The sequence below is a fragment of the Chionomys nivalis genome, chromosome 7, assembly GCF_950005125.1.
Source record: "Chionomys nivalis chromosome 7, mChiNiv1.1, whole genome shotgun sequence".
In the NCBI taxonomy this organism is placed as follows: Eukaryota; Metazoa; Chordata; class Mammalia; order Rodentia; family Cricetidae; genus Chionomys; species Chionomys nivalis.
This window is the reverse complement of record NC_080092.1, coordinates 3,861,765-3,986,310: the sequence shown is the minus strand read 5'-3', so window position 1 is coordinate 3,986,310 and position 124,546 is coordinate 3,861,765. Positions and strand designations below refer to the sequence as shown.

At 50.8% G+C, this 124,546-nt stretch overlaps 1 protein-coding gene across 1 annotated transcript; it reads right to left on the bottom strand.

Moving 5' to 3' along the window:
* Window positions 1-13,636: 13,636 nt before the first annotated feature.
* On the bottom strand, window positions 13,637-112,550 carry LOC130878680 (uncharacterized). Its single transcript, XM_057776742.1, is given in 57 exon segments — window positions 13,637-13,678; window positions 16,581-16,655; window positions 16,942-17,051; window positions 17,645-17,709; window positions 17,711-17,730; window positions 18,005-18,057; window positions 18,684-18,784; window positions 21,315-21,615; window positions 22,620-22,689; window positions 23,157-23,176; window positions 23,179-23,266; window positions 25,062-25,226; window positions 27,079-27,182; window positions 27,741-27,787; window positions 29,237-29,374; window positions 30,055-30,200; window positions 35,114-35,216; window positions 38,106-38,205; window positions 39,260-39,437; window positions 40,440-40,517; window positions 41,543-41,604; window positions 45,870-46,513; window positions 49,860-49,899; window positions 49,902-49,933; window positions 52,186-52,403; window positions 55,449-55,553; window positions 56,161-56,204; window positions 56,207-56,264; window positions 58,519-58,707; window positions 61,299-61,349; window positions 61,382-61,536; window positions 62,643-62,841; window positions 63,186-63,217; window positions 63,220-63,274; window positions 67,267-67,365; window positions 68,311-68,577; window positions 69,626-69,743; window positions 70,892-70,940; window positions 70,943-71,134; window positions 75,112-75,234; window positions 75,237-75,290; window positions 75,293-75,299; window positions 76,997-77,064; window positions 77,067-77,148; window positions 81,715-81,797; window positions 81,884-82,004; window positions 84,989-85,081; window positions 85,531-85,592; window positions 85,595-85,687; window positions 88,584-88,725; window positions 90,867-91,019; window positions 91,144-91,341; window positions 98,040-98,162; window positions 99,164-99,215; window positions 99,217-99,266; window positions 106,308-106,376; window positions 112,527-112,550. Coding segments are annotated over 57 exon segments (6,210 nt in total).
* Between the last annotated feature and the right edge of the window lie 11,996 nt (window positions 112,551-124,546).

Below are 124,546 nucleotides of genomic sequence, written 5' to 3'. Positions count from 1 at the left end.
AAACCAAAAAAGTAAAAAAAAAAAAAAAAAAAAAAAATAGGACATGGAGCTTGTCCATGGACAAAGGCAACCCTGCCAATAGAGTCCTGTGATTTTGTGGTTCCCTGCCCCTTCTTTCTTGAAACCCCAGAAGAGACTTATCGGGGAAGGAAGGGCATTTTGGATCCCTGAGCATGGTCCTGGGGAATGGACCTCCCTTAGCTGGCTGTGAGTTTGAGCCTCAGGACTACAGACGTGTTGGCCCCACTGCATGTGGCCAGCTGCCTCTGTCTGCCTGGGAGTTGCTCCCATGCTGGATTAGTTACTTTTCTGGTTGCTGTTGTGTACAAGCTGATAAAACCAAGTGAGGGTCACTGTTTGAGGGGACAGTCGGTCGTGGTAGTCATGGAGGCGGCTGGTCACATGGCTCCCACACACCAGAAACAGGTGAGTGTGGGTGCTTTCCCCTTTTTACTCAGTTTAGGACCCCAGCAAATGGGATGGCGGCACCACACTTAGGGTCAGGTCTCAGTTAAACCTTTCTAGAAACACCCTGAGACATATGGAGGTGTTTCCAGTCAAACTGACAATGAAAATGAACCATCACATAGGTCTTGTTTTTTTTTTTTAATATTTATTTATTTATTTATTATACAATATTCTGTCTGTGTGTATGACTGCAGGTCAGAAGAGGGCACCATACCTCATTACAGATGGTTGTGAGCCACCATGTGGTTGCTGGGAATTGAACTCAGGACCTTTGGAAGAGCAGGCAATGCTCTTAACCTCTGAGCCATCTCTCCAGCCCCCATCACATAGGTCTTGTACTGCTCACACAGGCTGTGTGTGTGGCACACAGGTGCACCGAGGCAAGACGTCTGGATCCCGGACACAGGACGTGTAGCCAGCCCTGCGCCATGGCTGGCTGCTCCTTATGTTCATGATCCACACCAGGTGGTGAGCAGAGTGCTGGGTGAGTTTCTCTCCATTCTTGCCTTCCTAAAGGGAAGAGTTCAGTCGAGAGCTGCAGACCGTCTAAGGAGGGAGCTTGGAGTGGACTGCGCCACGGTCGGTCGGGCAGCACAGTGGGCTCTGTGTGGAGAGTCTGTGGATTAGAAAGGTTTATGAATATTTATTAGGTGGACAGCATATTCATGAGGTAAAGTGACTCCCCTCTCAAATCAGGTGGACTGGATCGCCCTTTTAGAGTATTTCTTCCCATGATCCTCCAGGAAAGCTCACAAGGAGATCAAACCCACAATGATACCAGGGTCATGGGGACGAGGACTGTTCACTAGAGCACACGTGTGGGCCTGTGTCCGGGAACAGCTCGTCTGCAGCCACAAGGGTGTTTAGCCACAAAGGGGCATTCTGACCGCTGGCAGACACGGCTAACAAGGTGCAGCTGTGGTTCTGTTGGTTAACTCGTACCCAGCTCCTCTCTGAGGCTTCTCCAAGCCTGTAGTCATTGCTGTCTGTGGCAAGTCATTCCATTGTTGTTAAAAAGAAGCTCTAGGGGCTGGAGAGATGGCTCGAGGTTAAGAACATTGCCTATTCTTCCAAAGGTCATGAGTTCAGTTCCCAGCAACCACATGGTGGCTCACAACCATCTGTAATGGGGTCTGGTGCCCTCTTTTGGCCTGCAGGCATACACACAGACAGAATATTGTATACATAATAAATAAATATTTAAAAACATAAAAAGAAGCTCTATTGTGAATGCAGTAAACTGTGAGGTGGCACAAACAGGAGCAGGTCTTGTGCTGCCTGTGGGACCTTCTGTCCTAACTGAGGGCTCCACGGCGGCCAAGCCTGTGCTTTATGCACACACCGAATTGCCCAGGTGCTTGAGAACCTATGATGTGTGGTTCCAAAGCAGGAATGGTAACTTAACGGACAGGGCCTACAAAACGGCTGCTGAGGCTTAATTAAGGTTCAAGTTGGGAGCGGTAGTGCGCACCCATAATCTAGAATGGAGAGATGGAGGTAGAAGGCCAGGTTCAAGACCAGCCTGTCTCAAGGGGGGAAATGCAGCACTGCCAGGTGACCTTTCTACCAAGGTGCAGAGGGATACGCCAAATCAGAGCAGGGTCGCCTTTGACCTTCAGCCCAGCACCCTGGTGCAGACCTTAGCTATTCTCTCTAAAGAGACATTTCGGGGGGGGAGGGTGGCTCTGTCAGTGACATACCTGCTCGTGGTGCGAGCCTGAGGACAGGGTTGGAGCCTCAGCACTGTGTAAAGCTTTGGGTGTAGCAGAGCATCTGGGAGCCTAGCCCTGGGGAGGCAGAGACAGTGCCCGAGGCTCAGTGAGAGACCTGTCTCAGAACAACAGTGTGTGGGGCTGGAGAGACGGCTCAGTGGTTAAGAGCATTGCCTGCTCTTCCAAAGGTCCTGAGTTCAATTCCCAGCAACCACATGGTGGCTCACAACCATCTGTAATTGGTCTGGTGCCCTCTTCTGGCCTTCAGGGATACATGCAGACAGACTATTGTTTACATAATAAATATATATTTTTTTTTTTAAAAAAGAACAACACTGTGGAGTGCTGACCACTTCTCTGTACCGATGGATACATTGTAATGCGCCCACACTTAAGGCTCTGGGGACTGTGGAAAAGGGGCAGAAAGATTTTAAGAGCCAAAAGATGAGGGAATTTTCTGTGAGACTGTTTCGTATCAAAGTCTAACCAGCATGACTGACTGAACGTGAACTGAACAGACAGTGACCGTAGTCATGCCAAAGTGATGGGGGAACAGACAGTGACCATAGACACACCAAAGTGATGGGGGAAACCCACAAGGCCTCAACTCTATACAAAGAGCTACAAGCAACCAAGGAATGGTGAGAGCAGGAGAAGCAGTCTTTTGCAGGAAGAACATACCAATGGACTATCTGATTCTAAATGGTTACCCCTGAAAACACACATCCAGGTAGCATTTTACAGACTGAGAGGGTTATATTTAAGAATGTATATGTATATGCATAAATGCATGTAACAACAATTAATGAAAAAAGGGGCCATGAATTTGAAATAGCAAGAAGGGGTATATGAGAGGGTTTGGAGAGGAGGAAAGGGAAGGGACAAAATTATATAGTTAAATTATTATCTCAAAAATAAAAGTGGAGAAAATATTACTGATTTTTATTAAGGATGTTTGGCATGCAAAAAATTTCAGTTCTCTGAATTTTTAGGGCACATGACTGGATGATATTTATTTGCACTGTGAAGTCCATTGACTAATTCTGGCCAATACATTATAAATAAAAATGAAATGTGTACTATCCTAAAACCCGGAGAGCCATACAGGGACACCTGCCTTTGTTTATTTTCTTTTGCTGGGATAAACCACATGACTAACAGCAACTCAGAGAAGAATGGGTTTCACCTTACAGCTTACAGCACGTCACAAAGGGAAGTCAGAACAGGAACTCGAGGCTGGGGAGGACCTGGAGGCCGCAGCTGGTGCAGAGGCCATAGAGAAGTGCTGCTTACTGGCCGCTCACCATGGCTTGCTCAGCCTGCTTTCTCGTAGCACCCAGAACCACCCACAGTGGGCTAGACCCTCCCATATCAATCAAGAAAATGTACCATAGTCTTGCTGATAGGTGGGGACATTTTCTCAGTTGAGGTTCCCTCTTTCCAAATGACTCTAGATCGTGTAAAGTTGACATAAAACTAACCAGCACAAAACCCAGCATCAACACACACACACATGCACGCGCGCGCGGATAGAAAGGATTCCCAGATTCTCTGGAAAAGGACAGTCCCAGTACTGAATGACAGTTGTATACAGAGAGAAAAAGATTAGGGTTGCTAAGGAAACAGTTTGCATAGTTTGGCGTAAATGAATTTCTGGTGAGATGAATAAGAGTCCGTTCTTCCAGACGGCAGACAGGAAGGGATGCTTGTTCCTGGGTAAAGTGAGTCAGAGATGAGAGGAGCGCAAGGAGCAGGGCTTCCAGGACTCCCTCTCTTTTTACTGGGAACCTACACCCTACTTTTTGAGACAGGGTCTTCTGTGCCCAGACTCACCTTGTAGCTTCTGGTCTTCAACCCTAGTGCTGGAGTTACTAGTCTGTCATCATGCTCATGTGTTGCCTGGGATCAAATCTAGGGATTAGTGTGTGTGAAACCCTTTCTAATTGACTCACCCAGTCCTGTCGAAGGCAAACAGAGGGCTCTGATCTGACTAGGTGGGAGCGACAGGCAGCTCTGCATGGGAAGGGATAAACAGAGTCTCAGAACTGAGAGGTGTGCCTGCTGATGGTGGAGCCATGTCCTCACCCTGATTTCTTCTATGGGGCTCTTTACAAACTGAGGTATAGGCTAGGTGTGGGCACATATCTGTGATCTCTGCACTAGGGACGTTGAGGCAGGAGGATTACTACAAATTTGTGGTCAGCCCAGGCTGTATAGTAAGAACCTGTCTCAAAAACCTGATCTATAACTCATGTGGCATAAATCACACCACTGTGAAGCATACAGTTCACGGGTTTCTGTGTGTGCACAGACTGGGCTGTGACCACCACTGTGTAACTGGGGTTCCTTCACACTGTCGGAAGGAACCCTGCGTTTTCTGCCATCCCAAACCTCCTACCACCACCTCAGTCACTATGACTGCTTGATGGGGAAGCTCAGCCAATCACATCTGATTAGGGTGTGGTCGCCTGGAGCCCAGGTAGAAAAACTGGGGTAGGTAGGTGCACTGTGCTCACTGGACCATTTTGGATTTCGGACCTCCCACTCTTGTAGCGTGAGTTCCCCCCTTTTCAATTATTAAATTATATCTGGGGGCTGGAGAGATGGTTCAGTGGTTAAGAACACTGTCTCCTCTTCCAGAGGTTGTGAGTTCAATTCCCAGCAACCACATGGTGGCTCACAACCATCTGTAATGAGATCTGGCGCCCTCTTCTGGCGTGTGGGCATACATGGAGGCAGAATGTTGTATACATAATAAATAAATAATAAATCTTTAAAAAAATAAATTATATCTGTTGTTCTTGAGCTGGTCTGGTTATTTATTGTACCGACCGAATACATCAACACGTACAACTGCTCACCCTCTGCATCTCTGTCCTGTACATGGAATCAGAGTAAGTGGTGTCTGGTGTCTGACTGCTTTCTCTGAGCTCCGTGTCACATTTGTGATGATCCAAGCTGAACATGGGTCAGTCCTAGGTTCTTGGTGGCTGAATTCTATTCCACGGAGTGAGTATACCAAGTGGGCATTTGCTTGTTGCAGAGTTTTGGGAACGGAATTGTTGACTCCTAATGAGGTGGTGGGAGTTCCCCAGGTAGGCCTGGCTTTAGGAAAGGATATAGGCAGATGTTAGGAAAAACAGGATTTGATAAATCTCAATAAGTAAAGAAAAGGAGAAAGAAGTCAGTAGCTCTTTTATGCAGCATACAGGGAGGTGGGGCGTGTTTATGGGGGAGTCTCTTTCCCTTGGTGTGTGTTCACATTTGTATATATGACATGACACCTGTGCGGTCATGGTGCATGCACGGGGCTCAGAAGACATCCTCGGGTGTCGGTCCCCTGTGCTACTTGGGGGCTCAGAAGACATCCTCGGGTGTCGGTCCCCTGTGCTGTCATGGTGCATGCATGGGGTTCAGAAGACATCCTCGGGTGTCGGTCCCCTGTGCTACTTGGGGGCTCAGAAGACATTCTCGGGTGTCGGTCCCCTGTGCTTCTTGTGGCCCAAGAGCTCTGGAGCTTCCAGTCCTAAGAAAGCTCGGCCCAGCATTCCTGGCTTCTGGGGACTTTTATCTAGACCCTCATGCCAGGGCATATGCATTACTCGGGGGGGGGGCCTTCCCTGCAGCACCTCCGTCTTTGGATTTCCATTGACTTGTCTAGCTCTTGTGGGCTTTGCAGGTTGTTGTTTCTGTTTTTCTTTCTCATACTTCACTTAGCTGCCTTCTCTTGTATTAGTGGAGGGGTGTTTTTTGTTTTTCTGAAACAGGGTATCACATTGCAGCCCTGGCTGGCCGGGAGCTTGCTGTGTGTCTCCAAGTGCTGGGATGAATAGTGTGTGCCATCGTGCCTGGCTAATGGAATCATTTATGAACACTTTCTCCTGGATCCTCTTTTGGCAATTTTGTTTGAGACAAGGTCTCAGGTAGCTCAGGCTAGCCACAGATTTGATAAGTAGCAGAGTAAGGCTGTCATCCTCCTGCCTCCTCCAATTTCTATTGGCTTTTCTCTTTTATCTCCTAACTGTGGGTTGTGGCCCCTTTGGGAGTCCAATGATCCTTTCATAAGGGTTACATTTCAGATATTCTGCATATCAGGTATTTACATAACAGTAGCAAAATTACAGTTATGAAGTAGAAATTAAATTTTTTTTCAGGATTGGAGAGATGGCTCAGCGATTAAAATTGCTCTTCCAGAGGATCCGAGTTCAATTCCCAGCACCTACATAACAGCTCACAACTGTCTGTAACTCTAGCATCCAATACCGTTACACGGACATACATACAAGCAAAACACCAGTGAAATAAAAATAAATTTTTAAAAAGAGCTGGAGAGATGGCTCAGTGGTTAAGAAGCTGGCTGTTCTTGCAAAGTACCCAGGTTCAGTTCCCAGCACCCACATGGCAGCTTGCAACTGTGACATCCTAGCACAGACACACAAGCAGGCAAAGCACCAATGCACATAAAAATAAATAAAGATCCTTTAAAAAATAATTTTTTAAATTAACGCTCATATAGGTTCTTTTTTTAAAGATTTATTTTATTTATGTATACTTTGTTTGCATGTACATCTGCACCCAGAAGACAGCTTCAGACAGTTGTGAGCTGTCATGTGGGTGGCTGGGAAATGAACTCAGGACCTTTGGAAGAGCAGTGAGTGCTCTTAACCGCTGAGCCATCCCTCCAGCCTCATGAAAATAATGTTATGGGGGGTGAGCACAGCGTGAGGAACTGTGTTAAAGGGTCACAGCCTAGGAAGGTTGAGAACCACTGGCTTCCCCTTTCAGTCTCCCGGCAGCTGGTCTCCCAGACCTCCACCAACAGACTGACCTGGCATTTTCTTTAGTGTTTGCTCTTTGGATCACAACACCAAACCTGCCGAGTCATAGTGGGTCTCGCGGCTCACGTGGAACTGCTCTGAGAATAAGGAATAAAAAGCAGTGATGTTCTGATGTGTGAGTGACCACAAGAACATGACGCTTAGTCACGGCAGCCATCGCAACGGCCGCCTCTTGCTTGTTCCTTTTATGGGAAATGTCCTGAACAGAGGACTCTGGAAGCAGTGGGCCACTGGTGTCCTCTCACAGGGAAGGGAGGATGGCAGAGGGGCTGGTTAACAGCCGGTCACAGACTCCTTTTTAAAAGGAAACTGTTGCCGGGTGGTGGTGGCACACGCCTTTAATCCCAGCACTCGGGATGCAGAGGCAGGCGGATCTCTGTGAGTTCGAGACCAGCCTGGTCTACAAGAGCTAGTTCCAGGACAGGCTCCAAAACCACAGAGAAACCCTGTCTCGAAAAACCAAAAAAAATAAAATAAAATAAAAATAAAAGGAAACTGTTTAAATTCCATCCATCTCTACAGTGTGTCCTGGTCATACCGTCTCCCATTCTCTCAGCTCCCCCACAGCGCATCTCTGTCTCTTAACTTTAGGTCTCTTACTAAATCCAATTAGTGCTGCCCATATGCACATGTATGTGGGGTCATACACAGGGCATAGGGGAGCTACCAGTGCCCTCTCCTCAGAGAAGAGTGACATGTCCCCCAGAAGCCATCAGCTGCCATTGGCTCCTCAGCTAGGAGTTAGGTATTAGGAGCTTTCCTTACTCCATGTTGGAAATTTTAACATTTTTGGTCTTTGGTGGGTCTCTGCAGGTGATCACAGAGGCTGTGAGTTCATGTATGTAACAGCCATGTCGTGTCCAGAGATGGCATTTCCCAGCACCCTCCCCGTGCTCCTGCACTGTGTCCTCCCACCGCTCTCCTGAGATGGTCCCTGGGCCTCCCGGGGTGGGTTGGAAGGCTTGGAAGTCGGCTGCAGAGTCAGGCAGCAGGGAATGTTCTATGAGTAAATAAAGCACCATTGAATTCTACACTTTAATTGTGTGTGTGTGGTGTATGTGTGTTCTGTGTGTACACTTACACACGCCCCTCCGCGTGTGTGTAGATCAGAGGATGAGTTTGGGTGCCACACCTTCCACTGTGTGTTTGATCAGGCCTCTGGGGATGTCCCTGCCTCCTCCCCATCCCTCTCACCATCGGGGCACCTACATTTCAGTGTGCTGCCATGCCCGTTATGTGGGGTGGGGTATGAACGCTGGCCCTCATGCCTGAGCAGCTGGAACTTCATCCTCTGAGCACTGCCCTGGCTCATTTCTGTATTTTAAACGTGAATTGAGGCCAGCAGTATGATGTCAGTGGCCTATAAATTTGCTTCGTATTTAGGATCCTTTGTCTTCACCATGAAAGCTATTCTTAGGGGATGAAGAAATGGCTCAGCAGTTAAAAGCACTGACTGTCCTTTTGAAGGTCCTGAGTTCAATTCCCAACACACATGTGGAAATTCACAACCATCTATAACTATAGCCCCGTAGGATCCAATGCCCTCTTCTGGTGTGCAGACATATATGCAGACAAACACTCATATACATAAATAAAATCTTATATAAATACATAAGCAAATCTATCTTAGCATCCCTCCCACCAAGTACATTTTCTCAAGTTGGTCTAATGTTTTATTTTGCTTGCCCCGCCCTTTTTGAGACATAGGTTCATTTATGTAGCCCACACTGGCCTCACTGAGCTCTTTGTGAAGCCGAGGATGACCTTGAACTTCTGACCTTCTTGCCTCTACCTTCCCAGCACTGGGATTACAGTCATGAGCAGGAGTTTACACCTGGGTTGTTTTGGTTTTTGCTTGTTTTTTTGTTTATTTGTTTGTTTTTGTTTTTCGAGACAGGGTTTCTCTGTGTAACAGCCCTGGCCATTCTGAAACCAGCTTGTAGACCAGGCTGGCCTTGAACTCACAGAGATCTGCCTGCCTCTGCCTCCCGAGTGCTGGGATTAAAGGCATGCGCCACCACCACATGAGTTTACTTGTGGATTTTGCCAAGCTAAGGTTGGACTCAGGGCTTCATGAATGCTAGGTAAACCCTTTACCAACTGAATTACATCATTCCTCCTCCCTTTTAAAATTATCTGTCTGTGTTTGGGTTTGTGCACATACATGGAAATGCCCATAGAGACCAGAAGAGGGTGTTGGATCCCTGGAACTTGAGTTTCAGATATCTGTGTTCAGTGTTGGTGCTGGGAACTCAACTCAGGTTCTCTGGAGCGGCAACAGTGTGCTTTCCGTTGGAAACAAATATTCTTGGTGTTAAACCAAGAGATATATGAACAGCTAGACACTGGTGGCGCACACGTTTAATCCCAGCCCTTGGGAGACAGAGGCAGACAGATCTGTGAGCTCGAGGCCAGCCTGGTCTACAAAGCAAGTGCCAGGACAGTCAGGGCAGCATAGGGAGACCCTATCTTGAACCCCCACCCATCCCACCCCCCCAAAAAAGAAAGAAAATACATTAACAAAGTACAAGTAACCAGACAGGACGATTGGTTTTTGCAAACAAAACAAAAACAGGTTAGTGAGCAAGCACCCACTCCAGGGTGGCGGAGTTCAGCTAATTTTTATTCTGATGCAGGTAGTGATTGCGCCTCATCCCATTGGTGGCAGCTGCATCCCACAGTCTGACTTGATTGACTAGTTGGCACACATGGGAAGGATGTGACAGTCACAACGGTTTCAGGACGGGGAAGTTTATGGGCTGTTGGCGCTTGGCAGGCTAGCCACCTTTGATAGAACAAACTCTTCCCATGTCCCCTGACTGCTGAGCTGAGGAGTTCTCTCTTCCCGTGTCCCCTGACTGCTGGGCTGAGGAGCTCTCTCCTCCTCCCGTGTCCCCTGACTGAGCTGAGGAGTTCCCTCCTCTTCCTGTGTCTTCTGACTGAGCTGAAGAGTTTTCTCCTCTTCCCGTGGCTGAAGAGTTCCCTTCTTTCCCTGTGTCCCCTGACTGCTGGGCTGCGGAGTTCTCTCCGTACTCCTCAGTCCGTTTTTGCTTTAACCTCAGATTATGCGTGTGAGTTGACTGTTAGGTTGACAGCCTCTCCCTGTCACTCCGTTTCCTACTTCTGCTGTTTTTATGAGGACTTTGCTGTCATGACGGTCTTGCTGATGGTGTGTGTTCTAATGTCGCATCTGTGGCACTGTCCACCTTGGTTTTGAGATAGCGCCTCTTGGCCTGGCGCTCACCGAGGCTAAGCTGCCTGGTGAGTCAGGCCCTGGAACTGCCCGTCTCCGACCTCCAGCACTGAAGTTGCTAACATGTATCTCTGTGCTGGGTTCTTGTACACACTTCCTGGGGACTGAACTCAGGTTCATTGTACTTGCACAAGTTCTTAACTGACTGAACTCCCCACTTCAGCACCCTCTGTTAGGTTTAAGCCCAGATGCTCGATGGGTAAGGCAGGAGGATCATATGTTCAAGGCCTGCCTGGCTGCAGAGCAAGCTCCTGGCTAGCCCGGGTCACTTAGTGATATCTTGTCTCAGAATGAGGGGAAAAGCAACGCACAGGCCTGAGCATGAGCTGAGTGTGGAGCTCTCCCAGTACAACAGCGACATCAAACTCTTCCACGTTCGCATCTGATCATTGTGATGTGCCTGGAGCCAGTCTTTTTTCAATCCCGTTTTGGGTTTGTTAAACTTCTAGGATCTATGAATGATGTTTCTTGTCAACTTTGGTAAGTTGTTAGCTGTTATCTTCTCAGGTGTTCTGCCTTATTCTCTGCCACCGTCTGTGGCTTCAGTCACGTGTTTCAGACGGTGCGCTTGTCCTTCAAGGCTCACCAAGTCTTATTTATACATTTGTTCTTTGTCTAGTTCTGTCTTTTAAATTCTTTTTCCTTAAATAACCGCTGTCCGGTCTTCACCCACAGGTGCATTCTTGTAAATCCACCCAGCAGTTTCTGTTCTGTTAGCATGTTTTAAGTACAAATATTATGTTTGTGGTTTTTTAAATTTCATCTTCTCTTTTTCTTTCTTTTAAATTTCTTTTTCTTTGTCTTGGTCACTTTTTGCCAGTAAATTCTTTAGCATGTTTCAATGTCTGTTAATTTTAACAAGCAGATCACCCATGGCTCTCTGCTTATCCATCTCACACATTTGTGATTTTGGATTGTAAAGATTCTAGGCAACATTACCTTCTCCCAAAGAATGTTAGCATTATGGCCCGGTGAGATGGCTCAGTGTAAAGGCTTTTGTCACCAACCTGATGACCTGAGTTTGATTTGTATACACACATACACACACATACATAAATGTAATTTTTTAAAATATCAACATTTCTCTTTTTAAGTTTTATTTTTATTTTACATGCATATGTGAGTGCCTGTATGTATGTATATACTTGTACCATATGTGAGCCTGGTGCTCAGGGAGGTCAGAAGAGGGCTTCAGATCCTCTAGAACTGGAGATACTGGCAGTTATGAGCCATCATTTTGGTTCTGGGAACAGAAACCATGTCCTGCAAAATCAGTAAGCACACTTAACCACTGAGCCATCTCTTCAGCCTGGTATTCTTCCTGACAGGTGAATTGTGCTGACTATTATGGTTTGGAATTTATTTATTTATTGTGAGACAGAATCCCAGAACTTTCTATGTAGACCATGCTTGGCTTGAACAACAGAGACCTGCCTGCCTCTGACTCTGGAATGCTGAGCTTGAAGGTGTGTGCCAGCACATCTGGCCACGTTTGGATTTTAAAGGTCTCCAAGCATCATTTGTTGAAGGCTCTAAAGGCAGTGGAGACATTGGTGAGACTGGGGACCTCCCAGGCCTCCCTCTGCCTTCTGCTTCCGGGCCTCTGCGAGGTGAGTGCTTGTCCCACCCACTGCACTGTTAAGTTCTGCCTGACCACGGCTGAAAACACAAGGCTGGGACTGGAAACTGAAACCATGGAACAGACAATTCTTCCCTCCTCAAGAGTCCTTTATCTCAGGTGTTTTGTTACGGCGATGAAAAAACTAATGGACTGACTAGTCCTAGACCAAAGTGGTGACATTTTATTTGTGGTCTAACAAATAAAGCTTGGAGGAAGATCAGAGTGCAGAGCTAAGTCACTAGTTAGCCATAGAGCCAGGCAGCATTGGCACAAACCTTTAATCCCAGCACTCAGCACAGGAGACAGAGGCAGGCAGATCTCTGTGAGTTTAAGGCTGCCCTGGACTACATGAGATTGAATCTGTCTAAAAGATAAAGAGAGCCAGACAGTGGTGGCTCACACAAAGATGACCCCAGTGCTGGGGTCCCACACCTTTAATCCTCGCACTAGGGAGGTGGAGATGGGACGTGATATATCAGGGTGGAGAGAGGAATATAAGGCAGGAGGAGACAGAAGCTCAGGGCAGTCTGAGGTTTCATAGAGACAGCATTCAGTCTGAGGATTCAGAGGAACAGGACGGCCCCTTTGGTCTGAAGATTCAGTAGAGGTAAGAACTAGCAGCTGGTTTCACTGCTTCTCTGGTCTTTTAGCATTAACCCCTGTATCTGACTCTTTATTATTAAGACCAATTAGAATTTAGCTACACCAAAGCCTATGTCCAGTTCCGGTAGAGCAGGAAAATGTCAGTATATATTCGATACTTCTAGGCTGTCCTCTGTACTCTTTATGTAGTTCTAGCTGTCCTGGGGCACACTGTGTAGACCAGAATGGCCCCGACTCACAGAGACCCACCTGCCTCTGCCTTCCAGGTACTGGGATCAAATGCATGTGCTACCACGCCCAGCTATGCTCTGTACTCTTAAGGCTTAACCCTTCTGTAATATCAAGTGGATATCAAAGATATTCATCAGGGCCTCTTCTTGCAAGCTGAGCAAGCCATGAGGAGCCATGGATCCCGTCCAGGAAGTTCATCCCTTCTGAGACCCCCAGGGTGGCAGGGGAAGCCTGTGCCAGGCAGCCTTGCATCCTCATGGTCACCGCCATCCCAAGGCTCAGACTTTGGAAACAGTTTCTGTGGGGTGAATGAAGCAACATCTTGTGTGAGTGTGTGTGCTGGCGTGGATCTTCTTCCCGGAGGTGTGTGCCTTCACTGGCCACCATCCAGTGAAGCTGTGGAAGCTGGGAGTCCCTCAGTCCCAGAGACATTGGGTTAGGGCCGGTCCCTTTCCGCTTTTGGCAGCAAGTGCTGTTTTTCCTCTTGGGTTCCTGGCATTCTGCACTGGTGGTCACCTTCCAGCCAAGAACCTCGACCTCGCCCAGGAACTAGGATTGGGGTAGAAGGCGAAGAGCTTGACGTCTTTGGTGGCCTTGTGTTGACTTGGGCAAAATCTCAAACTGTAGGAAAAGAGAAGAAAAAAAAAAGTTGTACTGTGATGCCTAGAAGGAAGGCCCTACCATTTCCTGGAAGTGCCTGGGGTCTCTCTGGTAGCCCCTGGCCCCGATTAAAAGGACAGTCACTCTCCATCACCATCTCCCCACTTCGTAAGCATAGCGGGCATGGGCTGTGGTTCCCTCATACCATGGGACAGTGTGTAGGCACCAAGCACTCAACCACCCACAAAGATGCTTCAACACCAAGCAAGCGTCTGCCAAGGGCTCCTTGCCAACGGGGAAGACCACAGTATCATACTCCTCCAAAGGAAGAGCTGAGGGTCAGCACCTGAGGCTGTGGGAGCAGAGAATATGCCAGAGCCAGCACAGGGGGGAGAGAAAGCGTAGGTCATGCTGGAATTGAATACTGGGGATCCAGGCTGTGAAGGTGCTGCTGATGTTTGCCTGGTTCTAGAGCATCTGAAGGACGTCTCTGCTGACCTGAGGACGTCAAGCTGCTGAAGTATGGGCCTCCTGGGCACAGACCCCAAGGGGACTCCACACAACCTCTGGAGAGAGCGTCCTTCAGTTAAGCTGGACCCTTTCTTTCTTGATTGATTGAGGCAGGGTCTCATTAGCCTAGGCTGTCCTTAAACTGTGTAGCCAAGGGTGACCTGGGTTTCTGGTCTTTACCTGCTGAGTCTTCTCACTGGCTGTTTTTATTTTTAAATCACTGGTTCAATTTCCTTAGTAGTTCTGTGTGTGTAAATTGTTTATTTCATTTCTGGTCTTCTCTTATTAGTCAGTATGACTAAAAGTTTGTCTGTTTTGTGGACTTTGCTCATTTTCTATTTCATATCCCATCTTATTTCGGCTCAGTCTGAATTTATTTCTCCTAGATCTAGATTTGGTTTTCCTTTTCTGACAACTGAAGGTAGAAAGTTTAGTTGTTGGCTTCAAAAGTCCTTTGTGTGTGCATTTGTTGAGTGTGGAGGCCTAAGGTCAGCCTCAGGCATCCCTTCTCTGCCAAACACCCTCCCTCCCTGCCCCCCCCCCCTCCGCCCCCAGTAGAGGGTCACTGACTAGCTGAGGCTGGCTGGCCAGCTAGGGAGCCCAGGGACCTGCCTGTCTCCAGTGCTGAGGCTACAAGCCTGTGCCACCATGCCTGGCTTTGGCTGTTTTTTACGTTGGTCCTGGCATCAGCTCAGGTCCTCTGCTTGTGTGGTCAGTGCTTTGCCCACGAGCCTCCTCCCCAGCCTCCTCTTCACCTTTCTTTCTCCCTTTGTGCCTCAGCATCGGTTATCCCAGCAGATTCTCCCAGGTCAGCTGTTCAACTCTTCCATCAAATCTTTCCATCTAGTTCCTATAGTTTTTAATTCTAGACATTTTGTTGTTATTTTCATTTCCCTGATTGTGTATAGTCTAACCTTGATTTTCAGCTTACTGTGCTTACAAGGACAGCATTTAAATACCCTTGGAAGAAACTGAGAGGCTCTATTTCTGACAGGTCGGTTTCTGGGGCTCTGGCGTTCCTTTGTGGAGACACCCTCCTTTCATGGACAGAAGTAATTGCATTCTTTGTACATGTCTTAAGCATAAAGGACTTCCGTGGCTCAGCTTGTTGGGCCCTAGTTCTAGGTGTTCTCAACTGTGAGAAGCTGGTGGCGCTGTGGCCTGCCACCCTTGCCAACTAGAGTTCTGCCTCCAGCCGGATATCCAAACTACATCAGCATTCAGAGTGCAGAGTAGGGTGAGGCAGAAAACCTCACCCCAGCAGTCCAGGTGAATGGAGGCACACAGTCCCCCAGCAGTCCAGGTGAGTGGAGGCACAATGCAAACAAGCTCTGCCCTTTCCTGTTCACTTCCAGGGGAAGCTGGGCCAGGCAGCTGCCTTGACGTCTGCACAACGTGGAGGGGTGGCAGTGGGGCGTGGGGCGGGGAGGGCGACAGACTACTAAGAGCCTCGTAGCTCTTGATTTCTCACTCTGTCGAGCACACTAAGTCCTCATTCCACACCCTGAGTCACACCAGGTCACATTTTCCATTTCACTAACTTTCTCTTTGGCTGTTTTACATTTTAACTCGAACTTTACACACCTGACTCTTATATTACGTCTAGAAATTTCTTTTGACATGCTGTTCATCTTTGAATGACTTCTTTCATACCTTTAGGAATCCCGGGCTTCTGGGCACGCCTTTAATCTGCACTAGGGAGGCAGAGGCACGCGGATCTCTGTGAGTTCAGACAGCCTGGTCTACAGACTGAGTTCCAGGACAGCCAGGGTTACACAGAGAAACCCTGTCTCAACAAACAAAACAAAAAAGATCCAGGATTCAGGATGTGACTGTTCCAGGTGTATCCACTGCTGTCAACTGCAGCTGTGACTTCTAAGTTGGATCAAGAAGCAAATGTGCTGTCAGCTGCCACTCTGTGTCAGGGTCGCAGGTACAGTGTCACCCCAGAGCTACTAACACAGAGCTTCTGAAGGCACAAGGTTCAGAGGGTCCTTAGGGGCCTTGAGAAACTTGGCTTGACGGCAACCGTCTCCAAGCCTTTGCATCTGCGGCTTTGTGTGTGCTCATGTGGGAGTAAGGTTACTCTCAGGTGTTACCCCTTTAACCCTCAGGCAGTTCACTCCCTGCCCCCAGACAAGATCTCTCAGTGGCCCGAAGTTAGCCCACTTGGGCTTTAGCAGGCCTAAGCTGGCGGGCTAGTGAACCCCAGGGATTCCTGTCTCTGCTTCCTCAGCCCTAATGCGACAATCACTGCCTTACACCCAGTGCTAGTGCGACAAGCATGGCCTCACACCCATACTTCCGCTCCCAGTTCTGGGGGATTAATTAGCCCATGCTTGTAGGGTGGCATTCATCAGCCAAGCTGTCTCTCCCAATGGTTCTTGTTTGCTTTCTTTCTAAGAAACTGTATAATTTTTATTTTCATGTATGAGTGTTTTTCCTTCCTGTCTGTCTGTATACCATGTGTGTACCTGGTGCCTGTGAAGTCAGGGCGTCAGTTCCCCTGGAACTAGACTTATAGGCAGTTGTGACCATTATGTGGGTGCTGGGAATCGAACCTAGGTTCTCTGTAAGAGCAGCCAGTGATCTTAACCACTGAGCCATCTCTCCAGCACCCACACACCAGTCCAGGCGGATCTCACACTAGCTTTTCTCCTGTTTTCACCAACAGCTCCTTCTTCATAAGACTGCTCTGCACACACTTTGTTAGGGCTCTGTTCACCGTAGAACTGAGCGCCTACCATCCCGGCAGAAGCGCAGAGAATGGCGTTGGTCTTCCATTTGGGATGGGGCCCGGGTGAGAACTTACCACCACACTGCAGAGGAAAGGCCGAGGGCACAGAGTCCTGGGCACAAAGCGGATTGCAGCTCCATGGGGTCACAGGTATCCTGGACACACAGTCTGAGGAATGGGGCAGACAGGGTCCATCTGAAATCAATGCCAGCCCATCACCCGTGCCTGCTCATCACCGTGCCTGCCCATCACTGTGCCTGCCCATCACCGTGCCTGCCCATCACCCGTGCCTGCCCATCACCGTGCCTGCCCATCACCATGCACCTGTCCTCCACTGAGCCTAAGGGAAGGGTATTCCCGCAGTTTACCTGCCAGGCCCAGGCGAGCTCCTCCAGGCCGGCAGCTTCCGTGCCATCCGACAGCATTAGCTCATCATCTGCTTCTTTATTGTTGGTACCCAGAAGGCCAGCAGATGTACCTGTAGGGCAGGAGGAACCTACTGGGCTGGGAAAGCCTCCCTCTCCCCTCCCCAGGACTCCAGAGCTCCCAGAAGTGGGGGTGAGGGTGGGGGAGAGGATCCAAAGATGGTGTCTATGCCTTGCAGTGCTTCCCCCACTGGGCCAGTTAGCAAGCTTTCCGGGAACCTCTTGGGGGTCTAGTTGCGTGATGGGGACCTCATGAGAGCCGACTTCTCTCTGTGTGCACTGCCCCCAGGGAAGAAAGCCAACATGGGTCAGAAACCCTGGGCCAGATGTTGGCCCTGGAAACAGGAGTGAGTCACTCAGCCTCTGCTGGGTCATCTATAACGGAACAGGAACCACCAGGACAAGAAGTAGACAGCTGTGTCATACTAGAAAGGAGGTCAACAGTCACTGCCGCCCCAACAGGGAAGTGGCCAGTCAGCAAAGACAACCTTCGGGGTTATTTCTGCCTCTTGCCCATTGGCTTCTTCCCCACCAGGAACACCAACAACAGTGCTACTGCGAAAGGGACACATCACCCTCAGCCCTGAAGTCTGGCCATGGGGTAGCCAAAAAAGGCCCTTGTGGGCAGCACCGAGCCCCGACCCACCGTGGTGCCACAGGCCCAGCGTCAGGCTGCAGAGGCCTGCTGGCTCATCATAAGAGACAGACATCATCCTCGCGGCTCAGCTCAGCCTGGGACCCAGTGTTCAGCAAAGTAGGAGGCGGGTCTATATCCTAGCAGCTGTCCCGAGGCCTGTGGACCACACGGGTAAGGTCGGGAATCATTCCCAGCACCAAACCTTTAGAAGCTCCTCCCACTCCCAAGCACGCACCTTGGGATACAGAATGAGGCCACTTGAAGGGCCATGAACCCCAAGCCTGTGCGGCTCAGCATCAGAGAGAATGTTTGGGGAGTGAAGTCCTTGGCCGGCAGGAAGCTGCTGCAGCAGGGACCCAGGCCCCATACCTGCCTGCCCATCAAAGTCACCAGGTTCCTGGTAACAGCAACCACAGGGTAATCTGAGAAGAGGCCAGGCAAGCTCAACACTGAGTAAACCTGCCCAGGAACAAGTGTGTTCCCAAGTCTGGGGTCTCTGCATTCAGGAGTGCTAACCACACCAGCCTGGTGCTGGGCTTCCTCTGTAGAAGGCCTTGGGCTCAGATGCTGTGCATAGAGCCCACAGGAGCCAGCTGTGCTATCCTTTCTACTGCACACAGGAAGAAACTGAGGCTGAAGAAGTTGATACAGCAGTGTGAGCCAGATGCAGGCCTCCCAGGGCCTCCCAAAGGCTGCAGACACCGCCTCCCCAGCAAGCCTGCACTCAGCGAGCGTCCTTCCAACTCCAGCTGGAACCCGGCCTGCTCCTTCATGGCCCTCTGGGAGAAGGCTGGCCTCAGAAGGCGCCCTCGGCAGCTGCGTACTCCCCGTTATATTCAGGAAAAAATCCAAGGTCTGTAGCCCCAGATGACCTCACCAAGCCCAGAACCTTGTGGGACTGAGGGCTTGGCAGGCCTTCCTGTGGCTGCTTGTCATCAACCCCTTACTAGGCCCTTTGCCTCATAGGCACAGGGTTTCCCAGGGAGGAGGTGGACAGGTCAGGCAGGACTTAGGCTGGAAGGGCCTCCTGCGTAGATGCCTCCGGCACCCATAGAACTCAGCCAGCACATTAGCCTCAGGCAGCTGCAGAGTGGCTGCAGGAGTTTCTCCCGCATCCAGGGGCTCATCTCCCGCTGGTAGCAGAGGTTCCTGGAAGGGACACAGAGGAGCTGGACCCCCTATGAAGCTGGATGTCCCACTGAGCCTCACCGCCTTTCCCTGGCGGGTGGTGATGTCACATTAGTAGGCTATCCCCTAGAGAGGGCCTGCTTCCGTCTGGGAAAGTGTCCTCACAAGATGGACCAAGGCCCTGCAGTAAAGGCGTAGCTGTCTAATTTTTTTTACCCTGCTCCAGGGTGCAGTGGGGTGATGGGATGGGCACGGACACCAAGCAAGGGGAAGTCCACTCAGGGCACTGTGTCGCAGGGATACGAGCACAGTGAGACGATGCCGGATGGGCCAGAACAGGGTTCAGCCAAAGGGAAGCTGGGAAGGGGCAAAATGATCGCTGGGACTACTTCAGGCACGGAAGAGACGCTAGAACTTTACCAGACTGCGGAACAGAGCCCAGAAAACCCGGGGTTTGAAGGAGCAAGGAGGCAGCTAATGCTGGGCTATAGTAGGAAGGGGGATGAGCACTGGGCAGGGCCACCACAGAGCTACAGGAACAAACCTCCACTATCACAAGAGACCCCACTCAGTCCCATCTGCTGGAGCGTTCTTCCTACACAGACCCTGCCAGGTTAGCAGTTGTATCTCCATTCATTCTCCTAGGAGGCATGTCCCAAGTTTACAGGTGGGTAAACTGAGGCAGAGTAGGAGTCCAAGTAGGCCCAAGCTTTCCATATCCAGGAGGCACCATTCTGCCACCTGCTGGAGTAGGTGGGAACTGCAGGCATTCTTGGAGGCTCCTACCTGTGCGTCCTGTGCTGCCACTTGTCCAGGGCCAATCCCTCCTCACCCAACACCTAAGGTGCCAGTACCCTGCCTCAGTCTTCCAGAGCTGTGTGAGAATAATTCCTGTGGTTCAAGCTACCACATTCCTAGTTACACAGCATTGGTTACACATGTACAGAAGCCACTCAATCTTGTCACCATCTGTAAAGGGACCTCCATCATCCTTCTAGCTGCTGAGGCCACATACTTGGGAATCTTCTCTCACTCTTTCTACCACCGACCTCCAGCTGAGTCTCAGCTCTCCAGGCTAACCTTAAACACAGCTGTGTTCTGGCTGTCTCTCATCCCTTCCATGCCACCACTGTCTCGGCAACCACATACCCAGCCACATTGTCAAAATAGGGCCCTACCCCCGCCCATCTTCATAATCTATTCTCAACATTATCTGCTATGCCCAAATCCCCGAAGTCCCTGCAAAAGCCAACAAGGAGACCCAGTCCTGTATGTAAAAGCAAAGAGCCTTTATTTTATGCAAGTTTGCAAACTCGGTCTCTCCGCATGTCCAACATACTGGAATAAACGGAGAGCCCAGAGCTCAATTAGAATAGGGTTTTATAGTAGTAGAGGTGGGGGTGAGGGGTTTCTGAGGTTCAGGACCTCTGATTGGCTGACATTTGTCTAGGGTGTCCTGGTGAGTGTGCTGGCAGGTGACCCTATCTACAGCGGCTGGAATCCTGGGCATTTACTTTGGATGGTCTGTTCTTGGGTGGTGCTCAGGTAATCTCAGTTTGTGGTTCTTCCTGCAGCTAGGTATTGCTTCAGGGTAAACTACTGAGATTCGGGCCTCTTATTAAATTTATCGATGGCCGAGTCCCAGGTGATAATGGTTGGAAGTAAAGAACTTCCTTTGGGTGGCCTGCCCATACTTAGCTTATCATGGCTGGCCCCCACAGATGCACCTTTCCTTGGGCCAAAACCCTTGTTTGGTGTGTTTGCCTATCTCCAAGCAGGAGCCAAGACCCTGGGCCATCAGGATCCTGTCCAAGGCCTGCTGGCTTCCTTACTGTTCTCCAGACAGGCACCAAACAGTTCACTTGCCTCTGCACCGTTTGTGTGCCTACCCAGAATTCTCTGCTCAAAGGTCACCTGGGCCGAAATGCTTGCCAACAAGCATAAGGACTGGAGGTCAGAACCCCATATGAATGTGGGGTGAACATGATGACGCTTGTAATTTCTTTCTCAGACGGTGAGGCAGATGGTTCCCAAAGCAAACTGATCCATGAGCCCTGGATTTGATTGAGAGAGCCTGCCTCAATGAGTAAGATAGAAAAACAATAAAGATTATTCTATCAGCTTCAAGCCTCCATATACATGTGCACATATCTGTGGGCCCACAGAAATGTGTACCGCACACACAAGAAATGTGGATCCCCTTCTCGGCCAAACTGCACCATCACACACGCCCCTCCTCTTCAATCTACTTGCTGACCACGGCTTTCAGTAGCACATGCCACCAAACCATAGGCCAGGGACTGGGACCCTGCCCCTCAGACCAAATCCATGCAGCTGGCCAAGAATTGCTTTCCCATAGCTAAGGCTTTTGCAAAACCAAGTAGAATATGAACAGAGCTTTTGCAGAGCCTGAACCTCAGTTTCCCCTGTCAGAAGAGGACCACCTGTATGACAATGTTGTCCCAAGAGTGAGATGGGCCAGTTTCCCATTGCTGTGTCCTGCCGTGTAGCAGGAACACAGAACCCACAAGTCCCCGTGCCCCCCACTTACCTGACTGAGTAACTGTACATGCTCCATAAGGGTTTGCAGAGTCGCCTCAGTGCCCAGGAAATCTCAGCCCAGGACAGTGTATGGTGGGTGGCCTGGGTGGGGCAGGGACAACCATCAGAGCCAACCTCAATTAGTCCAACCCCATCCCCACCCTGTCACACACACCCTCACCAGCTCCAGGGCAGCCTGAGCAGCCAAGCCTGTAGCCACTGCCTGGCTTCTTTAGCCCCCTCTCACCAGACCTCATCCAGTGACTGCAGCATCACCTCCGAGTAGGCCTCCTTTAGTGTGACCAGGGGTTCTGCAATAGGTAGTCACCCTGAGTGAGGCCCCAGAGCTCCTGGAAGCAGATGAGAACCTCTATAGTGTGAGCCGGGCAAGCCAGCCATGCCTAACATCCCAGGCCTAGAGGACATAGAGCCTGTGCCCTGGAGTAAGGGATGGGTAGAAATAAGGGAGGGTACATTAGGACTGCTGACCTGGTTGCCTGGAATTGGTGGGAAGGGCCTGCTACCTGCATTGTGCAAGTGTGCCTCCCAGCTGGAAGACTCTGTGACAAGGCAGGTGGAAACCCTGTGTCCCTACACGGCACTTCCCTGGTAAATGCTTCCTGTGGGCATTAAAGTTCAACCCAGGGGGAGTTGATGGCATCCAGTGTGACATGTTGAGGCTCTGGATGCTGCATGTAGGGTTCCTGGACTTCAGTCCAGCCCCATGCCCCGTAACCAGCTCTGCTCTTTACCCTGTGCTGCAGTTGACAGTCACAGCCATTAGGACACCTGTGTGTTCCTGGCCCGTCACTGACACAGGGACTCAGGCATAGCCAGTTCTGAGCTAGAGGCAGAGGCAAGTCCCCAATGCTTGCCTTAGTCCTGGACAAGCGCCTCGGGGACTGAAGGAGGACCAAGAGCGTTCCTTAATTGTGGGGAGGCCAGGTTCTTGGCTTGCTTGGGGGCAGGGTCCTCAGGGCAGGGCTGTGTGCTAACCAGGACAGAAGTCTTACTGGAGCTCATAGACAGATACCCAGTGGTGGCCCCGGATTCTCACAGCAAGGCTGGGTGCATGAGAGAAGCCAAGCAGAGGGCAGATGAAGCTTGGGCAGCAGACATTACTTTGGAGCCTACGAGGATGGAGAAAGCATGTCAGAAGGGCAAAGAGGCTGCAGGAGCCCAAGAAATAAGGTGAGTGGGGGGGTCTAAAGAAATTAGACTTTCATTCTGACTGAGGCAGTGGTGTGAGGACAGGTGTGCAGGCCTGGGGACCCTGGGCCAGCATAGTGCAGGGTGTGCCCTCTCCTATACTCACGGTCCAGCTCATGCCGCAGCTGCTCCAGGTAGAGAGGCAGGTGACCAGTCAGCATTTGCTTGACCTGACCCTGGCCCCACAAGGTGGACACGACCTGGCCACCTGCCTAAACAGCGCCTAGCCCCACCAGGCACTCTGCTGCTCTATCCAGGGTGCCCACCAGCTGTACCTAGGCAGGAAAACCAAGGCAAGATCAGTGGGAAGTCTACAGAGACAGCACTCTCCAGCCTTTTATGCCAGGGCTCGAGAACTGGGGCACAGGCCAGAGCCCCCCCACACACACATGATGCCTTAACAGGAACTACCTACCAGGTTCTGGAACCCTCTCACCCAGGCTTGTGGTCCTCTCTTCCAGCTGGGCTCGCACCTGGGAGCTGTCATCCTGGACTGTGGGGCAGAGGGACAGGCGAGAACTGGAGAAATGATCCTCTTAGGGACTGGAGGATGTGCCTGTTACCCTAAACTTGTCCACTCTGATTTTCTAGGCACTGCTGCACTCGCCAAGAGCCAAGAGCCCTCCATCCCAGGCCTACTTACCTCCGTGTGGCTCAGCAGGGGCCCTGAAAGCCTTGTACAACTAGGAAGAGGCCCTGGTTAGCTGCCTGCAGGGCCAGGCATCCCAGTGGCTGGATGTGCTGCTCACTGCTCTGAAGCAGGGCCTCCCCCTCCACGGCTCTCTTGTCTCACACTCTTTTTTGTTTTCTGGAGCCTGGGAGGGACTGAGGTTGCATCCATGCCTTCTCTCTCCCCAGTTCCCTACACAAAACCTCAGGCTGTTAGGGTTTAAGAGCCTTGAGCTGTACCACTTAGGTGATCCCTTCTCCTGCTCTAGTTAAAGCACCCACGTTTTTGAATGAACTGGAACAATGCCAAAGGCTTTAAGGTCCCAGGGGAGGGACCATTGAAAATGACCAAGAGACTGGCAGAGCAACTGGGAGAAGGGAGACACTCCCGCTCTGGCCACTGCCTGTATTCTGTAGGCTAGATCCTGCAACTCAAAGCCGTGCAACCTTAAATAAGGGTATCACCTTCTCTGAGCCTCAGCTTCTGGCTGTAATATGACATAGATCAGCAGAAATCAGAGGTTCCATTGAGTCTTAGGGTTGAGCTTCATCAGTCTCTGATATCTTTGCCGTGGTGGTCAAGGAAAAATGAGGCCACAGTGGGATAAAGTAGACCATGAATGCAAAATGCTGCGTTGCTGAAGGTGGTACAGACCAGGGGCTGGGCAAGGACTGCAGGGCAGCACTGTAAGCCAAGGACAACCAGGAGCCGCTTGGAGCTAGCGTGGCTGGGGACCTGACAAGCCAGCCTTCAGTTTGTCCTCAGCGCCGTTAGTTACGGCCGAAGAACAAGGACCCATCAGCCATGGTTGGCTTGGGTCTGTTCCTGAACATTTTCTTCCTCTGTTTGTGAGCCAGAGTGGGGTAAGGAGAGTGGAGGGTGGGGACCACATTTGGGTGCCTCCCAAGTGCTTGCCCTCAGGTCGTACTCTCTGTCTCTAATTCCAGGAGTGGAATCAAGCACCAGTTTGTAGCTGGGCAGTGCAGGCCTGGCTGTAAATGAGGAAGTGGCAGGCCGAGAGACTGAGCCCGATATGAATGGCCATGGCCTCCGGGCATGACCCCACCTAGAAATGTCATCTGTGATGGCTATTCTTGGCTATCAACTTGACTACATCTAGAGTTGACTAAACCCAAGTGGCTGGGCACACCTGTGAGGAACTCTCTCTCTCTCTCTCTCTCTCTCTCTCTCTCTCTCTCTCTCTCTCTCTCTTCCTCCTTTTTTAATTTTTAAAGACAGTATCTTTTTCTGTGTAGCCCTGTCCTCTGTGGACCAGGCTGGCCTCAAACTTGCAGAGATCCACCTGCCTCTGCCTCCCTAGTGCTGATTAAAGGTGTGCGCCACCACTGCCCAGCTCAGGAATTTCTTTCTTAGGGAAGATCTACTTTGAATCTTTTGAGGGGTGTGATCCACCTCTAATCTGGCGTCTAATCTAACCTGCTGGCAAGTCCATTCCTTCACTGGCATTAGAGCCTACTTCTTCGGGATTATGGTGTCTACTGAAGACGCTGAGACCTCCAGCCTCGTGGACTGAGCACTTACTGGGTTCTAGGACTTTCCATTGGTAGAAAGCCATTGTCAGGCTAGCTGGACCACAGCCTGTGAGGCACTCTAACAAGTTCCCTTTCTATAGATTCATTCCATCAGATCTCTTCCTCTAGAGAACCCTGACTGATACACCATCCTTGTCCCATTTGAGAAGGACAGACTCTGACTATTGTTTATAGGAAGGGAAGGAAGGACCATGGAGTAATGGAGGAGCCAATCTGGGGTCTGGACAATAAATATTCCTGAAGTTCCACTGACAGCCATTAGATGGCAGTGCAGCCCAGGCAGAGGGGCTGCTGGCATGGAAACTTGGAGGGATTAGACATCTACCTCCAGCTGCACAGAGAAGTCAAGTGCGTTAGTTCTGCTGTGGTTGTAGGGGGTGAGGCTAAAGTGCAGGCCCTGGTCAGGGTCTGGAGGAAGACCCAGCTGGCATTCAGAATGCAACAATAGTGCACCCTGGTCCAGACTGTGCTTCCCGGAGAATGAGAGGGCCTGAAGGAAGACACAGGGAAAATGGCTTTGTCCCCACTGGATTTTGGCCCAAGCTGTGATCCCTCCCTGATGGAGGAAGGTCATTGGTTAGTTAATAAAGAAACTGCTTGGCCCTCATAGGTTAGAACATAGGTGGGTGGAGTAAACAGAACAGAATGCTGGGAGGAAGAGGATGTAAGCTCAGATGCAGGGCAGCTCCTCTCAGGCAGACGCGAAGAAGCAAGCCGCCAGGTCAGACATGCTGAATCTTTCCTGATAAGACTGGTGCTACACAGATTATTAGAGATGGGTTGATCGGGATATGAGAATTAGCCAGTAAGAGCTAGAGCTAATGGGCCAAGCAGTGTTTAAAAGAATACAGTTTGTGTGTTGTTATTTTGGGGCATAAGCTAGCCAGGCGGCCGGGAGCTGGGTGACAGGAACGCATCCCGCAGCTCCTCCTACACCTCCCACCTGGGTTGTTGTAACAGGATATGCAGGTGGCAGGCCCTACTGCCCCACCCACAACCTTCTTCAGCAAAGCCTGCATGGGGGCCCGTGTGTGGGTGAAGCATGCCTGCACAGGTGCCCTGTGTGAGTGAAGCATGCCTGCACAGGTGCCCTGTGTAAGCGAAGCGTGCCTGCACAGGTGCCCTGTGTGAGCGAAGCATGCCTGCACAGGTGCCCTGTGTGAGCGAAGCATGCCTGCACAGGTGCCCTGTGTAAGCGAAGCGTGCCTGCAAAGGTGCCCCGTGTGAGTGAATCATGCATGCACAGGTGCACGTGTGGGTGAAGCGTGCATGCACAGGTGCCCTGTGGGTGAAGCGAGCGTACACAGGTGCCCTGTGTGAGTGAAGCATGCTTGTACAGGTGCCCTGTGTGAGTGAAGCGTGCATGCACAGGTACCCGTGTGTGAGTGAAGCGTGCATGCACAGGTGCCCGTGTGGGTGGGTGGAGCGTGCATGCACAGGTGCCCTGTGTGAGTGAAGCTTGCATGCACAGGTGCCCGTGTGGGCAAAGCATGCCTGCACAGGTGCCTGTGTGTGAGTGAAGCATGCCTGCACAGGTGCCTTGTGTGGGTGAAGCATGCCTGCACAGGTGCCCTGTGTGAGTGAAGCGTGCATGCACAGGTGCCCATGTGGGTGAAGCATGCCTGCACAGGTGCCCGTGTTTGAGTGAAGCATGGCTGCACAGGTGCCCTTGGTGGGTGAAACATGCCTGCACAGGTGCCTGTGTGTGGGTGAAGCGTCAGGTGCCTATGTATAACCCCTGCACAGTGCCTGTGTGTGACCTCTGCGGGGCCTGCAGGTGTCCTGAGACCACTTGTAAGCCCTGCTCCCATCCCATCTTCCTCCAGGCCCCGAGCGTACAACTTTGGTCTGTCCTGTTTTCCTCCACTCTGGACAGCTCTCCAGAAGAGTGGCATATGCCTCTCACTCAGCAGATGGATAGATGGGTGGGTGGGTGGGTGGTAGGTGGACAGCAGGAGGGTGGGCGGGAAGGCAGGTAGGTATGTGCATGGATGGGGGAGGGACAGGAAAGAGTAAGAGAGATGGATAGGAGGACCTGAGAATGGTGGGGGGCTCAGGCGACAAGCCCAGGTAGTGGCAGGATTGGGTCCCAGTGTGTGCCTCAGCAGTGGTGGTGGTGACAGCTCTCGTTTGCACATCCTCCTGAATGTAAGCTAGAGATAGATGCCTGCCCTGCAGCTGATGTGTGCAGAGCCACTGTGACAGCTCCGCCTGTCCCAGGTACTCCCCCTCCTCAGGGCCCTTGGTTCCCTGTACCCGCCCTGGTCAGCAGACACCCTGGGCAAGCTGCAAAGCTCCAGATGGAGGATGAAGCGTAACTTGTGTGTGTAGTCAGTCTCCACTGTGCCCTGGAAGCTGTGCTGGGCACAGGGGCCCGTGAGGATGTCCTCTAGTGTGGCCTGTGTGTGGACCTTGTCCCATTGGGGCAGCCGATGCTTCTGGAATGGGTCATGATGTGAGGGTTATCACATAGGAGAGAATGCCCACAGTACCCACAGGGGTGGATGTCACCCACACAGAGACGAGGTGCCAGTGACCCCAGCCTTAAGACCCCAGAGTCTCAGAAACCTGGGGCAGCGGGCTGAGGTGGATAGACTCTCAGAGCCAGGGTCCCTATTTCAGTGAGTCTGTCTTTTGTCCCACACTCTGAAGAGCTGCACTCAGCCCCCCTGGAAGCCCTGGTTGATGGGGAGATGGGAGGTGAGCCCTGCCGTTTCTGGGGAGGTGAGCCCTGCCCTGCCCCTCCCCCATGTGTACAGACCCTAGCACTAGTAACGCCTACACACTGCCTAACACCAATCGGAGTGATCTATTTCCTGGTAGGACATGACTATCACACCCATTTCACATGAAGTAAGGCTCAGCCAGAGGAATGAGTGGCCTATTTCCCATGGTGTAGTCAGCACCTGAACCCAGACTACACTGCCTTAAGCTCGGCACTTCCCATAGTTTCCAGGGCTCCCTGCTGATGCCTGGCTCTGTGTCTGGCTTCCTGGGCCTCATGTCACATTCTGCTGCAGCTGGTGTTGGCCCCAGGAGAGAGACCCGGGTCTGAGTCAGGGCCACACAGGCCTGCAGCAGGCCCAGGTCCCAGGCTCCCCTGAGCTAACAAAAACCAGAAGATGAGCCCAAGGCCTACTGGGAGGCCCAGAACGAGGATCCCAGGCAGGAGGTCACCAGTGAGCCAGCATGTACCTGACCTAGGGAGGCAGTCAGGCAGCCATCCCAGTCCACACTGTGTGTAGAGGACCTGTTAGCCCAGGCAACCTCCAGAGTCACAGGTGAGCCTCTGTCCCTTGATTGCTGAATCTGTATGAAGAGGGAACAGAAGTGAGGCCATCACTGCCTCTGACAAGGAGATGTTGGCTGGATTGTGGCTGCCTTCATCTTTCCTGGAGAAGAAGTGGGGGTCAGGAACATTGGTCCTCCTAGTAGGAGTCCAGAACCCCCTCCTGGGAAACTGAGAAAGGCCTCTGCCTTCTGGGTCCTGAGTGTCCTACAGTTAGCCAGCCTCTTCCATCAGAGCTCCTCAGCTTAGCTCTGGCCTCAGGGCCTTTGCACTTACTGTTCCTTAGTTCACATTCCTGGGTCCTTGGCTGACAGCCTCCTCTCCTCTCAAGGTCTCCCCTGACCTTTCAAATCCAGCTCCCTGTGTCCTTGCTATCACAACTGCTTGCATTGCCCCAGCCCTGGCCTCAGGACATGCCATTGTTCCTTGACGCCAACTGGAATATCCAAGCCTTGGCCTTCAGAGGCTTGCTACCACTTCCCCTCCTGACCTCTGATCAACCACCACGGAGCACACTCTGGCTGACTCTTGATGGCCTCAAAGCTTCAGGTGACAGGCAGAGGGTACTGAGCTCGGTAGAGATCCCAGAGACCAACAGAGACCCCTCCCCTTAGCCTGCTGCTGACCTTGATGCACAGGGCTACCAGGGCCTCCCTGCTCACCCTCCTGGTAACTTTAAGCCACTGGCCTTCATTCAGGACAATTTAGTACATCTATTCATATGTGCACATGAACATACATGTGCCACGGTCCACGTGTGTGGGGGATCAGAGAACAGCTGTGGGAGTTGGTTGTCTCCTTTAGCTTGTGGGTCCCAGCTCAGGTTGTCACCCACTGAAACATCTCATTGGCTCCAACTTGCTTTTGTTGCTAATTTTGACTTATTTAGGACAAGATTTTATGTAGCTGAGAATGACCTGAACTCCTGACTTTCCAGCCTCTACTTCCTGGGGGTTGAGATTAGAGTAATGCTCCCCCCACCCCCACCCCCCCACACACTGTTTTTTAAGGTGCTGGGGATCAAATGCTCTAAGCAAGCATTCTACCAACTGGGCTGCAGCCCACCTAGCTCTTTGCCTATCTCCTTTGAGAGCCATCTTGTGTCCTGAGGATTCTAGAGGCCTAGAATAGCACAAGGAAAAGCAGGAGCTCACCATGGCAAGTGAGAGCACCCCGAAACCTCCTGTTCCCCAGCTAGTCACCCTGAGTACCCAGCCTCTGAGATGGGCCTGGAGAGGCTTCCATTGAGGGCCAGTTCCCTGCCATCCCACTACAGGGCCTGGTGCAGGACATGGGTGCCTTGGGCTCTCTGGAACACAGTCCTCAGGGTCAGCTCTGTGTGAAGGGTGCTGAGCCAGAAGAGAATGCGGTGGCAGTGCATCGCCTCTTAGAGCCGAGCCACACACCAGCCTGGGGCGGGGAAGGGCAGATGCATCCAGAAAGGGAAAAAAGTTGTGTGTGGTCAGAATCACAACACTAAGTACATCCTAAGTGTGAGCGGACAGGGTAGAGGAAAGGGTGAGCTGAGACATTTCTTCCAGAGCCTGGAAGGAAGGAAGCTGTAGCAGAGACTCCAGCCTGTTTGGGCTGACAGGCCTGGCACCTGCAGACCAACCACACTTCCTCCTGTCATCCCCTCCCAGCTCTGGGGCTTCTAACCAGTTCTCGACTCATCCCCACCCCAAACCCTTAGCATAGAATGCTCTTTCCTCAAAAATGCTTGTCGTATAGGATTAGATCAAGTGTCACCTCCTTAGGTGACACTTCCTGACCCCTAATCATATATATGGTTTATTTATATGACTTTTGTCGCCTACCTCAACTAGGTGATCTATTCAGTGACAGTCAGAGCCTACCAGTTCTGTCCTGTGCTATATCCCAGCTTCTTTCTGGAACAATGCCTAAGATGAATGGAGGCCAGACACACAGCTGAGAGTCCCTTCCAGCCAGTTTGCCCCCTTCAGAGCCTGGCTTATACGGGTCCCCACAGAAGCAAGGTCTCAAACACGATTCCTTTTTTCTTAGGAACCTCCACACCTGGGGGAAGGTCAGTTGCAGCTGGATGGCATTGTCTAGGCTGTCCTTAGCAGCCTGCAGGCTGGCACTGACATGGGAACGGTGCTCCTCCATCCCTAGAACAACAGTGCTTTGGGTCTCATCCTTGGAGTACTGGGGCTGGTGAAGGGAAAGTGTAAGGGATCAGATCTCAGCCAGATGATGCTTAGCTCCAGGCTTTGTTCCCAGAGCCCCAGAAAGGGGCCTACAGCTTCCCGAGATGAACAAACTCTGATGAAATAAGGATCTTGAGTCTAGGCAGGCCCTGAGGTGTGATGCTGGCAGCTCTTGGGCTGTAACAGTGATACAGATACTGGCTCAGGATACTGGATGGTTGTGAGCCACCATGTGGATGCTGGGAGTTGAACTCAGGACCTTGGGAAGAGCAGTCGGTGCTCTTAAATGCTCTCCAGCCCCCTTTTTTCTTTTTTCTTTTTTCTTTTTATTGAGCTATATATTTTTCTCTGCTCCCCTCCCTCCTTCTCCCCTCCCCTTCTACCCTCTCTCATGGCCCCCAGGCTCTTAATTTACTTAGGAGATCTTGTCTTTTTCTCTGTCCTATGTAGTTTAGGTCCATATATGTCTCTTAGGGTCCTCTTTGTTGTTTAGGTTCTCTGGGATTGTGGACTGTAGGCTGGTTTTCTTTGCTTTATGTCTAAAAGCCAATTATGAGTGAGTACATATGATATTTGTCTTTCTGGGTCTGGATTACCTCACTCAATGTGATGTTTTCTAGATCCATCCATTTGCCCACAAATTTCAAGATGTCATTGTTTTTCTGCTGTGTAGTACTTCATTGTGTAAATGTACTACATTTTCCTTATCCATTCTTCAGTCAAGGGGCATTTGGGTTGTTTCCAGGTTTTGGCTATTACACATAATGCTGCTATGAGTATAGCAGAGTTGTTTTGATTTGCATTTCTCTGATGACTAAGGATGTTGAGCATTTCATTAAGTGTCTTTCAGCCATTTTAGATTCCTCTGTTGAGAGTTCTCTGTTTAGGTCTGTACTCTATTTTTTTTTTATTGGATTAAATCTTTTGCTGTCAAATTTCTTGAGTTCTTTGTGTATTTTGGAGATCAGACCTCTGTCTGATGTGGGGTTAGTGAAGATCTTTTCCCATTCTGTAGGCTGTCATTTTGTCTTGTTGACCATGTCCTTTACTTTACAGAAGGTTTTTAGTTTCAGGAGATCCCATTTATTAATTGTTTCTCTCAGTGTCTGTGCTGCTGGGGTTATATTTAGGAAGTGGTTCCCTGTGCCAATGCGTTCAAGTGTACTTCCCACTTTCTCTTCTATAAGGTTCAGTGCGGTTGGTTTTATGTTGAGGTCTTTGATCCATTTGGATTTGAGTTTTATTCATGGTGATAGATATGGGTCTATTTTCATCCTTCTACATGTTGATATCCAGTTATGCCAGCACCATTGTTAAATATGCTTTCTTTTTTCCATGTGATATTTTTTGCTTCTTTATCAAAGATCAGGTATTCGAAGATGTGTGGATTGATATCCGGGTCTTCTGTTCAGTACCATTGATCCTACTGTATGTTCTTATGCCAAAACCGAGATTCCATCTTACACTTGTAAGAATGGCCAAGATCATAAACACTGATGACAACTTATGCTGGAGAAGTTGTGGGGTAAAGAGAACACTCCTGCATAACTGGTGGGAGTGCAAGCTGGTACAACCACTTTGGATATCAGTATGGATTTCTCAGAAAATTGGGAAACAACCTTCCTCAAGACCCAGTAATACCACTTTTGGTATGCTCAATTGTACCACAAGGACATGTACTCAACTATGTTCATAGCAGCTTTGTTTGTCATAGCCAGAACCTGGAAACAACCTAAATGCCCCTCGACCAAAGAATGGATAAGGAAAATGTGGTATATTTACACTGTGGAGTACTACACAGCAGAAAAAATGACAGCTTGAATTTTGCAGGAAAATGGATGGAGCTAGAAAACATCATTTTGAGTGAGGTAACCCAGACACAGAAAGGCAATTATCATGTGTACTCACTCATAGGTAGTTTTTAAACATAAAGCAAAGAAAACCAGCCTACAAACCACAATCCCAGAGAACTTAGACAATAATGTGGACACTAAGAGAGACTTACATAGATATAATCTACATGGGAAGTAGAAAGTAGAAAAAGACAAGATCTCCTGAGTAAATTGTAGCATGGGGACCTTGGGGGAGGATTGAAGGGGGCAGAGGAAAGGCAGGGAGAGGAGCAGAGAAAAATATAGAGCTCAATAAATATCAATAAAAATGTATAAAAAAAGATGGAATCTCAGAGTTGTTTTGATTTGCATTTCTCTGATGGCTAAGGATGTTGCGCATTTCCTTAAGTGTCTTTCAGCCATTTTAGATTCCTCTGTTGAGAGTTCTCTGTTTAGGTCTGTACTTCATTTTTTTTTATTGGATTATTTGTTCTTTTGATGACCAATTTCTTGAGTTCTTTGTATATTTTGGATATCAGACCTCTGTCCAATGTGGGATTGGTGAAGATCTTTTCCCATTCTGTAGGCTACCGTTTTGTCTTGTTGACTGTGCCCTTTGCTTTACAGAAGCTTCTCAGTTTCAGTAGGTTCCGTTATTAATTGTTTCTCTCAGTGTCTGCGCTGCTAGGGTTATATTTAGGAAGTGATCTCCTGTGCCAATGCGTTCAAGTGTACTTCCCACTTTCTCTTCTATGAGGTCAGTGTAGTTGGCTATATGTTGAGGTCTTTGATCCATTTGAACTTGAGTTTTGTGCATGGTGATAGATATGGGTCTATTTTCATTCTTCTACATGTTGATATCAAGTTATGCCAGCACTATTTGTTGAATATGGTTTCTTGTCCCATTTTTTTTTCTTTTTTTTGCTTCTTTGTCAAAAATCAGGTGTTCGTAGGTATGAGGATTGATATCTGGGTCTTTGATTCAGTTCCATTGGTCCTCCCATCTGTTTTTAATGCCAATACCAGGCTAAAAAACAACAATTTTTAAATTGAAGTTCCCCTTAGTATCAATACAAAAAAATCATCACCTAGTTTATTTAAACAGCTTAAACCTAACAAAGCTAGCGAAGACAAGGAGGCTAAACGTACATTTTTAAGCCTGGATGGACCTTGAGCGAGGAGATCCATTATTTTAAGCCACCGATTCTCAACTTTCAAATGGTTTGACCTTTTAATATGCTTTCCCATGTTGTGGTGATCCCCTATTACACAGTTTTTCCTGTTGTCACTTTACAAGTAAAAGAAATGAACATCCAGTTTCTGGTTAGCATTTGGTGCTTATAGCTGTGACCCTAATTTTTAGCCTTTTATGAAGTCCAAACACTAACAATATAAAACATTTTATAAGCACAAATATCCCATAGTTTTAGCTGTTCTTAAAAAAATAAAATCTCTTAAATGTCTTCCTGTAATATCAGAAATAAAGTATCTCTTTCTCTCCATCTTCGACAGCATATACATAGCCTGTCTTTTAGATCTCAGTCTGCTCTGTTTCACTGTAACTGGTGCTTTTGGTGACTATCACATGGCAATGGCATTTCTAAAACTGTCAAGGTCCATTCTTGCGACTGCACATTCTTTGAAACTCCAGTCCCGCCGTACATTTGTAAACCTCAGCTGTCTCCTATGATCCTTTCATGTCTTTATAACCATTATCACCTTGGTGACTCTTAAATTAACATCTAGCTGGCAGTGCAAGGTACATTTTTGAGTATAAAAACATTGAAGTGCAGCTATGTATATTGTTTTCAGAATGGGACTTGAGCCATCATACAAAAATCTATCCCAGTCCAAACTGTCTTAGAGATCTGTTGCTGCCTCCTAGTTAGGCCCCCTCCACGTGGTCACAATCAAGATGGCAGTGAAATCCTGTGGCGTCCATTTTTTTTCTAGCAAAATGCCAATCCAAAATACAAATGGAATTATGCCTTATGGTTTCTTTAAAATTACCTGTGCATAAATTTTAAGTTATCAATTCCCAGTGTTACTAATTAGATTTTAACTAGTTTTATTTTAATTTTAACAGATTTTTGACCATATCTAAAAATAAACTTATAAATCTGAAGCTACAGAATGTGGCTGTTCTGCTTGGTTTTCTTCTCCTGTCATTGTGTCAGGGGCTCAGACTGACAGAGGAAACTTTTAAATAAACAAAAGCCTAGGTCTAACAAAGGAAGAGTCACAATCCAACTTTAAAGTCAATATTTCAATAAAAAACAGCATAAAAACAGGTTTAACATTATCTATACCAAAGAGTCATCTGAATTTCTGCTAACCCAAGTCCAGCAACCAGAGTTCAGAGATAAAAGTCTGAAGTCAGGCCCATGAATGTGGCCACAGCAGTGATGGTGGTAGAGACAGCGAAAATAGCTGGACCATTTCTGTCTCAGCTCCATGCTTGCAAGAAAACTTACATAGACAAACTTCAACAAAACAAGCACATTCAGTATTTGAAGTTATGAGAAACCACAGCAAACATAGTTCACATCCCTTCTGACCGTCTATAACTTTTATATACCTTTAATCCATTTTTCTTCTCTTTATTCTTTTAGTCTCCTGCTTTTTTTCCTCTTTCCAGACAACACACCAAAGTATTTCTCACCTTCCAGACAACATAAAAACTCTTACCAAAATCTTTCTTGTGGTTTCCCTCGGTAGTATATAATATATTGTATGGCTACAATATTTTAAACAAGAACAGAAGCATGCATATACTATAACAAAAATAACTTTAAATTACATCACATAAAACCCTGTACCAGCGTGAAACATTGGAGACTAACAGTAGTTTTTTTCCATACTCTAACCAATAGTAATTTGTGACCAGTCCCTCTAAATGATGACAGGTATTTATAACACATTGGATGTGAATGATGAAAGAAGCTCTGGTGGAGGGAAGTATGGGTATAGTGTCACAACACGACCACTGCAGTGTGACGACCACCGCAGTGTGACGACCACTGTAGTGTGACGACCACTGTAGTGTGACACCTATAACCAGTGCCCTTGGCCCGAGGATTCAAACCTTGGTCAGGTTTGGCCAGAAGTCGAGACCCACAGCCCCCAGGGCAGGCCGAGGGAACCCATCCACCAGCGTGGGAGGGGTCAGGGTGGCACGGAGCATGGGGCTTTAAGGGAAAAACCTGCAAAGGCGAATGTAGTGCAGTCAGATTAGGTGAAATGAGAGGCCTGTCCAGTCAAGTCAGTCATGAACAGAGATACAAAGACAGAACACACAAGACCAAAAAACACAACAGTTAGACAAAGGACCCAAACGGACTCCCGCAGGTACTAGATGGTCTGGTTTGTTAAGAGCCGGGAGATTTGACCTCGACAAGACCAAAAACCATACAGATAGGACAGGAGTCATTTAGTAAGGCTACCTGATCCCCAGCAAGAAGCAGAATTTGGCAGCTTCAGCCATGTGGTTCTGGCTTTAGAATCAAGGATACTAGGAAGGGGTTATGGAATCTCCCTCCACGGCTAAGGAAAACTGTTGAAGCCAGGCATGTGGCAGGGATGTCCCTGCATGGAGGCCTAGAGAGGCCATTGTGTGAAGCTGTGAAGGTGAAGCCTGGATTGTGTTGGAGAAAGATGGAGATGCCAGAGTCATGGTAACTGCCAAGGAAAGATGCTACAGGATTAGAATCAGCCCCCAGAGAAAGAAATGTGTTGCAGTCAACAAAGCTGAAAGGAACTGGAGAGCTGAAGAATGCTGTGACATCAGACATGGAGGTGACGAGTTTGGAGTTTGTTCTGCAGATTTTCAGTCTGCTTTGGCCCAGTATTTTCTCACTGTCCTCTCCTTCCTCCATTTTGTGATGGTGATGCATTTCCTGTGTCATTGCATGTTAAAAGAATTGATCTTTTTGATTTTTACAGGGGATAATGCTTAAGAGATTGCATGAATCTCGGAAGAGACTTTGAACTTTTAAAGTTGGACTGAATGCTGTTTTGCATTATCATATGACTACCAGCCTATGGGAGACAGGGAGCAGAATGTGGTGATTTGAATGAAAATGGCCCCCATAGGCTCACTGGGACTGGTACTAATTAAGAGGAGGAAGTGTGTTCCTCCTTTCAGGTTTCAGATGATCAAGCCACTCCCAGTGTCCCTCTTTCTTCCTGCTCTCTTCAGATCCAGGTGTAGAACTCCCAGATCCTTCTCCAGCACCATGTTTTCCTCCATGCCACCATGCTTCCCACCATTATGACAATGGACTAAACCTCTGAAATGTAAGTCAGTCCCTAATTAAATGTTTTCTTTTATAAGAGTTGCTGTGATCATGGCATCTCTTCACAGCAATAGAAATCCTAACTAAGACAGTGCGCTCAAGACCAGCCTGAGCTGCATAAACAGACTGTCTAGTTGGTAGAGTGATTGCCTAGCATTCAAGAGGTCCTGGTGTGGTGGTTTGAATAAAAGTGGCCCCCTTAGGCCCCTAGGGAGTGGCACCATGTATGGCCTTGTTGGAGGAAATGTGTCACTAGGGGTGGGCTTTCAGCTTTCAGATGCTCAAGCCAGGCCCAATGTCTCACTCTCTTCCTGCTGCCTGTGGATCCAGATATAGAGCTCTCAGCTCCTTCTCCAGCACCATGTCTGCCAGCAACCTTGCTTCCCACCGTGATGACGATGGACTGAACCTCTGAACTGTAAACCAGGCCCAATTAAATATTTCCTTTATAAAAGTTGCTGTGGTCATGGTATCACTTCACAGCAATAGAACCCTGACTAAGACAGCTCGGTTCTATCCCCAGCACTGCATACCCTAGGTGTGGTGGTGTATACCTTTATTGATCTGAACACCTCAAATTCAAAAAAACAAAGTTCTAGCCTGGGCTACATAAGACCAATTCTCTAAGGAACTAAACATCCTGATTTATAAGCATTCTGTGTTATATATATATTTATATATATATATATATAAATCCTGTTCTACAAAACACTTGTGGTCTTCAGGAGTAAAGACAGAGCCTCATTAACTCAACTACACTGCAAATGTGTAGTCTTCCCTGACTAGTGGTGACTTCTTTGTCGTTGCTTAAGACAGGTCTCATGTAACCCAGGACGGCCAGAAATAAACTATGCTGCTGAGGCTGATCTTGACCTTCTGATCCTCTTGCTTCTACTCCCTAGTGTGGGGGTTCTGGGCTGACAGGGCTGGAACCCAGGGCTTTGTGTGTGCTAGCGTTCCACCCACTGGCCCCATATGGGTGTCCAGCAGTTCCCTGCCTGTGGCCACAGCTAGTCTGAATAAAGCTGGAGAGAGAAGCTAAGGTGCTTTCCTTTGGCTGCGATGCTGAGAAAACATCCACCTGGGCGAAGGCTGCGTAGAGTGTGTGCTCCGTAAGCGAAGGCAGGCCAGGATATGATCGAGGGCATCGAAACCTGCAGTGGCCGGGGACTGGGGAGGGAGGTGTGTAGCTCAGTCATAGAGATCTTGGCTAGCGCAGGAGGCCCTGGGTCGGGTTACTGGCAGGGCCAAGGGAAAGGCGATGAGGAGAATGAGAGGGAAGGGCAGGGGATGGGAGGTGCCAGCTAGTTGGCAGGCCTACCCACTCTTTACCAAGCAGCTAATCTGTACTGGTCCCCGTGGCAGGGTTGGCATACCCTCATTTGGGGACTAGAGACAGACAAGGACACAGCAGTGACAGTGCAGAGCAGCCTTCAGCCGTGGTTTAACAAGCCACCCTGTCTACCCAGACCTCCCTGTAATGCGTGCAGGGTGTGGTGGCGGAGGTGGCTCTTCTCAAAGGGCCAGGGCGCCTGCTGCAGCTGCAGGGGGTGGGGGTGGGAGTGTCAGTCAGCAGGCGCCAGAGCGGCAGACCCCCCAGCTCCCGAGGGTCCCCCGGGGCCCCTCTGGAATGTAAACAGCAGGATGTTTGGGAAAGTCAGAGCCTGAGTTTTGGAGGTGGCCCACCGGGGCTCACTGCAAGCCTCTGACTGACAAGGATGTACAGACAGCCCCCAGCAGCCCAGGCTGCACAGGACTGCCTCAGGCAGTGTCTGGAGCTACTTAGGAGCTGGGGGTGCTGTGGCGGTGGCTGAGCCGGGGCGGCCGTCCAGGAAGGAAAGGAGGCAGTACTGGCCCTGCAGCAACAGCAGCAGGCTCTTTGCTGGAAGCAAGGAAAGAGAGGCTGGAGCTGGCATGAGGGCATCGGGCTCAGCACTACCCGGCTCAGCGGGTTGGAAGCCCCAAATGTGAGCAGCCGATCCAAGCGTGGTCACAGTCACCCGGGCACAGCTCCCACCCAGCTCTGGTACCAGGAACCAGTTTCTTGTTCTGTACCTCTTAACCTCATTTCCCTATAAAGGGCTAAAAGTGGGTCTGGACTGAAATCGGTCCAAGAGTCCACACTCTTGGGTTTGCATCGCAGGAATCCTCTGGGATGCGGGCAACAGGACTTACTTAGAAATCCCAGCCTCCCCCCTACAACAGCCACCAGCCCTTCTACCAGGTGCTTATCCGTGGGGCCAGGGTCTCTACAGCTGGGGCTGTTCTATGCTCCCAGGGGTGTTTAGCAGCCTTCCTCTCCTGGCTTAGCTACAGAAATTTATTTCCCCAGGCCTCATCAAGGTGAGAATCATGGGCTAAACCTTTTTTGTTTTGTTTTTCAAGACAGGGTTTCTCTGTAGTTTTGGAGCCTGTTCTGAAACTCGCTCTGTAGACCAGGCTGGACTCAAGATCCACCTGCTTCTGTCTCTGGAGTTCTGGGATTAAAAGGTGTGTGCCACCACTGCCCGGCTCATAGGCTATGCCCATAACAAGTGGGGACTGAGTTCAAGAAGTGGAGCTGGTAACCCACACTCCCCTGAACAGTTAAGAGTTCCAAGCCCCCCAAGCTGTGTGTGTGTGTGTGTGAGAGAGAGAGAGAGAGAGAGAGAGAGAGAGAGAGAGAGAGAGAGAGAGAGAGAGGTGGCAGAGTAGCGGGGGGAGGACTCATACATGCTGTCCCAGGGGCCAGGGACTTTTTTGTTTTTGTTTTTGTTTTTGTTTTTTAAGACAGGGTTTCTCTGTAGCTTTGGTGCCTGTCCTGGAACTAGCTCTTGTAGACCAGGCTGGAGGCTAGGGAAATTTTTAAGAGCTTGGTGATCTTGGAAATGCCACTCTGCCTCTCTGAGTCTCCCATTCTGTAATCTCAGTGGCTTGTGATCATTTGGGGAGCCAACATGTCTCATTGGTGCCCAGCAGTGTCCAGCTGCCAGCTGGCTCCGGTTCCCCTCCTCCAGGGCATCCCCAGAACTGGATCTGGCCACGGACATGGAGGAACAGGAGATCTTGGGTGTCGCAAGTGACTTGCAGGGGTGAACTCATGTCTTCCAAGGTCCAGAGTTCTTGAAATAGTAACTGAGGTAGGGGAGGGACAGAGAGCAAGACACATATTGTTGGGGTGCCGAGGACCCTGGAGATCAGTAGAGATGCCTGTGTGATTCCCAGCCATGAGCAAGACCCTGCCCAGCCTGCAACCACGCAGGCCCTGGCTCCCCCTGGATGTGGGGTTCATGGGCAGGGCTCAGAACCAGCTGGATGGGGACCACAGAAACACAGGGTTGAGTCCTCATTCCACTGCCTGCTCACCACATGAATTTGAGCAAGTTACCTAAACCTCATGTGTACCCAGAGACAGTGATGGTCCTGTCATCACTAACAACATTGTCGTAGTCAATGGTGTCTCAGCATCCTCAGCCAACAACCTGGACCTGCACAACTCCATGCGACAGGCATATTACTTACTATATCTATTTCACACTCAAGGTGATTGGGGCACAGAGAGGGCAAGCCGTCTGCACACGGTTGCACAGCTGGGGATGATAGGATGTGCTGTCCTGTACAGTAGGGGTGTCAGAAGGACAAAAAGCATAGAACAGCCTGGGTGCTGCTCTCAGCACTGAGAACTGGGCCCAGAGTGCTAAGCAATGCTCACAGCACTGAGCCACATCTCCTTGGTGAAAAGAAGCTGGGCCTCAGCTCTGGTTCATTACTGGACAGGCAGAGAAGATCCCAGCCAGGAGCTAGCACAAGGCTGCAGGATGCCAGGCCTGCGGTGGAAAGAGTTTACTACGTAGGCATTTGCTACAACTGCCCGTTAGTTCATTTTCGGAGGCAGGGTTTCTCTGTGTAGCCGTTGAGGCTGGCCTCAAACTTGAGATCCTTCTGCCTCTGCCTCCCGAGTGCTGGGATTGAAATCATGTCCCGCAACACCCAGGCTACAACTGGTTTTGTTTGTTTAGAGAGCCTCTGCAGGCTGTAAAGTGCTGTGACCACTTGCCAATACTTTCTTCTGCACACGAGAAACTGGATGAGGGGTAACACATTGGAGAGTGGCCTGCTGGCCCTGTGGCCCCTCACTTGGCTGCTGAAGGGCAGGCCCAGTCTCTGGACAGCATGCGCTATGTGGCTGGTACTCACTGTCGCCTCCAGTGCCATCTGGCAGCCAAGCCAGCAGGGCAGGCTCATCTGCCTTCACCTTGCTGTTCCTGCCACGGAGACCACATGGGCTCAAGTCTTGGCCTCTAAAGGCAGAGTGGCAAGAACTGAGGGAGCCTGAGCTCCCTCCCTCCCCAGAGAGGAATGCAGCAGATGCGGTAATGCGGTGTGCTGCAACCCATGCACCTGGGCAGAAAGGCTACCACGCAGGCCTGGAGGGATGGCTGGCTGGCCGCAGGCTAGCCGGTCAATGAGATCATCTATCACAAGGCATCCCTAGACCCTCCTCTGAGAAGCCCCACCCTCTCCCGCCTGCCACCCTTCCCTGCTGGGCATCTTCATCACATCACAGGGCACAGCAACCTGTGCCTCGTGGGAACACCAGCCTGGGCAGGCCTTAGCTGCGCTCTGCGGGCAGGCGGGTGCAGCTGTTGGTCTAGCAGGCACTCAGAAGCGCCTGTTGAGTGAACTTGTAAAAGAATGAATGGCTTGTCCTGAAAGAGGCGTGGGCCAGATGCCAGCAGCTCTCTTTCAGCGGGAGACTCAGAGGTCACCTAGGATCTGGCCTGGCTTGTAGGATCCCACCCCTTCTGCCATGTGAAGTGGGGCCCCCTCTCTGTGGCTGCCACACACGGTTCCTCCAGAGCAGGCAGCTCCGAGAGCCGGCACACACATGTCCCCTGCTGTGTATGAGAAATGACTGACAGACCTGGGAACCTATGCAGGTGGTTCCTACTGGGTGTCAGAAGCTGGGGTCATGCTAGGTGAGGCTCACAGCTTAGGTCTGCCCAGGGGTGGGTGGGGGATGGCCAGTGCCTCGAAGCCTGAGCCTTGATGTTCTCATCTGTAAAATGGTTGCAGCCTACCCACCTCAAGACAGGACCCAGGTGACATCATACCCAGAGGAGCTGGAGGTGAGAGTGCCCAGGGGTCAGAAAACACTCATTTTTCTTGCATTATCCCATATCCAATCACACACGTCTGCTATGTGTAGGGTGAGGGAAGGGAGGGGACATGGATCTTACACTTGGGGACTCCTGGATGTTGGGGCACCATGAAGTGTCATTGTGGGCTTGGACAACCAGACCTACGTAGAGAACAATGGAGGGAGGAGGGGGCTAGGAACTAGTGTAGCCCCAGCAAGCCCAATGCCCACTCACGAGTGATCTCAGGTCCCAGCATGAGCAAAGCCCCCATTTGCCCCCCCCAGAGGTTGAATAACAAAGATGGAAAGATTTGCAGCCAGAGGAAAATGATTTGGAAGGTGGGGAAAACACCCAGGGATCTGGAGTAGTCGAGACCCAGGCCCCTGCATCTATCTGGAGGACAGAGGGAGGCAGAGGTGAAGTCAGACAGGAGTAGACTGAGTTCAAGGTCTGGCTTCCTTAAAATCAGCTGTGTGGCCTGAGCCAAGTGACTCCACCTCTCTGAGCTACTGGAATGGAGGGAACTGGGAGAAGAGCCTGAAGGCTGGGCTGGGTGGGGAGCAGTGCTCTGTGGCTCTGACGTTAGTATTGGCTGTCCACTTGACAGATCCAGCATTACCAGAGCTCGACCTCTGCACAGGCCTCGGAGAAACTTTCTGGAACTGGTAACTGAGGTGGAAGAGTCACCCCGAATGTGGGCTACACTATCCCATGGAGTCCCCGACCAAATAAAAAGGAGAAAGTGGGCTGAACACCAGAGTTTGTCTCTCTGCTTCCTGACTGTGGGTGTGATGTGAGCAGCCCCAGCTGCCTCCAGCCCCAGCTGCCTCCAACCCCAGCTGCCTCCAGCCCCAGCAGCCTCCAGCCCCAGCTGCCTCCAGCTCCAGCTGCCTCCAGCTCCCTTCCTCCAGCCCCAGCTGCCTCCAGCTCCCTGCCTCCAGCTCCAGCTGCCTCCAGCTCCAGCTGCCTCCAGCTCCAGCTGCCTCCAGCCCCAGCTGCCTCCAGCTCCCTGCCTCCAGCTCCCTGCCTCCAGCTCCCTGCCTCCAGCCCCAGCTGCTTCCAGCTCCCTGCCTCCAGCTCCACTGCCTCCAGCTCCAGCTGCCTCTAGCCCCAGCTGCCTCCAGCCCCAGCTGCCTCCAGCTCCCTGCCTCCAGCTCCAGCTGCCTCCAGCTCCCTGCCTCCAGTTCCAGCTGCCTCCAGCTCCAGCTGCCTCCAGCTCCAGCTGCTTCCAGCTCCAGCTGCCTCCAGCTCCAGCTGCCTCCAGCTCCCTGCCTCCAGCTCCACTGCCTCCAGCCCCAGCTGCCTCCAGCTCCAGCTGCCTCCAGCTCCCTGCCTCCAGCTCCACTGCCTCCAGACCCAGCTGCCTCCAGCTCCAGCTGCCTCCAGCCCCAGCTGCCTCCAGCTCCAGCTGCCTCCAGCCCCAGCTGCCTCCAGCTCCAGCTGCCTCCAGCTCCCTGCCTCCAGCTCCAGCTGCCTCCAGCTCCCTGCCTCCAGTTCCAGCTGCCTCCAGCTCCAGCTGCTTCTAGCCCCAGCTGCCTCCAGTTCCCCGCCTCCAGCTGCCTCCAGCTCCAGCTGCCTCCAGCTCCAGCTGCCTCCAGCTCCCTGCCTCCAGCTCCCTGCCTCCAGCCCCAGCTGCCTCCAGCTCCCTGCCTCCAGCTCCCTGCCTCCAGCCCCAGCTGCCTCCAGCCCCAGCTGCCTCCAGCTCCAGCTGCCTCCAGCCCCAGCTGCCTTCAGCCCCAGCTGCCTCCAGCCCCAGCTGCCTCCAGCCCCAGCTGCCTCCAGCTCCCTGCCTCCTGCTCCCTGCCTCCAGCCCCAGCTGCCTCCAGCCCCAGCTGCCTCCAGCTCCAGCTGCCTTCAGCTCCAGCTGCCTCCAGCCCCAGCTGCCTCCAACCCCAGCTGCCTCCAGCTCCAGCTGCCTCCAGCCCCAGCTGCCTTCAGCTCCAGCTGCCTCCAGCCCCAGCTGCCTCCAGCTCCAGCTGCCTCCAGCCCCAGCTGCTTCCAGCTCCAGCTGCCTCCAGCTCCCTGCCTCCAGCTCCCTACCTCCAGCTCCAGCCGCCTCCAGCTCCCTGCCTCCAGCCCCAGCCGCCTCCAGTTCCCTGCCTCCAGCTCCAGCTGCCTCCAGCTCCAACTGCTTCTAGCTCCAGCTGCCTCCAGCTCCAGCTGCCTCCAGCCCCAGCTGCCTCCAGCCCCAGCTGCCTCCAGCCCCAGCTGCCTCCAGCTCCAGCTGCCTCCAGCTCCCTGCCTCCAGCTCCAGCTGCCTCCAGCTCCAGCTGCCTCCAGCTCCCTGCCTCCAGCTCCCTGCCTCCAGCCCCAGCTGCCTCCAGCTCCCTGCCTCCAGCTCCCTGCCTCCAGCCCCAGCTGCCTCCAGTCCCAGCTGCCTCCAGCTCCAGCTGCCTCCAGCCCCAGCTGCCTCCAGCTCCAGCTGCCTCCAGCCCCAGCTGCCTCCAGCCCCAGCTGCCTCCAGCTCCCTGCCTCCTGCTCCCTGCCTCCAGCCCCAGCTGCCTCCAGCTCCCTGCCTCCAGCTCCCTGCCTCCAGCCCCAGCTGCCTCCAGCTCCCTGCCTCCAGCCCCAGCTGCCTCCAGCCCCAGCTGCCTCCAGCCCCAGCTGCCTCCAGCTCCAGCTGCCTCCAGCCCCAGCTGCCTCCAGCCCCAGCTGCCTCCAGCTCCAGCTGCCTCCAGCCCCAGCTGCCTCCAGCCCCAGCTGCCTCCAGCTCCAGCTGCCTCCAGCCCCAGCTGCCTCCAGCTCCAGCTGCCTCCAGCCCCAGCTGCCTCCAGCTCCAGCTGCCTCCAGCCCCAGCTGCTTCCAGCTCCAGCTGCCTCCAGCTCCCTACCTCCAGCTCCAGCCGCCTCCAGCTCCCTGCCTCCAGCCCCAGCCGCCTCCAGTTCCCTGCCTCCAGCTCCAGCTGCCTCCAGCTCCAACTGCTTCTAGCTCCAGCTGCCTCCAGCTCCAGCTGCCTCCAGCCCCAGCTGCCTCCAGCCCCAGCTGCCTCCAGCTCCAGCTGCCTCCAGCTCCCTGCCTCCAGCTCCAGCTGCCTCCAGCTCCAGCTGCCTCCAGCTCCCTACCTCCAGCCCCAGCTGCCTCCAGCTCCCTGCCTCCAGCCCCAGCTGCCTTCAGCTCCAGCTGCCTCCAGCTCCCTGCCTCCAGCTCCAGCTGCCTCCAGCTCCCTGCCTCCAGCTCCCTGCCTCCAGCCCCAGCTGCCTCCAGCTCCCTGCCTCCAGCTCCCTGCCTCCAGCCCCAGCTGCCTCCAGCTCCCTGCCTCCAGCTCCCTGCCTCCTGCTCCCTGCCTCCAGCCCCAGCTGCCTCCAGCTCCCTGCCTCCAGCTCCCTGCCTCCAGCCCCAGCTGCCTCCAGCTCCCTGCCTCCAGCTCCCTGCCTCCAGCCCCAGCTGCCTCCAGCCCCAGCTGCCTCCAGCTCCAGCTGCCTCCAGCTCCAGCCGCCTCCAGCGCCAGCTCCCTGCCTCCAGCTCTGCTCTAGTTCCTGCTGTTGCGACTTCCCCATCACCATGAACTGTAAGCTGGAAGTCAGCCTTCCTTCTTTAAGTTCCTCCCTCCCTCCCTCCCTCCCTTTTCTTCTTTATTGGGGCAGAGTCTTTTTAAGTAGCCCTGGTTCTCCTGGAACTTGCTTTGTAGACCAGGCTGGCCTCGAACTCACAGAGATCCATCTGCTTCTTGGTGGTGATGTGCACCGCCATGCCTGGCAGGTTTTCCCCTTTTGTCCCCTCTGTGGAGAAGCCTGCTGGCCTTTGCTGTAGTGCACTGCTCCTCCCTGTTCCACCTTCAGCTGTCTCAGGCCTTAGGTAAAACCTCCACCCCCATTATTGAAAAAGAGATGAGGATTAGGGTTAAGATGAGCATCCCTGGCCACAGCCATCCATAGTGTTGACTGTGGACCAGGATTCTTGGTATCACCCAGCCACACCATCTCAGGCTGCCCCAAACCTGCCAGACCAGATTCACATTTAAAAACTCTTATTTTGGGGGCTGGAGAGATGGCTCAGAGGTTAAGAGCATTGTCTGCTCTTTCAAAGGTCCTGAGTTCAATTCCCAGCAACCACATGGTGGCTCACAACCATCTGTAATGGGGTCTGGTGCTCTCTTCTGGCCTGCAGGCATACACACAGACAGAATATTGTATATATAATAAATAAATGAAAAAACTCTTATTTTGTGTACATGGATGTTTTGCTTGCATGTTTGCCTGTGCAACACACACGTGCAGTCACTGAGGTTAGAAGGTGTTGAAGCCCTGGAGTTACAGATGGCTCCAAGTGTAAGTCCTGGGAGCCAACCCTGAGTCTTCCACAAGAACAAGTATTCTTCATCACTCAACCAGTTCCCCTGCCTCAGATTCACACTTTTAAACACCTAATCTCGGAAGATGTTTAGCTTGTGGATGCATGGCAAGCTTGGACAGAGTAGTGTTCATACCAGAAGGCCACAGGAAGGTCCTCTCCACTGGGGCCACAGGAAGGTCCTCTCCACTGGGGACACAGGCAGGTCCTCTCCACTGGGGACACAGGAAGGTCCTCTCCACTGGGGACACAGGAAGGTCCTCTCCACTGGGGACACAGGAAGGTCCTCTCCACTGGGGACACAGGAAGGTCCTCTCCACTGGGGACACAGAAAGACCCTCTCCACTGGGGACACAGGAAGGTCCTCCCCACAGGAAGGTCCTCTCCACTGGGGACACAGGAAGGTCCTCTCCACTGGGGACACAGGAAGGTCCTCTCCTCTGAGGGACACAGGAAAGCCCTCTCCTCTGAGGGACACAGGAAAGCCCTCTCCACTGGGGACACAGGAAGATCCTCTCCACTGGGGACACAGGCAGGCCCTCTCCATTGGGGACACAGGAAGGTCCTCTCCATTGGGGACACAGGAAGGTCCTCTCCTCTGGGGACACAGGAAGGTCCTCTCCACTGGGGACACAGGAAGATCCTCTCCACTGGGGACACAGGAAGGCCCTCTCCATTGGGGACACAGGAAGGTCCTCTCCATTGGGGACACAGGAAGGTCCTCTCCTCTGGGGACACAGGAAGGTCCTCTCCACTGGGGACACAGGAAGGTCCTCTCCACTGGGGACACAGGAAGGCCCTCTCCACTGGGGACACAGCACTTGGAAAACAGAGGAAGGTGGATCTCCAAGTGCATGGCCAGCCTGGTCTACAGAGTGAGTTCCAGGACAGCTAGGGCTACAGAGAGAAACTCTGTCTCAAAAAACCAAAACAATTTTTTTTTCTTGAGACAGGGTCTCACTAAGTTGCCCAACCTGGCTTTCAACTTGCAATCCTCCTGCCTCATCCTCCCAAGTAGCTAGGATGATAAACCTGCCTCTCCAAGCCTAGCTCCACTCTTCACAACCGTATGAGTGATAGTGGCCATATGAATGATAGTGACCATGTGAGTGATGGTGACAATGAGTGATGGTGACCATATGAGTGATGGTGGCCATGAGTGATGGTGACCATGTGAGTGATGATGGTGGCCATGAGTGATGGTGACCATGTGAGTGATGATGGTGGCTATGAGTGATGATGGTGACCATGTGAGTGATGGTGGCCATGAGTGATGGTGGCCATGTGAGTGATGATGGTGGCCATGTGAGTGATGATGGTGACCATGTGAGTGATGATGGTGACCATGTGAGTGATGATGGTGACCATGTGAGTGACGGTGACCATGTGAGTGATGGTGACCATGTGAGTGATGGTGACCATGTGAGTGATGGTGACCATGTGAGTGATGATGGTGACCATGTGAGTGATGATGGTAACCATGTGAGTGATGGTGACCATGTGAGTGATGGTGACCATGTGAGTGATGGTGGCCATGAGTGATGGTGGCCATGTGAGTGATGATGGTGGCCATGTGAGTGATGATGGTGACCATGTGAGTGATGATGGTGACCATGTGAGTGATGATGGTGACCATGTGAGTGACGGTGACCATGTGAGTGATGGTGACCATGTGAGTGATGGTGACCATGTGAGTGATGGTGACCATGTGAGTGATGATGGTGACCATGTGAGTGATGATGGTGACCATGTGAGTGATGGTGACCATGTGAGTGATGATGGTGACCATGTGAGTGATGGTGACCATGTGAGTGATGGTGGCCATGAGTGATGGTGACCATGTGAGTGATGATGGTGACCATGTGAGTGATGGTGACTATGTGAATGATGGTGACCATGAGTAACGGTGACCATGAGTGATGGGGACCATGAGTGACAGTGACCATATGAATGATAGTGACCATGTGAGTGATGATGGTGACCATGTGAGTGACGTTGACCACGTGAGTGACAGTGACCACGTGAGTGACGGTGACCACGTGAGTGACAGTGGCCATGTGAGTGACGGTGACCATGTGAGTGACAGTGACCACGTGAGTGACGGTGACCATGTGAGTGACAGTGGCCATGTGAGTGACGGTGACCATGTGAGTGACAGTGGATGATTGTGGGTGGCTTCCTTGTGATGGCTGCTAGCAGTTGTCACCCTCACAGGATGTAGACTCAGCATGTTCCTGAGGGATTTTCCACATTATTCTGAGGTGGGAAGACCCACCTGAATGTGGGCAGCAGCATTCCCTGGGCTACACTCCCAGACTGAATAAAATGGAGGGAGGGAGCTGAGCACCCGCATCCATCTCTCTCTGCTTCCGACTGCAGATGCAGTGTGGACGGCTGCCTCTTGCTCCTGCCCCTGGGCCTTCCAACCACTGTGCCCTAAATCTGTAAGCCAAGACAAACCCTTTGCTGGGTATGGTACCCCAACAACAAAAGAAACAACTTGTCTAGCCTACAAGGTCCCTTGATTTCGGTCACGTTGAGGAAGCATAACCTAACCCTTCTATCCCCACCTGGATGTTCCCGTGCCTAGGGCTGGTGTGGTGGGGCCTGAGGTGTCAAGGTTGGCATCGAGGTGACATCTGTCACTCCACAATTCCATCTGTGCTGAGTGGTTGGGAGACTCCTGGGCACCGGTCACTTGCACCCCCACCTTGAAGGCCGGCCATTCCTACAGGTGAGACACCAGAACAGACAGCAGTGGGTGGAAGGAAGCAAGGAGACCATGAAAAGGGCCCAATCCAGCTTGCGGTGTCAGAATAGGAGCTAGAATTCTGCAGAACTCCTGAGCCCCAAGACAGACTCCTTGAATCCTCGTGTCCCCAGAGACTCCAGGTGTGTCGCACTTTTCCTGAAGCAGTAAATTTATCTAATCCACTGCAATTTCCACTTATGTTTGCCCCTGTGGGCTCCCTGTCATGAAGAAAAAGGCCCAAGACTTAGAACAAGGGATGGGGTGGCACTGTATCTACCACTGCTGAGATATCTTGGGCTTCCTGGGCATCTGAAGAACCGCCCCTAGGAACTAGGGCAGAAGGTTGGAGCTATCTGTCCCACAAGCACAGCTCACAGAAAGGCCTGGAACCACAGCTTTGGGCTCCAGGGGTTTCTTTTGCCCCTGCCCTGGGATCTGGGATTCAGAGTCTGGGAGAAGCCACACAACTGAGATCCTTCCTGCCTGAGTCATTCAGCAGGCTGAAGTTGTGAGTCAGGCTGCCTGGAAGCTGGCGATGCCCAGGATCCCAGGTGCGGGGCCAGGCTGATCAAGTCCCCACGGAGAGGACTCCGGTGTAGGTCTGCCCCTGTTCTCAGCCGGAGCTCTGCGGCTAAGGACTGGCTGCAGTTCTGGGTGAGGTGCAGGTCACGCTGTGCAAACCTCTGTTCCCTGTCTCCCCGTGCTTATCCTGCAGGAAGAAGCTCGGCATGACTGAGTCAGTGGCAACCTTAACAGAACAGTGGGGGAGGGGAGGGCAGAATACTGGGTGGGCAGTTGCTAGATCTGTGGTACTGCGAGGCCAACACTAGTGGAGTGGACGGTGGTACACCAGCCTCTACCAGGATGCTCTAGGCCACACAATTAAGACTAAAACCCAAGTGGCTGGACACATCTGTGAAGGATTTTTCTGAATTAAATCATTTGAAGTGGGAAGGCCTACCTTTCACCTGGGCCGCACGTCTGCCGGCAGCCTATATAAGGACACGGAGAAGGAAGCTTTTGCTCCCTGCCTGCTTGCTCTCACTCTAGATGGCAAGTCCATTTCTTCACTTCATTAGAGCCTACTTCTTCAGGATAGCCTCATGGACTGAACAACTACTGGATTCTTGGCTCTTCTGTTTGTAGACAGCCATTGTTGGGCTAGCTGGACCGCAGCCTGTGAGCCACTCCAATAACTCTCATATATATCTATATACAGATATGAAGATATGTTCATTCTATCAGCTCTGTTCCTCTTGAGAACCTGACGGATACAGCGTTGCTCAGCTCTCCCCTTTTGTGGATGTCATCTTCTGCTTTAGCACCTGCCTGAGGCTCAGGACAAGGCCCCACAGGCTGAGGACCCAGCCTCACCATCTCCCCTCAGATGTCCTGAGGAGCAGCTGTGCTGAGCCCGGTCCCGCAGCACCTTGGAAAACAACTGTACCCTAGGAGGAACGCATGGGGACTGTTACAGTCTTCTACAGGCTCAGATGTATGAACACTTGGTCCCCAGCAGGTGGCACTGTTTAGGGAGCGCTGTGGAGCCTTTGGGAGGTGGAGCCTTGGTAGAGAAGTGGGTCACTGAGGGGTTACCCCACTTCCTGCCCACTCCCTGCTGCCTCATCCACCAAGCCATTAGCAAGCAGCTTCATACTCCTTCCACAGCTTTGGGCTGCTCACTCTGTGGTGTGAACTGCACCCTCAACCTCTTTGAGCCAAAATAGCTACCTGTTATAACCAGCTGTTTGTTCCAGGAAACGTAAGAAACACAGAGATGGTAAATGGACCCCAAGAGGTGTTCCTGGAAGTCCCCAGGGAGAGTCATTGCAGGGCTGCTCTATCAGGGCTTCATGCAAAGGGAGACAGGGAAGCTGGGCACCCAGACCACACAAGCTCTGAAGTCAGGCAAGCCTGGGTTCAAACACCAGGGCCGCCACTCTCAACTGTGTGTCCTCGACATGGAGACCTCTCTGGCTGCCCAGTAGGGAATCAGAAGGAAATACTAACCCAGATACTTACTAGCCCTCGTGGGACCCTTCTGCACACAGAAGGCCAGCTCCCTGAGCTCCTTTTCAAGGGACCCTTACCACTTCCCCCAGTAAGAGACAAACAAGGCAGGCCTTGGGACGTGGGTTTTGATGGATAAAAAGAACTGGAGGAGAGGCTGCGACTCCATGGCCCCTGCCCTCCCAGGTCCCCAGCTGGCACACGTCTGGCTGAGTGTTGGGTCAGATGGGAACAGATTGTGCAAAGGCTACCAGCAAACACTACAGTGGTTCTGCCCTTCGACCTACTGCTTCAGCGTTGTTGCAGGTCAATCTTAGTGACGCACTGCCCCGAGCATACACAGTCTGCCAGGTGCCTTATCAGCGCCCTCACGGGAGCCTGTGAGAGCTAACCCTGTCATAACACCCCCCACCCGTGAGGAAACTGAGGCAAGTGGCAGTGATTGGCCTGGAGCTCATGCTTACTTATATTCCTGCTTGTGTTTCCAGCTAAATGGACTTGGGACTGTCTGAGCTGGCTCCTGGTGCTCTACTCACCGTCCACCCCTCTTTCCAGGTCCTGACCTAGAAAAGCTCTGCCGTGGTGACAAATGACAGACGTGCACTCATGTTAACAATCTGCCTCAAATCAGTGTGGTGACCACACCTTTAATCCCAGCACTTGGGAGGCAGAGGCAGGTGGACCTATGAGGCCAGCCTGATCTACAGAGTGAGGACTACAGTGAGACCCTGATTCAAATTAATAATCATAATAATCTGCCTCAAGATTTTTTAGTTTAATTTTATATTTTTATGTGCATTGGTATAACAGTCTCTGGAACTGGATCTTCAGACAGTTGTGAGCTGCTGTGTGGGTGCTGGGAATTGAACCCAGGTCCTCTGGAAGAGCAGTCGGCGCTCTTAACCGCTGAGCCATCTCTCCAGCCCCCTGCCTCAACTTTTCATAGATGAGGATAAGGATTCTATCAGACAGATGGCTGAGCAGCTGGGGGCTGGAGGTCCTGGGCACCAGAGGAAGGAAAAGCAGTACTGGGTCCAACCCAGCCCCCAGCCCCAGGTTCTCAACAACCTGGTATCCTGGGAGCTCCATGAATAGTCAGAGAGGAGAGTGGAGGAACTGGGCAGCCCTGTGACTGTCTTGTGACTTGTTTTCTTCTTTCAGGAAAGACATCAGTTGAGATAGGGTCTCTCTCCATGGCCCTGCCTGGACTCAAAGTCACAATCCTCCTGCTTCAGTTTCCAGAGCATATGAGTAAAGGTGTTTGTGACAAGCTCACGCCGCCCTCCTGTCCTTGCAGAGCCTTCTTGCCAAGACCACCACATCAGAACTGATCCAGGTGGTCTCAAGAATCAGGGGCCTCGGGGGCTGGAGAGGTGGCTCAGAGGTTAAGAGCACTGGCTGCTCTTCCAGAGGTCCTGAGTTCAATTCCCAGCAACCACATGGTTGCTTGCAACCATCTGTACTGAGATCTGGCGCCCTCCTCTGGTGTGCGGGCATACATCGAGGCAGAATGTTGTATACATAATAAATAAATAAATCTTTAAAAAAATAAACTGCACAGGAATCCCATTAAACCCGGATATCCTTAAAAAAATAAATAAATAAATCAGGGCCCTGTGGGGATCGCTTCTCCCAAGCAGGACACTAGCCTTGGTCCTAAAGCTTTTTCAAGGCACTCAGGGGCCGTTACCTTGCTGGGGTGTCTATGGAGGACAGTTGTAGCTGAAGGACTCTGGGGGTGCTGAGGGCAGCCTGGTGGAGGGAGACCCTCATGTTCCAGCCCCAGTGGCTCCTCCTATGCTGCTTGCTTGTGTCCACCTCCAGCAGAAGCAACTCATGGCCAGACACACACACAGACAGTGACACATCCACTCTGCCTTCCTCGTGACGTACTATGGCAGCCTGCACCTGTAAGGCAGAGAGGGCAGGAAGCTGGACGTGATAAAGGGTCAGCAGAAGCCAGGGCAAGCATTGGCGAGCACGGCCTCTCTCTAGCCCAGGCAACCCTAGGGCTCCCTGATGACAAATAGGAGAAACCAGGTCACCGTCCCCAACCCCAGCTCTGAATCCCAATCCTAGCTGATCCTCAGCTCCGGAGCTCACGTCAGTATTTACGTTCACGCCAGCAGAGGGCACCTAAGCTGGTATATGCCTGTCATCCCAGCATTTAGGAAGTTGAGGCAGGAGGATCATAAGTTTGAAGACCCCTAGGCTACAAAGGAAGACCTAGCCTCAAAAAGAGAGACAGACAGGTGGAGAGAAAGAAGGAGGACTTGAACTCCCATGTGTGGCTGTGATCAAGAATTTCCAGAAGTGCCAGTGGCCCCCAGACTGCCTCCTGCTCCCCAGGGGCCCGGCAGCCTGTACAGTTCCAGATCAGGCAGTGTGGCTCCTCATGGGCAAAACTTGGCTCTTTAGCCAGGTATGGTGACACACACCTCTAACCCCCAGCGCCTGGGGCATGAAATAGGAGGATTACTTATTTCAAGTCAGCCTGGACTATATACCAAGACCCTTCCTTAGAAGTGGGGAGGATGCCTAAAGTGGGTTTGGTGGAGCATGCCTATAATCCCAGCCCTCTGGCAGCAGAGGCAAGAGGATCCAGAGTTCAAGGCAGGCCATCTTGTGCAACATAGTAAGCTCAAGGCTAGTCTAGGCTTACTATGTAGCACACACACACAGACACGCGCACACACACACATGCATGCACACACACGTATGCTTGCATACACATACACACACACGCACACATGCACACATGAAGAAGGAAAGGAGAGAGGGGGCAATGTCCATTCTGAACACACAACTCAGAATGCCCCTCTGTTCCCCTCCCCGATCCGTACCCACCCCCAGCCCACGTGACTATAGAGGGCCTTAATAAACGGCTCTGAACGGAAGGCTGCCCCTCAAGCTGCCTCTGCTGGGCCTAAAGCACCACACTCCTGAACACACAGCATGGGCTGCCAGCTTCACACAGCTATGGGCACCCCCATTTTCCAGCTAGCAAAACCGAGGCAGAACAGGGTGAGGTGCTGAACCCAAGGCCACGAAGCTGTTAAGCTGGTGTTGGGATGCTCCTAGCTCCCCGCAGGTTGCCCCCTGCCTTCTGCTGGACCCTGACCATGAATCCCGCACTGTGCTCCTGGCTCTCTGACCATTACCTTACTGAACCTCACACTGCTCTGCTGGGTTGGTGATGCCACCCCATTTCCCAGCTGGTAAAACTGAGGCTCAGAGGCCTTAAGTGATTTACCTTAGGTCACACAGCCAGTGAGCACAGGGCTAGGAACTGAACTTGAATAAGCTGGGCACCCACTGGCTTCAGAGTTCCTTGGAGATGGAGACCAGTCTGAGTCACCCAGGCCTCCGTGGTGGTTAGAATATGAATGGCCCTCAGACTCATGTTCAAAGGTTTGACTCATAGGGAGGGGTCTGTTGGGAGGTGTGGCCTTGTTGGAGGAAGTGTGTCACTGTGGAGGCGGGCTTTGAGGTCTCACGCTCAAGCTACGCTCAGTGCGGTACACAGTCTTCACTTCTGCTGCCTGGGGATCCAGTGTGGGACTCTCAGCTCCTCTCCAGCACCATGGCTGCCCGCATGCTGCCATGCTTCCCGCCATGGCGATAATGGACTAAACCTCTGAAACTGTAAGCCAGCCCCAATTAATGGTTTCCTTTATAAGAGTTGCTGTGGTGGTGGTGTCTCTCTCTTGACAGCAAATAACACCCTAAGACACCACCCATCACCTAGCAGAGGCTGGCATAAGGCAGACACACGGATCGCACAGGGAATGAATGAATGCAGAAACACACCGCCACCAGCTTCTCTAGGGGATTCATTTCCTCCAAGATGCACAGCCAAACTACATTTCCCAGCTTTCCCCACACCAGGTGGGATTTCCTATGAGTTCTGGCCAGGAATGGGGGCTGGGGTGAGGGTGTTACTGAAAGGCCTGGTGGTGTGGGTGTGAACAGGGCTGCTCTGGGCCTCAGTGTGGGTGTGAACAGGGCCGCTCTGGGCTGCAGTGTGTGTGTGGACAAGGCCGCTCTGGGCCGCAGTGTGTGTGTGGACAAGGCCGCTCTGGGCCGCAGTGTGTATGTGGACCGGGCCGCTCTGGGCCGCAGTGCGGGTGTGAACAGGCCCGCTCTGGGCCGCAGTGTGTGTGTGGACAAGGCCGCGCTGAGCCGCAGTGAGGGTGTGGACAGGGCCGCTCTGGGCTGCCCTGTGGTACGTGGGGCAGGACCACTCTGAGCCATAGTGTGGGTGTATGGGGTAAAGCTCTGGGCTGTGTGTGGTCAGAGAATGAGCCGTCCTGATAAGGTCAGGAGACCCATCAGTGCGTCCCACCTCAACAAGGACTGGGGTTCTGGCTCCCCGGCCACCTTGTCACCCTCTTACCTCCCCACCACCTCATGCGTGGCCCCTTTTCTGGATGTGGTGGTTAGAATACCTGATTTCCTGTTGGTGGCTGTTTAGGAAGAATTAGGGGGTGTGTCATTTGTCAGGGGTGGGGGAAGTTAAAGTTTAAAACCTCCCTAAAAGGCCCTGTCTGCTTCCTGCTTGAGGATCAAGGTGGGCCATGCCTTTGCTTCACATTCATGGACTCTAACCTCTGAACTGTAAGCCAAATTAAATGCTTTCTTTTATAAATTTCCTTGGTCATGGTGCTTTGTCACAGCAATAGAAACCCTAACTAAGGGACTGACTGTTTTATTTTTTGGAAAAAGGACCCATGTAGCTCAGCCTGGCTCCACTCTAAGTAACCAAGGATGGCTTTGAACCTCTGACCCTCCTATGGAACTGCAGGCATACACAGTTACGCTGTGCTGGAGTTGGATCCCAGGGCTTCATGTAGACCAGGCAAGTGTTCTACCACCCAAGCCGCAGCCCTGGTCCCCTGCAGTGGATTAGTAAGACCCCTTTCCTTCATGCCTGGGCAGAGGCCCATCTCTCACCTGGGATGTGGTGTTGTGGTTGGCAGCAGCACGGACAGCTACACTGAAGTCAAATGCTCCTTGTCGATGCCATGTGAGGTTAAAGCCACCATTAAAGTGAAGGCTCTGGGGAGACAGCCAGGAGGAAGCATGCCCTTCACTCCTGCAGGGCCCGCCCAGCTCCCCAGCACACTCCAGTTTTTCTTTTTTGTTTTTTTGGGGTTTTTTGTTGTTGTTGTTTTGTCTTGTCTTATTGTCTTAGTTTAGTTTTTTTTTTTTTCTTAGTTTAGGTTCTCAGGTTGGCAAGATGACTCAGCAGGTAAAATCCCTCCCCTCCTGATGACCTGAGTTCTGGACCACATAATGGAAGGAGAGAACGGACTTTTTCAAGTTGTTCTCTGACCACTACATGTGCACAGGGCTGCATGAGTGTATTCATATACATTACATATATATGCCTAGATATACATACATACATATATAATACATGTGTATGTATGTATATAAGTTTAAACATTAAAAGTTTAAAAGGAAAGCACTAACATGACCAGGGTAAACAATCTCAGGCTGCAGCTAAGGACGACTTTGAACCCTTGATCATACCGATTCCCCTCCTAAGTGCTGGAATTATAGGCATGCACCCCACAGCAGGCTCCCTTGGCAGATACTAGCTATCATTTGTCCAGCCTGGGTACACTCACCTGGGAGGAACGGGTGACATCTAAAGCCGTGCATGCCGGATCCCTCCACGCTGAGAGCTGCCCCGGTGGAAACCTTCAGATGCAGAATGACTTTCTGGTTGATTTCTAATGTAGCCTCGATCTCCCTGTTCTTAGCCTGAACGTGTGAGAACCAGAGCTATGGAGAGAGGTCACCACCATGTCCACATGCAAAAGAAGCCATGTCAAAATCCAGAGACCAAAAGCAAGTGGCCCAGGGATTGATGTCCAAAGTGTAGTCTAGTCTCTTGCATTCATGGAAGAGAGAATGGGGCCAGGTGCGTGCTGCGCCTTCCAGCAGGGCAGCACTGGTGCTCTTAGCTAGAGGTGGTGGGTTAAGACCCTCCCCACAAACTGGGGCTCAGTCAGTCTATCTTCTTCTCTGCTTCCTAGTACTTAGATACCAGCACACAGTAGGTAGTAAACAAATGCAGAATCACTGGTTCTAGCCTGAAATGTCAAGGTCAATGCTGAACTGGAGTGGGAGAAGGACACAGAGTGGTCAGAGGAACAGCAAGACCCATATCCTATCCCTGGAGCCTGAGGCAGCATGGCCTTCTGGACAAAGGTGATTCAGGGATCTCGAGATGGGGTTATCCGAATGAGGATTTTATGAGGACAACAGGAGGGTCACGGTCAGATGCAAAGAGTGTGAACTGTTCTGCTGCCCTTGGGAAAGCCACGGAGTGCAGATGGCTTCTTCCTGAGCATCTCTGCAGGGAGCTCGGTGGTGCTGGTCCTGCAGTTCTACTTCCTAAGCTCGGGACCGAAAGACGTGTCTGAAGTTGCTACATTTGGGATGGTATGTAACCCAACAAGAGGAAGCACACAGTTATCAGTTATTCGCTCAGCAACCACTCAGCGGCTGCTGGAAGCCAATGATACCGTTGCTGGTTGATTTCATGTCTTCCTGTCTGTACTGATGGAGAAATCCGACTGTCTGCCCCCAGGTCTCATCCGTGACCATTCGGTCTATATAAGGAATCATGGTTTTTCTTGGAACCAAGATAGCAGAAAAGGAAGCAGCTAAGGAGGAAAATGTGTGTGGAAAAACCTATTTGTTCTTTTATGAATCCAGGTCTGGAACACAGCTAGGCGATCACTCTCCCATGGAGCTGCCTCCCAGCTAAGGCACAGCTCCGAGCAGAGCAGACAGCAAAAAGACAGAAATGGAGGCCTCTCCAGCCCCTCGTGCTGGCCAGATGTTGTCAGCTGGGATTTGAGTCTAAGCAGAGCCAGACCTTATTTTTCTTTTCTTATAAACAGCAGAAATCCAGGCTTTGTCTAAAACCTCCCAATTCTTAAGGTAAGCAGGCCATAAAAACACATGTGTGCCCTTGTTTGGCCTGGAGCATCACTCCACAGTCTCGGGTAAGGAACCCATAAAAGCCACTGGGAGCCACCCGTGCAGGTCTCTGGCTTGGCATTTACTATTTTCCCTCAGATGGTACTGGCCAGCATCAGAGAAATCACTGATAGCCCCCCTGACTTAGGGGAAGCAAAGCCCTGGACCCCGCTCAGTCCCCACTGCCTGCTTAGCTTCATCTTCCTTCCTAGTTCATTCCGTGTGCACACAGTAGGTGCTCAATAAATGTTTGTTGGAGACTCCCCTCTCCCCACGGGAGGGTCAGGAGAAAGAGTCTAAGGCAGTCTTGTAAGCATGTGGTACGTAAGTACTTAGGGGAGATTACCAATTATATCCTGAGTTGTGGCCACTGTGCAAAAGGGATGTGCTGCCCACCTCACAGGAAAGGGACCTGAGGCCCAGGGACGCAAACTTGTAATGACATGCAGGCAGTGGGAGTCTAGGATGTATTGCTAAGACTTTGCAAATCGAAGACCATGGGCCGTAGCCCACTGTCCAAGCAGCCTGTTCTGTTTCTTAGATTTAAAAAGGGTTTTAATTTTTATCTATTTTTAAATTTTATTCGGATGCAGGGTCTCACCATACAGTCCTGGCTGGTCTGGAATTTGGCCAAGTGAGCCGCCAACTCCAGAGGTCTCCCTAACTCTGCCTTCTGCTATCTCTGTAATTTCAATCATGTGTCTGTATTATGACTGCTGGTGCCTGTGGACCCTCAGCCATAGGGGGCCGAAGGCTGCCTGTGCCCTGAGTTAATGGAGCCTAGCTGCAGCCTCTGGCCAGCCATGAGGTCCTCAGGGCCAACCACAAACCTCTACCTCCCAACCACCCCTCCTACTCACCAGCTTCTGGAACTTCTGGGCTAAGGAAGCTGAGTCCCCATTCCCACGCTGTGGTCTGCACTAATATGCCTGGCGTCTACAAGAAATCAGTGCTCAAGGAGGCCCAAGGTCACAGGCCAAACAGAGAGGGAAAGGGGGACCCAAGGCCTTCCAACTGCAAGGGGCACCTTCTTTGTGTGCTGGTAGGCTGCTGTGAGGCTGAGTTCCCCTTGCAGGCTCTTCAAGCAGCAGCGCAGGACCTTCCTGTCCTGACTGTTCTCCACATGTACCTCACTCTGCACAGCTGCACTCCAGGCTGACTCAAGCTCTCTTCTGCTGTGAAAGAGGCCTGGCATCAAGGTTGTCACCATGGAAACCTGCAAGGAAGCCAGGTGAACGAGCAGAATCTTTGAACCTGTTAGTTACCCTTTATTCACTTTGCTACTTGGTGAACTCCTATTCATCCTTCAAAGCCCCTCCAGCCAAGACCATCTGTGCATGGCCTCCAGTGGAGGGAGATGCGTAGGCTGCTTCTTCCTCATAGGACCCTAAAGAAAAATCCTTTCTATTCCTCTGAACCAAGCAATACAACTCCCTCCCTCCTCTTTGATTTAGGGTAGGACTATTATCTCACTGGGCCACCATTTTTTTATTGATTTTATTGAGCTATACATTTTTCTCTGCTCCCCTCCTTTCCTCTCCCCTCCCCTTCAACCCTCTCCTATGGTCCCCATGCTCCCAATTTACTCAGGAGATCTTGTCTTTTTCTACTTCCCATGTAGATTAGATCCATGTATGTCTCTCTTAGAGTCCTCATTGTTGTCTAGGTTCTCTGGAATGGGAAAAGATCTTCTCCAATCCTACATCAGACAGAGGACTGATCACCAAAATATACAAAGAACTCAAGAAATTGGTTATCAAAAGAACAAATAACCCAATTTAAAAAAAAAAAAAGAATTACAGACCTAAACAGAGAACTCTCAACAGAGTAATCTAAAATGACTGAAAGACACTTAATGAAATGCTCAACATCCTTAGTTATCAGAGAAATACAAATCAAAACAACTCTGAGATTCCATCTTACACCTGTCAGAATGGCCACCATTCTTAGCAGACACCATCTCTGCATCCAAGGGGCACATTCTGGGAAGTAGTTTTTGTTCCCTTGGTCACCCTGTGGTCTCCAGAATCTGGAGGAGCTGAGTGTTACTCTGGCCCTCCTCCAGCCCAAGCCTCAGTGCCCTCTACCCTAGAGCCATGGTTCCTGTCACACACAATCTTGAGGTCAAATTGGGTAGGGCCATGCTGACCCTCCAGCTAAATGCCAGACCCTGGAATGGGATTTTATTCTTTTACTAACCTCCCCATCTCGGCTTCCCAACCAGCTGCTCAGGTGGAAACCACAGTGTCATTTATCCCCTTCCTTAAAATCCACCCACTGCCACTAGGGAGCAGCCCCAGCCTCCCGGGAAGCTGGGTTCCTCTAAGTTACCTTCCCCACCAGCTGGTGGCCCATAGGAGCCAGCTGCCACCTCCTCTTCACAGTCCTGCCCTGGCCATCCCTGACACCCAGACACCTCCTCACATTGCCTGAGCTGATCAGGAATAACTCACCACTGCTGTCTACCCAGCGCTGCCCCAGAGCAGACTTCAGTGCCCCAGAGGGGACTGTGCTGCCCCAGAGCAGACTTCGGTGCCCCAGAGGGGACTTTGCTGCCCCAGAGCAGACTGTGCTGCCCCAGAGCAGACTTCAGTGCCCCAGAGGGGACTGTGCTGCCCCAGAGCGGACTGTGCTGCCCCAGAGGGGACTTCAGTGCCCCAGAGTGGACTTTGGTGCCCCAGAGGGGACTTTGCTGCCCCAGAGCAGACTGTGCTGCCCACAAAGGCTGAAGTGGGCTGAACTCTCCCTGGTCCTGCATTGCTCCAGAGAGGGCTTGGAGCAGAACTGTCTGGGACACGGCCTGAGTGACAGCATGGTATGGGTAGAGAAAGACCCTTCCCTGAAGTCACTGAGTAATGCCAGCTGTGCCCTCAAAGCTGTCACTCTCGTGGCCAATGTCCACAAGGGGCCATCTGACCACTTTCTCCCCGCAGAAGCTGCTAAGCAGAAACACAGGAACTGGATTCTCTTTATGGAGTCTCTATCCAGATGACACACTCTTGGTGACGGCTCTGAGAACTCTGGCTGAGCCCTGTCCCCGTGTCTGTGGGGGACATCAGCCACAGACCTCCAGTTTTCCACCTGCAGCGGAGGGGGCAGGGGCAGGGAGCACAGCTTCTGTGTTGAGTGTCAACAGGGGCAGGCAGCAGGACACGGGGCTTGTCTAGGTTACAAGAGGCCCTTGTTCCAGGCCTGTGTGTACATACTCAAATACACATGCTTACGCACACACACAAATACACAAATCTCTGTGTGTGTGCACAGATAGACACATATGCACACATGTACACATACACACAGCACGCACACAAATATGCATAAACACAGTCCTAGGGTTTCTATTGCTGTGATAAAATGACCCAAAACAGCTTGGGGAAGGGTTTGTTTCCTCTTATGATTCTCTTTTGGGCCACACCCCATCACTGAGGGAAGTCAGGGCAGGAACTCAAGGCAGGAACCTGGAGATGGGAACTGGAGTAGGAGGCTTGGAGGAATGCTGCTTGCTGACTTGCTCCTCGTGGCTTGCTCAGCCTGCCTTCTTATATCACTCAGGACCACCTTCCCAAGGGTAGCATCACTCACAGTGGGCTAGGACCTCCCCCACCAATCACTAATTACAATAATGAATGATGGACTCGCCTCTGGCAATCTGATGGAGGCATTTTCTCAATTAAGTTTAATTTGTGTAGACAAAAAACCCAGCACAACAAATGTACCAAGCTGTGTGAATGCATGCATATGCATGAGCAAAGACATTCATACACGTGCACACACAGGCACACATATGAGATGACCTGTACTGCTTACCCAGAGATAGGTGGTGGCTTCAGTGTACACCGGGATCTTGGCTTTCCGGCCATGGCTCTGGCTCCTGGCTCTGGCTCATGGCTCTGACTCCTGCAGGTCATGCTGACCACCAGATCTTTGAGGGTCCAGGCCTTGGCCAGCGTCAGCTCTGAGACAGCCTGGAACGTGATCCAGTGTGACCAGTAGAGCCGAGGAGCTGCAGACACTGTGAGCCATGTGCTGTCCAAGTTCAAGTCTCCTGCAAAGGCACAGAGAGAAACTGGTGTAGGGGGGCAAGAAGGGAGTGATTGGCAGGCACCAAGAGTCCGCCCTTCCCAGTCTCATCACAGCTGAGCTGGGGTTCCTGGGATTGGGCACCAGAATTCCTTTTACGGAATGAAATGAATGAGTTTTGGAAGGAACCTGGACCAGTGCATGCACTCCTGTCTAAACTTGCCCAGTGGCACCCTGGGCATCACTATGTTCCCTTCTAGTTAATGAAGTGCAGATCACAATGCTCGGGTGAGGGAACAATGTCCACCAGGCCTGTGAACCTTTTACATTGCTGTAGGACCCTGTCATCTCCAAAATTCATGTCTGAGAACTGTAACTGGGTTAACAAACATACAAAGCACTAAGTGTGGGGTGTTTATGAGGGTGCTATGGCCTGTCGAGGACAGATGATGACCTTGGGCTGAGAAGGGGTCATGTCAGCTGTAGTTAAGATGAGGCCATCCTGGAGGCTGGCCCTTAGATCAATATGACTGGTGTACCTATGAAAAGAAGGGACAGCGGGCCCAGAGACAAACAGAGAATGACAAGTGACAACAACAAGGAGATTGGCATCAAACAGCTGCAAACCAAGGAACAAGCATTGGCGGGAAGAAGGAGGAGGAGGAGGAGGAGGAGGAGGAGGAGGAGGAGGAGGAGGAGGAGTTTTAAGCACCTCCATGATCACCACAGGAGCCCAGCAACACACTAACCAGACTCAGAAATGTCCAATGAATAGTCTAAATTCTGGTTAAACCTTGTATTGCTTGAATAGAAACAAAAGTTACTCCTAAAAGATAAATTTAGAAACAAACTATAGCAAACACATGTTTCAAATGTGGGAAAAGGTATTTTGCATGGTGCAAAGGTCCTGAGGTTTGGGAACAGCAAAGAGGTCTGAGGGATTCAGAGAAATGGGGGGAGGGGATATAGGGGAAGATGACAAGGGGACACATTAGGTAGTTTTGTGCAACAGGATGCACGAAAGGCTTGCCTTGAGTGAGGCCAGGACACAGATGAAAAGGTGTTCCAGGTAGAAGGTGCAGTCTAGGAAAAGCCTGGAGATCAAAAGTAGAAGCCATTAGCTAAGGAGGCCTCCGAGTTGGCTCTCAGCTTCCCCTCGCGACAGGGTGGCCCTGGCTGTGTCCTTCCAGTGCAAGCCTACCAGGAAGGGCAGCTGCCCACTGAATAGCACCTTCAGGTACGTGCTGCTTTTGAAACGGGGCTGCCGGAGGCTCAAGTGGTGCATCTGTGAAAGGCAGCCCACCTGCCTCTCTGGAGCCTGTAGTACAAGCTAGAGAAAGTACCTGCAGCACCCCATCAGTTCCCACTCCAAGTCCAGAGCACCACCACTCTCCCCTCCAGTCGGGGCTCTCAGGTCTTAGACCTGCCCTGCCCCCGCCCCCGCTTTACCTCTAAGTAGGCAGCGGAGGAAGTTTAAAGCAAGTCTAGGCTAAGCAGTGTGGTGGCTCATGCTATCCCTGGCAAAGTCCCACACGGAGGACATGGGTAAGGTACGTCACCAAGCCTGATGTCTGCCAACATCTCTACAGCTAGAGCCCAGAGGGGCATGTCTTGCATCCCCACACTTCCTAGGCTGGCTGGTAAAGTCATGGCTCCGCTCTGGTGGCAGCTCACCTCCAGCAGGTAAATGTGAAGTGCTGGTCCGAGTCATTCTTGAAGGTCTGGCTGATGTGCAGGAATCTCCTGTTGCCACTCTCCACCTTCTGCTGTCATAGCTGGCCTCCAACTGTTTGTGCTGAGCTGGACTTGGGGACACATGAAGAGTGAGGTCCTTGAGAAGGCTTACCCCACAGCCCAGAGCCCTCCGCTCCTCCCCAGGATATCAGATGGCTGTTCTGCAAAGGCACAGGAAGCCGAGCGGGCATCGCACACTCATTGATTCTTGATGCTGGGGATGTGCTCCAAGGCCTTGCACGTGCTGGGCAATGACTTTCACCCTAATTGTGTGTGTATGTGTGCGCGCGCACATGTATGTTTGTTTCAGTGTAGAGTGTGTGTGAAGAGTGTGTGTATGTGAACGTGCATGTATGTTTGTTTCAATTTAGAGGCCAGAGGACAATCTTAGATGCCAATCCACAGGTGATATCTGCCTTGTTTTGTTTTTGGTTGTTGTTTATTTTTTGAGACAGGATCTCAGTATGTAGTCCTGGCTGTCCTGGAACTCACTATGTAGACGACGCTGGCATGAAACTCAGAGATGTAGCTGCCTTTGCCCACTGGTGCTGGGATTAAAGATATGAAATTCCACATCCAGCCTCTCCTTGTGTTTTGACACAGGGTCTCCCACTGAATCTGGAACTTACCAAGTAGATTTCATTTGCTTGACAATAAACCCCACCTGTCTCCCTAGGACTGGGGTGATGAATAGACACCAGTCTGTCTGTCTTCCTTCCTTCCTTCCTTCCTTCCTTCCTTCCTTCCTTCCTTCCTTCCTTTCTTCTTTCCTTCTTTCCTTTTTTTCTTTTCTGTCTTTTTCTATTTTTAATACATAGCAATGTAACTTTTAAATTTTTTATTATTTTAAAAATTAATATTTTATGTGTATAAATGTCTTGTCTCCAAGTGTGCCCATGCACCATTTATGTGCCCAATGGCCATGGAGACCCAAAGAGGGTATAACTAGAGTTACAGATGGCTGTGAGGTACCATGTGGGTGCTGGGAATCAAACCAGTGTCGTCTTCAAGAACGGTGAGTTGTTGGGTGCACACACCTTTAATCCCAGCACTCTGGAGGTAGTGGCAAGAGGATCTCTGTGAGTTTGAGGCCAGCCTGGTCCACATAAGGAGTTCTGGAACAGCCAGGACTACATAGAGAGACGATGTCTTGAAAGGAAGGAAGGAAGGAAGGAAGGAAGGAAGGAAGGAAGGAAGGAAGGAAGGAAGGAAGGGAAAGCACAGCAGTGAGCAATCTCAGGTGCCAAGCCATGTGAATTCTCGGGATCAAAGTCAGATTCTTATACTTCTATGATGAGCACTTTACTGACCAAGCCATCTCCCCAGTCTACATTTGCCTCTCCACACCGTGCGTTGTCCTGAGGGACAGGTAGGGCTGGGTGTACTGCTACACACCAGGTACCTAGGAATAAACAAGCCTAAAGTCATGAGTCCCACACCCTCACCAGAGCCATGGGACAACAGCCAATGGGAGAAGGTAGCTTTAGGAAGGGAAGACAGGGGCTGGAGAGATGGCTTGGTGGTTAAGAGAGCCTGCTGCTCAACTCCAAGGACCCAAATCCTAGCAGCCTCATCAGGTAGCTCACTGAAACCTGTAACACCAGCTCCGAGGGACCTGATGCCCTCTTCTGGGGTTCTTGAGTGTCTGCACATACATGCGTACATACACTCACACATGTGTGAACGCTCGCGTGTGTGTGTGCGCGCACACACACACACACACACATAATAAAATAGAAAGCAACAGGCTAGGGGACAGGCTCAACAGTTAAGAGCAAGTGCTTGCTGACCCTAGTTCAGTTCTCAGCACCCAAGTCTGTGGCTCACAGCCAACTGTAGCTCCAGGGGATCTGAACCCCCCCCCCTTCTGGCCTGTGCAGGTACTGCACTCACATGCACAAACCCACACATAGGCACATGTAATTAAAAATAGGGGCTGGAGAGATGGCTCAGAGGTTGAGAACATGGGCTTCCCTTCCATAGGACCCAGGTTTGATTCCCAGGGGATCCAATGTCCTCTTCTGGCTTCCATGGGCACTGCATGCATGTGGTACACAGACATACGTGCAGGCAAAACACCCATACACATAAATGTCCAGTTGTTGCTGTTGTTGGTGCGCACCTTTTAATCCCAGCACTCCAGAGGCAGAGGCAGGTGGATCTCTGTAAGTGCAAGGCCAACCTGGTCTACAGAATGAGTTCCAGGACAGTCAGGACTATTACACAGAAAAACTCTGCTTGGAAAAATAAATCTCTCTTGCCGGGCAGTGGTGGTGCACGCCTTTAATCCCAGCACTCGGGAGGCAGAGGCAGGTGGATCTCTGTGAGTTCAAGACCAGCCTGGTCTACAAGAGCTAGTTCCAGGACAGGCTCCAAAACCACAGAGAAACCCTGTCTTGAAAAACCAAAAAAGAAGAAGAAGAAGAAGAAGAAGAAGAAGAAGAAGAAGAAGAAGAAGAAGAAGAAGAAGAAGAAGAAGAAGAAGAAGAAGAAGAAGGTAAGTTAATATAGATGATCTGGCAACGTGGTTCAATGGAAAAGCACTTGCCCAGCAGGTATAAGGCCCTGGGTTCAATCCCCAGACTGCACACAAACAAATACCACTCCCCCAGACAGATGCACCATCACTGTTCCCCTTTCGTTTGCCCTTCCAGCTACTCTGCTAACCTTCTCTTCCCCTCTCCCCCTTTTCTGCCTAGGACCTTGGTACTTAACACCCCCTTTGCCCAGAACACACTTCTCTGGGGATAAAGTCACCTTACATTTTAATTTTCAATGGAAACATTCCTTGACCAGAGAAGTCTTCCCTCAAGCGCTACCCAAACAAGCTTGCCTGTGTTCAGCTCGCCCACCTCACTCAGGCAAGTATATTTTCCATGATTTCAGTTTTCTGTTGTATTTTACCTGTGTAATCAGCAAGGTGGCAAGGACTGACACTGTTTCCCTATGGCTCTCTGCTCCAGGATGGGTACACATAGGGATTTCATAAAGGCAACCCAGCAAAGAGTCTAGAACTCTGTGACCGTGTGCTGACCCACCCCTCCAAGGATGAAGGTAAGCTTTGAAATCCTTGCTTCCCTGTCTAGGCACGAACTTTGTGACTCATGGTCAGGAGCTGTGTGCTGTTGCGGCTCTACCTCGTCCCGCAAGGATGACACGCGACACACCGGAGCTCTTCCTGCTGCAGTTTTATTCAGGACCTTGTTCTCTTTCTCTCCTTCTCTCTCCCTCTCTCTGGGCAAACCTCTCCCAGCCCTTAAGTAGGCATGGGCTACCAATCCCGGATGACGACCATTGCGCGATAATAGCATAAGTCAGGTCTTAGCCATTATCGCCATCAGGTGTGGCTTCACGCAGCTTGCTACAGTGTGCAGTGGAATTCCTGGACCAGCTTTAACTCATGGATGTCCTCGGGGCCATTCTCCATTCTCAGCCTCTGCACTCATGGGCAACATGCCTTGTCTGACCTGTATGGGTCAGCCCAGAGGCCTGCCTCCTTCTGCCTGGCATTTCTGCTAAGCTCCGAGGAGAGGTGAGTTCCAGCCTGATTCAGGGCTCCAGACACCCTAAGCAAGCATGCCATCAGGCCACCGCTGCCCCCATTTTGCTTTTGGAGACAGGGTCTCATGCAGTAAGTTGACCACTGACTGGTTATGTGGTCAAGGATGATCCTGTACTCCTGATTCTCCTGTCTCCATCTCCTAAGTGCCAGGGTTACAGGCATGTGGCACCATGGTTTATTAAACGCTAGGGATGAAATCTAGTCCACGCAGCTGGGCAAGCACTCTACCAACTGAGTTAAATCCTTAGCCCCTTAATGCAGCTTTCAAAATGACAGGCGAACAACCCTCCAATGCACTGTGTTGTTTCTAATTAACAGCTGTGTCCGATCAATGGCAGGGCCAACAGAATGACAGCCGTATGTCAGAAGTGGCTTCTTAGCCCCCCAGGTCAATGGCAGAAGCAGCATCTTAGCCCCCCAGGCCACAATGCAGGGTGCATTCCTCCCCCATCTGAGTACTGTACCCAGGAGGCCGTACTTGATCCTCAGGGTGTCGCTTCCCACAGAGCCATGCTGCTCCAGCAGGCCCTGTATGTGGAGCTCTGTCACACTGGGAACCTGCAGCGGGACACCAGGATGGCCGACTGCAGCCCAGCCCCCACCTTCTTCTCCAGCAACACTGTGGGGCAGTTGGTAACAGGCATGGGTGGTTGTCCCCCAGCACACTCCCCACCTTGGGGGCTCAGAGACCCCACCCCTGCTTCTCCTGTGCCTCGGGGGCATTGACAGCAGGGCACAGACTGTGATCTCCACCATCTGGGGCAACTGTGTCACCTTGGCAGTCTGCTAAGTGGAAAGAAGCAATACCAAGTGGGAAAGGAGAGAGAGAGTGTGACATCTCAGGCGACTGGGCATGTCTAGAAAGTAAACTTTCCAGAACTTTCCACCCTGCAAGTCTATCATACAGACAAAGTACATGGAGCTAAGCCATACTACAGGACCCCAACATGCCTATGCTAGGCAATTCACATCACTGCTCCAAGTTCCTCCAGCCCAGGCCCCAGAAATCTTCCAGAACACCACAAGGAGCATAGCCAAGGGCTAAGCTGCCCCTAGCACCAAGGCCAGCACCTCTCTCATCGATCCTATGTTCAGACAGCATCCTGGGGCTGGGGATTTAGCTCAGTTGGTTGGGTGCCTGCCTAGCATTCAGCTGGGTGTGATGCTCCACACTGAGACCTGGGTGCAGTGGTGCGCATCTGTAATCAGAGGTAGAGGCAGGAGGTTCAGAAGTTCCAGGTGAATCTGCAGTCAACCTGGGGATGACAGACTATCGCAAAACAAAGCCTACATCTAAATGTGCTTCTCACCGTGGGTTAGAGTCAAAACAGTACCAAAGCTGTTGTCTTAGAAAGCTGCCATTTTAGGGTACCTAGGGTGGGCTTAAGGGGAAGGAGGCCAGTGGGCAAGTGGCTGGGAGCACACAGGAGCCAGTACCCCTTAGTGTGAAGGAGGCTGAGCTGGTGGGGGTCACACAGGGATACTGGGTCGTTCATCCCCGACCTGACCACAGAACAGAGTTATGTGAGCCTCATCATTTAGTATGCGCCTCAGAGATGCAGAGATGGACAGCCTGCTGCCCAACTGCCGCGGGATGTTCCCATCAGGGACTATAGGTCTGCCTACTGTCTCCAGCTTTGCCTCCACCTGGGCCTCAAACCGCTGGGTCTTCTTGTCTGTCTCTGGCTGCAGGTCACTCTGGACCTGAAAAAGTCCCAGCATCACCTGAAGGGCGAGCACGGCCAGCAGGCCTGGTTCTAACCCTGTGATCTCGGAGCAGACGGGGGTAGGGGCAGAGTTTAACAGATGACCTTCTACTTTGACCTTGACCTCATTTTTTAAGATAGGGTCTTGGATAGCCCAGGCTGGCCTCAAACTCCCTATGTAGGTGAGGATGACCTTGAACCTCTGAGTGCTGGGATTACAGGTGTGTGACACCATGCCAGTGTGTGTGGTCTGGGGATCAAATTCATATCAGGCAAGCACTCTACACCTGAGTCTCATTCCCAGACCTTCCCCTGGGTTTTAAAACCCTGAATTGTTTGAAATAAGTTCCCTAGTCCATAGTCAGGGGGAAGCAGGAAGGACCCCTCTGTTCTGCCCTCACCTCACCTCGTTATAGGACATAGCAGCTGCCCAGGCAGTGCCTAGAATCTGAGCACCTCTGTGACCTCTGACTGCCCTGTCCTCTATCCCAATCCTGAAGCCTGGGTCACTGTAGTATTCTCCTCCTCCCGCACTGGCCTCTTTAAGATGTCAAGGTCAGGGTACAGCCAGGAGTCAGGACTTTGCAGCAGGACTGTGGCAGGAGCACAAGGGCCACCCTTGAGGCTTGCTGGGGAACTACAGACAATTGAGACCATTGCTTTCAGTGTCAGGTGTCAAGCTGAAGGATGGCCCTGCAGCAGAGTGTGCAGGAATTGCTAGCAGAGACAGGTATGGCGGTGCACACTGCAGTCCCAGAGGATTGTAAACTTGATAATATCCTGGGCTACAGAGTGAGTTTGAGAAGAGATTGCTCAGTGCTTAGAGAACTTGCTGCCCTTCCAAATGACCTGGGTTTGGCTAACAACTGCCTGTCACCCCAGTTCCAGGGGATCTGATACCTTCTTCTAGTCTCCAAGAGGACCAGCCATGAACATTGTACATATACATACACTCAGGCCTACACACATACACATAAAATAATAAACCATTTTTTTAAAAAAGAAGAAGAGTAGAAGAGAAAATGATAGAGGGAAAAGGAAAGGATGGAGAAGAAGAGAGGATGAAGGAGAGGAAGAGGAGGATGAAGGAGAGGAGGAGGAGGATGGGGCACACTGTAGCTGATATCCATCCCAACGTCCCTGGCCACTTCTGACTGGGGTGCACCCATGAAGAGGTGGGCAGTGGCTTCTTCGGGGAGCCAGCTGTCCTTCAGAAGCACAATGGGGTTCCTGAGAAGAGAAGACCACCGCTCTCCTTCTGAAATAGGGCTGCCTACCCTTGCAGGAACAAACCCATTAAGCATTTCCCAGGCTTTGAACAGCAGCACAGGACTGGCAGATTTTCAGGACAGTCTGGCACAGGTCTTTTGATTTTCCCTCATGATTGGGGTCCGATGTTTTGCTGCATGCTAGGCAAATGCTCTCCCACTGAAGTACACCCATGCTTCTCCAGGTCTTGACTGACAGGAGAAATGGCCAGAGTCCTGTCAATGCTGTCTCAGCCCAGACTAGCCCTGTGCAGGTCCTTTCCCTTTCTCACTCTGCTATGCACAGAGAACATCTGCAACCCCAGGACACAGCCCTATGCTCTGGAGTCAAAACAATACTGTCTTTTGCTTACTGCTACCAACCCTCCTCCAGAGTCTGAGGTCGGTGAAGCCAGCTTCAGCCTCTATCTTTCCTAACCTTTTCACTCTCTTGGCCCGAGGGCCTTTGTTTAACAGACTTCCTTTACCCTGAGCCTCCATATATGAAACTTGGAGAAAAACAGCCTTGAACTCAAACTGCTTCTAGAACCCAGAGCCAGGCTGGGGTGTGGCTCAGTGGGACACTGCAGGCCTTGCACACATGCACAAGGCCCCAGCTCCTCCCTCTATATTGCAAAAGCATCAAATAAAATACCACATCCTGGTTCACTCATTCAGCACTTCTTATGAGGCTAGCCTGAAGCTTGGGGAGCCCTAGCTCCTGATCCTGGGGGCTGACACCCCAGAGTCAAGGGCATACAATAACCACACACAGAGCCAGGTAAGAGAACAGCCAGAAATCTTTGTCTTGTGGGTACATGAGTAGCCCTCAAAGAGACATGTGTTTTATGTCGGGTGGAAAGGCACAGGCTATCTGTGACAGCCTGTTAAGATGCCTGAGAAATTATGGACTAAGAGGTTAGTTGGCATTGGAAGAAAGAGTGTCTCGGGCACAGGAGAGAACCAGTGCAAAGGTCCGTGCACAGGAAAGCGCTTGACACATTGAGTCAGAGTTAATCATGGTGCTAGCAGAGTCAGCGTGTGCAGAGATCCTGCAGCAGGAGGGAGCCAGCTCAAAGCCTCAGAGTCGAAACCTGTGTCTCTGTGGCCAAGTCCTTGGTCCTGATGTGCAGCAGGTACAGCTGAAGTCCTGGGTCCTGCTTCTTCAGAATCAGTCCCCGAGCACAGGTGCCGAGAGCAGGAAGGGCTGACCAGGCCCTGGCCAGGTCACGTTAGCACACAGCTGCCAACCCAAGGCTCGGGACCCTGTGAAGACCCGAGTGACAGCTGCCGTTAGCAGAAGGCTCGGGCTGTTGGCCCAGCCACCCATGTTAGCATTTCCTTCTGAGAACCAGCGCTGTACAGACATTAACCCTGAAAGACAGGACTGCATAGGCCAGGGCTCCTCAGACTCAGCAAGCTGTTGACATGGGCCCAGTAATCTTTTGAGAGTATCATATAGATTATACAATGTTCTATAGCATTCCTGGCCTTTATCAATTGGATGCCAGGAACTACTATCGATGCCAGTTATAGCAGCTTCACTAATCTTTGCCTTAAGGCATCCCCTCGATCCAGGGGTCGTGCAGAAGGCAAAAACCACACTGAGAACCACTGGTGTGACTTTATTATTTTTAAAGATTCTCTCTCTCTCTCTCTCTCTCTCTCTCTCTCTCTCTCTCTCTCTCTCTCTCTGTATGTGTGTGTGTGTGTGTCTGTGTGTACAAACATGTGAGTGCAGGTACCCAAAGAGTCCAGAAGAAGGTGTCTGATCCCCTGGAGGTGGAAATACAGGCAGTTATGCATTTCCCACTGTGGGTGCTGGGACCCAAACTCGAGTTCTCTGCAACAGCAGTCAGTGCTCTTAACCCCAGAACTAGATCTCCAGCCCCAGGATGATTCTTTTTGTTTTGTGTGAAACAGGGTCTCACTATGTAGTCTTGGCTGTCCTGGAACTCACTCTGTAGAGCTGGCTGCCCTAAAACTCACAGAGATCCACCTGCCTCTGCCTCCTGAGTGCTGGGATTAAAGGCGTGCATTACCACAACCATGCCCTGGACCACTTTTTTCTTATAAAATTATTTTTATTTTGAGCTACGTAAACATCTTTCTCTGGAATGTACCAAAGTGACTTGCTTATGGTTTGGGATAAACATAATTAACAAAATGATTTCGTTTCTATTGTACAGAGCTGTGATGTAAAATGATTTTTTTAGAAAGCAGGTAATTTGACAGTAATATATTGAAGGAACTCTCTTGCTGAAGCCTCCATGACAAAGCAACCATGTTCTGGTTGGAATGCCGAGTTCTGGAGGAGGTCTAGCTTCTACCACACACAGTCACCGGGATTTGCTCAGTCTCATCCAGTTCCACCCTGAATGGCTTGGCAGAGAAAGATTCTTACATCTTCTGGTAAAATGATTTGACACAATTTGTTTCGATTTCAGAACGGGAGACATAATTTTGATCAGTGGCGAGTACCAGCTCCCTTCATGGCTTGATGAGGTTCCTTGGCAAAGACATCTAGGATGTTCAGCATACGTCATGATGGCTGTAAGTCACTTCAAATGTCACCCTTCCTTTCCAGACCCAGAACCCCTTCACACTCACTGAGTCAGCATAATTCTGAAACACTCTGCAAAGATGGCCATAGTGTCTAGCCCAGGCTTGCATTAATAAATGCACTTTACCCCCACCCCCACTTTCTCCAGCCTCATCGAGGCCCTGGAAACCACATCAGTTGAATCTTGATTCCCACTCCGATCCTCACAACGGTCACCCTGGGCAAGAGAAAGCAATGCGAGCTGTATCTGAGGCGGTGTCTTTGGCCAATCTCCTATCAGATCTTCTCTGTAGACTCTTAATCTCTCTGGTCCCTGTGTTTAATGGGAGTCTTCACCTGTTCCAAGTCCCTTCACAGCCCACAGGATGTTTGCGTCAAACTGAGCTGAAGTTGAGCACATTGAGAGACTCTTCCTCTAGGCAACCTGTGAAGGCTTCCCTCTGAGCTTCCTGTTTGCAGAGGTGTGCTGTCTTGACCTGCCTTGCTGAACTTTGATTCTCTCAGTGAGAAAGCAAGATGAAGCTACTTCATCTAGACCTTTCACTGTTACAGATTTGCGCATGACAGCTCCATCCAAGGATGTCCTGAAGCTAGGGCAGGGCTCACCTCTGGGTGATTTCACGCGTTCAGTGAGTCTTAGTTACTTTTCTATTGCTGTGAAGAGACATCACAACCCAGGCAATTTATAAAAAAAGTATTTAATTTGGGGCCTCATGATTCCAGAATGTTAAAGTTCACATTCATCATGGTGGCTGGTAGGCAGGCATGGCTAAGCTAAGCCTATAGCTAAGAGCTTACATCCTGATCTACAAACTGGAAGGAGAGAGAGAGAGCACTAACTAGGAAGGATTGGGACTTTAGAAACCTCAAAGCTGGCCCCTGGCAACACACCACCAACTCCCAGAGAACATATTCCTGTTCGGGATGGTCAATAAACCAGGCCTGCCAGAGGAATTCTGATGTCATTGCCATTTTAAAGAAGTGTCTTTTTATTTCCCTTTCTAAGGACCTAAAGAGAGGCTCTTCTCTGAAGTTTTCCATCTCCTTAGGACCTTTAAAGTAAAGATTGCTGCCATGCACGCTCCTGGGAATGGCTAGCCCAGTCTGCTTGGCCCATGGTCCCAGTAGCATGCCCAACTGGCTGAAGCAGAGATGAACAAACTGACCAAGAAAGGATGGACTCCCTCCTGGATTGGTGGCTCCCAAGGGACTCATATGACTTTGTACAAGAATGTTTGTGAAGGACTTGCTCTGATCTTTTGCAGAATTTTGTTGTATAAGAGGCAGCTATAGCTGGGTGTGGTGGCCATGCCTTTAACCCAGCACTCGGGAGGCAGAGGCGGGGCTCTGTGAGTTTAAGTCCAGCCTAGGCTACAGAGTGACTTCCAGGACAGCTCAGGCTACAGAGTGAGTTTCAGAGCATCCTGGTCTACGGAGTGAGTTCGTGGCCAGCCTGATCTACAGAGTGAGTTTCTGGACAACCAGGGGGTGTTTCTGAGGGGTTTTCTGGGTTAGGTTAATAAAGGAAGGAAGACCCACCCTAAACATGGGTCCAGGACTGAATAGAAAGGAGAGTGGGAGCCTAGCAGCAGCATTCACTCCCCTCTGTGTCCTGACTACAGGAGCAACATGACCAGTCAGCCTCCCTTCCACTACGGCAAATGATCCCCTGAAGATGTGAGCCGGAATAAACCCTTTCCCCTTAAGCAATTTTTGGAGGCAGGAGAATCAGGAGTCCTGTTGCTTGTGAGTTTGAGGACAGCCTGGGCTACATAAGACCTCATCTCAAATAAACAAACCAAAGTTGATAAGACATTTTTGTGCACGAGCCTTGCAAAATGGCTTTGGATTTTCCCAGGGTGCAGTACTAGAAACCAGATTGCTAGGCGACTAAATACTTTTGGAGAGTAATCTGGAGGTCATCCCCTCCACACCCAGGGCACCCATCTCAGGCTGAGAACCAGAGGCCCACCTGCCAGCTACCATCAGCTGTCCCTGTCACCAGCCTATCTTACAGATGGGAACACCCTTACAGAAGGACAGAACACTGCATGGCAGGGGTCATGACACATCCAGAGTGCTCGAGCCCCATTTCTAAGCCCGGCTTTAGGACCCCCCAACCCTGGTAGAAGATGTGTTGTTCGTGTTCTCGGACGCGCCCAGAACCCACAGACAGCTTGGCTGGGTGGTGGGACAGATGTCCCGGAAAGGAGACCCTGACTTACATGCATTCTGTCCCGCCCCTTCCATGCCACATGGGCTGCTCCTGCAGCAAACTCATTTGACTACACTTCCTCACCAACAGTGGGATTAAAGAAGGGCCTGCCCTTTTTGGTCCGAGGTCACTGGGGTTTGGTGAGCTTGGGTTGGGCTCCTCTCAGCTCCCTTGGGAGGGAGAATATGGTGATTCTAACTAGAGACCCTGTGGCCCGACTCCCCGGTGCAGCCCTGAGCACACAGCTTCACCACTCTGGGCCTGTCTTCTTAGCAGTAAAGGGACCTCATAGTCCGAGACCCTCACGGTTGTTTAGTTCAGCAAAACAATCGGGCTGAGAATGGTCTATTTCTACCCCCTGAGCCCCTGCTCACCTCCCCACTGTCTGTATGATGCCCAGCCCCCCACACCCTGAGCCCCTGCTCACCTCCCCACTGTCTGTATGATACCCAGCCCTACCCCCCTGCTCACCTCCCTAGAGTCTGTATGATGCCCAGCCCTCCTGAGCCCCTGCTCACCTCCCCACAGTCTGTATGATGCCCAGCCCCCCCCCCCCCCCGAGGACCTGCTTACCCCAGCTTGGAGAAGTCTGTTCCCTGGACTTGATAGAACTCTTCAGGGAGCCATCCGAGAGCTGCTGGAAGTCAGCTGCCCCTTGGGCATGGATTCTGACAGTAGCCAAGGCATGTAGGGTGACCTGGCTGGAATACCAGACATTGTGGGAGCCAAACTCAGCCTTGGGGTCACCTGACCTCCTGCCCCTGTGGGCAGGACAACTCACAGCCATGTCTAGGGACAGGTATCTTAGCATGGAGCACAAGACACCCACTTATTCTCCAAGTATATGTCACTCCAGAGATACACTGGGGAAAATGAGGCCTTGGACCTGAATGGCTGGCTCAAGGTCACGTAGCTAGCAGGAGTAGGGTGTGGTCTGCTTATTGATCAAAGGCGAGCTGGGCAGATGGGGAGAGTAGGTGTCTCCCACAACCAGGGACACATCATCCCGTGTGTCCTAGGCAGATCCGTGCACTAACTTAGTCAGCATGGGCCCTCTGAGGGAAACATGCTGTTTTTATTTAATGTCTCTGTTTCAAGACCAGAGTATAGCTCAGTGCACAGTGCTTGCCTAGCATGCATGAGGCCCTGCACCCTGCCCCAGCACCAAAAAAATAAAAAGAGATAAATACCTCCACGTCTGAAGTAGGAGTCAAAACTATGGCAAGACCTACAATAGACCCAAAGTAGGAGGTGGTGTGGGGGAAGCCTTGTGCTCAGGAATGGCCCTAAATGTCATGTTCCAGGGTCAAAGGATCAGGGGACAGAGGTAGGGGATAGAAGGAGAGGCAGGAGTAGGATCCAGGTCAAAGGACTGTAAGCAGAGGCAGAGGCAGAGGGAAGGAGATGGGGACATAAGCCATGAGGCAGGCACAGGGTTGGAGACGGAAACACGAGGGAGTGTGCAGTACTGTAGAATATTAGCTAAAGTTCTGCTGCATTTGTTTATGCTGTGGAACATTTGTTTTAATGATGCAACGATGTGCTGCGTTCTCTTATGCTGCATTTGTTTAACTCTGAGAAGCTGTGTTACTGTGCCTGTCTGAAACACCTAATTAATCTAATAAAGAAATGAATGACCGATAGCAAGGCAGGAGAGGGATAGGTGGACTGGCAGGCAGAGAGAATAGGTAGGAGGAGAAATCTGGGGAGGGGAAGGATTGAGGAGCGAGAGGAAGATGACCCCAGGGGCCGGCCACACAACCACCCAGCCAGACACGGAATAAGGAGAAAAGGATGTGTAGAAACAGAGAAAGGTAAAAGCCCAAAGGCAAAGAGTAAATGGGATAATTTCAGTTAATAAAAGCTGGCTAGAAACAAGCCAAGCTAAGGCCAGGCATTCACAAGAAAGAATAAGACTCAAGTGATTCATTTGGGAGCTGGGTGGCACGCCCCCCCCCACCAAAGAGACAGAGTTAAAAGACAACCAACTACAGCACAGGGACATGAGGCAGGGCTGGGGACAGGGACATGAGGCAGGGCGCAGGGCTGGGGACAGGGACACGAGGCAGGGCGCAGGGCTGGGGACAGGGACATGAGGAAGGGCTGGGGACAGAGGCATCAGGCAGGATGCAGGACTGGGGACAGGGACATGAGGAAGGGTACAGGGCTGGGGACAGGGACACGAGGCAGGGTGCAGGGCTGGGGACAGGGACATGAGGCAGGGTTGGGGACAGGGACATGAGGCAGGGCTGGGGACAGGGACATGAGGTAGGGCTGGGGACAGGGACATGAGGCAGGGTTGGGGACAGGGACATGAGGTAGGGCTGGGGACAAACGGTGGAGAAAAGGGAAAGTGACAGGGAGAGAGGGCAGGGAATAGGGGCAGAGGGCGGGGGTCACGGGAGAGAGGTTGGAGGCAGGGTTTGGACAGGGACAGTGGGGATAGGACAGAGAGTACCTTGAGAAGCTTGATGGCAGGTTCAGCCAGGTTCAGAGACCAGCGTCTCCTATGGCCTCCAGAGGCTCACAGTCCAGGAAGCTCAGGTCATGCTGGACACTGGCACTCAGCTGGCAGCTTGGTGCCTGTCTTGCCCTAAACATCCAGGGCGCCTGAGAAAGAAGCCAGAATGAAGACACAGAAGCTTAGGTGAGCCAGACAAAGCTTCTGGAGTAAGAGGGAGACTGGGCTGCTAGAAAGGTCAGGGGCATGTGGGGTCCAGCCCCCCAAATTCACTCTACCACACATGTTCTTTGATGTGCATGGTAGTGCCCATGGCCCAGTGTAAACACACCTTCCAACGACAGGTGTGAACAAGAAGCCAGTTTGGGTGAGCTGCGGTGAGCCAGCTCTGAAACACAGCTGACTTTCCCTAGTCCCCTTGTCAGCTTCCCCTTCTGGCATCCCATCCAGCCACCTGAGCTAAACTCCGGTCCATGATGGTCTCCTAGTCCCTCATCACTTTTCATGCTATGACGCAGACTTTATTTCTAACATTTGAAAGTTAGGAGATTTTTATATAATTCCAAACCCGTGGCTTCTTGGAAGACAGAAATACTAGTTTGTCTACCCACCCCTCAGGAAGGGGCGACCAGAGTCAATAGGCAGCTGCCAGTGTGAATGGTTGTTCCTCTAGGCACTACGGTCCCTGCCCTCTCTGTTGTCTTGCCAATATTGGAGATCGAGTATCTGTTATTACTCTCTTTGTCTTAGCAAAATACTTCTTGGGGTGTGAGTATGAAACATGAGAAAATAACAGACTCTGGAGGGTGCGTTCTAAGACAAAATTGTTTGGTTTGTTTTTGTTAAACAAGGTCCAGCCCAGCATGGGGCTGAGGCTTGCCTGAAAATCCTTCAACTGTGTAAGTGCTAGGGTTACAGGCACATGCCATCATGCCCAGCTAGGAAAAAGTGTTTATTCCTAGCCCACCTGGGCTTTGGGCTAACATCTGGTCTGTGTATAAACATGTCAGTACACACCCAAGCCACCCACGTTGTTGGCTCTCAGATGTACACAGAGATGGCATTTTACAAAGGCAAACATTGTAGGCGGAGTGAGTGCCCATCATGGTCCCTGCCCTCTGCCCAGAGTCTCTGCTAAGACGATCACTAGCAACGGGCCCTGGTCGCTCAGCAGAGGTCAGGCTTCCAGATACAGGGCACACGTCCTCGGACACTGTCCACACACATACCACAAAAGCACCCTCAAGACAGCACAACTGTTCATTTCTTTAATCTTTTCGTAGGGTCTCGTGTAACCCAGGCTGCCCTCAAACTTGCTGAACATCTAATCCTCCCGTCTCCATCTACTGAATGTTAGGGTTACCTCCACATCTGGTCTTAGGTGTCACTGGGTATCCAACGTGCCCTGGAGAGGTGGGGGAGGGGTTGCCAGTGTGAGGCCAGTCTGGGCTACAGAGTGAGATTTTATCTCAAATAAAATAAAACAAAAAAATTAAGTACCAGAGGGGCTGGGGAGATGGCTCAGTCAATAATGTCTTGTCATGAACTGAGTTTGGGTCCCCAGTACTCAAGAAAAACATAAGGCAAGCACATAGTGTGCCCTTAATCCCGGTGCCGGGGAGGCAGTCAGGAGAACACTGGGGCCAGCCGCCCTAGTGGAGTGAGCAGCTGTGTCCCAAAACATGAGGTCGAAGGGCTGGAGAGATGGCTCAGCAGCTGATAGCACTGGCTGCTCCTGCAGAAGATCCAAGTTCAGTTTCCAGTGCCCACATGGAGGCCGAGAACTCTTTGGAAGTCCAGTTCCAGGACTGCCCTCTTCTGACCTTTACAGCTACTACACACACATGGTGCACATACAAACATCATACGTACATACATATAGGCAAGCACTTAGATATAAAATTTTAAAAATTTAAAAGCAAAGTAGAGCCATGATGGAAGACGATACTCAGGGTCAACACATGCACACACACATATACACAATTACACATTCACACACATGAATACACGCACACACATACTATACATGCATACACACACATGCAAGCACATACCTATACACATGCACACATAGGCATGCATGTACACACATGTACATGCATGCACATATACATACAGAAAAGTGAAAGAAAACCCCAAACTAAACAAAACAACCATTCCCTCTAGAAGAGACTAAAAAGACCCACCATAAACTGAATGACTGTGTTTCCTAGTCATATGACTGATAGCAGAAATTATTTCTAAGATAAAGAATTCCCAAAACCCTCTAAGAAAATAACCCAGCCAGGCAGTGGTAGTGCATACCAGCACTTGGGAGGTAGAGGCAAGCGAATCTCTGTGAGTTTGAGATCAACCTGGTCTATAGAGTGAGTTCCAGGACATCAAGAATTGTTACACAGAGAAACTTAATATAAAAAGGAAGGGGGCTGGAGAGATGGCTCAGAGGTTAAGAGCATTGCCTGCTCTTCCAAAGGTCCTGAGTTCAATTCCCAGCAACCACATGGTGGCTCACAACCATCTGTAAAATGGGGTCTGGTGCCCTCTTCTGGCCTGAAAGCATAAACACAGACAGAATATTGTATACATAATAAATAAATATTAAAAAAAAAAAAAGGAAGGAAGGAAAGGAGGGAGGGAGGGAGGGAAGAAAAAGAGAGAGAGGAAGGAAGGAAGGAAGGAAGGAAGGAAGGAAGGAAGGAAGGAAAGCTCAATAAAATAAAACAAACCTAATACCTAAATATACATTTCATCAAGGACACCTGGGTAGCCGAACTATCCACAAGGTGATGACTTAGCCACTTGCAGCCATGCCTGATGACCCCATCCACACGGTGGAAGGAGAGAACCAACAACTACAAGCTGTCCTCTGACCTCCACACACAGTCTGTGCCATGTGCATATGAGCACGCACACATACATACGTAATAAAAATAAATGCTTGAGGCTGGGAATAGCGGTATATACCTTTAATCCCAGCACACAGAAGGTAGAGACAGGCAGATCTTCTATGAGTTTGAAGCCAACTGGTCTACATAGTGAGACCCTGTAGCAAAAAATATATAAAATAAAATAATAAATAAGGTTCATCACCAATAGTCATTAGGGAAGCACAATTAAAGTAAGAGACCAGCCTGGCAGGATGGAGCAGGCCTGAGATCTCGGTACCAGGAGACTGAGGCAGGAAAATCACGTATTTGAGGGTAGCCATGGACTAAAGAGTAAGTTCCAGGCCAGCCCAAGCCGTATGGAGGGTTTAAGGTCAACCTAAGTTACATAGTGAGACCCTGTCTTGAAAAAAAGAAAAGAGAAGAAAGGGGAAAAGGCTGCGCTGGGGTAGCTCAGTGGTGATGGCAGACTGCTTTCCTAGCATGGAGAGGCCCTGGGTTCTACCCCAGCCTGGTCAGGGGCAGGGGGCACCTCACAGCCATGGATAAATGAAACAGCAGAAGTAAGTGCAAGCTTTAAATACACGTCACAATTTACATAACCTGAGACAGTACCGAGCAGTCTGCAGTGGCACCCGGTTTCTCAGTAGCTCCTGAGGGTGACTAGGACAGGAAGAAGGTGCTTGTAAGCTGGGCATGGTGATCCCCAACTGGGATCCCATCAACAAAGGGGCTAAGGTAGGAGGATTCCAAGTTGGAGGCCAACCTGAGCTACAGAGTAAAACTATGCCAAAGAAAACAAATCAAAAAGGCTCTTGTGAGCATGATAGGGCTTTTAGTGAGGGTGGCACTAGTACTCTTGGATCATATTGTATAACTGTCTGTGTGTGTCCGTGTGTTTGTGTGTCCGTGTGTCTGTGTGTGTCCGTGTCTGTGTGTGTGTCTGTGTCCGTGTGTGTCCATGTGACTGTGTGTGTGTCCGTGTGTCTGTGTGTGTCTGTGTGTGTCCATGTGTGTGTGTGTGTGTGTTGTGCGTGTGTGTATGTGTCTGTGTGTGTATATGTATGTGTCTGTGTGTGTGTCTGTGTCCGTGTGTGTCCATGTGTCTGTGTGTGTGTCCATGTGTGTGTTGTGTCTGTGTGTGTTGTGTCTGTGTGTGTCTGTGCGTGTGTCCATGTGCCTGTGTGTGTCCGTGTCTGTGTGTGTCTGTGTGTATGTGTATGTGTCTGTGTGTGTGTCTGTGTCCATGTGTCTGTGTGTGTGTCTGTGTGTCTGTGTGTGTCCATGTGTGTGTTGTGTCTGTGTGTATGTGTCTGTGTGTGTTGTGTCTGTGTGTGTATCCGTGTGTCTGTGTGTGTCTGTGTGTGTCCGTGTGTGTGTGTTGTGTCTGTGTGTGTTGTGTCTGCGTGTGTCTCTGTGTGTGTCCATGTGCCTGTGTGCACATGCACTTATAAGCAGGGATCAATATCAGATGTCTTCTTCAGTTGCTCTCCACTTCCTTCTTTGAGGCAGAGCCTCTCACAGAAGCTGGAGCATCCCGACTGGGCTGGACTAGCTGTCTTGAGTGCCTGTCTTACTATCTCAGCACTGGAGTTACAGTACATGCCTCTGCACCCGCTTTACAGCGCTAATTTTAAAGAGCAGGAGTCACTGGCACCATAAGAGGTTGGACCTGGGTCCCCTAGGTTAGGGATGGGCACTGACGTGAAGAGAAGGCGGCGGGTTCTCTGGAGTGGGGTGCTGGTGCACAGAGGAGGAGACACACATCCAGACGGGGCTTTGGAACATTTCTGTGTAGAGATTACACTTAGACAAACACCTTTTCAGCACCAGGTAGGCGTGGTCAGCAGGTGTCCACAAGGGATGCATGGACACCCACAGTCTTCCCAGGAGCCGTGCAGGCATCTGGGTCACTGGGTGGGGGACAGGGTAGTCAGAGCACAACACATTTATTTATTATCACCATCCTGGGTCTTTGTCATGGACAGTCAGAGCTGGCCTGGCTCCGGCCCTGAAGTGTTCTCTGGCTCAGCCTCTCTTTCCTCTTCCTGCCTCCAGAAGGATTTGGGCCCCAGGAGACTGCGGATGATGTCTTCAGCATTTTTCAGGTGGAGTCCCAGCTTGAGAGAAAACACAGAGGCTCAGGAATGAGGAATCCAGTCACACAGGTAATCAAGGACTGCAGGACTGGGAACAGGGTTCCAGGAGGCTAGCCTGGAGAACTCAGGGCTCCCTGGGCCACCTGGGCTCAGGAAACAAGGTACAACCTTGAATTCTTCAGGCAAAATTTCCTATGGATTCTTCGGGGGCTTCAAATGCCACTCCTTCTGGGCAGCCCTCCTTCTCACATCCCTGTCCCAGGTCACATAGCAACAAGGTAACACCCAGATCCTGCGTGGGAATCCCCTTTAAGTGTGTGGGGCCCCTTTAAGGCCATGAGGCATCTACTAGCCCGGATGACTCTCAGAAGCTGGTGGATGAACGAGCGAACCCTTCCTCTGACTGTGCTCACATCTGTACATCCTCATCCCTGTCTACTCACCTCTCCTCCCTCCTGGACGTGGATAGCTGTCCGCCCACCTGTCTGTTTCCTTTCCTTCCACCCAGACATCTGGCTTCCCTCTCCTCGCCTCTTCTCCCTTCCCTCCTGCCATCAAGCTCTCTTTGATCGTGTTTGAAGAAAAATCACCTGGGGTGGCACCACCCCAGCGGGCAGTGTCTAGGTGACAGGCCCTGGTCTCCCTCAGAAAGGGCTGGGAGAGTATAGGACACAGGTCCTGCAGACAGACTCCAGGGCCTTGGGGCCAAATGTTGGGACTTTACAACAACCCATAGGACCCCAGCCTCAGAGGTCTTCCTCTCTGCTGTCGCTCAGAGAGTGCTTGCCTAGCGTGCACTAGGGTTTCAGCTCCAGCCCCATAAGTGGTGAGGGAGAAAGAGAGAGAGCGAGGTAGAAAATAAGTTTTCTGTCTTCCACTGTTGCCCCACGTCCACTCATTCTTCATGGTGACAGCAAGTGTCACATCCTGCCCCCCCCCCCCCGCATGCTCCCTCTCTATGCCCCCACCCTTCCCTCGGGAACGCCACTCTTTTCCTCTGCCGGGACCTTCGCCCTCACTAGTAGTAGTCTGCTTACCAGGTGCTCTCTGACCTCAGCTCTGCACAGATCCACTTGACTGAACTAGAGTTGCCATCCACGGAAACGCACCTCTGGTCCCATCCATGAGTGTGTTTCCAAAGAGCTAAAGTGAGAAAGGAAGACCCACTCTAAAGCTGCTCCCTTCTATGGGCTGGAGTCTGCTCTAAATAAAAAGGAGAAAGCCAGAGCCAGTGATATGGTTCAGCAGATAAAGGGGCTTGCAGCCAGTCTTGATGATATGAGTTCTATCTCTCAAACCCAAATGTTGGAAGGAGACACTTGACTCCCACCCTCCACATGCACATCATGGTCTCCATATGCTCCATGCTCCACCCCGACAATCAATCAATATTTTAAAATAAAGAGAAAGCAATCTGTGCACCAACATATGTGTGCATCTATGTGTGTGTGCACATACACAGACATTATATGTTTCTCAACTGTGGATGCTATTACATTCCTGCTGACACCTTGCCTTCCCACCATAATGGGCTGTTCTAGCGAACTGTGCCAAAATAGAATCTTTCCTTCAGTCAATTTTGCCATGGATCTTGTCACAGCAGCAAGAAATTTAATACAACAATGTCTGTCCTTCAGGTCTCAGCTCAAACTTCATGTACCCAAATAAACAGTTTAGAGTGGCCACTGTCACTTCCAGCCGTCTCCCTCTGCTGGAAGACGCTGTTCAGAACAACACTGAAGCCATCTTCATGAGACCAGCTGTGTCTGCTCACAATGGTCACTACTGGGCGTGTGGGCGGTTGATCCCTCATGGAAGGGAGGGGGAGAGTCAGCGCTCCTCCCAGTCGGTTGTATGCAATCCTGTCCCAACTGCATGTGGCCTCTTGGTCTTAGAAAAGGGCTAGAGCAAGTACACAGGCTAAGGAAGGCAAGGTCAGGGGCGCTATCTATGCAGTCACGGGGGAGCCATCATCCACACCAGGTGCAGACCCTCCAGCATGGCTGCTCTGTAAGCAAGCTTAACGAATTAATTGTTCCCGCAGAGCAAACTCTATTGAACTCAAACTTTGGTTTGCCAATAGGACTTTAGAAGGAGGAGGTAGAAGTTGCTTAGTACCCCCAACCCAGAAAATTCCAGAAAGTACCAGGAGAGCAGGGACCACACCTCAGTTGTTCATCACCATGTATCCAGCGCCGAGCACATTGCCAGTACAGTGTCAGCTAGAGGAGGGATATTTCTCAATGGCTGGCAAATAGATAGATGGGTAAACATAGGTGGATGGGTAGGTGGACAGAACGTGAATGTGAACTGATGGAGACAAATGGAAGGTGGGAACACAAACTGATGGGTGAGTGAATATGAGGGATAGATAGATAGATAGATGGCAAAAGGAATGGATTAGAGGGTGGATTAGAAAGATGGATGGATGGATCAGAGAGAGGGATGGAAGACTAGATGGGCAAGTGGGATGGATGATGAAGAGGGGTGGATGGATGGATGATGAAGAGGGATGGATGGATGGATGGATGGATGGATGGATGGATGGATGGATGATGAAGAGGGATGGATGGATGGATGATGAAGAGGGATGGATGGATGGATGGATGGATGGATGATGAAGAGGGATGGATGGATGGATGGATGGATGGATGATGAAGAGGGATGGATGGATGGATGGATGGATGGATGGATGGATGGATGATGAAGAGGGATGGATGGATGGATGATGAAGAGGGATGGATGGATGGATGGATGGATGATGAAGAGGGATGGATGAGAGGGTAGATAACGAGAGGGATGAGCTAGATAGAAGAATGCTTGGATAATACGTGTGGATAGATATATGGCTATATGCAAGGACTGGTTAGATGGGTTGAAAAAATGGTAGAAGGAATGTAGAACAACAGAAGCAAAGTGCAGTGGACAGGGGGATGGACAGATGGATTACTCTTTGTCCTGCCTCCAGGACAGCCCTAGAGAGATGGCAAGCACAGAACTCTTACCTCCAGCAGGTTGAAGGTCCAGCCAGCAGCATGGACAGTGAAGATAACCATTACAGAACAAGGGAGGAAAGAGCTGAACAGAGGAGGAGGGTCCTTTCAAGGTTGCCTCGCAGGCTGACAAATGCTAAGGGAAAAGGGAGGGTCCTGGGAACTAGAAAGAGAGGCTGCACCCAGTGCGTCCTGCCCCAGGGAGGACTGGGCATCATTTCCTCCACCCGGTGAAGGCTGAGGGGATGCTAGAGCACCCTCCATTCCCTATGCTTCCCAGGATGGCTGAGGTGGTTCAAGGATCTCAGCTGAAAAGACTCCTGTGGCGTCCCCACTGCCCTGTGGAGACAAACACAGCCCTTGTGCAGCAGGGGAGGGGTTTCCTCTACACTCCAGCCCTCTACTTTTTGAGAAAGGTCCTCACCAAGTTGTCCAGGCTGGCCCTGAACATGCTCTGTGTCACCCAGGCAAAGGAAAGAGTATCTTTAGGCCCTGTGTTCTTGGAGATTGGAGCTCTGGGGTCCCCAGGCCTTGTGGCCCCAGGTGAGCCGTACTTGAATGGAAGATGACATCAGATAAGACGAGTGTTTCCAGGTCTCCATCTGGAACTGTTGACAAGGATGTCCTTGGGGAGGGACTCCCGAAGGTCACATTTTAGGGGGTCATCCGTCTCCAGCAGTTGCAAGCTGTGGCTCCACACGAAGGCGCCCACTGGGACAGAGGGGCAGCAACAGACACCCAGTTAGCCACTGGCCAATATGCTCTGATTCAGTTCCTGCCGGCCACATCCCATGCCAGGGCTGCTCAGGACCCCGCAGTCTGAAGTTAACAGGAGTAGGACCCAGCCTGGATGTGGAATGCTAAGGAGTTTCCCTGAGGGCTAAAGAAAAAAATGAAGTGGGCACCTTGGCTTCACTTGGCTTGAAAGTCAGACCCAAGTCTGAATCCCAGCTCAGTTCTATGGATGTAAGCTGTGTTATCTCAAGATGGTGCTACAGCCTCTCTGTGCCTCACCTGTGAAATGGGGATATCAAGTTGTATTTCAAATCCTCATTCTATCCAGAGCCTTTGAAAACATACCTGTATACATGTATGTACATGTATGTGGGGGCTGGAGGACAGCTGCAGATGTTTCTTGGGCACCATGCACATTGTTTTGGGACAAGGTTTCTCACTTTTCTCTGGAGCTTGCTGACTCGTCTAGGCTGGGCTAGCCAGCGAGTGAACTTGAAAGATCCACCCATGTCCTGTCCCCCAGCACTGGATTGCAAACGGATGCTAACGTACCCTCTGTATGTGGGCTCTGGAGATCAAGCCAGGCCCTCATATTTATTCAGCAGGCACTTTACTGGCTGAGCCTCCTCCAGGACTTGCTTCTATTACTTTTGAGTGCACTGGAGACTCTCACTCTAGCTCTGAGCCTCCGCTTCTTCATCTGTGAAATGAAGCGACATTTCTTGAGGGGCTATTGACAAAGGTCAGTCAAGGTCAGAGACTGAACTGGAGAGTCTAATTATCTCAGAGCAGACAAGGAGGTGATGTGTGGTCCATGATGGAGACCCTGCCACGGTCATGCAGGGTAAGGTGAAATGGGCGTGTGAGCTGCTGCGGGAAATGCTCTTGTATACTGTGAAGATTTGTCACTCGCATTGGTTTAAATAAAATGTTGATTGACCAATAACCAGGCAGGAAGTATAGATGGGGCCACCAGAGTAAGAGAATTCTGGGAAGAGGAAAAGCAGAGAGGCAGTCATTAGTCAGACACAGAGGAAGCAATATGAGAATGCTGCACTGAGAAAAGGTACCAAGACACGTGACTAAACATAGATAAGAATTATGGGTTAATTTAAGTTGTAAGAGTTAGTTAATAATAAGCCCGAGTTAATAGGCCAATCAGTTTATAATTAACATAAGCTTCTGTGTGTTTTGTTGGGACTGAATGACTGCAGGGCTGGGCAGGACAGAAACTCCATTTACAGCGAGTAGGGAGAACATGGAATATCGCCCACTGGAAACCCTGGCATAAGATAATGTTAACTCCCAGAAGGCACAGCTAGAAACTCCTCAAACATCTGGCCATGGAACAGGGCTGACTTTGGCGGGGTGCCCAGTGGCACCTATTTATCCCACTGGGCAGCAGTCAGCCTGGTACCTTCAGCCCCTGGCTGATCCCTTGGAAGCTTAGCAGGCTATGACTCCAGGCAAAGTCCCTGCGTCACCTGCTTCCTCATTCCCAAGCCCGACACAGGGCTGCATCTTCTGATGACCATAGATCATTTGGAACATGCGACTGGTTTGCTGCTTTGTTTTGTTTTTCAGTGGGGAAGACGGAGCCAAAGGCCTCATTGTACCTGCAAGGCAAGTGTTCTGCGGCTGAACCATTTCCCTGGCCCTGCATCTACTTCAAATGAATACACCATTTGCATAGGTGGTTTAGCTTCAGGAAAGCATCAAGTCACCTCAGGCAGACGTGTAAGCAGGTCACTTTGGGTTATTGGTACTAATGGCTGAAAACCAGAAACAGCTTCCGGCCCTCAGTGGAGACCGTTATTCTTTGTAAAGATATGGTGGTGGGGAACTGGTCCCACAAGAGGTGGCAGTCCCACAAGGGGCCCTCCGCAGGTCCCCAGAGGCCTCGATGGGACAGCAGTGGGTCCCCCAGGTCTCAGTGGATCACCTTGGTGGGAGACTGCAGCAGGTGAGAGACAGACAGATATGCCATGCAGAGAGTCTGGGCATAGAGTTTATTTAGTGGGTTATGAAGGAAAAGGGAAGAGGGAAGGGGAAGAGAGAGCTCACAGGCTAGAGGAGGGTTGGGAGTGGGTGGGGTTTGTTTCTTAAAGGGACAGGGTACCCAGGTGACAGACCAGGCCTTTCATACCTTAGGCAAGTGGTTTACCACTGCGCCCCAGCCCCGCCCCAATGCCACCCCAGTCCCACCCCAATGCCACCCCAGCCCCGCCCCAATGCCACCCAGCCCCACCCCAGCCCCGCCCCAATGCCACCCCAGCTCCACCCCAGCCCCACCCCAGCTCCACTCCAGCCCCAGGCTTTATTCTTTGGAGCCAGGGTTGAAGCTGGCTTGGAACTCATGATTTTTCTGCCTCATGACCTCCAGTGCAAGAATACAGACGTGCATCATCATAGCTAGCCAGTTGCTACTGGGTTTGTGTTTCTGATTTGTCAGCTGAACTTTCATATTCACACGTAAGTTCATGAACCATGTTCAGTGCCCCCCCCCCCATTTAAAGGGAGCTCACTCATCTCCAGAGGGGCCCGAGATTTACAGCCACCACCTCTGTCTTGGCAGTTCTCCCTTCCTCGGACCAGGCTGGCCCTGGGTGTCTCTGCACAGAACTGCTGTGAATCTGGCCAGAGTGAGCAGGGCTTGTGAGGCTCAAGGAAACTGAGGACCTGAGAGAAGGGACTTTTCTCTAGTTATCCATGGGCAGGATGAGGGCTGGAGCTGCCATGTGTGGGGAAACAACGGGCCAATTGTCTAGTATGACTTGGGAAGTAGAGGGTGAGGGAACTCATAACCACACTGCCCTACCCCAAGAGACACGTGGAACAGCCCCATCCATAACATCCCACACTGCCCTATCACCATGGGTGGACTGCTTGGTTGACTGTGTGTGCCGCACCTGGGCAAACACCTCACTGGGGCACGTCATCAGAGTCAGGTAGGCATTGATACGGAGCTCTATGTCCTCCTCGGGAGCTTAGTACAGGCGTGAGAGCCCTGACCTCTGGCTTGGGAAAGATATCCATCATTCAGTAGCCCCCTGCCACAGTGTCCATGTTCCTACAGTTGACTCTGTGACCCCACTAGCTTCCTTGATGTCTCTACCATAAGCAATTTCCCCAGCACACTGTCACCTGTGTGACCCAGAGCCTGGTCAGTTTCAATACATACCAATATATAATAGACATACATGAATTTATTCCAATAAAGATTTATTTACAAAACAACATAAATATGAAATATAAATGTCATAGTGCTCCTAGGCCCAGACCTAAGGAAGCCACCTCCAGACTCTGTGACTCTCCATCAACCCCTTCCGACTTCCCTGTTAGTGTAGCCATCTGGTCACCCATTTGTAGCGTGTATCAGATGGAACAGATGACATCATGAATATGACTGACCCAGTCCCCATGCACCCGACACTCAGGTTCTAGAGCAGTGAAGGTTAATGTTTGAGACATACAACACATAAGGAAACAGGGAAGCAAGGCCAGAGACACTGGGAGTCTAGGAGGTTCAATTGCAGGTGAAATGGCAGTGAAGATGTCTGAGTGAAGAGGACTGTGAGTATGTGTGTGTGTGTATGCGCACGCGCGCACGCGTGCACACGCACGCACGTGCATGCACACACACCATAGGCAACTTCCCCAGTACACTGTAACCTGTGGCCCTACTGTGAGAGGCAATGGAGCCACTACCCAGGTCTTTTGCAAGAACAACAAATACTCTTAATTTCTGGGACATCTGTATATCTCTATAGCCTCTTTCCACCTTATTTTTTATTATCTTATTTTATTCATGTGTATTTGCTTATATTAATTTATGTACATCATGTGTGTACATACATGCACACATGTTTAAATGCCAGAGATCAACATTGAGTTGATCAGAAACTCAATAAGTTTCTACCTTAGTTTTAAACTTTATTTTATCTCTATAGCATTTTACCTGCTTGTGTGCTTGTATACCATATGCGTACTTGGTGCCTGTGGAGACCAGAGAAAGGTATTGGACCTCCTGGAACTGGAGTTACAGATAGTTGTGAGCTGCTATGTCTTCAGCAAGAGCAACAAGTGCCCCTAACTTCTGAGACCTCTCTCCAGCCCTCTCTGCCTTACTTTTAAAAGATTTTTTTATTTTATTTATGTGTGTTTCCTTGCATGAGTTTATGTGCAGCGTGGTGGCCGGATTCCCTGGAACTGGAATGGCAGAAGGTAGTGAGTCACTGCATGGGCGCTGGGAACTAAGCCCTGGTCCCCTGCAGGGTAGCAGAGCCGTTTCTCCAGTTTCTTCAGCTAATTTTCTAAAAAGATTTACATATTGTTTATTTGAGGTCTCCATGAAGCCTGGAGCTCGGCAGTTCAGCTGGACTCCGTAGATTCTCCCATCTTTGCCCCCTCCCAGAGCTGGGACTGCAGGCATGGCCCACCAGGCCCAGCTTCTCTGTGGTGCCAGGGCTGAAACTCAGGTCTCGGTGCTTGTGCAGTGGGCACTTTATTAACTGCGCCATCACCCAGCCATCGTCTCTCCCTGTAAGGCTCTATATACAGTTACAGACTTAGGCCTGAGGACATCTGGAAGAAAAAGTAGTAGATGAGGCTAACACGTGCTGGTCAGAAACCAGACCATGCAGAGTTCAGTGGTTTATGGGAAGGGACTCGACACTGAATGAGTGACAGACAGGCAGGCAACCTTTCCCTGTAACAACACAGACAATAACATCTTGGGTCTGGCAGCTTCTCTTGCAAAGATTCCATTCAGCAGTTGGAGCACGAACGTAGCCACAGATAGCCCATAGCAATCTGTGTACTGATAAAGTTTTATTTACAAAAGCAGATAGCAGGCCAGGAGGTGGCCCACAGAGTCTGCCAGTGTTGGTACATGTGTGTCTGAGTCACGTGGCAGTATCAGAAATCACACACTTATTCGTGGGTTTATTTAGTGAATAATCAGCTTCTCACACTAAACACAGTTCTAGAGGACAGTGGCAAAATACCTGTTCATGCTGCTGACTAGGCAGGCACCCAGCACACGCGAGCTGCTCAGTAAACATGTAATGATTTCAAAGGAAGAGGTGAATTGACAGCCTAGATCAAGTCCACCCATTGCCCAACTGCAGCCAGAGGAAAACACACAAGGACTCACGTCTGCAGAGCAAGGGATCTTCCAGAAGGCCTGGATAGCCGCCAGCCAGATCTCCTCAGAGACGCCCCTCAGAGCTGCACAGGTGCTCAACACAGGGGCTAGAGCTGCTGCGGCCAGACCAGCACTGCCAATGGCCTTCAGCACAAGCTGAGGCTGCAAAATCATGGCAGTGGGGTGGACTGTGAGGCCTAGAAGGGGCCCCTGCCCCACCCACTTGTCCAAGGATGACCTGCCAGGTAGGACCTGAATCTAGTGTTGAAACACTAGCTATGCTCACCTGACCAGGGTTCACAGGCTCTGGTTCACACCCAAAGCTGCAGTTCACACCCAAAGCCTCATCCAGAATCTTCACCACAAGGGAGCCAACTCCAGGTAGCTGTTGGCAGTGCCTGTCCAGAGTGGCACAGAGGTTGTGTGCCAGAGCTGAGATGCCAAGGAAGGTACCTGGGCTGGCCCCTGGAGACGGCAGCAGTGGCTAGGGATGCACATAGTTCACTCCTGCCCAGGAGGCATAAAAAGACCCTCTGTCCCCCTCTGCCCCCCTCTGTCCCCCTCAACCCTAGTCAGCCCTGCACTTCCCAACCTCCTGCTGCAGATAAGGGACTCTGCAGTGATTTGTTTCTAGAGAAGCCCCAGGAGTTCCTGCTGTACCCAGGGTAGAGATCTACACTCTCATGCTAAAAGGGGTAGGAGCATTCATGTAATGTCTAGGGGTATTTGGGGGTATCATAATGGGAGGTCTAGGGGTGTACCTCTGTGGCATAGCACCAGTATAACATGTGCAAGGTCTTTGATGTCGAGCATCAGAAAAAAATTAGTGAAACTGTCACTGCTGGGTGTGGTGATGTGGCCTTTAGTTGTCACAGTAGGGAGGCTGAGGCAGGCAAGGCAGGGGCTCAAAACCAGCCTAGACCACATTGTCAGATGCTCTTTCAAAAGAGATGAAGCAAAGCAACAGCAAGAACAGCAGCAGCTAGGGAGGTAGGAGGGTGCTGCTGTCATGATCCAAGACCAGCAGCCCTGCTAGATGCCCTCTCGTGGGTAAGACAGCTCACAACAGTTACCTGATCTCACCCTGCTTTAGTAGCTCCAGGATGAATGACTGATCCAAGCCGCCAGCTCTGAGTGAGCAAGGTGAGGGTCCCTAGACAGCAGTTGAGTGGAGAACCCTGGCCACAGGGTCAGGCCACCTCACACAGGGCAGAACAGCTCCTCCTCTCTCCCCTGGGCAAGAAATGAGCCCAAGGGCTGGAGAGATGGCTCAGTGGTTAAGAGCATTGCTTGCTCTTCCAAAGGTCCTGAGTTCAATTCCCAGCAACCACATGGTAGCTTACAACCATCTGTAAAGAGGTCTGGTGCCCTCTTCTGGCCTGCAGACATGCACACAGACAGAATATTGTATACATAATAAATAAATAAATATTAAAAAAAAAAAGAAAGAAAGAAATGAGCCCAAGTTCTCTCTGCACCAAGTGGATCTCATGAGTCAGCCACCCAGACAAACTGCTATACCCCTGTCAGGGGAGCTGTACCACGGAGAAGTCCTGTTCCAGAGACCGCAGTTCCCCAAATGCAGAGCAGAGTCCCTGTGGACCCGGAGAGGCACCCCTGCAGGCCTGGTTGGGGGCTGGAATCAGCTCAGGGTGCCATGAAGACAACCTGTCCACTGGTTCTGTCAGAAGGTTTCGATGTAATTTCTCTAAATGCAAGCTTGAGTCTCTTGATTCTTGGACTATCTTAGTCTATCCAACAGCTTGAAAGCTGCCTATCAATCTACTCACGGGTTCCCGCCCCCAATGTGCCTTGCAGCGCACGCGGCCAGACTCCACCTCATGCCCTGCGCTCACTGCACACCAGCCCCCTGCTATCACTCTCTCCCATGCGCTCTCTTATCACAGGGGGGTTAACGACCTGCCTCACATTGCCCAGCCTGTAGGGATGAAGCCCTGCCTTAACCCTGGGGCTGGGCTCCCAGGTTCAGCTCTTGCTGTTTCTCAAGACAGCTCTGGGCTCAGTCCTGAAAAAATGAAACACATCCTGGGCCCTGTGTGAAAATGTTAGCCTGAGACCACCCAGTGCTGGCAGAATGGGGAAAGAGCGTGGTGGGCTCTGTTCTGCCGTGGATACAAGATCGCCCACTGGTCCACACGAGATGCAAGATACAAGGCGTTCACATGGGGCCCAACAGTGCACCTCTCTACCAGCAAATGTTTTGGAATTTCAGCACGTGTGTGTGTGTGTGTACATGTAAAAGAGAGAGAATATATATATGAAATTTGCATGCGTGAATATTTGTGTGTATATATCTCTGTGTTAATGTGTGTTATGTGTTTATGTGAATGTGTGTAAGTGCATATAAAGGTGTATGAGCATGAATGTGTGCATGCAAATGTCTCTGTATGTATGTGCAAAAATGCCTCTGTGTGTATGTATATGCATGTGTGAGTGCATCTCAGGGTATGTGAATCCTGGTACATGCATCTCAGGGTGTGCCTTCTGTGAAAATGAACAAGCACATATATATATATATATATATATTCCTAAAGCATTCTGGGTTTCTGTTTGTTTGCTTGTTTGTTTTCGTCAAAATAAAAGGGGCCTCCATGTTGCCTCGCTGTGGTGAGTAGAGCTGGGTGCAGAAGAGGCTGCAGAGGTGGCAGTGGGTGAAGACACCTGACTCACAGGCCTGGCAAGCTGAACTGATCCCTGGACCCCAGGGTGGAAGGAGACAAGTGTCCAGAGCTGTCCTCCGGCATCCGCACGCATGCCTCACCTGCACAAGGACAGTCAGATAATTTTTAAAAACTAAAAACATGATGGTAAACTAAATTTTTAAAATGAGAGATACAGAGAAACGCCAGACAGCACTCATGTTACCTTAAAGGAGAAAGAAAAGCTGTTTGTCGCAGCCTTGACCAAGACCCCAGCAGCTGCGCTGCCAGGCTCTCATCAGGCTATCTCCTGACTGGCAGCACAGTCCCGCCCTGCCGTACAGAGAGCAAAACTTGGCCCACGCTGGTAAAGATCCATGTCTATGCCACAGCAACCACACCATGCAAAGATCAGATGCTTGGGGGTATGGGGAGGGGAAAGAGAAAAGGGAAGACAGGCAAGGTTATTTTCAGCTAGGCAGCCTTGCCCAAGCCCACTTAGTGCAGGCACCCTTGGACGGTACTCATGGCAGAACCAACAGAACCTGTGGAACCAAGGGTCAAGGGTTAAGGGGTTGGGTGCTCCCTGGACACCCCTGAATAGGCAACCACATCCAAAAAGCTGCCAAGGCTCAGAGATACCGTCACCCTCATCAGTGTTGGGGTCCTCTGAAACTCCGGGGGACTCTGGCTGGCTAGCACCAGCCACTGAGTGTTGCCACATTGCTGGCTGCCGGTGCCCCCATCTGTTCCTAGCCTGGGGGAGTGGGATGAAAATCCCTCAGAGGCGCCCCTACCCCCAGGCAAATGAGGATGCAGACAGAGGCTGAAAATTCCCAATGTGGGCGAGTTGCCCTGCCTGGGAACCTGAGAGGAGAGTGATGCTTCTGCTCGTTGATGGGAACTGTCGACTAGTTTCACAGGGGTTCCCAATTGCAGCACTCCCAAATAAATTTGTTTATAAAAACAGTCACTCTGATTTTTTAAATTATGTGTATGTGAGTGTGCCTGTGTGTGTGCGTGTCGTATGTGGTAACCAGAAGATCCTCTGGAACTAGAACTAGTTGTGCACCACCCTGTGCAGGTTCTGGGAACTGAACCTGGGTCTTCTGCAAAGATAGTCAGAGCTCCTAACCACTAAGCTATCTCTCCAGCTCTACAGGGGCCCTAGAATTGCTTTACACACAGCATGTCATTTCTCACCACAAGCCCGAGTTAAAGATAGGTTCATCCTCAGTTCCCGTACCAAAACCCCTTCTCAGAAAGCGGAGCCAGCCCCATATTAACCCTGGTGGGAGTGAGGTTCACCTGTCAGTGCAGCACTCAGGAAGAGAAAGAGGATTCTCAGAGCAAGCTAGATCTCCAGACTAGCCTGCATCCATGAGTTCTGGGTTGCCTCTATGAACATGCACTCACACACATGCCAGCTTGCACCTGCACTCATCCAAATCCATACTTGCACACATGCAAACCCACACTTGCACACATGCAAACCCACACCCACACACATGCAAGCCCACACCTGTATACATGCAAACACATACCCACACACATGCAAACCTGCACACATGCAAGCACATACCCACACACATGCAAACCCACATTTGCACACATGCAAACCCACACCTACATATATGCAAGCCCACACCTGCACACATGCAAACACACACCCACACACATGCAGGCGCATACTTGCACATATGTAAACACATACCCACACACATGCAAACCCATACATTCACATAGGCAAACACACACCCAAATACATGTAAACCTGCCCCTGCACACATGCAAACACACACCCATAATATGCAAACCCACACTTGCACACACGCAAACCTGCACCCCCACACATGCAAAAACACAATCCTGCACACATGCAAACACACACCCATACATATACAAACCCATACCAGCACATATCCAGACATGCATCCATGTGTATTTTTTTAGAATGGCCCATAGAGGTTGGCCCACATCACATAACAGGAATACACATCAGACTTTATCTAGCTTTAGCCTGGCAACAGCCCCACCATTGCTGGGGTGGAGTCCCACATAGACAGTTCTGCCTGCCATTAGCTTTTCTCACTGCACCTGTTAATGTGAATGTGTATTTCTTCTGTGCACCTGGACCACTTTGCTAATGTGCTGGCCTTTGTCGTGTCCTCAGACGGCCTGAGCTTCACCATCCTTTCACACTTCTGTCTCTGCTCTGAGGGGAGAGAGGAAGACGTGATCTTCCTCCGACGGTGAGAAGGTCCATGGAATGCCCCTTGTGATTTTGTTTTGGTCAGAAGTTACAAAGGGATCGAACTTCATTTTGACAGCTGCAATCCAGTGACGGCCACCAAAAAAAAGCTAGTTCAAATATTTAGTAAGGAATAATCTCCAATTTGTAAATTTGTTATTATATTACTTGTTTGTTTCTTAATTTTTACTTTTTGGAGACAAAGTCTATGTAGCATGGTCTGGCCTGGAACTCCTACACAGAGAGACAACGCTGACCTCGGATTCAGAGGCCCACCTGCTTCTGCACTAGAACAAGGCCTGTGCCATCATGCCCTGCGTTACTTTCTTTGTTTCCTCGGATTCAGCCTAACTCTTTAGCCCTGGTTGGCCTCACACTTACCACCCTTCTTCCTCAGCCTCTCAGGTACACCTCTGTGCCTACCTTTCTGGCACACTGGCTTGTGTGTGCATGTCGTGATTTTTGGAATTCGGTTTTATTTCTATGGTACTGAGTGAGGATGGAACACAAGGTCTTGGGCATACAAGACAAACCCTCTGAGCTATGTCTGCAGCCCTTGAACTTCTTCCTATCAACAGTGATGGCAGGAAAACATGGTCACTTGACAGCCAGTTACGGAGGGTCCAAACACTCCAACAGACAAAGGGCTGCCTCCAAAGCGTACCCCTGATTCTCCAGCTGCTTAGTTTGAGGGAAGCTGACTTCATTCCTCCCATCTCACCCTTCCTTTAGTCCCAGGCCTCTGCAGCAACCTAAGCCTGAGGCCATGAGAGAAGCCAGCCCAGAGGAATAGTGCTAGGCCCTCCCTGCTGCCTGCTGAGCAATGGGCCTGCCAAGGCAGGGATGAGGCCCCATCTGGAGGGATCGCTGGTGTGGGAGGCCTCACTGCATGACTGCCACCGAGCCCAACTTGGTCTCAGAAAAACACAGGGTATACCCAGCATGGTGCAGATGCTGTACTCTCAGCACGTGGAAGGCACAGATAGGGTCATCATAAGTCCCAGACAGCCTGGGCTACAGAATGAGACCCTGTCTCAAAAACACAGAGAGCACAAAGCAGGCTCCTTGAGGCCAGTGTGTCCACCCCAGAATGCAGGGAGCCTTGGTGAGATGGGCCTTCTCCAATCTCACCCTGTCTTCACTTCCACTGGTGTTACTCACAAGCAGATTGACTACCACTGCTACGCTGGCCCTCACTCTGGTGGCCACAGAGCCTCTCTGTCACCCACCATGCTATCTGGAGACCTCAGAATCCTGGCTCTGCTTCTCCCTCTCTGGAGCCTTGCTGCAGGATTTAGGAACACCTATCCGCAACAACACCCCAACAGGCATATTCCTGTCCCCTGGCACCCTGGTGAAAGCTCTGATCTGGCCATCTCCCCCCCGCCCCTCCCCCCACTGCTCCACCATCATCAACACCACCCCCCCACACATCCCCCACCCCCGACACACACACTGGGAGCTTACGCTCAATGGACCACCACGTCCCGGCTTTGTTTTAGGACTGAAAACAAACCTTGTCTGGGGCAACTGGCCTTAGCAAAAGGCTGAGACTTTGTAGTCTCCTGGCAACACAGGGAGGACTTGGTCCTCCCAGGGGGGCTGGGGATCTGTGGCTGTGGGCTAGTGTGTCCCTGGAAAGCCCAAGGGACCTCCTAGGGAAGATGGGGCCCTCTGACACAGGCACAGCTGGCTGCCTCAGGGAGACCCAGGCCCATAGTGCACCTTGCCTCAAGTCATGGGACCAGCTTAACGGACAGCCTGGGGTAATGGAGTGCTCTGGGGCTGGACAGGAGGAGCTGGTCTGTCCTGCAGCTTCACAAGTGAGATAAGAACAGTGTAGTGGTTCTCAGCTTGGACACCACTTGGACAACCGTGTGCCCAAGAGATAGCAATCTGGTTGTCATGGCTACAGGCAGGGAAGATGCTGGCATCCAGCTGGTGGAGACCAGGAGTGCTGCTTCACAATGAACAGGGCGCCCCTCCCCCACAGCAGATGTGGAAACAGACTGCCTAGGTGAACCGCCCAGCTCTGCTACTTCCTGGCTAGGTGGCTGTGAGGAGAGTCCCTAAATTCTGCAAGCCAGTTTCCTCACTTGTACAAGGGGCACAGAGATAAGAACGTTCCTGAGGGTTGAATTAGATAACATGAAGGAGGAGGTCCTTAGCACAGAGCGAATGCTTGGGTGTGTTGGTGAAGCTGGGCAAGAAGGGGAGATTATGCGGAAGCTGCTCAGGCTCTGAGTCTGCCCTGGGGCTGGAAAAACTTACCTTAAAGCTGGTGGGCTGAGCCGCACACAGCCTCCTCGCTAGCGCAGCTGCCGAGGCCACTACGGCTCTGGTCAGTTTCCCCTCCCACTCAGGCTGCTGAGACTCAAGCTCTGTAGTCTGTGTCTGGGACGGCAAGACCCTTAGAGTCAGAGGGGCCTGGTAGCTGTCCCTCAAATTCTACAAACGAGTCCTTCAGCATGCTCCAGGCATGCGGTTAGAGAGGCAGGTACAAAGTCATAACAGGTATTATGGTATTACCCAGGTACCCATTACCAGGGCATGGGCAGGTCAGCAGGTGGGGGATATGCAGCGCTGCCAGCAAAGACAGGAAGTAACCTAAGCACCTGTCTGTCAGATGGAGTACACTGGGTCTGCCCCAACAGTGCACAGCAAAGGTGATCCTTCTCTGTGAGGCCTGGGGACATGGCTCAGTTTGGGAACTGCTGGCCTAGTATGCACCAGGCCCTGGATACAATACCCTGGCACAGGATAAACCAAACACAGCGGCACGAGTCTGTAATCCAGCACACAGGAGGGAAAAGCTCCTGGCCTCTCGACCCCCTAGGGGCCAGGACTCTCTGGAGTAAAGGTTGGTGCAAATACAACCCTTTCTCCCTATTCTGGTAGTGCACCTCTGTCACTGCAGGAAGATGTGGAGGGGGAAGGGAGAGGGGTTATGATTGGGTGAGAGGAGAAGAGAAGAAGGAAGCGGGCAGGAAGGAAAGTGAGGAAGGACCGAGGCAGGCACTGTGGCGCAAACCTTCTGTCCCAGCACTTGGGAGGCAGATGGGACTGAAGGAGGAAGAAGGGAAGAGGAGGAGGGGAGGAAAGAGGAAGGAAGGGAGGAGGAACCTAGAGAAAGGATAGGGGGGAGGACGGCAGAGGGAAGGAAACTGTGGGGTGTGTACACTGACCATCCCAGCCAGGGAGGGGCTGAGTGTGCAGGGAGGAGGGGACTACGCGCAGGGAGCACCTTGTTCTTGAGCTGATCCTCTCGTCTCTGGTATGTGGTGGGACACCGGCCCAGGATGTCTCTCTGGGATGTCCCCTGCACCACCTCCACCCCACTGGCCTTCCCTTCTGGCCTCACCTCCTCGAAAGTCTTGGACTCATGGACCCCGAACAGCTCTGCACAAGGCCCAGCGTGGCTCAGAGCCATGGGGACACAAATAGACACTGGCCAGCACTGAAGATGAAGGCAAGAGGATTGCGGCCCAGAGCAACACTGTGGGAGGAGGGATGAGGGGTCACATGGGCCGCAGTGTCCCCGTCCTGCAGATCTCCCCGTAGGAAATCCCACTTCTCTCTGCTCCAGGGCGTCTCTGGAATTGTCAGTATGGGGACAAAATCCACGGGCAGCTGAGTTCATCTAAAAGAGGGAGACTTCGGAGAGCTGTCTGCCCTCTCAAACTTTCTACTGAACCCAGAATCTGTCACCCCAAAGGAAACCCCAAGGAACCCAGACCAGCACTAGAAATCCACTCACATCTGACAAGCTTTCACTGAACCCATGAGGAGTTCAGAGGAGCCCGGATGTTATCAGTCCCCACTCAGTGTCACCTACCGAGAACAGCAACTCCAGCAAAGGAGAAAGACAGACTTTGTCCCAAACCGTATCTCCCCATTTTCAGAGCATCATACACCACGCTTGTCTCAAATTTGCTCTGTAGCCAAGGATGACCTTGAACTCCTAATCATGCAGCCTGTACCCCCGCCCCTGTCACTACACCTGCCTTATCTGTGCTGGGGACTGAATTCTGAACTTGATGCGTGCTAGGCGAACACAGCTGAACTACATTCCCAGCCCAGCCCCACATTTTGTTGGAGCTGGGGTGTAGGGGGTTGTGTTACTGTGGCCTGGGCCCAAGGCACCACTCATGCTGAGCAAACATTCAGTCATGGAACTACAGCATCACCCTTTGCCCTTCCTTCCTTCCTCCCTCCTGATGGAGGAAGGTCATTTGTCAATAAACAAACTGCCTTGGCCCATTTGATAGGCTACCCCTTAGGTGGGTGGAGTAGACAGAATAGAATGCTGGGAGGAAGAGGAAGTGAGCTCAGACTCGACAGCTCTGCTCTCAGGAGCAGACGCCATGCTCCCCTCTCCCCGGCAGACGCGATAAAGCTCCGACCCAGGATGGACGTAGGCTAGAATCTTCCCGGTAAGCGCTCCTTGGAGTGCTACACACATGAATAGAAATGGGCCAAGCAGTGTTTAAAAGAATACAGTTTGTGTGTCATTATTTTGGGGCATAAGCTAGCTAGGCAGCCATGAGCCGGGCTGTGGGAAGAGGCCCACAGCTCCTTACTACAGATGGCGCCCACGTGGATAACTGCATCCACAGAAAGCCTGAGAAAGCTTGGGAAAGAATAGAGTAAAGCGTGTTTTCTTGGTAGCAGCAATTTCTTGGGTCTGCTCTGCTTGCTAGATGCAAGCAAGTACTCTCATCTAAGAGAGGCTTCCTGACTCAGCTTCAGCTGTGAGACCTTGCAGCTCATTTAAGAGGTCCTGCCACGAAATACTTAAAACGGTGTTGGTGAAAAGCTGAAGGCATGCTTTTCGGTTTTCAGCCATAGCAGGAAAAAAATTGTGCTGTTTTAAAATGCCGGCTTTCTGGGCCATCCTGCCAGGGCAAACTCTGACTGTTTGAGGCAGGAGGGCTGACTACAGAGAGAGGACTTGAATGTTGTCTGTGGATATAGTATTGCAGCTTGTTTGCTGGCAAGGACCTTGAAACGCCACAGAGTTGTGGTGATAAACATGGCTACAGCCAGTACCTCAGCCATGAGGCTGGAAAGCTAGGGAATGTGCTGAATCCAGCCGTCAAAGCCACGGCTTTCGTCCTACTGATATTGCTTGGTAAATTAAAGACTCATGTGGTCAGAAAAAGAGAGATATACAGTAAAGAGAGATTCAAAGACAAAGAAAACTTTAAATGATTTACAGTGTGTTTAAAAATATATACAGGCTGAAAATTAAAGTTCTTAAAAGTAAAATAAGGAAGAAAGAGAGTAGTTGGGTGTGGTAGTGCACACCTTTAATCCCAACACTTTGGAGGCAGAGGGAGATTGACCTCTGTGACTTCAAGGTGTGGTAGCACACACCTTTAATCCCACTGCCTGGGAGGCAGAGACAGACAGATCTCTGTGAGTTCAAGGACAGCTTGGTCTAAAGAGTTATTCCAGGACGAAGATATAGAGAAAATATAAAATAAAAGTAAAAGTAAACTAAATAGAGGTTAAAATAAAGCTGCACAAAGATGGAAAATACACAGATAATCTTGATACTGTATGCTATTATGCTCTCTTTGAATTGTTTGAATGCTGAGGAAAGAGCAACAGATGCTAAAAGATACTTGTTTATAAATGCTGCTGAACTAATCCAAGATAGATATTTTCAAAATACCTTGACTTCAGAATTTCGATCTAAGGATATGATACTTTGGAAAAGAGTTTCCTCTTTTGTTTTCACAGAGGATGAGACACTGTGGATTGCTTCTTCGATCCCAATATGGTATGATAGACGACGCCCTCCTGAAGGGTTGCTGTGAACACCCTTAAAAAATTGCTTCGCTCAACTGCCAACTGAGATGAACCTAGCAGACAGGTTATCCCATTAAAGACCCGAATAACAGCGCCCCCATTCAGCAGGAAGCAGTTTGGAGAGAAAAAACTGCGCCCATGTTCCCATATATTGTTTATAAATGTTCTTTTACATTTAAAGGGGGATATGATATAGGTATGAATAATTTGCATTGATATGGATTTTGCTTTAGTGATTTAAATTTAAGGTCAATTTTGTTATATGTATATGTATTTCTGATATTGATTAAGGTATTGTGATTGTGTAGCTCATGTAAAAATGTTATGTATATAAGTTGTTAATGAATAGTTATTTATAATAGTCAAGTTTGTAGTCATGTTAGATTTTCTAGATGTGCATAGATATATTTTAGATAGACATTCTTCATATCTTTCAAAGATTATAAAATATGGCATTTTAAGTGTTTTAATAACTTAGGGTTTTTCATGACAATGAGACACTCTGCTCCTGGCAACACCAATCTACTTCAAGAAGAAGATGGGCATCGAAGAGGCACCTTATGAAGTTTGATAGCCATTTGGGCAAGAAACTGCTCTTGCCTGGACTATTGTATAAACTGGACACAAAGAACCCGCAGAGAGAGGACTGCTGAACTTGCCTAAAGGTGAGATGATCTTTCGGGGTTCCTGATTTATGAAAGAGTCTGCTAGACGTTCTGTAGGACACAGCAGATAGTGACTGAACTGCCTTTGAAGTTTCCTGCTTCATGGAAAAGTCTGCTGGAAACTATGGGCCTTTAGGCCGAAGATGGATGCCCCAACGGTACAGAGAAACTTTGGGTGACTGTCCAGGCAGTGAGATGTCTCTGTCATTTCTAGAGTTTAGAAGTTGCTTACTTTTTGTTTGCTTAGGTAATATTGTATTCTTCTGGAGTCTTTGATGGAGTTGAATAATAGATAGATAGTTATAGTTTTCCTTAGTTATGATAAAGATAAAATAGATGTAAATATTGTAATTTTTACTTGATAACTGTTTTGTTATATGTAATTTTGCTATCTTAAAGTTAAAGCCTTCCTTTTTTTTTTTTGTTTAAACAGAAAAAAGGGAAATGATGGAGGAAGGTCATTTGTCAATAAACAAACTGCCTTGGCCCATTTGATAGGCTACCCCTTAGGTGGGTGGAGTAGACAGAATAGAATGCTGGGAGGAAGAGGAAGTGAGCTCAGACTCGACAGCTCTGCTCTCAGGAGCAGACGCCATGCTCCCCTCTCCCCGGCAGACGCGATAAAGCTCCGACCCAGGATGGACGTAGGCTAGAATCTTCCCGGTAAGCGCTCCTTGGGGTGCTACACACATGAATAGAAATGGGCCAAGCAGTGTTTAAAAGAATACAGTTTGTGTGTCATTATTTTGGGGCATAAGCTAGCTAGGCAGCCATGAGCCGGGCTGTGGGAAGAGGCCCACAGCTCCTTACTACACCCTCCCTCCCTCCTTTTCTCCCTTCCTCTCCTCCCCTCCCCTCCCTTATGGTCTCCTTCCTTCCTTCCTCCATTCCTTCCTCCTGCCCTTCCTCCCTCCCTTCATGCCTCTCTTCCTCCTATCTCCTTCCCTCCCCTCCCCTTCCTTCTCTTTTCTTTTTCTTCCTTCCTTCCTTCCTTCCTTCCTTCCTTCCTTCCTTCCTTCCCTCCCTCCCTCCCTCCCTCCCTCCCTCCCTCCCTCCTTCCTTCCTTCTTTTCGTTTTCTTTTTGGTTTTTCAAGATACAGTTTCTCTGTGTTGCTCTGGAGCCTGTCCTGGAACTCATTCTGTAGACCAGGCAGACCTTGAACTCACAGAAATCCGCCTGCCTCTGCCTCCCAAGAGCTGGGATTAAGAGATTTACTTTTTAGTTGGCTATATATGACTGCTTTGCCTGCCTCCGTATACGTGCCCTGTGTGTGCTTAGTGCCCACAGAAGCCAGAGAGGGCTTCAGATCTCCTGCGCCTGGAATCAAGGACAGTTCTAAGTCACTTATGCTTGCTAGGAACCGATCCTGAGTTTTCTAGAGAAGCAGCAAAAGCTCTTACCTGATGAACCATCTCTCTAGCTTTTCTTTTTTTAATACAGAGTTTTAACTGCACAGCACAGGCTGACCTTGAACTAGCAACCTTCCTGCCTCAGCCTCTCTAGTAGCTGGGATGGCAGACTTGTACTACTTGGTACCCACCTTCTTCTGCAGGCCCATTTGCTCTTCCTAAATGCCTGCAGCCTCTGCCCAGACTTCAGTGCTCTGGGCCCATGTGGCTACTGAATACAAATGCATATGCTGTTTCTTCTGTCAGCCGCCTATGTCCACTATTTCAGCTATGAAGTTGACTGCAGCAGAAACAAAGCCTCCTGCCACACACAGGGCCCCCAGGGATTGCTCACTGCCTTCCTCCCATACACACACACTTCAGTGTAGATAGGACAGCATGGAGCTAAGCAGAGGCTAAGATCTAGATCCAGACGGCTGGTTCCAAGGTCACAGGCCTCAGAACCGTGGGAATTGCCTTGAGATCTGTCACTGTAAAACAGGTCTTGGAAAAACAGTGTTCACGTTAAGCACTGACTCCAGACTTCGGCCCATTAGGTAACCAAACACAGAGTCAAAGCTTGATCTGTCCTGTTGGACTCCTTCACTACGGACTGCCCACTTATCTCTTTGCTTGATATAACTTAGAGTCACTTGGGAAGTGGGAGCAATTGAGCAAGTGCCCAGATCAGACTGGCCTGAAAGACTGTCTTGATTGAGGATTGATGTGGGAGGGCCCAGCATCCTAGTCAGAAGGGCCTGAACCTTATAGGAAGCTGCAGAGTGAGCCAGCAGGCAGTGCTCCTCCAACGGCTTCTGCTCTGACTTCTCTCGGAGATGGGCCTGTGGAGTGTAATCTTTCCTCCCCCAGCTGCTATGGTCATAGTGTTGATCACAGCTACAGAGCACAGACTGGAAGCGCATGCTGCACACAGACCATTTCGACCCTGTCAGTTCCGACCCTGTGCTCACCTTGGACTCCGGAAGAAAAAACACAGGCCCATCACTCCCCAGTAGAGGGCGGTCAGCTATGAAAGAGCGGCCATGATCATCTTGTGGGGACTCAAGCCGGGCAGTGGTAAGGACTTCTTCAGATCTCCTTCAGAGAACCAGACTGAGACAAGGCCACACCTTGCCCAGGACAGCTGGGTCATGTAGAGCTCTTCTGTGCCCTAATTCTTCCTCTAAAGGCTATGTCAGAACCCAAAAGATAAATGTGAGGCCTCTGGCCCCCTGCACCTGCTCTTCCCAGCATGCTGCATTGATTAGGTTGCCTCTCTCTGTTTTTCACAATTACTTGGTTCTCAAAGTTTTGTATCGGGACAGGCGACCAAGGCTAGCTAGCTTGTGAGCTAGGAGTTCTGCCTTTTACCCTCAAATTCCAGGTTACAATCATTCAAACTAACAACCAGGAATGCGGTTGCCACACAGCCAGGGGTGGGGAGCAGGACTGAGCCCACGCACAGCAGCCAGGGGTCGGGAGCAGGACTGAGCCCACGCACAGCAGCCAGGGGTAGGGAGGAGGATGAGCCCATGCCTCTGGACCCTGCTCTCACCTGGTAGGACAACTGGTCAATGCCTGGTCCCTGGAAGGTAGGGGAGAAGAGAGAAGGGGTGCTAAGTCCTGCATCCCTGTGTGAATACAGGAGACCAAGACGATCCAGGACAAAGGGGAATGACCACATCCCAAGCCTGCAAGCTAATAATGCAGGCCCAGGGAGGCCCCTGTCCCCTTCTTCAGTTGGTATCAGGGGTGAGGGTGCTAAGGCAGGGCCTGGGATCTCTCAGACCTGGGGCTTAGAGAAATGCTAATTGTACTTCCTCAGAATAAAGTGTCAGTCTGGTCCCAGGGAAATGACAACCCCCAGGGCCCCTGACTTAGCATTTCTGATGAGGAGTAGGGGACAATAGGCCCCTTAGAGGAGACAGCCCTAAGCCTTTCAGGGGATCCATCTGCCCCTGGGCAGTATCTCCCACCCCCTGTCCCTGTATTCCTGGACAAAGGCTTTATTTTTTTAACAAATGAATTTGCAATAAAAAGGAAGAGGAATCTGTCAGACGGGCCGTCTTCAGGCTGGCTGCTCTTGCAGCTCTGAGCCCCCATGTCAGGGAGCCATGGGAAACCAGCATAAGGCAGAGTTCCAGGCTTGGCTGGGTCACAAAAGGTCAGCTCAGCTTGGGGGCAGGCAGGACTTTGCCTTTTACCTCCCAGACAATGGGGGAAGGAAGACCAGCTGATCTCAGAGGGAACAGAGATCACAGCCATCCAGAACCTACGCAGGGGCGGTGCCATTGGGTAACAGCAGATAGGAACTCTCTCTACCTGCTGCAAGTACATGGCAGGCAGTAGTGGCGATGTTATTTGGAGTCACTTGAGGCTCCTACATCATGAAAATTCTTAATGTCTCATTGGCGATCTAGCCTGATTACTTGACAGAGTCAAAACATGAATACAATTGTGATTCCAGCACTTATCAGGAGTTCAAGGCCAACCTGGGCTACAATAAAACCCTGTGTTCTCAAACAAAACCTGTCAAGATAAACCCTGACATCTCTTCAGCATGACTTACCCCTTCTTGGGTTTTCTGGTCTGGCTCAGTGTGTCCAAAGTCTGTTAGTCGTGGGAAGGGGTTATGGGCTCACACGTGAACTCCCAGGCCAGGGTTTTATCTCAAACTCTCAGACTCCTTCTGAACTTTCACCTGGGGCCCCAGAACAGATGCCACCTGGAAGCCTTGAAGCTGAAGCACAAGAAGTAAGAAAGTCCCTAGACTCAGAAGAAGGGTGGGGTCAGGGAAGGATTCAGGAAGTTAGTTACTGAAGCTCCTGTTTAAGGTTCTGAGAATATTCTAGAAATGAACAGTGCAAAAGTAATCACTGCCAGCGAACCCGTTAATACAGACAACTTTATGTTGTGTCTATTTTACCACAGTAAAATAACTAAACCAAAATACAACAGCTTGCATGATACCATTAAGCTTATAGGGGTGCCAATATTTTGTCATTTGTCATTTACGAAGTTCAGACTTCTAAACTACAGAGTCAAGTTGCACACACACCAAGTTGCAAAAAAGTTTATCTCAAAATGCTCTAAGTAAGTTTGCAGTTTGGAATTGGGCTGCATTCACAGTTGTCCTTGGGCACATGTTGAACAAGCCTGCAAGAGAGTGTCATGGAGGAGCAGCAGGGAGTTGGTGCAACCCAGCCTGCAGGGAGCCTAAAGATCTCTTCTCAGGACCCTGATGTTACCTACACATCCCAATATGCAGAACCCTTCTCAAACACAAAACTAAGCAAAGAACAACAAGAAGAATTTGGAGTTGACTTAGAACCATCATAAAGACACCATCTGCAGTCCACATGAAAACACAGAACAGTTTTTGAGAAACTCTAATCAGCAAGTGCTTCAGCCAGCTCAAGAATGTTACACAAGTCCAACCAAGACCTCAGAAAGAGTCAAGGCCATGCACATGGTATAGGAAGGTTTGTCTAAGAAGCAGGACAGTCATCGTAATAGGACACATGGGAATAGGTGAGCAGTTCCCCTTACAAGGAGACAGAGGAGCTTTTCATACTAGGGGAAAGAAATTAAACCACCCAGTGAACTTAGCACAATGTTCTGCCAGGACTAACATCACTGCAGCTAACGATTCACCTTTGTTCTAAGCCTGTGGGCCAGGCAGTGCAAGGCCAGTGTCCAGCAGAAGGATGACAGGGCAGGCCTAGACGCTCGGCTGAACATGTGTTTCCACCAGTCCGTACACACATGTCTGTGTGTATATGCACACGTGTATGGAGGTCAGAGGACACTTTGGCTGATGTTCCTCAGGCATCTAATTCCATCTTTAGACAGGATCACTCACAGGCCTGGAGTTCCTTGATTCAGCTTGATTCAGCTGCTCTGGCTGCTCAGCAGGACGCAGGCATGGCATTGCAAGTGTGAGCCACTATACCCGGGTGTTTTTATGTGGATTCCGGCACTGGACTTGCTTGCTTGGTAAGCAGTTTACTGACTGAAGCATCTCCCAGCTACACACTTCTCAAGCAGGTATTCCTCACTTCCACCATTTTACAGAAAATGGATCTGAAACTCAAAGTGGTTAACAAACTCAGCAAATGCCACATTCAAGCCTCAGCAGTCTCCAGCCAGTGAGGTGGCTTAGAGGGCAAAGGCCCTTGCCAGCAAGCCTTATGACTTGAGTTTATCCTCGGGACCCGAAGGTGGGAGGAAGAACTGATTTTCTGAAGTTGTCCTCTGATCTCAATACATGAGCATGCATGCACCACCTCTAGCACACACACACACACACACACACACACACCACATTTTAAAGCAGTGAAAACAAATGAACCAATCTTGGCAGCCTGGCTCCTCCACCACCCTGATAAATATGAAGTAGGAATAGGGTTGTTAGTGTTAGGAATATTTCCTAAGCGAGCTCTCTGACGACGCAAAAATTCCCAATCAAGCCAAATCAAAACAAGCCGAATTAAGAAATATCCAGGTTTAATGGGAGATCTGTGCTCTCGGGTGGCCCCGAGAGGGAAACCGGGAAGCCGCAGGAACGCGAACCCCGGGAGGAAGAAAGGGGGACTACGTGTTCTTCTTTTGGGGGATCACTTAAGTACCCTGAGGAGTGGTCCTGACCCCTCCCTGGCCTGCTGGGATTTGAAGTCCAGACCAGGCCTGGGGGCTGAGATAGATGCCAGGGACTGGGGCCTAGGCTCCAAACCTAACATTCCAGACTCTTTGGCTATAGGGGTGACAGAAAATTGGAATGGTAATTATGACAAACACTTAGGCTCTCTTTGGGAACAAAGGGTGTAGACTCAAATCCGGCTACTTCCTGTGGGCACGGGATGGCGTGGGGAAGGGGAGAGCCAGGTGTCCACATTTAGCGAGAGGTGTGGCTGGAAAGGCATCCCATGATCTGTCAGCCGGGAGAAGGCAGGTGTCTAGGAAAAAAATTGTTGATAAAGATGAGTGTGTCAGAATGAGGAGCAGGTAGGCCCTTCATTGTGGTATCCTGGAAAATCGAAAGGTAGAAGGTCCTGTCTGCTGAACAGACCAAGTGTCCTGAGTAGGTGCCCCTTGAGCCTGGAGAGATGGTACCAGCATGGATGTCCCAAGAGCTTGGCAGCCAAGGGTGTGGTGAGGATTACCGTGTGAGGTCCTGTCCATCGAGGCTCCAGAGACCTAGGAGTTAACTGTTTGAGGAGTACTCTGTCCTCTGGGGAGAGAGGGGCAGCATTAGGGTGCACTGGTGTGGGGGCAGGGAGACAACTGTCAGCGTGTGAGCAGAGAAGGAACCTTAAAGGGAGAGGTAGGGTAGGAACCCCGCCAGTGGAGGAGTTTGAACTGGGAGGTGATGGTTAAGGAGAAAGGGCCTGCCATAAAGCAGTTCAAAAGGGCTCAGGCCCTTAGGGGAACGTGGGGTGGCCCTGAGGCGAGGGCCAAGATAAACCTTAGTTCAGTGGAGAGCTTGATGAGTCCCATTGTCCAGGAGATGTTGAGAGCTTCTGACAGGAGCTCCATGACTCTGAGCCACTGCATCTGCTGTTTCCCTGGAGACTGGAAAGGCTTCGATCCATCCTGCCAATCTTTGCCCGGTTGGTGTCCACAAAGCTGGTGTATGTGGAGAGCTCCTTTTGGGGTGGCCTGGGCACGTTCATTTTAGTAATAATCTAGGCGGGAAAGATGGTCAGTCTGGACTGGGGGGTCTTGCTGGGGTGCGGAGGAAGCCTGGACTAGGGGGTCTTGCTGAGGTGCAGAGGGAACCTGGACTGGGGGGTCTTGCTGAGGTGCAGAGGGAACCTGGACTGGGGGGTCTTGCTGAGGTGCAGAGGGAACCTGGACTGGGGGGTCTTGCTGAGGTGCAGAGGGAACCTGGACTGGGGGGTCTTGCTGAGGTGCGGAGGAAGCCTGGACTGGGGGGTCTTGCTGGGGGTGTGAAGGAATTGCTAGCAGGAAGAATGGGTGTAAGGAATGAGATGTCTGGAATTTTCTAAGCCCACCTGACAGAGAAATGTGACATTTTATTGTCCAATGTCACTGTCATAGCCTCAGGTCCCCAAGATGCTTCTCTCTTTCTTACCAATTTGCTCCCAGACTTTCCGGTCTGTTCCACCCTCAAAAAAGTAATGGGGTGTAGGGCCAAAGGCAGTTATCCACCTGGGAACCCCAAGGCAGAAGGAGAGTATGACTCGCTATTGGAAACTCACTGCGTGGGTGGCTGGGCTGTCCTCCCACTGGTTTCTGGGAGCACAGCCAAAGCTCCTACGCGACCTTTCTTCATCCCACCTTGCAGCCCTTCCATGCTCTGCATCACCCTTGCTCTGGCTCTGCCCCAGTGGCCTAAGACTCCTAGTCAGAGGTGCGACTCAGTATCCGTGGGAGACGCACCTTCGCAGGCCACCTTATAGGATGTCTCCTGCCCAGCCTGTGAGTCTGCAGCTTCTGAAAGCACAGTCAGAATCAGGGCAAGGTTAGGAAGAGGCGTGGGATGGTACCCCGCCCCGTGGGCCACCCACCTGCTGAGGGAGAGGATGAGACAGAGGGGTGAGGAGAGCTCTCCAGCTCCTTAGCCTTTGACTAATCTGCCCTTTGCCAGCTTGGCCCCCAATGGTTCAAACAGGTGGACCAGGAGGGCCTGTGTGTCTCTACTTTTTTCATCTGTCACAGTCCAAGTCTGCTGTATCACTGAGTTTGTCAATTCCACCAGCTAGTACTCCCTCCCTCCCTCTCTCCCTCCCTCCCTCTATCCTCTCCACCCACCTGCCCACCCATCCATGGCTCCAGCAAAGCTACACCTTCTCTTACCTAGACACCAGGAGAGCCCTCTATCTATCCCACGGTCCCCAGGAGTTCACATCAGTAAAACACAGGTATGAATACTGGAGTCTGGACCCCAGAACCCACACAGAAAGTCAGGCACCGCCCTGCATGCTAGTGATCCCAGAGAGAGGGAAGCAGGGTCCAGGGCTTGTGGCCAGCCAGTGTAACCTACTTTGTGAACTTCAGGCCAAATGCAAAAAGGTAACTCAAAAAACAAGATGGAGGACAGAGAATGACACCCTATGCACGCACGCACGCAAGCAGGCAGCATGCACGCACAACAGTCACAGGGAAGTGGGGGGGGAGGGAGGGAGGACCATTCTCCTTTCTCATTATAAAATCTCAATCACAATGCAAGCCTCCACCAACCCTCTGGCCACGCCCACTGGCTCTCACTCTCTAGCCGCACTGGCGGTTGTTCTGCCTCTGTACAAGCTGTTCTGTCTAAACACTATGCCTTCTGTTCTCTGAACAGAGCCCCCCTCTCCCTGCCCTTCTCTGCTTCAGCACTTTGCCCACAACTCTTGTTTTTAATTATTCTGATTTAGTTAACTTTGTAGCCTTCGGTTTCTGGAAAAGAACTCAGCACCCAATAGAGAATGGAAAGGTGAATGAATGAATGAATGAATGAAAGAAAGAAAGAAAGAAAGAAAGAAAGAAAGAAGAAACGAATTCCAATCAAATTATATATTCCACCAATCCCATCTTCCTGGCAACCAGCAAAAGCCACCATCATTTAGAGACAGAGGCCTTGAGACTACAGGAACTTTTGCTAACTCATGGCTTGCCAGCAAAAGAACCAACAAGCTGAGCCCATTCCACGGGTTCGTCACCTCTCTCCTACAAATGAGAGTAAGTAGGGGCCAACGAGATGGCTCAGTGAGGAAGAATATGCCCCCAAGGACATATGACCTGAGTTCAATACCCAGAAAGGTATGGTGGAAAACCCCCAGCTCTCGCAAGTTGTAATCTGACCTTCACATGTGTCCCATGGAGTGCAAGGCCAACACGTATGTACACACAAAATAAATACAATTTAAACTTCTTAAAACAACTATGCTAAATTTAGTAGAGTGACTGGATGAAAGGGACGGATAGATGGATGGAGAGGAAGGAAGTAAGGAAGGACTGAAAGACAGATGGACAGGTGGATGGATAAATGGATGGGTAGAAGGATGAACGGGTGGGTGGGTGCAGGGTTAGGCAGATCAACCAAGAAAAGCCAATGAACTGTGTCAGACAGATGTTGTCATGGCCCAGAAGAAGACATGCTGACACATGACACAAGTCACTGTCATGACACAGAGGAAGACATGCCGACACATGACCTATGTCACCACCATGACACAGAAGACATGCTGACACATGTTACCATCATGACACAGAAGACATGCTGACACATGACACATGTTGCTGTCATAACACACATTGCCGTCTTGAGACAGAAGACATGCTAGTATGATCAGATACAGCACAAGCTAGGGTCCTCCCAGCCTTTACCTCAAGATGCTGGAGACACCAGGAGAGCCCCAAACCCTTCCTAGATCAGCATCCTATTCCCCCATTCCACCAGTCCCACCTCTTCCCAGGTGCCATCCATGTCCCTCCCTCCTCCTCCCAGGTGCCAACCATGTCCCTCCCTCCTCCTCCCAGGTGCCAACCATGTCCCTCCCTCCTCCTCCCAGGTGCCATCCATGTCCCTCCCTCCTCCTCCCAGGTGTCATCCATGTCCCTCCCTCCTCCTCCCAGGTGCCATCCATGCCCCTCTCTCCTCCTCCCAGGTGCCATCCATGTTCCTCCCTCCTACTCCCAGGTGCCATCCATGCCCCTCCCTCCTCCTCCCAGGTGCCATCCATGCCCCTCTCTCCTCCTCCCAGGTGCCATCCATGTTCCTCTCTCCTCCTCCCAGGTGCCATCCATGCCCCTCTCTCCTCCTCCCAGGTGCCATCCATGTTCCTCCCTCCTACTCCCAGGTGCCATCCATGTTTCTCCCCCCTCCTCCCAGGTGCCATCCATGCCCCTCCCTCCTCCTCCCAGGTGCCATCCCTGCCCCCACCTCCTCCTCCCAGGTGCCGTCCATGCCCCTTGTAGCCAGGACACACCTGCAGTTGCCTTTCTACAGTGATTCCTCCAGAGTATCACTTTCATCCTCAGCTCCCAGGCCTCTACTGTTGGCCGTCACACACTTCGCCGGTATGATCCCTCGGGACACACCCCACATCCTCACAGTGGGAAGCATGTTTCACCCCATTTCATTTAGACTTACAAAGACTCCACATTACAGACTGTATGGAAGAGTTGCTCCATCCCTGGATATTTTGATTCATTTACCGAAACCCTCTCTCCAGTAAAGCAGAATATTGGTGGGGGAAATCCACCTCTGGAAGACACTGAGGGCAACTGATTTCCTCCCCACTTGCTTCAAGGCTTTGATAATTGGGTCCCCCATCCATGTTAAACCATGCCCCAAGTATAAAATCCATCCCAGATTTTACAGAATAAAAAAAATTTCAGTATTTTTCAGTATTGATCATATTTGTTAATGGTAGTTTGGATATATGGGGTTAAGACAATGTTTATTCAGGGAGTGGGTGGAAGGTGTGTGTGTGTGTGTGTGTGTATGTGTGTGTGTATCTTGTTGCCTGTGTGTCCTGCATATGTACATGTGTGTGGAGGCCGGAGGTCCACGTCAGGTTTATTCAGTTGCTTTCCATTTATTGTTTGTCACTGAACTGCCTGGTGCACCTGACATGGGAAGTCCCTGGGGTCCTCCTGCTTCCAGCTCCCACCTGCTGGGATTGCAGGTGTGTGTCACCACACCCGGCCAATATGTTATAAGCATTAACTTTTGTTGTTGGAGACAGCCTAGTATGTGGCCCAGGCTGGTTCTGCTTCAGCCTTCTAAGTTGGGATTGCAGGGGTCCTTCACCACACCCAGTGACTGGTTTTGTTTGTTTGGGTGGCAGGGGAGTGGATTTGTGGGAACAGAACCCAGGGCCTCATGCCTGCCAGGCAAGCACTCTAACAGTCGGCCACACCCCAAATGCCTTTTAAAGACATTATTTCAGTGATACACAACCTAACACAGTTCTGCATAGTTGTTCAACTCCTCCTGCGCATAGCTCCAGCCTCCTGCTTGTAGCCATGAAGGGCAATGTCTCCATCTGTTTCCCTGCCACGCTACACTGCAAAGCCAGGACTGGAACACCTTGACCTTCCAGAAGGGACACATGTTCCAGGAACCCTTCCCATTCCTCAAACACTTAAAAACAATACACACTGTCGTATCACAAAAAAGTTTCTGACAATGAAGCTCATTTGGTAACAAATCCATGAGAAGTAACCAAGAAGGTGAAGATATATGCAAGGCAAAACTTCATCTGGATTCTACATCTTTATTTTACATTTGTGTGTGTGTGTGTGGCGTGTGCTACAACACATGTAGACATCAGAGGAACCCTAGCCAAAGCCAGTTCTCTCGTCTACCATGTGACCTGGTGTCACGATCAGACCGTCTGGCTTGGTGGCAAGCTCCTTGACCTTCTGAGTTTTCCCACTGACCTCATGTATTTATCTGGAAACAGGGTCTTGCTGCGTCGCCTAGGCTGTCCTAGAACTTGTGATCTTCCAGCCTCTGTTGGTGTGCTCCAGCAGGCCTCGTTCACACTCACTTCTGAGAAGAGGCGTGCAATGGACTAAAATCTATGTGTGTGGATCCACCAGTCTCTACTCAGTCAGTCAGACAAGGCTTTGCTGAATCTCCAGTGAAGAGAGAGGAGCTGCCACTGACCTCTGGCTTCTGGGTGCTTGAACCCTCACTAGCGTATGAGAAATGTTTAATTAATTAAAACAGAAATCTGATACTCAATTCAAGTATTAGAACATTGCCAAACATGTTAGAAACCATAGTGTCTGCCTCCTCCCTAAATCTAAAGACAAATCAAACATTTTTCAATGAAATTTTAGTGTCCCAATTGAAAAAACTAGACGGGTCTGGTGGTGGCGCACACCTGTGATCCCAGAAGGTGAAGGCAAGCTGATCTCTGTAAGTTCGAGGCCAGCCTGGTCTACAGAGTGAGTTCTAGGATAGCCAGTGCTACATAGAAAAATTCTGTTTCAAAAAACAAAAACAAACAAACACCACCAAGAACAAAAAGAGTTCAAGGTTGCAGAACCTGACTACACAGTGGGTTTGAGGTCAGCTTGGGCTATGTGATTCCTTGTCTCAAAAACCAAAAGTTGAAAAAGCACCAAATGGAAGATGCATATTAGATTTCAAAAGACGGAGAAATACAGACATTTGATGCATTCTAATATTTGTTTTTGACAATCGCTTGAGTTTAAAAAACATAATTAATTCTACCTGCTTTCACATTTTTTTAAAAACATTAGATTGGGAAAGTCACCGGTCCATTTAGTCCCATTGTCTTCTACTCTAGTACTATTCTGTATGCCCCAGAAGTCAAGTAAAATGCGTAAAAACAAACAAAAAAACCTGTTTCAGCATCCTCCAGAACTTCACCCCTGCATGGAGAGCAACTATACCCCCCTGTACGCCAGCCTCCCCACCCTCCTGCAGGGTTCGGGTCCAGCCCCCAGCTTCTGTAAACCCTACCTTACCTGCTTCAGGAAGGCAAAAGAGGGTGAGGAGAGATAGGAATTTACCTTGAAGTTTAGCTCCTCTCTCCCCCAGGGAAGCGAAGGGAAGCACAGGCGGTTGGTGAGGGGGGTAGAAGGGCATCGGGTGGCAAACCCAACTCCTGCAGAGCAGGGTGGCTGAGCTCTCTGTGCCACCCAGACTCAGGAGAAGAAAATGCAGCAAGCTGCACGGTCACTTACTCCCCAAGGTCACCCCTGCCTGTGCCCAGAGCAGGACCAGCACTAGGAGCCCTGTGGGCACCAGCATCAGCATCCTTCAGGGGTAGGGACAGGGGAGCCCACAAACCTCAGCTCACTCCCTAGAAGAGTCAGCTCAGTTCCCTCCAGACCAGGGGAGAGGGAGTGAGGTGGTGGGGCATAGACCAGCCAATCAGAAGCCTGTGGAGACACTCCTAGCTCCCTGGAGAGGGGGAGGAGGGGGCTTGGGATCACTGAGGGGAAAGCCCTGTTTTGCCTTGAAGGAAGCACTAGGAACCAGTGATGTCTTGTGCTGGCGTGCTGGCGGTACCATGTAGCTGTGTGACTTTGTTGCTGTCTTTAACACTTATTTGTATGTGTGTACACGTGTGTCACAGCATGCATGTGGAGGTCATAGGACAATTTGCAGGAGTTATCGTGTGGCATTTGGAGACTGAGCTCCAGCTTGACAGCAATCTCCTTTACCTGCCGAGCCATCTCACAGGCCATGTGGGGTTTTTGTTTATTTGTTTGTTTTTGTTTTATTATAATCTAATATATAAGAAATAAAATTGACTGTCTTAATGCATTTAATTCAGCGGCCTTGGGGGCATCTAACCCACCATCACCACCTGATAGGCCATGGTCAGATAGATGGCTTGGCCGTACCTCTGTTAGAGGAGACAGGTGACTGTGAGGCAAATCTACAAGGCCTTGGGGACAGCATGTCACAGTGCTGGGAAAGCACTCCCCTGCTGGCCTCAGTTTCCCTTACCCCGAGTTCTCTCCACCTGAGCCTTTTTAGCTGCGCTCCAGGTGTCAAAGCCTGGCCTCCAGGGCAAGTCCCTGGGCAGATACCGTCTTTGTGAGCTGCTCGGTTGAGGTAGGACATCTATAGTATACCCGCCACTCAAAGTGGGCAGCCCAAGGTGGGGTCAGTGGCTCAGAGGGGAAAGTGCTTGCTGCATAAGCATGAGGACCTAAGAACTCCCAGACCCTCATAAAAGCCAGGCACGTGGCTCATTCCTGCAACCCAGGCCTGGGGAGGTCCAGACAGGAGGTCTAACCCACATTAGTGAGTTCAGACTTAATAAGAAACTCAGTCTCAAAAACTAAGGTGGAGGGTCTGGAAAGAGGCCAGCTCCCTGCACGCATGTTGGGAAGCTCACAACTGCCCGTAACTCTAGCTTCGGGAGCTCTTCTGGCCACTGTGGTCACCCACACACGTGGTATATGAGCACACACGTGCATGCACACACATACACACCAAATAAAATCTTAAAAGGAAATGAGTGATTAAAGACTTACCTGATGTCCCCTGGTCTCCACACGCTCATACGTGTGCGTGCACACATGGACACACAGAGGACAATCTGCTGCATGTTAGTGTGTTCACAGAGCTGTACACCCATCACAGCAGACAATTTTGAGCTATTTTCATTGCCTTGGAAGGAAGAACTGTGGCCATTAATCTATCACTGTCCAGGTCTCCGGCCTTTGCCTCTATTTTCTATTTTTACAGCCATGTCTCCCGGAGAGTTCACATAAACAGAAGAGCCTGACACGTGGTCTTGGCATTTGACTTCTTTTCCAATCAGATGATGTCCCCAACTCAGACATCTTACTGTCCAGAACCCTGGCCACAAGGCTGAAGACCTAGGTTCTGGCAGGTCTATGGCGCTTTCCAGGGTGACTGCAGGGAGAAGTGGGGAGTTGAGTCCCAGAAGGCTGGTCTGGGGGTGACAGGCCCAGTGTGGGCATGAAATGCATCTGCAGATGAGAAATGGTGCTGGGCAAAGAATTCTCTTGGGGGCAATTTATGAGGAGAGCTTCTGTGATCTCCAAGAACAGACCGACCACAATAGTGATAATAACACTGCCTTCAGGAAGCTCTGTATTGCACCAATGAAGCCTTCACATGGATTATTTCCACCAGCTACCCAGCAGTTCCTCAGAGAGGGTAAGTCACTCGCCCAGTGTCCCACAGCCTCTGAGGGATTTTACCCACTCTGACGGAATTAACCTGTTTCTTTTAACTCTGGTGGTATTTCTAGGTCTTTCTCCACCTTCTTCCCTGGAAGACTGCATCTCACTCTGTGGCCTGGGTTCTCCCCAGTCAGGAGATTGAGCCAAATCCTTGCCACCTCTGTTGTGTGGTCTCCAGGCAACACGGAAATGTTGGCAGAGTGGACATCCTACAACTGATGCACAGGCCCCACTCCAGAAGCAACCACCAGGGTGGTCCTGCCTCCCTTCTCCTAGCCATCTGATGCTCCACTGGGTCTGCTGTCACTCTAGGTGGTCTGCCAGGCAGGGGTCTACACCCCTGCCCTCACCTCTTCATGGCTATAGCATCCCAAGCCAAACCTTGGCCAACTGGCCCCGTGGAACTCAGGATTATGGGACAGCATTTACACAGGCCTTCCTGACAAGTGCCTCCCACATGTCTCTCCTCTACACTCCTGGAGATAATGTGAAGTCATTTCGACTCTCTGCACAATGACCAGAGCCTGAATCGGGCCAGGACTATTGGAGGTCAGAAATCCTCATCTTTCTGAGATGTTTGCTTTCTTGGTTCTGGGGACAGAACTCAGAGCCTTGTCCATGTAAGACAAGTGCTCTCCACACATCTGCAGCCCTAGTCTGACACTATTTTGCATTGTTTTTCATTTTTGCGTTTCTTTTTAGAGAGTGTTTATTGTGTGTGTGTGTGTGTGTGTGTTCCCGAGTACACACACATGCAGCCCATATGTGGGTACCCACAGAGCACAGAATCATGTGCCACAGCCCCTGGAGCTGCAACTATGAGCAGTTGTAAGCCACCCAGAGCAGGTCCTAGCAGCTGAACTCTGGCTCTCTGTAAGAGTAGTAGCATGCTTGCCTCTCCACTGTGGGAGTTCCTTCTGTCTATGTGTTGCTTTTATTGGTTAATGAATAAAGAAACAGTCTTGGTCTGTTGATAGAGCAGAACTTAGGTAGGCGGGGAAAACTGGACTGAATGCTGGGAGAAGGAAGGTGGAGATGGAGACGCCATGGATCCACCACTGGAGATAGACATGCTGAAACTTTGCTGGTAGGCCACAACCTCATGGTGACGCACAGATTAATAGAGATGGGTTAAATTAATATGTAAGAGATAGCAAATAAAAAGCTAGAGCTAATGGGCCAAACAGTGATTTAATTAATACAGTTTCTGTGTGATTATTTCGGTTATGGGCGGCTGGGGGCAGACAAGCAGCCTTCTTCTCCAACAAGGTTTGTTGTTGTTTACTTTTCATTTTTTCTAAGACAATATCCTTGTTCATAATTTTAGGTTCACAGAAAATTAAGGAAAGCTAGGGAGGGGTTTCTCATCCATCCTGCCTCATGTCTTTAGCCTCCCCACACTCCATAGCCTACACCACAGAATTCCAGTTGCATGGACCTGCCAGCACACATGGTTACCATCAAAAAAGGAGAGTTACAAAGGAGCAGCTTCTGAACTGGGTGTGATGTGCCGCCTATTGTCTCAGCAACTCAAGAGGCTGAGGCAGGAGGATCAAATGTTCAGTACCTGCCTGGGTGATACTATGTCTCAGAAAAGCAAAAATAAACAAAAGAGGAGATGGGTTGTTGTGTATATGTTTGTTGAGAATGGGTCTTATGTAGCCCAGGCTGACCCAGAAGGGCTGATGCCCCTGCCTTCCACCTCTCAAGGGCTAGGATTACAGTTATGAGTCACCGTGTACTGCTCTATGGTGCTGGGGATTGAACTCAAGGCTCCCCTATTGCTAGGCACGCGCTCTACCCACTGAACTACATACATCCCTAATACTCCTTTGCAGAGACAGGCATGGACGACCCATGGGAGAGAAAAATTCACCAGTAGGGGGCCCTCAAGCTGCTGGAACCTATGGGGCTGTCTACAGGAATGCTGCCATGTCTGCTAGCTTTGAAATAAAGGGTACAGGGAGAAATCTGTCCCCTGTTCATCGGGAGTGGGGTTGAGATGGGGAAGGAGGGTGACTCATTTCTGTTGACTTGTTCCATGAGCTGTCTGACCTTTGAAAATCAGTTTCCTGATCTCTTTGGGCTCATGAACTCACTGGCTAAACCAAAAGACTGGAAGTCACAAGCCAAGTGTTTCCTCCAAGGTTTCGACTGAGAATGAAGGCCAGAGAGGAGAGACATGATGACAGCCAAGCTGCCACATGCTGGTCTTAGACTTGGTGCAGCCAACTGGACCAACACCCTGTTCACAGCAGGTGGCAGAGATCTGTGTGGCTAAAGCTGCCCAACCTCGGGCACAGATCAAAGCAAGCAGTCGTGTGTTTCTTCACAAGCTCATCTACCCTGGGCCCTGGCCACGTCACTCCCAAGTGTTTACCCACAAGAAGAGAAAGCAAACAGTGGGCCAGTAAGCTGGCCCAGCTGGTAAAGGTGCCTGCAATGCCCAGGACCCACATGGGGGAGGGAGAGGACAGACTCTTGAAAGTCGTTCTCTGGCCTCCACAGGTTCATTGTGGTACATATGTGTCTGCATGTTCACACACCCAACAAATAAGTGGGGGGGGGGTGCAGGAGTTCACTCGGCATGAGTGTGCACAGTTGCTTCTTTTGTTTAGAATTAGAAACAACACAAACAACCATATCCCTCTAAAGGTAACTTGGAGGGGCAAGCTAGGGTATGTCCGTGCAGTGAGAGACTATGCAAGGACAAAAAGGTGCAAGGTCTAAGGGTCGACATCGTCCACTCTCTCAGGAAGGGCTCACTAGGACCTGGGTTCAACAGCTGAACTCTGAGCCCTGCAGTATTCTCCTGTATATTGGAAGGAGATGCTTGCCAAACAGCAGCAGAGTGTAGCCTGCTGACCCTGTCCTTGCTGCTGATGTGGGGGTGTTGGAATGACCCTTAATGACAGTCTGACACCACAAACATGCTAACGAACCCTTACTCATTCCCAGCTGATATAATTTCCCAATCAGAGGGCAAGTTCCTGATCCTGCTGCCACTAGGACCTCAGGCAGCCTGGAGGAAGGCACACAAAGCTGGCCCAGGATAGCAGCAGGTAGGAAGGCAAAAACATGCCTCGCCTCACTGTGACAGGGGCTGGAGCCCCTATGGGACACTTCCAGTGTCCAGACATCCTGGAGTTGAGTGGCTCCCAGAAGTAACATGGGGAGGTGCCTAGGTATGGACAAGCACCAAGTGCAGGATCCCAGCCAGGAGAAAGGTCTAGAAACATCTTTCCTCCTTCCTCCCATAAGAAGGTCTCAGTAGCGACATGAGAAAAGAGTGGGCTGCCCGAGACCTCAGAAAAACACCCCAGAGATGGAGGCACCAGGCTAGTGATAGAGGTTTTCATACGAGCATAAACTGTCGGGCTGACCCTTGACCCTGTCTGTCCCTTTTGCTCTCCCAGGCTGGCACCCTGACTGTCAGAGGCCACCCACACCCCTGTATATGGGAAGCCTGGCCCTCCTTCTCCAGGAGTGGGCTCCCCAGCTGTGCTCCTCGGGGTGAGGCAGTTCAGGGCTCCCAGCTGGTCCAGGAAGAGCATGTGCCCGGCAGACGTGCTGGCACAGACCCACTCACTAGTCTGGTGAGCTCGTGTTTTGGAGGGCTCTCTTATGGTTTTGGTTTGAGACAGGGTCGCACTGTAGCCCAGGCTAGCCTGGAAATCCTGATCTTTCTGCCTCTGCCTGTGAAGTGTGAGAATCATGGGTGTCCCTCACCATGCCCCATTTCACAAGCTGGCTAATTATAACTTTCCATCTGCAATCGCACCCACATGGACTTTCCAAAGAGTATTAGGAGGATGCTAAACCAGGGCCAGGGTGCAGCTCAGGAGACCAAGTGCTTGCCTGGCATGCATGAAGCTCTGGGTTCTGCCCCCAGCACTGGTGGTGCATGCCTGTAATTGCAGCACTGGGGAAGTGGGGGCTTAGGTTATCCTCTGCTGTGTACAAAATCTGAGGAAAGTGCATATTCATTTATTTCTGAGTAGCCCTTACGAAGAGTAGCAGGTTCTAGAAGCACAGGCTTATTAAAGATGTTGAACAGAGAAGGCCCTCCCAGACTGTGGAATATTACATGCCCGTCAAAAAAGGGAGCAATGTTCAAGCTATTATAATTTAAAAAAATGCATGCGCGAGAAAGGAGAGAGAGAGAAGCGGGGTTTGTCTCTTAAAGTGGGGGGCTTAGCACATGTGCATAGACTATGTAATGACATAGCAACCATAGGACCCTGGGCTGGCCAGGGTTCTGCCTGAGTGCATCCTTCCAGGTGACGGGGGACAGGACAGCATAATGCCTAAATGCTAACAGCTACAACACACATGAACCTCAAAAATGTTAAGAAATTCAGACACACAGAAAAGTCCAGGTATCATGTAACTGTTTCATGAATAAGCAAATTTACAGAGACAGGAAACAGATTAACTGTGGGTGGAGGCACACATGACTCAAGGGTCCAAGTTCCTTCCTGAGGTGATAAAATGCTAACAGAACTGTGAATGTGCTCAGAACTATGCCTTGCATTGAGGGGCTTGGGGCCTTGCACCTGCTGTTCTAGCACTTAGGAGGTAGAGGCAGGAGATTCAGGAATTTGGGGGCAGCCTGAGCTACATGACACACACACACACACACACACACACACAAAAAAAAAACAAAACAAAATGCATCAATACTTCAGGTGAATTTTGTGCAGTGTGAATTAAATCACACTCCACAGTCTCTGTAAAAATGAATCCCTTCCCAAAAGAATTCTTATCTCAAAGCTCCAGTAGGTGGCTGTTGACAGCCTGTCCGCATGCCCTCCCTCCCTCCCTCCCTCTCCCCCCCTTCCTTCTTTTCTTCCGTTTCTTTCTTTTTTTTTCCGAGACAGGGTTTCTCCGTAGCTTTTTTTTGGTTCCTGTCCTGGAAGTAGCTCTTGTAGTACAGGCTGGCCTCGAACTCACAGAGATCCGCCTGCCTCTGCCTCCCGAGTGCTGGGATTAAAGGCGTGTGCCACCACCGCCCGACTTCCATTTCTTTTTTGAGACAGGGTCTCAACATGTAGTTCTGGCTAATCTGTAATTCGCTATAGACCAGGCTGGCCGCAAACTCATAGAGATTCTCCTGCCTCTGCTCCCGAGTGGTAGGATTAAAGGCGTGCTGTGTGCCACCACGTCCAGCTCTTAGTCACTGTTCTTAGTGAGCCCCCTCTGGTCTTTTCATCCTAAATCTAACCGGCATCACTTGCTCTAACCCAGCAATATGTAAGGTTCCCAAGATACTTACATTGATGCTCTCAAATTCCACTTCTAGCTTCCTCCTTAGGGTCTCGTACTGTGACACAGGCAGACCTGGAACTTATGCATAGCATATGTTGGCTTCAGATTTGTAGTAATACTCCTGCCTCAGGCCCCCAAATGTAGGGATTACATGTGTGAGCCAACACACCTGGCTTCCCCTTGTTGAGCCTGAAAATGCACAAACTCTTGTGTGTGTGTGTGTGTGTGTGTGTGTGTGTGAAGGGCAGCAGAGGATAAGCTTCAGTGTTGTTCCCCAGGCACTGTCTACCTTATGTTTTTGAGGCAGGGTCTCTAAGCAGCCTGAAATTCCACAAGTAGGCTAGGTGGACTGACAAGCAATTCCCAGGATCCGCCTGCTTCTGTCTCATCAGTCCTGGGGTCATAAACACACACCACCAGGACGGTTTTATTTAGAAACCATGGGTGCTGGGATCCAGACTGAGCCTCTCACCATAGACTCCTTGAAAATGTTACTTAGGTGATGGCTGAAGTCTCTTTATACTTGTCAGTGGTTGTCATTTCACTTAAATACCTGTTATTTCTCCTGCGTTCACTTCACCCCACCCCATTGTGTTAACTGTTGCGGTAAATTAAAGGACTTGGCATATTTAGCACAGGGGATTGAAGCCCAGTCTCAGGGTGTAGTGCAGTCTGCCCCTCTTATCCAGCTCCAGACATTCCGATCGCTGCCAAGGGACACCCCATATCCAAGGAGAGTGTTCTCCCTCTCGCCTCCCCAGTGCTGGCCTCTGATTTGCCTGTCCTATGTGTGTGCCTTCCTTTTTTTCCTTTTCACATGGTCCCACATAGCCCAGGCTGACCTCAAGGAGCCTTGAATTATGATCTTCCTTCCTCTAGCTCCTGAGGGCCCAGGTTACAGGTGCGCACTGTGTGGTGCTAAGAATGGAACCCAGGGCTTTGTGCATGCTGGGTAAGCTCACTGCCATCTGAGTTACGTCCCCAGCCCTGCTCAGTACATGGCTTCTCTTTGCAGCCATACTTTCGAGGCTTATCCACACCATGGGGTATGGGTACTTTCTTCCTTTTTGGGGACTTACCATGCTTTTAACCACAAGTTCATGCCAGCTGGGGACATCCAGTCCTAGATGTGGAAGGGTGGGTGTGGGCCCTGCACTTTGCTGGGGCTGTGGAATGATTTCGTCCCTTGGGGGGCACTGCACAATGTCTGAAGATAATATAGCTTTTAGCCACAGCTGGTGGGAGACTATTGGGTCGAGACCCAGGAGGCTGCTCACAGACACCCCAACAACACAGAATGAAGCCGTCACAGTGCCGACCAGTATTCTGTGTAGCCCTGGGTGAATTTTAGACTCTGCAGTCCTTCTGCTGTGAACAGCTCCAACATTGCTTACCCAGCATGCACAGCTACTCCAAGCCCCTAGTTTTATTCGTAAGTGCACTGAAGACTGCCTTTCCTTTTGGGAGCTGAGTCCTTGGCAGGAATGACGGCGTCTCAGGATGCGTTTACAAATAAGATTGCTGTTATCGGGAAGTGAAGTGGGAGTGATGACATCCTTTTCTAAAGACCTTTTCGTTCCATTTATTTGTTGTATTTGTGAGTCTGTGCCATTGTACACATGTGGAGGTCAGAGGATAACTAGCCAGAGCTGCTTTCTTCCCTCTACCGTGTGAGTCCAGGGACCGAACTGAGGTTGTCTAGCTCAGCGGCCCTGAGCCATCTTTTGAGCCTGTGGCATTGTTTGGATGGCACAAGAGCCTTCCCTCATGTTCACTGCTGTGTCCTGGAACTCAGTACATACCCAGGCAGTGCTTATAGAATGGTTCATGCCCTGTGAGCCCTATCCCATCCCAAACAGGAGTCAGCCATGAAGGGCCGGACATCAGTTTGGTTGTTGGGTGCTTGCCTAGCATGACTGATGCTTTAGTTCCACCTCCCGCACCCATAAATCTGGCAAAGAGGTGCTCGCCTGTGTCCCAGCACTA